This window comes from Chroicocephalus ridibundus, chromosome 5 (genome assembly GCF_963924245.1).
Source record: "Chroicocephalus ridibundus chromosome 5, bChrRid1.1, whole genome shotgun sequence".
Taxonomy (NCBI): domain Eukaryota; kingdom Metazoa; phylum Chordata; class Aves; order Charadriiformes; family Laridae; genus Chroicocephalus; species Chroicocephalus ridibundus.
Window position 1 is genome coordinate 476701 of NC_086288.1, and position 141627 is coordinate 618327.

The window sequence follows — 141627 nt, forward strand, 5'->3', positions numbered from 1 at the left end:
GACAAATCATTAAAAAACAATATGCACATTGTCTGTGGAAACACCTGAGCCACTTTCCTTACACAAACACCTAACTTATCAAATAAGCTGCCAGTACCATAGCAGAAACCGCAGCCTCAGTAACCTGTCGCATCTTTTCAAAGCTTTTGCCGGCTTCATAAAGGAATGTTTCAACTGCCAGGAGGTGCAGTATTGTACGTAAGGTTGACGCTATTATTTTGGCACGCTTGGTCTATGCTACTTCAGATCTCCATTTGTTTTCTTCATCCCCTCCGCAGAAGATTTTTTGCACGCATTTTAGCAAAAAATCTGCCACAAAACATGACAGAAAGCACTAATGATGAACAGCAAGACGGCCCAAACGACTGGGAAAAAACCAGGGTGCAGCTGAGAATTACCAAGGGCCTCGCTGTTGTCTGGGTGGCTCTGACTCAGTGTCGGCTTTGCCCACACCACATTTTGGCGGGAAGAGACGTTCGTAGGAGCCAAAGGACGCAAATGAAGACCTCTTTTTTTCACCGTCATCTGCAGGGGTTCCCGCCTCAAGACCCCGAAGCCCTGAGGGGAGGCACGGCCTGGGAAGGTGTGCGGAGGGGAGGCTGTGCCGCTCGCCCTCTCACCACACAGACGCGCAGGGGTTGCTAGCCCCGGGCGCTGTTTGCTAGCCCCGGGCGCGGTACGCCAGCCCCCTGTGATGCCCGCAGGTGAGCCTTCACTGGCGGCGCTGCCGCTGGGCACCCGGGCGGTGCATCCCCCTCGCCCCTCAGGCCCGCTCTCTCTGTCACGGCGGCCGGGCGCTCCACCCTCCCCTCAACACCACGCCAGGCCCGGGGCCCGCTACTTGCCCTGGCTCCTCCCCTCGTCGCTCGGTTGCGGTGGCGTTTCCGTCCGTCGGGACCGACATGGCGGCGGCGGCGGCCGCCGTCTTCTCCTCCTCGGTGCTGCGCCCGGGCTTGGCGCCGCTGAGGCCATGGCGAGCCCTCTCTCACGGCGCCCTCCGGCCCGCCTACAGCACCAGCAGCTCCCCTCGCAGCGCCGCCAGGTACGCCGCACCGCTCGGGGGCATCTTCATCCCTCATCTTCCCTCCTCATCCTCCCGCCGGGGAGTGCTGTGGGGAACGGCGGGCCGGGCGCCGCCGCCGTTTAACGGTCGCACTGGGCGCGCGGCGGGCTGAGGGGAGCCTGAGGGAGGACGGGGCCCGCTGGGCGCCATCCGCCGTCGCCTGGGGCGGGGCTGACCCCCCGCGTCCCGGCCGGGTCGCCGTTCTCCCCCCTGCGAAAAGGGGGCTCCGCGGCGTCCGAGCCAGCATGCAGAGGTACCGGGAGGGAGGAAGGGCTGCGGCACGGGCGGCGCTCGTCCCGTGGGGATTTACGGGGTGCAGGGGAACGCGGGAGCCTCGGTGGCCTTCCTGCCCCCTCCCCAAGGCGGGTCTGGCGATTAAATATTTCTTTGCTGCCCGTGCCTTAACGGCCCTCTCACTTAATTTACACAGAATTACTCTGAATGTTAATTTTTTTACATCTGTGATTATTTTCCCTGATGGGTTGCAGCGAGTGTTTTAATCTTTGCTGGAGAATATTACTGTCTGCATGAAGGGACCTGTGATGGTGACAGCCCATCCCATTGCCTCTCCCTGCCCTCAGCTAGGCAGGTGGTGTGACACCGTGACGCTCCTTTTTTTCCTGGAAAAAGAAGTAAATTAAAACAATACAAATTTTTAAAATAAAAATATTACTAATATAAATAAGTAAATAAGGCCCACGTGGTCTCGCTGTGTCGCAGGTAGCACTGCTGGTGTTAGCGGAAAGCCTGGGTCCATGGGCGAGCAGGGTGTGCTCCGATGCAGCGAGGACCAGTCTCCTGACGTTGTCACCCACTTTATTTGGTTTAATGTGCTGGGTGGTTTGGTTTAATATGTGGTGGGAGGGTTTTGCCTGAGCTCTTTTTTCATTTATACTGGAGTTGTCTTAAATACTGACCTGAAAGTTGCTCAGTTCCGCAGGTCACAAATAGCCTATGCTGAAAACATTATCTTTGCTCTGTGTTTTTAAGCGTCAACAGATTAGTAAGCTGTACTGTGACAACTGAAATAAGTGTCTGACTTCCTAGGTATCTGATATGTCCTGTATAAACAGAGGTTTTGATTCTGCCGGGTTTGGCACAAGTAGATGTATTTCTGGAACAGTGCATGCCTACTTCTGTTCTTTGCTGCTACTAACTGTTTTTGCCAGTTCTTTGAAAAGTAGATGCTCATATAGTAATGATTTTACGGAGTTTTTAATGTGGTATGTATGGGACTGAGAAGGTCCCATTGTGATTTTAGTGTACAGGTTGATCTAAAATAGCAGCTGGCATCTTTGTTTCTGTAATGTCCTGCAAGTCACTGGATGCAGTAACAAGAAAATTAAAGTGTGTTAATTGTTCTGTCCTAAACTCACAAGGGTTCAGAATAAGAGCATCCATGAGTGTAATCACAGCCGGTCAAGTTTATCATGTGTATAAAATTTAAAATAATAATTCACTTTTTAATTTCAGTGTCTTGAATAGCTTGCTGCAGTGTAACCTTCTTGTACAGCTGATGCTTTACTTTTTCATGTAGTTCTTGCATAATATTTCCATCAAAGGACTTAAACTATCTAGATTCTAAACCTCAGAAGCATCAATATAGTATAATACTTGCTATTTTTATATTTGACGGTTGTGAAAAATTTTCTTTACTTCAGAAAGTTGTATACGCAGTCTTTTTAATAAGTAAGTAAAAGGCTTTCAAGAGCATTACAGTGCAACTAAGGAGAGTGGCAAGGTGCTGGTAGTTTCTCTTTAGCTATATATTTAAAGCCTGTTTTTTTATTTTCTCCTGTGAGAGTTAATTTTATAACTGGGTCGTTTTGCTGAGTCAGAGTTCTGAAGGTCCAAGTAACAAATGGAATAGTATTTACTTAGTTGTAGTAAAATATTCTTCTTGATACTTATTTCACATATGAAATTACTATTTGATGTATAGAAGGCAAATGACTGTTGAATTCAGGAAGTCACAGATATTTTCAAGGTGACCTTGTTTTAATTAAACTGGTTGCTCAGAAGGTTGCTAGAATTGGCACGTGAGCTGAATTTAAGCATATTTTGTGCAGCAGGTTGTATGTGTTATGCTAGTGCTTCATCTTTCCCTGATAAACTCTCAGCACCATATGCATTGCATCTGGAGAAACACTCAAAGCTTTAATGGTTGTTGAGTAAATTCAGAGAATTTTAAAATGTGGTTTGAAGAGATGGTGACTGTGTAGCAGAACGTAGGTTCTTGATGAAATGTACTTCATAAAAATAAATCAATAAAAATAAATCAGCTGTGTTACATAAAAAGTGATGTTAGTGCAACTGTTTTCTTACTTTTGGGAAGGTGATTTCTGGAGTCATGAAGGACAGAGAATAATCTTGGAAGGAGGAGAAACTTCTCCGCTTGGAATGGTAAATGACAATGCACTGCCACCTGATGTGTTTCCTTTTTGGTATTTGCATCTAAACCCAGGAATGATGTCTGCTTTTTAGGCCCTGGCATTTAAACAAGTTTCTTTTAGTACCTTGGTGGGTAGCAGCAAGAAGACTGTGGTGGTGTTTTGGGCGCAGTTAAAATGCGTAGACAGTTGGTTTCTTTTCCAGAAGTGCGGGCAGCAGCTGTCCATTTCCAAATGTGATCTTACTTAAGCAAAGAGTTCTTTTCAAAAAATGGATGATGTTATGGGTGGGATGATGCTTCTGGCATTTTGCTTGTGCTTCTAGCGTTATTATTATTTTTCCATCTTGAAGAGGAAGGAAGTTGTTTCAGAACTCATCACTACGCATTTCTTCCATATGCTGTTAGGATAATATTTTGAAAACCTTAATGTTTTACCATCCATGTGTCTATAAAGTTTAAACAAATATCTCTGGATAAATATGCTATCTGCTGGCTTTTAGATATTTTCCCTGTGTGTTGAATTGTTAAACAATTCTCATGTTTGAGTATGGTGATAAACAGACAAATGTGCATCTTGTTAATATAACAAAACATTAATCATATGTTGTTTTGCTCCAGTTGTGTAGTTTCTTATAGTAGAGACAGACTGCAAAAATAGTTTTAGACCATCTCAGAAAGCGTGGTGGGTTGTTTTTGTTTTGGTTTGGTTTTTTTTTTTCCTGAATGTTATTCTAGGTGCAGACGTGTTCATCCCACAGAATAATGTACAGAAAAAAACCCAACTGATCAGACTTGCAGCACTCTGAAAACCAGTCCGATTCTAACGTAAGCCCAGAATGCTTTATTGTTTTTGCAAATGACTTTGAACTACTTTCATCATGGCAAACTAACTCAACATACATTAAACATTGATGTTAGACGTGTTTGTGTAGAGATGTGCGTTAAACTTCAAGCATATGTACTTGCAGAGGGTGTGTTGTAGCGTTTCAGTTCTGGAGGTTGAGGGTAGTCAGGCAAAGAAAAAGATTACGGTGGAAAGATGTCAAGCTTTTATTCTTTTAATACCTAAACAAACATCTTTTTAATCTACTGGGTTGGGATTTTTGCTTGTTGTTGTTTTTTTTTTTCTTACACAATACATAACGCATGTTTATATATATATATATGTATTGAATTTGTACCCTTGCCTTAAAATTCTAGATGAAAGTGTAAACCCACTAGAACTAATAATGATCAAGACAAATAATAAATACTGTTGTCTTCCTAGAAAATAGAGGTAAAATGCCATCACATGTTTTGCTTGTTTTATGTGTCAAGCAAAGTTCAAGCAACAAAACTTGAAGTAGCCAAACACTAGGTGGAGGAATGAAGTAATTCATTAGGGTGATTAAATGTAATTTATTAAAATCAGTATCTTGTCTTGCTGTAATGATTACCAGCTGAGATAAATCATCATCAAGAGGGACATAATTAGTTTTAGGACATTTCTAGATAGTCTTCACCTGTACAAACTATTGAGTGTTGAGATTTCAATTTGCGTAAGTGAAATATGTATGGTTAAGAGCAAACACTAATTACTTATGTTCTTAGTTAGTTAGTTAATAAAGCAGACTGGTGGAATGGTAATGCATGAATAGTTGCTAATTGTGGAATGTACAACCATGTAAAAGAACACAATAATCTTTATGTTCTCAGTACTGTAATGTTTGTTTTACTCTTGGTTTTGGCCTTGGGATTGTAAAAATTTAGGTGCTGACTGATTTAGGGCGAAACCATTTGCTATGTATGAAGGTGACATAAGCTTTAAAATCTGTTTGAAAACTTCTGCTAGGAAATGTATAAGGAAATGATGAACACATCAACCTAAGTGGTGCTTCTTGCAGTAGCAATATTTACAGCTTGGTTACAGTGATGGCATTTTTCAATGCAGTGTTAACCTAGAGGATACGTGGAGTGCTTTTAATAGCTTGGGACTCGTGACAACTGGGATGCTTAGTTTCTGAACCATTATAAAAATTGTTAGCTGAATTCCAAAAAAGATTTGCATTAGTGACATTGTACTGATTTTGGTAAACTATGGGTGGTTGATCGTGGTCATCAGCTATGAGAAGATGATGGGGGGGGAAGCTTTCTTGCCTTAAACAAATGGTGAAATTTAGAGGGGGCCGGGGGGGAATCAAGAGAGTCACAAGATGTGCTGGTTTTTCCTTCCTTACGAGCGAGAACGTTGCATCTGTAACTTGACAGGCTCTTCATCTGTAACTCTAAGATGCAAAGCTAACCTTTCACACTCCATTTTCCAATTATTTGGTCATTTCAGTTGCTTTGTCGTTTGTCGTCAATCTCCAAAGCAAAGGCTGAAAGTTTTATCTAAAGATTTCTTTTCTCTGTATTTTGGCTTTATTGAGGTTCTCCTGTCCTGTGTGGTGGTGGTGTTGCTGCTGCTGTTCCCCTCCTACCTTCCTTCTTCCACACCCTTGTGCATTTAGATTGTTTGGTCATGAAGATTTGGTAATAATGATTGAAACTGCACAAAATTCTGAAATAAATAAAATGCATCTTATTCTTTTTGGCTGCTTAAAATTGTGGTTTTGAATCTTACAGAATACCATGTTTTAAACCAGGCCAGTGATAAAATTTCTTGCTCTATAGCTTCCTATCTCTTCCTGCTTTCTCTCCTCTAAGCACCACCAGCACCAAGCAATGAAGTCACTATAAAGGCTGCTTATCTGATACAAAAGGAATTAACATCTTAGCATATGAAAGTTACACATGCTGGAGGTTTCTTATTTGTTGCAGGTTGGTGGGGTGTGTGTGCGGAGTTCCACATCCTTGGTTGGGGTGATGATCACACCAATGACAGAGGGAAAGAGGAGGGCTGAGGAGTTCTGGTACAAGTTCATGGCGCAAAACTTTTTCAGTTTTCCTGAAGGGGTAGGGCAATGGTTGTGGGCCCTTCTCCTAAGGAGGGTGTTTGTCTGCTGTAGTGCTGGTTAAGGGCAGAGTGAGGTTACTGGAAGGATGGGGAATTGAAAATACAAAAGTGGGGAGGGCATGACAGAAGCTCCCGAGGCAGTCACCACTGGCTTATGTGAGTTAAATCCTAAAAAAACTGAGAAAGAGTATCACCTAGGCTTGTACAAAAGAATAGTGTGAATAATCCCACGTCAAATAGGTTTTTCAAGGAAATTTGGGAAGGCAGGTGGGTAAAAATGTGCTGGAGCATGTCCAGAGGAGAGCTACCAGGCTGGTGGGGGGTCTGGAGACCAGGTCATATGAGGAGAGGCTGAGGGAGCTGGGCATGTTTAGCTTGGAGAAGAGGAGGCTGAGGGGAGACCTCATTGCCCTCTACAACTCCCTGAAAGGAGGTTGGAGAGAGGTGGGTGTTGGCCTCTTCTCCCAGGTGAATAATGACAGGACCAGAGGAAATGGTCTGAAGTTGTGGCAGGGGAGGTTTAGATTAGATATTAGGAAGAATTACTTTACTGAAAGAGTGGTCAGGCACTGCGACAGCCTGCCCAGGGAGGTGGCTGAGTCGCCATCCCTAGAGGTGTTTAAGAAACGTCTAGATGTGGCACTTCAGGGCATGCTCTAGTGGCAGAGATTGTATGTTGTTTGGTTGGACTCAATGATCTCAAAGGTCCTTTCCAACCATAAAGATTCTATGATTCTGTGAAAAATTCCTTAAAACAGAAAAACTTAAAGGCGTAAGAATATTCTCATGTTCTGTTCCCAAATGCAAGAGTTCATAGATACGTTCAACCTGGCTGGCTGCATGTGTTGGGAAGGTGGGGCAAGGCAGGTGAGCTCCTCTTCTGTGTACACTGATGACACATTCCTGCTCTTCCAACAAGTGGGGAAACACTTCTTTACCTGGGTGGATTTGTAGTGCGTTAGTGTTTTCAGTAATCAAAGCATTTGCAAGTATTTAACACGGTAGACCACATACTTCAAAGTGTCTTGTTTATGAAATTTTAGACCTAAATATCATGTATCTTTTTTGTCTTTATAGTGATGAAGCAACCATTATCTCAGGGACAAAGCTTGCTAAACAAGTTTTGAAAGAAGTTCAAAGGGATGTAGAATCGTGGATATCCTTTGGAAACAGGAGACCTCATCTCACTGTCATATTAGTAGGAGACAATCCAGCTAGTCATATCTATGTCAGAAACAAGATAAAAGCAGCTGCAGCTGTAGGTATGTGTTTTGTAATATGAATAATCCTATGGTAAGCACAAGATACTGTTATTTAAAATTTAAAAAGCAGGGGGAACCCCCTTTGTATCTTTATTCAATTTGGACTGTTTTCTTCCTCATCATCTCTGATTAACCTAAAGAAAAGAAGTTGGATTGACGTGTGAATGAAGTAGTTTTAATGGCACATGAATGGTAGCCATAGGTTCAGTTCTGTATCTTAAAATGTTGTTAGGAAACAGTTTGCATCCTTACCGTTAGAAACTGGAAGCTAAAGGAGAGCACTGGGGAAGTTTTTTGACAGTTAAAGGTCTGAACTGGCTTTGAGAAGCTTGGAGAATAAAGATAATCAGAGAGAAATTATGTCATTTTTTAGTTGTTTCTGCAAGACACTCTAATTGTTTTTGAATATGAAATGCTTGCTTAAGAACTTGCCTCCTTAGTGCATGTTAGATTCCTCCTTTTATATGTGGATTTTTCAGCTTGTCTCCAACTGTGGTAGTAAACCTTACTACCCCAGAATTGATGGGAATAGTGTTTAAGTAACCAGTTTCAAATGAAGATATTGAGAAGACAATTTTTCTTCATACTGTCAATCTTCTTGTATATTTCCTGTATCTCATGTCTGTCTCTCATTCCTGTATCTCATCATCCGTCCTGTTGAATGCTTTAGGTCCACAGTAGAGCCAGGCAAGTCAATCCAAAACCAAGGCTTCACAGCTCTGAATATAAAGGGCAAGCTTTCAGACACAATGAAAGCAGAGTAAAGCAAAGTGGCTGATTACACAGGATAAAGCCCAGTCGCTGCAACATCTCTTCTCCAAGTGAAAGAGTATCATAGCCTAAACAAGGAACTTGAATGTTGTTCCTGTCAGAGAAATTGCAATCCTGTGAAGTAACCTCAAAAATTTTCTTTTCTAATATTGAGTTTTGTCCCACAGAAGTAGAAGGTATCAGATAAAATGCCAGTAATGCTGGTGTAGCTTTAGCTGTTCGGTTTTAGTTGTAATTCTCAAGAGCACGTTTGTAGAGAAGTTAAATGCTTTATTTTCCAAATATTTCTAAACTGTTGATTAATTTTGGAGCTACTATGTACAACTGTAGATTTATAACCTTTTTTCTGTATTTTTCATTAGAAGATTGTACTTGACATCTAGATATACAGCATTAAAGAGCAGACAGCAAAAGCAAAAATTTTAGCAAGTCCTTCATGGTTATCTAAGACAGTTGTTAAGCATCAGATGGATTTTTACACAAAATTACTAAGCTGTCCATAGGTAAGTCTCCTGATACTAATATGTGTCTTCTGGTTTTGGTTTTTATCAGGCATTTCTAGTGAGATCATACTGAGGCCTAAAGACATTTCTCAGGAGGAACTCTTAGATATGACGGTAAAACTCAACAAGGATTCAAGAGTTAGTGGTTTATTAGTTCAGCTACCTCTCCCAGGTAGGTGACATCTTTTGTCCCGCTCCTCATATACAGTCTAAGAGAAAAGAATTCTACAGTTTTGGGTTGCAAGTGTATCTTAGCTCTTGAAAGAGAGCGTGCATAATGAAGGATTAGTTGAGAAGTTAATTTTTTTTGTTATATACTAACCTGCAGTTCATTTTAAACAAAAAAGCAAATTAAATGGAGAGAGTCATTTCATATTATCAACCTTGCCTTTTTTGAAGTTCAGACAAAATTCTATTCCAAGGAGTTTCCTTCCACGCACGTACTTTATCCATTTTATTTCTCTTTTTTTTGTTGTTGTTTGCTCTCTAATGTATTGCACTGTTTTGCCTTGAACTCCAAGACCTTTAACGTAGTTTCATCCCCTGTATCATGCCAAGTTATGCTACCTAGCTGATGATGCTACGGCCTTTCTCACAGTAATTCCGGGTTTTGTTTTAAACATTCATTTGTGTTTTCTGTGCTGTCCCTAATGTCCTGGATAAGCTTTGTGCTCAAGTCCTAAAAGCCTCTACTATGTTCTTTTTTTTTTGTATTTCCCTTCTCCTAATTTGTAATAAAATCTCACTAAAATATCACTTGGCAGTAGCTGACAAAATGGTGTTTTGGCGGTGTTAAAACTTGCGGTTTCCATGTAAATCTGTATAAGTCAACTTAATTAAACCACTGTGTGCTTCCTAATGGAGAGGTACCTAAATTACTGGAGTCATTGTAAGAAATTGACTAGCGTGTTGGTTTTCCCCTGTCTCTGTGTTTACAAGTGTTGTCTTTTATCATACCGTTATACTGTATGCTGTGAAGGGGAGGAGCTCTCCTTTTGGCATGTATAGGCATGATTTCTAGCACTAGCTGGGACTCCAGGGGTTACTGTTTACAAGTATCTCTGACGATGGTGAAGTTGAAGCTTTGTTTCTAGGTAAACTCTTAATTTCCACTTTTATTCCTAGTCTTGGTCTTCACTTGCAGATGGTTCTCACTGCCTTTATTTCATATCCACGAAACAGCAAAAATTAGGGCAGATGCTGAACATTATAGAGAAAGAGGAGCTTTGCTTGTATTTCTAATAAACATAAGCATTCGTGAAAAGGAAGTTTTGTGCTTTGTGTTATTTGAAAGCTAACTGAAATTGGCCACTTGTTGAAATAAGTTGGCCACAAGGTGGAAGTATATCACAACTAAGGAGATTGATCTTGGATCCAAGTAAGGAACTCTGAGAGCTGATGGAATGTGGTCGGTTTACTTTGAACAAACATCTTTCCCGCTAAGAACAGATTAGGGGAAATGGGTAATGTAACAAATTTTAATTTCAGTAGTGAGAACTCATGCAAAAAATGGAGCACTGACAGCTTAGGGATCAAAATCTTTCTGTGCGAAGCATGTAAGCAAAGGAAACAGACTCATCCACTGGCCTCCCAGTGCACTGTTGTGTTCCCCTGAACTGGGAGGTGTCATGTGTCGCTTGTCTTACTTGTGTGGGTACTCAGTAAAATTGTTAGGTACCTCTTGCAGAAATGCATTTATTTTTTTTTATGGGGGGGATATCTGTCATTACAGTATGCATACAGTATCGATCTGTCTGCCTTCATCGATACATAGTTCAGCAACAGCCTTAAGTCTTGAAACTTGGTGAATTTAAACCTGTTCAACATTTGAAAAGATAAACCCCCTGAAGATAACCGTAGTTGTGGGAATTCAAATGTCTGATGCTAGTACACTTAAATGTTTAAGCCCTAAAGTAATTGGTTGAAGATCCTTTTCAAGAACTATGGTTACAGTAACCACATGAAGACTAATTAACCTTCCTCTACCCTATAAAACTTGCTAGTTTGAGGCCTGGCTGTTGCCTGCCTTAGTGAAAATCTTAAAGTAATTTAATCAACAGAAGAACTTTTTCAATATTGCATTGTCTGTGTAATGAGGTTTAATGCGCACGTTATCATGAACTGAAAACGTTCAGGAGGTTCTTTGCATAACTGATTACTGAATTATTTTTTTTCTCCTAAAAGAACTTCAGAAACGGAAGGGCAGAAAGCTACATTAGCTCATTTTCCAAAAGTCTTCTGCATTGGGTTGTAATGGAAGGAGACAAAGCCTAGGTGTTGTGAAAACTTTATCAGTGAAGGCTGCTTATTCCAGAATTGAGGTGGTTGTGTGGGGTTTTGGTCTTTTTTTTTGCAGTAAACCACACGCAGGTGTGGCTTTTGATCAACATGGGGATAAAAATAGAAGCAGAAAATAGCTTTGTTCTCTTTCACTTTTGGGAGCTGGAGCAACTTAACTTTGAGGATTGTCATCTTTGCCTGAGGAAAACTTCCTTTCTGCGCACCTTTTGAGTGCGTTGCCTCTGATGTGGTAATGGTTTTGTGGAGAGTTTCCTGTATCTTTTAAATTGCCTAGAAGATGCTATGAAATGTTAGATGTCTATTTGAGATAGAATGTGAAAAACTCAAAGTTTACTTCGTGGTAAGCAGCAAAGAACTATGAAACAAATGAGTACAAACACGATGTCCCTCTTGTGAAAGACTGTGCCAGCCAAAGTGCGGCCTGCTTTGGTGGGACTGAGTGTGAAAGTGGTAGCTGCGTCTCAGTATAGCTTCTCAAAATTATTTCCGGGGAGCTCATTGCTGCTGCTGAACAGCTTCCTCCTTGTTCCCCGTTCCTTGATCGTATGGTATGTTTTTGAATCCCTTTTGTGCTGTGTTTTTATTTGCATCAGTCTTCCCTTTTGAAAACCAGTCTTTACTTTTTGTATGTCAACATTAGAGGCACGTGTTGTTTATTGTGTAAATAAGAGTTTCTCTGTGCGTGCCAGAGTAACTGGGCAAGTGATGCCCGGTGTCGCCTGGCAAATTCGGTTAAGAAGTGAAAGGGTGAGTGCGGAGAGGATCTTGGCATGGAGAGTAGCGTGAAATGACAGCAAGTAAGTCTGTATGAATATCAGTTGAGAGGAAGCGAAGTATGTTCTATGAGACTGGCAGTAACTTAAGCAATTATTTTGTTCCTCTGGAAATGAGTGAGGCTATCTGCAGTCAACTGGAAACAAACCAGGAAAATAAGTTTCTAGAGGCAAATAGAATCTACCGATTAAGTAACATATAACAAACTATACAGTTTTAATTGGTTTTGTGTGTTTTTTTGGGGGATGGCCCACCCAAGATAGTGCTTTAGAAGTGTATCTGATGAAGGAGGGAAGGTGTCCGCATCCTCTCTTCAGGCCAGTGTCAGCCTATGTGTCGCCAGCTATGCAGCTGCATTTCTTCCCAGTACTACGTACCCTTTTCTGAAATTCTGCAAACCAGTTTTGGGCTATATGCTTGGGTTTGTAGCTCCGCAGAGGTAGGGCTGGCTAACGCGTTTTTTTTTTTCCTGATCGGTACCGATGCATGTATATATGCAGTATAAGCTTTAAGCAGCTGCAGACCTATCTCATATCAATAGTGCGTATAAAAAATGTTCGTTACAAATAGATATGAATAATAGATTAGGTGCAGATATTGTCATTTAAGGCATACTTACAGTTTCGAGCTCATCAATATCGAACAATTTTATGTGTTCTCACAGTTTTTCAGTGAAGTAGGATATGTTTTAGTCCTGCGGATTGGCAAATTACTAAAAACAGTTGTATTGTTGTGAAATAGAAAATGAGAGCTAGACCTGCAAAGGTATTTCAGCTTAGGGTTTCCGTACATGTATTTAAAACTTAGGTCGTGTATCCTTTGTGATCTTAGAGACAGGTAGCATGCGCAATAACTTTTCTCCTGTGATTTTTTTTTTTTTTGAGGCATTTGATAATTAACACTTCCAGAATACAGAAGTGACTCTGAAGTGTCTTGCTTAAGTGTTTATTTTTATAGTTACTAAGTCATCATTCTCAGCTGTGTATCAGCCTCTCGTATTTTGATTTTTATCTGTTGTACTAGCAGTGTCTCAAACTGAATCATTTAATTTTCAGTAGATGACTTTAAAAGGTGAAGTTACAACTGCTGCCTTTAGGGGGAGAGTGTAGTTTATTCATAATTAATAATAATAATTAGCCTAGCTAGACCAAACTTGCGTGGTTTTCTGTGTAATGATTTCAGATAGTATTGATGACACCTGACAAGTGAAAGAACTGTAATTTGAAAGCAATGTGTTTCCTAGATCACATAGATGAACGAACAGTTTGTAACGCTGTCGCACCTGAAAAGGATGTGGATGGATTTCATATTATGAATATTGGACGTCTGTGTCTTGATCAGCCTTCTATAATACCTGCCACTGCTGCCGCTGTGTGGGAAATTATAAAACGGACAGGTAAGAAACTCAATTATATTGAAACTCTTTTTATCTCAGAAGATGAATGAAGGATAAAGTCAGGTGTGAGTTAAAAGGTGTAGGTTATCTACATGGATTGGGCCGATTGAAGAGCAAAATTTAGAGGATTAATCTAAATAATAAGGAGATGCAAAATAGATGAGATCTTTTGCCAGTAGCAAAACTATTAATTAAGTGGAGATAGTAGTCTGCATGGAATACTTGGTGCAACACTGCAGTAACTTATTTTTTGCATTTTATAATGTTGCAAGGAACTTTTTATGATATTGCTGACCTCCTAATTATTTGTTGAATAGAAGATTTGAATGCATAAACTCCTGTGGGGGAAGGGGAAGAAGCAAGAACAAAACCATGAACGTTTAATTTAGTGCTAGGAGGGGAAAAGAATGCGTATGTATTCAATATCTTGAATTCAGTTTTATAATCAATTCAATTTTATACATGTAATAAGAGCTTCCATTTCCCTTGGTTGTCAGACAAGAGAAATTAAGTCTCTCCAAAGGGTGATTCGGATAACCTGAATGAGTTGCCAGCTTTGTTTCTCTGCGGTGAAAGCTGAAAGTTGTGTTGTGGATTCATCCCTCAGGATCAGCCGTGTGGATATTTCAAGTCATGTTTATGTCATCGGTCCACAACAGCAAATAATTATATCTTGGGGATTAAGAAGAAGGGTTTAGGTATATCAAAATGGTGGAATACAATTTTTTGAAAGTGTTTTTTTTCTTTTTGTTTTGTGTTGTTTTTTTTCCCAATAAGGAATACAAACATTTGGAAAAAATGTTGTTGTAGTGGGAAGATCTAAGAACGTTGGAATGCCTATTTCAATGCTTTTGCATACTGATGGAGAGCATGAAAGGCCTGGAGGTAAGTCCATGAGTGTTGTTCTAATGTATCCGTTTGTGAAATCATTAAAATAAAGCTGACCAGAGGATTCGGATAAAAAGAGAAAGCTTGTCTCTTGTTCAACCAGAGCAAGGAAATAAATTTGCTAGTGTATTTCCCGACATATTCGCTGGAGAGCAGTTTCTGGACTTTTCCTGGTGTTATGTCATGATTTTGTCCTTCGTTTGAGACAGCTACTGCTTAAACCTGGTTAGCACTGAAGGATATTACCTGGTATAGTTGAGGGTATTACCTGGTGGTGTGGCCTTAAAAAAACTACAGAGGTTCATGTGATGTTTATACAAAGTAATACAGCTTTATGCCTTATCCTCGTGCTTATGTAATACTAATCTCAAGTTTTTCATACACATACGTGTGCACACATATATATACACATACACACATATATATATTAAAAAATATGTGACATGTGTCCTGTGTTGTGCTATGTTAGTTAGGTGGTTATGATGAAAATATGTAAATGACCAAGAACTTTTCCATATGACCTCTATGATATTACGCGTTGGCCTGGGGGATTTTTCTGCAGCGCAGTTTATATCCCCATGGAAATTGGGGGTTGTAATGGAAATATTTTTAAGTAATTCTCATTACAGAAGCATGCATGTGCTCCTATAATTGTGCTGCAGAAAGAAAAACAAATATAATTTGAATAGAATACTGTCCTTTTGCAGCTTCATTTTGATGTTAGAAACTGCCAAGGTGGTGTGCGCAAATGAGGTAAACATGAATGTTTAATCCCAGGCATATTTAATAGGAGTGGAGTGAAATCTGTTATTAATATAATAAAACAGTAAAAGCTTCTTACTAATCATGGAGTTGGCTTCTCCATTCAGCCTCTGTGGGAAAGTTGCTATTTGAAACTTCTCTCAGTGTTTGAATTTTAATTACCATCAGTGCATAGTTCTGGTCTCATCCCCATTCCCATGAAAATTAGTGGCATTTCTGACATTTGCTGCAAATATTGGGTTATATATATTACTGGCAGTGTAGTTCGGTTTTTGAAATAGGCTTTAAACAACAGTTATGTTGCAAACTACTTGCATGTTTCTCAGTTGGAAATGAGGAGACTTAGTGACCTGTGATTCTTTCAGCATCTTGTTATAAAACTCAGTGGTTGCATGGAAGTTTTTTAGTTGTACCTAAATACTGTTTTGTAGCTTTCAGCTTTTGAGTTAGTTGGATCCATGTCCCCATTTTTTGTTGACTTGATTCTTGGGTTTGTAGCTCTTATTTGACTGGTAGTATGACTTGTTTTGGGGGGCTAGTCTGTGAGTTTGCTGGCCTATGAAAGAACTTTGTTGTGCTTCAGGGTCATCTGCCAACATTCCAATTCCTGGCATAATACACGTCACTTCACTGGCAGCCCTATTTACTGGCGTTGTCATTGATGCCATGTATGTCAAGTGTTCTGTGCAGGGACACAAAAACATTCAGATATTCTCTTACTGACAGTGATGCTGGAATCTAGAAGTAGAAAGAGTTAAGTCATTGAATAAATTGATTTATTTTTAAGGTAGTTTTTATTTTATTTCCAGCCTGCCAAGTGGTAGTATACAGTATAAAGCAGCCGGCAATGAGAAAACAAAGGAACATTTGTTCTTCTTTCACAACAAATTAGCATTAAGTATGTGTTTGTCATGTACATGGTGATAAATACTTCAGTAGTTGGGGTAGGCTAGTATAGTTTTCGTTCCAGATTCACAGATCAGGCTGTCCTTGAACGTCTGGTTGGTTTTCTGCAGTTAGCTTTCTTTTCTGCTTAGAGAAACAAGAGGCTAGCCCGGATGGCGTGTGGGATGGGAGGCAGGCTAGATGGTGGTTTCAGCTTTACCCCAGTGGTTATCAAAATTTGCAGATATATCGTGACAGAGAAGGAGCTGCAGGCAGTTGAGATAAATCTGAGACAGACAGTGAAAGAGAATGCATAAAGCAAAAGTATAGTGAGATAGAGGAGGTGGAGCTAAAGATAAAATTGGAAATGTGACTGTAATAAAAATTATAGTTTGGACGGAATAATCTTTTCCACCTTTTTCTTAGCAGCTATAGTGGGGCAAAATTTGTGCATTATGATCAGAGACGCGTCAGGATACAAGATGAGGTAGCTTTAGCAAGTCTGTTAACTTTCTAGATGAAGTGAGTTTTGCAGTTGAAAATTACACGTCGGAGTTGCTAATTTTATTTCTTACCAAACAAAAGCAGGCTTTCTTCTTAAGTGCGTGTTTAGAACAATTTAAACCTGTTAATAGAAATGAAGTAGAAGCTTTTTTATTCTTTCTTTTTTATTATTCAGGGGGATGGGGACCAGACAAGACCAACAGTTAAGTAGTGGAAAAAAACCCCGTATCCTGACTGGTAACCTGAGAAAGTTCTATTGGCAATTGGGCTGATTTGATTAAATAATTGTCATGGTTTAGCCTCAGAAGGAACCAGGACAACAATTTTTAATGAGAAGTGATGCAAGGAAGGGGACTGGGGGATGTGTTACTATATTTTTTCTTTGTTTTTATTGTAGGTTTTAGTTGTTATTTTTTTACAGACTGTGAAGGAAACTGAAAAGCAGGGATCTGTCTTCATCTGTGATGTTTTGCATGTAGAAACTGTCATGTCCTGCAGGTGGCAATATCTGATCACATCGGAAAGCTATCTGACTCTACAAAACAAATTGTGTTTTGTGTAGGCAGGTCAAGCAACTGTCTCTATTTTATAAGCTAGTGAATTGGCTCAGTGGTATCATGCGAAATCTTAATTGCGAGGTATATTCCTCCTCTTTCGGAACAAATAGCAGTGTAAAAATAGTTGTTTATTTTCCGTTTTGGCATGATCACAAATAAATGGAAAACCTACCCTTTCCAAGGTGTCTCTAAGCTTCTGGACTGCTATTCTGAAGGTAGGGGGTTTGGGTTGGTTTGGTTTTTTTCCCCTTCTTTTTTCTCCTCTTCTTTTTGGTAGCGAGAGCAATCACTTGTTTTCAAGAGCTGACTACAGACACATTCCTTGCTAAAATCTTGATGGGAAAGTAGCACAGATTTTATTTCTTAGAAGGTGTGAATATTTGTAACTTGGGATTTTATCCATTGTTTTTTCTCAGCCTCTCTGCTGAGTACGGGATAAGAAGTTGAAAGAGTCTTGTTATGTATATGTCTTTGGAAGTAATAATTGTGGGTTTGGGCAAGGCAAATTTTGCACTTAAATTCACGGGAAGTTATAGAAAGTTGGTGAGAGATTTCTAACTGCTGGCAATTCCCCTTATTTCATGGAATTGCTTATGCACATGTGTGCTTTTCTGTTCTCATTATCTGAAACTGTCTTGATCTGCTTCTCTTTGAGGAGGTGATATGCACTATAGAGACTGAAGGAGAAGAGGGATCAAAGATGAGGGGAAGCAGCAGAGAAGTCAGAGCACAGACAAGTTGAAGATGAGATGCTTAAGGGAAGAGCGTTAATGAGATTGGAGGCACAGATTAGATCAGTCAGACACATTCCAGAGCAAGTAGATGTGGTGGTAACATCTGAGACCGTAAAAACTTTAGTTTAATGGTTCATAATGTGGCTTAGGAGTCTGTGATGAGTGGAACATGGAGATGAGGGGATGTAACACCTGAACACTTGTGCGGTACAAATAGTTGACAGGGAGAGAGCTGCCAGGATTCTCCTTTGATAGCTGTTATCTTTGCTGTTTTCTTGGGCAGTCTGTGAGGGATCACCATGCTTGCTGTTGGATGCAGTATGAGACTTCAGTCCTTATCCCCGTGATGATTCATTTTGTGTTTAGTGGCCTATCCTCAGTGTCTCCATGAAACAGGACAAGGCTTTTTATGTTTTATTAGGAGGGTTTGTTCGTAGCTTCTTGCCAAGCAATATGGATACATGCAGGAGCAGGCCCCATGTCTTTTGAGTTTGCCCGAAAGGATGTGTGCTTCTGTTTGTGATAACTTCAAACTCTTCTCACTCTGGTGTGAAGTAAGGGTTCATCCGTTTTTCTTTTATCAGGAGATGCAAGAGATGGTAGGACACCTGCAAAAATTTGAGCACCTTTTTGTCCAGTCTTTTCCATTGCTGCTGTTGTGCTTGAACTTCCATAAAATGATGACTTGGAATGCTCTGAGTGTGTGGAAAAATATAAGCATTGGATGTATCGATCCCCTAAGGGGTTATGGTGATAAACCTTTTCAGATCCATCTAATTGGAATTTTGTAAATACTGATGCTGAGCTCGATTGTGTTCGAGAATGCCTCTCCTTGATGAGAGCTGGTATTGTTCCAGTCAAGAGAGGGATTTTGCTGTCTGACCCTTGCATGCTGTTACTGGTCGGCAGGGTTTCTAAGCAAAGAGCCTTGGCCCAGGAGCATCCTTGTTATCATAGGTACTAGACTCATTCCCTACGCAATCAGGCCCTACAAAGAGAAGAGCCTCAGTTGTCAGCTCCTGTTACTGGCCAGATTATCAACCGTGTTAATTCTTGAGAGGGGGAATGTCAGTAAGAAATGGTGCCACTTCGCTGAACTTGAATTACCAATTATTCCTTGAGCAATCAAAATCTGTCAAAAACACAGGCCAAAGACTAAACTTTGTCTCAAAGGAGACGCTGTTATGAAGTTAGGTTTCAGGTACAAGGAAGACTGTGGTCTTCCTTCCTGCATGTACAACAGAATGTCAAGGGAAGCATCTAGAGAGCTTCAGGACAGGTGAATGACAAACATGGTTGAGGACAGAGATCCGAACATGGTGATCTTGTATGTGAAGCTTGAGTTTGCGAGAAACAACTGAGTCTTGTGGCACATTTTACAAATTGTGCTTAATAAGCTAGACACCGGATTCCATGCTGGGTTGCTCTGCGTAATTTCGCTAAGGGTAATGAAGCTGATTAAGGAATAAGTTAGTCCACAGTGTATAAATGAATTCATCCTGTGAGAATTTTTAAGAATAAGCTTTTTTTTTCATATATGTGAACAGCAAGTGTTGTGAGCCTTCTGCTATGCTGAAATTAGCGATGCATCCCAAGACAAATCTGATCATGATCTGTACTGCTGTTAATGTACCAAAGTAAGTCATTTGCACCTCAGGGTAAATGCTATACAAGCATTTTATATGTGACAATTAATTGATAATCTCATTTCAGGTGATGCTACAGTGACCATTACTCACAGATACACACCAAAAGAGCAGCTCAAGATCCATACGCAACTCGCTGACATTGTAATAGTAGCTGCAGGTAATATTAGTTGTTGTTCATACTCCAATCACAGCATTTAAAACCTAAAAAGTAAACTTCGTTGTCTGTGTTGGTGGCACTACTAGCTATTTTACATTTCACCAAATAATTGGTGCTCGCGCTTGCTGGAGGTGTTGCAGTAGGATTTCTTGTTGTAAGAAGGGCAAGTGATTTGACTCTTTGTTCTTGCCCTTGACATTTGCAGAGTCATAAACTGTTTCTCGTCACATGTGACACCTTTCCCTTAGGGAGACTTTAGAGTGAACTCAAGATTGGGAACCAGTCAGTGCATAGTTTATACAGGTATAATTATGTAAATTAAAACGTTCTCTCTGCAGTGCAAAAATTGTGAGTCATTTAAATTTTGACAGAAGGGTTTCTGTAAATCAGCTGGAGGCTGCATTTGTCAAACAATAGTATCTTTCCCTTGCTCTTAGAATTAAGAGCAACCTTGCCAAATAACTGGTAGTTTTGGTAACTTATGTTATTAACGGCCAAATTTTTATTTTATTTTTTTCTTTTACAATTATCATATAAAGATGAAGAGAATGGTAATTGCCTAGAGGAAAGGGTCTGAAAGATCAGTGTCTGTACTCTTAAAGCAATGTTGAGTGAAATCCGTGCAGTTTGACTAGTCTAGAACAAATAAACAAGCAGAACTCTGCTTCTGAGTAACCTCTGGTTTTTGATTACGGGGATTATGAATTAATTTTAAAAAAACCCAAAACAATTCAACTTACTAGAAACTTGGTAAAATTCTGTGTCCCCTCGCAGCTCAGGATGCTTTCCTTCTCTCATACCATTTTGGAGGAGTACAAGAGAATTGTGTCTCTCCTCTTTTCTGCTCCCTTCCTCCCTCTTCCTCACCCTCAAGACTGAAGTCTTGCTTGCTTATTTTCTAGATGAAGACAGATCACTTCCTGTTGAAGCGAGATGTCCTTTGCTTCAGGGCTTAACTGCACTATCTCTTTCTCATGCCAGGTCAGCAACAAGAAACAGCTCAGTTGTCCCACGTGTGATTACTCAACTGTGGGCCTGACCAGAATTCACGCACTGTGAATGAAAATCATATAATAATGTGTGTGCTAATTGGAAATAAACTAGTAACTTTTCATCCAAATTCACTGCTTCCAATTTAATCATTGCTTCTGATTTTTATGCTGAACAAGGTTTGTCATCAGTTATGCTTGTAGTTAAATGGTTCAGTAGCAATTCAGCCGTGTTTGTTCTTCACATTATTTTCCTCCTGTCATTTGTAACAGGAGCATGATACAACACTCATTACACAACATGAGATATACTTGGAATGATGAAAAAACCTAGGGCTAGATTGTGCAAACAGTATGTGGCCCTGCCCCAGCGGATGCTCTGGGGAAGATTACACTTCAGAAAGGTGGAATCCCTCCAAGGTTCCCCTTGTTACTTGAGAACTGTGCACATTGTACCTTTGGGATCACACGTTCCCCAGAAACGTGCGACCTGTTCAGTGAGTGTTGCAAAAATGGTAACTTCTACCTTGCCAGATAGAAACGGCTGCTGTCATAAGCCACTGTGCAAGATGTGCAAATGGAAAACAGCTTCTTGTGTGTGTCTGCATGTGGGAGCAAGATCCCTATTCTCATTCTCCTCTTCCCATGTAATACTTTTAGAAGAGCATCTGCATTCTGGGTCCTGGTCTGGTGGCGTGTTGCGGTGTGTCTGTTCATTCTGATGCGGTACTCTGTTTCTGAGGAGTTTTCTGTTCACTTGCATTTATGACTTTTGTAGTGCTTCAAGTCGGGTGCTTCTGTTTTTACTCTTGAGTTCGAGAATACCTGTTTTCACATGGTTTCTCTCTTTTGCCCCCAGCCTCAGGACCCCAGTTTTCCAGCTTACTTTGATTGTAACTGTCCGTGCAGTTTAGTCCTTCCCTCTCTTTCCCTCCCAACTCCTTGCATCATAAGTTCCAACAATGCTGCTTTTGTCCAGCCTACCCCTCCCTAAAATCGGTGTCTCTGCTTCCAGGTGGAGCTTCCTAAACTCTTTCAGTACCACACAGCTTTTGCGTTTCTAGGCAAAGCATAATGTTTCGTGTTACGGAAGCAGAACAGTACATATGCAGCACTTTGCATCCCACTGTAGCCTTTCCAGTCTTAGCCCACTGTCCCTGCTTATACAGATATCCCATGGAGTCTGTTCGTTCTGCCATGGGCCCAGACCCGTAGTAGAACAATAAGTGCAGCTTTACCTGTGGTGCTCGTATGGCCACCACAGTATTCCCAGGGCGGTGATGGAGGCCGTAGGCAGTCTTTGACTAGTTGACCTGCTGCTTCTGCTGTTTTGGCTTTCCAGTCTGCCTTGAGAGAGACAAGTCATCTGCCTGCAAGGTTTGGAGAGGGGGTAAAGAGGAGAAGGAGTGGGGATGCCAAATGCCAGGTGAAATTCTGCTAGGACTACTTGTGCTGCCCCTCGGGGCATGATCTGTGGTCCTCTTGTATAGGAATTGCTGATTTGTCAGACCCCTTAATTCAGATAGTGGCTGGTTAGCTTTCTCAGGAGTTGGTTACTTTACAGTCCTTGTACCTAAGCTGGGATTAGGTAGGGCTTTGTTTCTCTTTTGTTTAAGAAGTGATTCATCGTTTTCTACAAAAATTACCGATGAAAGATTTTCCCACATTCTTCAGTCAGTGCATTTTAGGAATAGCTGCTCTAACGCTTATCTCTTCTACTTGGTATGTAAAGCAGGCTTAAGTAAATAGATCTGCTCATTTGGTTTGGGGGTTAGTTTATTTGTTGCTATTAAGTATTTGGCCTATTATCAAACCATTTTACAAAGGGTGTAACTGTGCAGCTTCCGTTAATATGCTTCCATGCCTATCACACACAGATCATTTACCCCCATAAGGCTGAGGCATTATCCAATTACGAGCCGGCTTGCAATTGATTGCATAAGAGTGTGATGAAGTAGACGCAGCCAGATGTTATCAGATGGCATTGGAAGGAATTTGAGGTCTTGGCTTGCTCAACATCAGAAGCAGAGTTTCAAGCTTGTGTCCTATGGGGGAGTGAGAAATGGAGAGCAAAGAAGGTTCTTGTACTGCCTCTATCTAAAGGATTAATTGGCTGTGATCCAGCACTTTAAATGAAGCCGAAGCCATTGTATACCAGAGCTCGCCTCCAATAAAACTACAGTCTCAAACCATGTGGATTTGCTTTTTTTTTTTCCTTCTTTTCTTTTTTTTTTTTTTTTCCTTCTCTGCACCTGAGAAAAAGCTGCTTTGGTGGGGAGAGGGGAGCTTAGACTCCCCCTTTAGAGATACTCTGTTACTGGGATGAGCGTTCCTCACAGTACTGAGGGAGAAGCAGCAAGGTGAATTGTAACTCTAAAGTTGGAATGTCCCATCACTCAAAGTTGGAGGTTGCATTGTAGGAAACAAATTTAGGAAGTCATTTAAAATTAATACAGAGAAGAGATTGCTGCTGTTGCAATTAATGTATGATAGGCTAATGCGGATGATGTATAAGGACTTGATATTCTTGGCTCTCTGATAGCATGCAGTGACTTTGGTCTCAGATGCTGCTTTGCCTTAACATTCCAGGAGGTGCTTCGTTTGTTGTGATTGTCCAGGCGTAAACTTTCAGATGTCTGGTCATAGATGATGCTGCTGTTTGTAAAGTGGTGCTAGTATGTTTGTTCTAAGATGGCCTTTCCTGTAATTAAAACTGCTCTCTGCAAAGCGGGATCCTACTGAACTGCTGTTCTTGAAAGGGAGGTCTTTTCAGTGCATCAAGTGGAGCTGTTGGCATGCCATAGAAGTCTTGCCTCTAGCTTCAGCAGACTGGGGAGGCTGGGAAAGATTGATCTTCTCAAAGTACACGTGGTGCTACCTGCAGTTAGAAATCCCATGCAGCAGTGATCTTTACAAAGTGGAAGACATTCACTGTCCGGTATTACTCCTTAGAAAGTGGTGTTTTGCCCCCATCTCCTTTGGTAGGACCCAGGTCAGATTTTACATGTAATTCAGTTGTCATTTTTGTACTTCAGTTCTTTCGATACCTAAATAACTGTTTTGGTGTCTCTTGCTGTGTATATAGATAGCTCAGCTGTGCTGACTGGAAACATACAGCCATTGACTCAGCTCCTAATCTGGAACCTGAAGTGACCTTTTAGGTTTTCTCAGTCCTGACTGTTGAACATCTTTGTGATGAATATCAAGATGCTTTACATTTAAATGTGCTGAAGAAATACGGTGCATATGAAAGAGATGAGACAGCTTGTTGCAGCACTCGGTCTTAGCTGCAGTTTCTTAATAGCAAAAAAATCATACTCTAGGACACTGAGGCCAGGCCCTCTTTGGTCAAGCGGGGAGATGGCCCAATTTGCTATAAATAGCAGGACATGGTGTTTTGTAGAAGTCCCCTGTGAGAGGTCAGTGTCAGACACTGTGTGTCGTGCAGTAGCATGGTTGTGTCTGTTTGTGTTCAGTTCATCTAATCTCAAAATTCTTTTTCTGAAAAATTACTGCCTAACCAGTTGTTTGCTGTCTCTTGCCTTTGTGAGGGGTAATTATTTGTATGTAAATGTGGTGTCTTGCCTTCCTCTCTGTTCGATGTCAAATGATTTTAGATGCTTTGTTCCTTGTTTCCAGTGGCACTTGAAATCTAAGCTAATCTCTTTAAAGTTCTTTCCAGCTTCGTGTCATCTGCACCTTATGCCCCTAATAGATAATAAGCAATCTCTGCCATTGCGCTAGTGACATTATAAACAAACACCTGGTCTTTGTGGTACTTCTTCTGCACACGCTTTCATTTTCATAAAGTACCATTGCAGCCTCTTACATGGATACGATTACCCACCAGATTTTCTGTCTAGTATGTTTTTCTTGCTTGCTTATGAGAAGATCAGGTGGAGAAAGCTTTGCTTAAAAGCCAGTTGTTTCTCTCCTACAAATTGAGCTGCTGCTGTTTATTATAGCTAAATCTGAGCTGGCCATTCTATTTTTCCTTGTTGTCCAACTGTTGCTTATAAATGACAGGAATCAAAAATAAGAAGGCAGGGTAGATCAGATTCTATTACCGTGCTAGCGTATCTCTCTCTCTATATATATATTTTTATTTTTTTTATAGCAGTGGTATTTCACTATGATTTCATGTAGTTCTTCTTCATTATTTAAGTAACTGCTTGAAATGTCATGCAGCTAACAAGTGAAGTATATGAGAAATCAGAGGAGTCGGGAGTAACACAAATGCAATACAGATATTAAAAAAGTAAAGATTAAATAAAATGCTGTCGAGGTTAACATACACGGCTTGCTTCAGCAGTTGACAACACATCTCTATCAGCAGACCTCTGACAATACTAACAGTTTCTGGTGGCTCGCAGAGCATCTTTATCGCCTAGCTTTTCTTTGGAAATGCTATGAAATGGACTTATTACCACAGACCAGCAAGTACTTCCATCGTTGAGGTCATGTTGACTATGTTTGTGACTGCAGGTTTAGCTGAGAATATTAAGTCAAAATGAACAAATTCACCTGTTCTTCTTATGATTACAAACTGTGTGAAACTGGGGAATAATTGTTTTCTGTGAGATGTATCAACAAAAAATCAAGTGAAAGACTTACCTTCTTTTCTGTGCATACATACACATGCATGTACACCCCTTGATATAATTTGAAACTGATGACCTAAGACTACCTGGCCATATTAATCAAATCTATCTTGATTCCAGGTATCCCGAAGTTGATTACAACTGATATGGTGAAAGAAGGTGCAGCTGTGATTGATGTAGGCATCAACCATATCCACGATCCTCTTACGGGAAAGACCAAATTAGTTGGGGATGTGGACTTTGAAGGTCAGCAAAACACTCTTTATACGAACCTGTTGGATAAATATGTTAAGTTTGAGGGATTCATTCATGATAAATACTTGGAATAGCCAGTGTCTCAAATGAGATAAGACTTGCAGGAATTTTTTCTAATTTACTTAAATAAGAAGAAAAACTATATGTTTGTATATCTGCTCTCAAGAAATGGTATGTTATTTAAGAGAGGAAGCGTTACTTTCAATTACGCATACCAGCAACCTTTAAGAGATGCAGATGAGCTGTTACAGCAATGAGGTGGCAGAAGACGCTTGTCTCCCGGTTTCTTTAATCCTTTGTGAGTCTGTGAAGCGTTTCAAGAGTAAGCAATAAAAACAGTTTCTGCTCTTTCACAAGTATAGGGTCTCCCACTGTTTATAGCAAAGATTATTATACCACAGCTTCTCAAGCCTCCTTTTCTGCTCTCACTCTACACTCGTATGTGAAAATCTTACTTCTGCTTTACAAGTATACTTTATGCTAAGGTTTAATGTGGGTTCGTTTTAAGCTCGGTCCAGGCAAGCCTAACAGATAAAAATTTGTATTACATATTGATCTTTTTATGTTTAATGTGTTGCAGAGCAAGTTCACAATTTAACTTGATTAAATATCTCTGCTCTGGAGGAGCTCCAGACTGGAATAGCAGGATTGTTGCAGTTGAAAATTAAAGCTTATTGGCAGAGTTGACTGTGGGAAGCTTAGACAGCATTTCCCCACATTATTAATGGTTCTCAACAGTTCCTTATTTTGATAAGTATGAAAATCACCCACAGGTTTTTTTCACGGTTATTAACATCTTGGCTGGCATAATGTCTCAAAGCTTAATTATATTCAAAATGTTTCTAGCCAGCTGTATATATTTGTCATTACATCACTCCCTTAGTTCCTGCTTCTTTTACTTATCGTACATGATACCTGTCTGTTAAAGTCAGTGAAATTACTTGCACGAGTGTAGCTAAGCGATTGTCTCGGCAGGCATTTGGAAATGTATAACTGTACGTGTACAATAGAGCTCCAGTAGAAAAATACTTGGAGTGCAACTCAGATTTTTTTTGGTTTGTTATCCTGCTTATACTATCACAAGTAAAAGGTTATCTTTTCTGTTTTCAGAACCGAACTAAAGTACAGAGAGTTTTCAGGATTTTTTGTTTGCTTTAGCAGCTGTGGGAGGAAAAAAAGCTTTAAGTTTGGGAAACATGAAATAGTATCCTTTTTGTTTGTTTTTCTTTAAATGCGAGACCTTCTGAATGTATTATAGGTGTAGATTCAATGGCAAGGCCATGATTCAGAGTTTCAGCAATGCACTGTATATGTCTCGTCATGTCTGCTGTGGGTTGTTCTCAGGATTTTACCTGGGGGGAGGGAAGATCCAAAAAAGAGGGAGGAACTTCAACTTGGATTATGCCACTACAGTTGCAAATAGCATTTCACTGTACATTGCCAAAGGGAAATTGTTGTTGGTTCGTTGGTATCGGTGAAAGTTTCACTAAATCTCTAACAACAAAAAAGAACCATCCCAGTGTATACAGTTCTAAATACTAAAAAGTCAATCACCCTTGCGGAGTATTTGGTTTGGCAGTTAGGAAATGGAACAAGCTAGTGTATTCAGGTAGCAAATAATTTTATCCTTTGACTCCCTTTGATCACTCGACTGAATTTATATTTAAGCTTCAATGAAAATGATTTTTGCAGGTCGAGGCTAGGTATGTAAATGGCTAGCATGACATGCAGCACCTCTTTAACATCGTGTAGCCCACCAGTACCTACTGTCTCATCAGCTGCTTTTTTAAGTAGGAAAATGTGGCCATAGGGAGAGCAGAGATTTAACTGGGCAATCAGAGGTTAAATTTGATTTGTAAGAAATAGATGGAAAGGGCTTATTTCACCAGGTCATCTGACTGAAAATCTCCCGTAGTGGAAATTAAGTTTATTAGATGGGTGGAAACTGTTTTGATTCAGTTGTCATATCCTAGCAATACTTGGATGCTATACTCTAATCTCTAGGGGGTAGGTTAAACACTAACGTTTATTTTTATCTCTTTAACAACAAAAGGATGACATTTCAAAATTTTGTAATGTTGTTCATTATTGAATTCAATGTAAGAAATGCCTAAAGGAAAATATTCCTACCACATTCCTACCACAGGCCAAGAGAATTTGATAGCTGCTCAAAAAAAGAGTTTTGAAATCCATTCTGAAATCTGCATTTGTTTGAGTCATGCCCGCTTCTGCTGTAGGCAACAGGGTTGCATGCAGTCACCCACAGCCAGAGACCTTGCCCTTGACAGCGCTTCCCACAGTGGGCTGAGGACTGACCTCTGCCATATGTGTGTGTACACACTCTCAAGCCAAGGAACACACTTTGGCTGTCCTTTAAACTCAGCAGATGAGGAGGAGCAACAAGATTATTTAGTTGACTTAAAAAAAATTTAATGGTATCAGACTTGTGCGTATCACTACTACAGCTGCTATAATGGCTGGCTTGGTAGCGATGGCATCAGGGTACCTCTGTGCTTGTCAGACTTAAACATTTATTTTGGGCAAAAATCACAGGCTGTGTTATGGAATGTCTTTAAACAGTATTTGTGATTTCCCCCATCCCATATGTCCTCTTTATTTTGAGACTCCAAACAGTGTCCACATCAAAGGAAGAGATTTTTTTTTTTTTTTTTTTTTTTTTGTCCAGAATAGCTTACTGAGCAGTTCAAGGTATCTGAAAGAACATGAGTGGAAAACGCAGTGCACGTGGGGGTCAGCTGTGAAGCGCTGAGGTACCCAGTCTGATATTGCTAGGACATCTTAAAGTGCGTGTGCACCTCTCCATATATAAGCAGCACAGCACATTCCATGTACCCTTATATATGTTAAGAATTTGTCGAAATATATGGTCCAGGGAGAGAAACTTTTGTAGCTTCTGGGAACCACAAGAGGGAGAGTGAGGTGACAGGGAGGAGGAGAAGCAGTGGCATCCTGAGATTATTGCCGGTGCCATTTTTGCTTTTGCGCAGCGAGTTTCAGGCACAGAAAGGGAGACATATTTCTATGAACAGGGTAGTGCATGTGTGGGTGTACTTGGCCCTGTTTTATAGGGCTTTTGTTGCCACAGCAGTAATGCTAAGGGGGGAGGAGGGCTATGAGGACCAGGAATATGAAGTAAAGCAACAACTTAAAAAGAGCATTTAGCTGGAACAGCTTTTTTGGGTGGAGCACCGTTTCCAGGAGTGACTGGTAGAGCAGGGTAGTTACACGTCAATGTAGTAGCTAACCTTTGAAACTGGAACTGGAAATGCCCGTGAAACCAAAGCGTAGAGAACTCAAATGATTCTTCCCATATCTCTGACAAGCAGATGGTAATGCTGGTTAGAGTCTTTATTGGATAGGTGATATAGTTGCTATATCAGTGGAGGGCTTCATAAATGAGAATTGCTCTCCCCACTCGTCTGTCTTGCACAGCCTAGGGGATGTAAAAGAGATTCTGGAAAATGGGTGCCACCAGGAGTAAAGAGGGGTTCCCATTGCTGAATAGCAGAAAAGACTGCCTCAACAAGTGATGGATATGGTAAAGGGTGATGGGCATATAGTATGAATTTGCTTAGAGTAAGGATATTTGTACATAGTAAACACAGGGGAAACAGGGAAATGGTACATTGAGTATTATTAAGGTGGAGAATGGACCAGATTGACATACTGCTTCTGGATAGACCAAGTGTACCAAAAAGAATCAGTTGAGTGAAAACCAGGGAAGCATATCCTGTCCTCATCAGCTACAGGACCAATGCCTACCAAATAATTGGGCAAGCTGACAAGTTTCTTGAAATTTCTTCATGTAGTTTAAGAGATTTACCAGGATGGTCTTCGAATCCTATTTCTTAATGGAAATAGCGTATCAACTACAGTTGGTGGAAAACCCAGGCTTTGCGACATCAGTCGCTTCTGACGGTTGTTTGCTGATGCTTTGCATTTGTCGCGTTACCTTCCAGGCTGCAGGCTTCTCTTCAGATTATTGAATCTTTTTCAAATTATCTCTCTGTGCAGCTTTTTCAAATGCTGGTTGTGAAACTAGAAGGTGGATGTTCCCGCTGCTTTTCTATGGCATTTTTTAGTTAATTTCTCGGTTGATTTTGAAGACCTGGCAATAAAAATCCAGTCTATGCAAGCTTGTCACCATATTGCTGCTCTGCAAAAATCGGCGAAAGCGTTGCCTGTTGTGATGCTCTGCTGGTGCAAGAAATAAATAAAAAGGTTAGCATTAGGCTATGACCGCCAGGACGCTGGATTGACTGAGTGCTGATGGCTGGCAGTAAGTTGCTGGATGGCCAAGTCTAGGTACTCTTCCCAAGGCTACAGCGATATCCTATGCGCTGCTGATGAGCTGAATGCAAAGAAGTTTGTGTGCATAATTACACACTGGATTTTTCTGCCCCAGATGCCTCTGTTGCTTGGCTTTTAGAGGTACTGGGGGAGGAAAGATCTATGTATGCAGTACGAGAATTACAGTACTGGGCCGTAATTCCTTGGTTTTCCTTTATATTGCTGTTAAAATAGCTGCGGTAAGGGAAACAGAGGTAACACCAAAAAGAAGGAGCTGTGCGAAAAGGGGTAGATGCTTGCTGGTCGGAATCCCACAGTGCTTAGTGGGAGGAATCCTAGGATTTGTAGAGTAGAACGTGGGATATCTGCTGTGATTGCTGAGCACGTGATTCACACTTATGCAGTGCTGCAGGGATGCAGTGATCCAGAGTAGCTTTACAGGGACTAATAAAGCTGTGTGGAAACAGTGCTTAGGCAGGAGTTACTCTGCATCACTTAATGCAGATTCACAAGACCCAGAACTGCCTTCAGGTTGAGACTTGCCCGTGGTTTGTGTGATTAACCCTATTAGGTGTCTGATGTCCTTAGCTTTAAAGGAACCTAGGAATGAAGGGCTGTTTCCAAAGCAGTGGGTCCTGTTTTTCAAGGAAACAATCTACATTTCATTTCTTCTGAAGAATCAAAGGAAGATTTTAAGGTTCGACAGAAACTGCAAAATAGCAGCTCCTCCCCCATAGGCACCTAATTTGTATACCAACGTGTACCAGATTGGCAGAGAGATGAGCATGCATCTCGAGAAAGCAGGGTTAAAGCTAGGGACAAAGTTATACTGTTGCTGAGAAGCAGAAACAAGACCTTCTGGAGGAACCGACCACGCAGCACCTTACTTGCTGACGTGAGATCGGTCACACTGAAGTGCCGTCTTGGAACTGTGCTTTGGCCTAGTACACTTCACGAGGAAAGGAAAATCTATTTACATTTTTGAGGGCCAGGTTACTTTTCCCCCTTTGGTCGCTGGTATTCATCTTGGAAAATGGCATTCACCATATCTGTATTTACGCTCGCAGATGGAAACTTATCAGATGGTAGTTTCCCCAACATAGACACCTGTTCTGCATTTAAAAGTCTGGACCGGCTTTTGTGAATAAGCTATCTGGGTGGTTTTATGCTAACTGATACAAAATACATCTTCTGCCGCGCTGACCCACGGGGATTTCCATAATGATAGAGTATGGGAGAGAAATTCCCCAACAACTTGTGAAAACAGTGTGCTGCTGCGTGTTTAGTGCTGAGTACAGTTACTAAGACTAGAGGCAATGAATGTTGTACGTGATATTCATTAGAAGGCTTTCTTTAGGTAAGGCATGGTCCGGTTGTGGGTTGTACCTCTTTGTAAGTAAGATAGGAGTAGTTTGAATAATACCACAAAAAGAGGTATGTAACATTGCCTTGGAAACAAGCTTATTTCAATTTAAAATGCCTAAAATATTTTCTATGGTAATTACTGTGTTTACTTCAGATGTGGGTATATTTCAATAATTATAACATTAATTTTGGAAATTTGTAGTAACTGTATTAACCGTAAACACCAATCTCAAACGGTAGGTAGTTCAGAATAGTATAACTATTAAAAAGACAAATTATTTGTGTTTGAGAATATGAAGAATAACTGTCATATGAGATCTTAATTCATTTGTTACAATTTACATGTAAAAAAATGCATTGCAATATGTCTACCTTTACAAATATTTTAGCAGTATGTCTGGTGGTACCAGTCAACTGAGTGATTAAAACCTTCCCAGTTGTTATTGCCATCTGTCCTCAATGAGGTTTAATCTTCTGTTCTTCAGCGAGATACTCGCCGTTAACTTCTGCGAATGCTCTTGTTAGGTCCATGCCTTGGGGAGTTCAGACAGGGGATTTTTTATTTCATTTACTCCCCCTTAAAATCTAGCAAATGAGCTTTCAGAAAAAAACCAATATCCTTTCAAGTTCGCCTTTAATATATCTTTTTGAGAGACCTTGTTATTCTCATCAGTAAAGCACCGCATATATTCAAGATGAATACACTTAAAGCAGCGGTATGTTATCTTGTTTGTTCCAAAATCAAGGCGCTTTTTCTCATAGCCAGGTATAGGTTCTGTTCTGCGGTGACTTCAGTGGAAATGTATGTGCTTGTGTCAGAGTTATGCTTGCTCAGTTTTCTCCTGTGTATGTATGTCTGCCTTTTTAAAAACAACGCTTTTAAAAGTGGGGAGTGAGTTTTCAAGGAATTATTTCTAAGCAAGCAAAAAAACCCCAAACTAACAAACAAAAAAACCTCTCATGGTGGCACTTGAGAAAAAAAAAAAACCCTCTGTAGTAATCAGGTTAGTAATGTGCCATTTGGACTAACCATTATTAGCAAATAACTGCTCATTACAGTTTGTCATGCAACAAGTTCCCAGCCAGTTGCATGTAATTCCTTTGCAAGTAACCTGCAATTCCAGTTGATTGCATTTTGCAACAGTAGATAAGAACATCAAGTCAGGATTTATTGCTACGTTATATTAATTGCTTGTACAAAGAGGTTAACTTGACAGGTGTTCACTTAAGTGCTTAGAAAAAAAAATCTGCACGTATTTACCCCTTAACACAAGCATTCAAGGTGTATACTGACTTTGGATAGTCTGACATGGTTTGTGGTTGGAGCTAATTCAGCTGTAAGAGTTTCCTTTCTGTTTGAGTCTTTGGGAAGATCTGCGCCTCCAAATCCTAGTTCAGTATAGGCACCAGAGTAACACTGGGTTGGGGGAGCGGGGGAGTCTTCTCTGCTTCTCTGGAGGAGCTGAGTGTTTATTGCTGAGGTTGCAATGGGAATTTTGCCACGAGGATCTGTTTTACCTTGAAGACAACTCTTGTTTTTGTTCTTTGTCTGTATTGTGAAGCAGAAAAACAAATCAACCAGGAAACTGTACTTTCTCCCTCTGTGGTTTTCTTAAGTTCCCTTTTCTGATTGTAGAGTATCTGTGTTAGAAGCAGCAAGCTAGAGCCGGGGAAGGAGGCCGAATGGGTGACTTAACTGCTGCTGGTGCTCTGCTGTGGATTTTGACGGTTCCAGCAGGCTTCTGCTCTGTGTGCCTCACCTCAGGAACACACACCATTTGGGGAGTCATCTCTTTACTTGCAGAATGAGATCCCCAGCTTCCATAGCTCTCCTGGGTATTGAAGGTGCCGTATCGCAGTTGGCAGCTGGTGATGCAAGTCTGTGCTGCCCTCCTGGGGTCGTCCTGCCCTCATGTCACCCAGGCGTTCCTGAGCCAGCTGGTCAGCCAGGTCAAACAGTCGAAAACTGCCCCTTAACAAAAAAAAAATTGCCAGGATCAACCTCGCATCTGTCTGACCACAGGCTGTTTGAATGCATGTCGCTCCCATGAGGAAAGGGCAGCCTGCTGCGGGTAGATCAGCTCAAACAGGTTGTGAAACCATGCCCCAGAACTAGCCCCTGGGTAATAATATTCAGATGAAGAAAACTACCTTGCAGCCCCGGTCCTGACTGTATCCTGTCACTGCCATGGCTGTAGGAAAACTTCTGCCTTAACTTTTCCCATATTCTCCGGTGCTTGCCAAGTCGCAGTCCTTTATGCTCATTGCCAGTTAGGCGTGTGTGGGCAACTGAAGAAAAAAAGCCAATGTTTTTGAAAACATTCTTAGTCAATACCTTTTTCTCTTTTCTCTTAGAAGTGAAGAAGAAGGCTGGCTTTATCACTCCAGTGCCAGGAGGGGTAGGACCTATGACTGTTGCAATGCTTCTGAAGAACACACTCATAGTTGCTAAAAAGCTCATTTACTAGAGCAAGCAGGCTACCTTGGAAGAAGAATCCAAGTTGTTCTATTTATTGATACACAAAACATTTATTTTTTACTACAAAGATATTTATTTCTACATTGTATTTATTTTTTCATGTCAAGTATGCTAAACCTGATGGTTTACAAAATGTTAAAATACTTTGTGTTACCTCCTACTGACTTATTGTGAGCAAAAATGAATTGGAGAATGCAGCCTATGCAGATACGTTGGTGGTGGTCAATTATGTGTGTGAAAATGAAGAATGAAGCATGAATAAAAAAAATACCTGTGTATCTGGGGACGGGGTGCAGTTATCGAGACCTTTTAAGCACATCTTTCAAACAGTATGAAAAATAAGTTTCAACACGCTAAGTATCTTTTAAAAATATGGTTTGCGTTCTGAGGTCGTGAAGCACGCTGTGTGTAGTTTGAAGTCTTGAATTTATTTTTTTAAAACAGAGATAGCAACAGAAATGTTGATTCTGGAAGGAGTGAAAGCCTGAAATTTTTGTTTCACCTGCCAGGCAGTAATGCTGTCATGAAGGCAAATGTTCGTACCTGTTTTAAAATAGTCACATAAACTTGAACACTGGTGAAATTTTGACTTGAAACATATGCAAGAGGTATGCATGAATGAGTAGCTAGAATTAAAGCCAGAATTCTTTTCTTCCCATGTCTGGATTTCTTTGACAAAATGTTTTGGTGCATAATACCCTCATCCCACAAATAACCTTGAATAGATGACTGGGCTGGATTGGACTTTATTAGGCAGAATGTAGGTAAATCTACAAGGTGTGTTGGAATTTTATTTTCCGTAAGTGCATGAAGAGTTGTTTTTCAGTACGTGATGTAAGGCTCAGCCCCGTGAATCCTTGGCTATGATGTTTTGCTGCTTAGAGAGGACTATATGGGATAATAAGATTGGTATATTTCTATTCCCAAAACTTTTAGTTACAAAGATGGATCCAGAATAGTCTCATGCAATGTAAAAGTTGGAGGAAGTTACTGCTGAGATGCCAGTTGAACTGAGTGTCTGCACTATTGACATGAAGAGCCTACCCTGATTCCCACTGAAGCCAGTGGGAGCCAGTTTGGACTTTTTTCTTCATGTTTTTATCTCAGTTGCGCTAACTTTGATTTTTTTTTTTCCATTGAGAGCCGTAGGTGTTTGCTAGTAGACTCTAATAACTTGAAATGGGAAGAAAAAGAATTGTGGCTAAATATTACTGCTCTTAAACAAACAAATGCACTTACGGTAATAAAAGAAACAAGACAGAGCACCACTTCTCTGCTGATTGTTCTTGTGGTTAACTTTCTGAGAGCTTTGTTTAATGCAGCGTTTGCAAAAGAGGTTGACAGAATCATTACTAAATATGTGGTGCCAACAGTGCAGACACTTGCTTATCTGTTTATGTTTAAGCCGTACTATGAACGTTAAGAGGATGAAGGTGCCTATGCAGATAATGCTTAGACTGGTCAACCCGTCAGTGATTCAGGTGGAATAAAGCTTGTTCACTGTTATGTTAGTCTTGGTGAAAAATTTTAATACAGTTTGGGGGGTGGTTGTACATTTTCTTTTTTTATCTGTGTGTGAAGGGTGGAGCAAATGGAGGTCTTCTGCATGTTCAGTCATTACTTTGTTTCATCTGTTTACATTGCTGTTCTAGATTCATGTTTGTTTTCTTTGATTTAACTAAAAACATATCTGCATTTTTTTGTCAGAATCACAAATTATGCCTTTTGCTTACACCACTTCAGCGAGTCTGCCTCTTTCATGTCCTGCAAGCAGTTTATTGTGCATCTTAAGCTTTTTCTCTTTTTCACCTGTGGTGGATAGGTTAGCATTACACAAAAGCCAGTGAGACTGAGGTTTCACTCAACGACTTGCTATTTTCAGAGCTGCCAGACACATTTGTGAGAGTGTTCTCTACTGGGAGAACATCCCAGAAGGAGCATCCAGAGGGAAGGGCCTGTTACCAACCCAAAAAGCACGCTCGTGTGCCAGTCCTGGTCAGGTCCGGTCCAAGCATGCACTCCCTGTGGCGGACAGAGGCACGGCCTTATCCACTGAAGCCTTCTCCCAGGCCTACCGCACCCAGCTGCATTGCCTAATGACGAAGCCACCGCTCAGATTCAAGCTGGATTAAGCTCCCATTGTGTAGATGTGTGTTGAAAGCAAGGCTCTTGAGACTTACCCCGCTTGGGACTGATGGCAGAGGTTATCCAGGTAGGTACAAACACTCCTGTCGATCTGGGGAGTGCGCAAGCTGCACTCGATCAGTGTGCAGGCATGCAGCAATTCTGGATAGCGAAGGAAGGGAAAAGCCTCCTGGAATGCAGTCCGTAATTAAAATGTGCATAACTAGCTTGTGTTTTTCCCTTAACATGTGAAGTGGTTAGATCTAATCCTACAGGTCACTGAGGACAGGGCAGCGTAGAGGGAGAACTTCAGCTGACCGGAGTTATTAGAGCATTTATCAGAAGATTTTTGGGTTTAGATTGTAACAATTGTGAAATTTTTTTTTTTTTTTTTTTTTTTTTTTGCTTAGAGCTCACAGTTGAGAAAAAGCGTAAGTTGTTGCTGGGGTTAAGCGTGTAGCTCTCCTTTGGTGAGAGTCACGTTGTTGATGTGTGTGTGCGTTATTGAACTGGGCCTTTCTGATGATCTGCTCTCATATGTCTGGCTATGTAAGTACCCTTCAGAGAGACCAGTCCTACTTGTTCCAAGCTGCCTGTGACCAAGGGAGTTGGACAGTGTTTGGGCCTGTGGAGGGTGGTTTAGTATAAGAAATACGGAGGACAGGTATGTCTTAGAGACCTACAAACACTTTATGTCACAAGTATGATTGTTCTCATTAATGCATACCCACTTCCTTGAAAAGGTATAGATGGGCTTTTATGTCAATATAGTGGCGGGACTAATGAAGGGATCACCTAATATAGGAGGCAACAGCTTACCTGCTCTTTCAGTCTGTGTTTTCTCAGTGCTGTGCTTTGCCAGCCCTCGCCTTCTGCCCTGCACAGTCGGGTGTAGCTCCAGCCAGCGATGCCAGGCCTTGCACAGGGCTGGTGGCCTGCCTTGCTGCAGAGAGTTGTGCACATGGGAAGGCAGAGTGAAAAGTGATTAGCATGCCCCTCGGGCTCGCCAGAGCCTGTGATCAAAGGCCTCTTGCTGGCAGCCACAGATGGAGAACATCATCCATTATCTTCATGTCTGATCACTTCCTAATCTTGGCACTAGCTGTTCTCGAAGTTCCTCTTCTGGATGGCAGGGAACTGAGGTACAGGGAAGGAATATGAGCAAAGCAGAAGCTGATCCCCAGACCCCGAACCCCAGAGTAGCATCCTGAATGCGGACTGTCCTCCTGGAGTTAACACAAGACCTACATTGCTAGGGGAAAGAAAGATCACGTTTTTCACAATACGTCATCTTTCATTTTGCTCACCTCTGTTTTGCTGTATTTTGTTGATCTGCTCTGGCATATACCAGGTCTCTCTTTAAAACTGTATCTTTGCATGCACAATTATGCCCACAGGTAATAGGAAACCAGGGTTTCAAAAGAAAACCTGATCCCATTGCTAGATAATAGCAGTTTCCTAAATAAATGTGTGGTTGCCCCGGGGGCTGAGGTTGCTGCCAGATGCACCTTTTTTTGATTGGTGAGAACAGCAGATGACGCTTCCTGGCATATAAGTGCAAGAGAAAACACAGGAGCACAGATAAGCAGAGCAAGCGAGCCATCTGGAAAGAAGAGTGGAGAAGGTGTTAAAGCAGCTGCTTGCCATGGCATTTGGAATGCTAATCTATATTTTGCTGAAAGGTAGGTTTGGAGGGGGCTTTTCAAGGTACAAGGCTTTGTTGAACGGTAGTTAGGTCTTTCTGAAAAAAGTGGTAGGGGTGGGAAGCATGCGAAGACGTTGCGAAGCAGAATTATTTTAGCAGTTTTAAACCTGGATGGAATTTTAACTGATAGGGTATAATTTAAACTCTGGAAAGAAGCTACTTAGACTGGTAAATAGGTGTAACATTGTAGTGTATTGCATGTATCTGTCATAAATTGCAAAAGATAATAGAATGGAGAACAGAATGGATATGTGTTTTGGAAATTTGCGAACAATAGTTTGTTTCCTCGCGATCATAATTATGCTGTGGCACAAGTAAGTTGGAGGCAAGAATGTTTTAAAGGAATTATTATATTGCTGTATCGTATCAGAATTCTATTAAGTGGGTACATGTTTTCTGGATGAAATGAACCTTGAATAGATATACTGAGTTTTTCTGTTACAGTAAACATCTATTTGCATTACACAGCAATGGGGGCAATGAGTGAAGAGTCAGCTATTACTGTTTCTTCCCTCAGCACAGACTTATGGAATAATTGGACAAAAAACAACGCTGAAGGTATTTCTTTTTTTTGTTCTGTTTGTCTCTATTAATCTGTTATTTAAAACAAAAACAAACGAAACAAAAAAACCCAATAAAATCTATTATGATAATAGCTGCTAAAACGTTCCTGTCACTTGGACACTATTGAATTTTTTGCGTTTTATTTGTGAGATGAGCTGCTTTTTTCATGGAGACTTAAAAACCTCTCTGAAGCAGTAGCTGCCACTCAGTTGGGGTAGGCTCAGTGTTTACCAGCTACAGGATCATTTATCCATTCAGTTATAATTCGAAGAAGATACTTTCAGGCTAATTGGGATAGATTATCTGCATTTCTGATGGCCATTTCTGTTACTTTTAACTGGTGCTTGGTTTCTAGCAGTCTTCAGTGTGAATCTTTATGCACACAAGTGAGAACGCAGCAAGCGTAACTTCAAGTGATGCCTCTCATTACTGTTAACTCAGTAGTTTCTTTCTTTGTTGCAGTTTTGCTTTCGGCTATCGCAGCTTCCACAGCCCTCTTCAGAGTGCTAGCGCTCTCTTTTCTTTCTTTTTCTTTTCTGACTGAAATGTGAACTCAAGCTATTTACCTGCCAACATCTGAGGCCAGAACGCTGTGTTTATCCTGCAAGCTGCATTCTTGATGTTACTTCAGGTGCTAATGATGTCATTACTTTTGGAGAACTGTGCGATCTGGAACTCTGAGGTTTTGGCAGGTCAGTAAAGGAGGAAAGGATTTTAACTGTGATACTTATTAATGTCTTTGTACTTTAAAAAGAACATAAACATGCATACAAATCATCTTCTCTTAATTTTAAGTCATCACAGGGTGTCTTACAAGCTTTTTATTTCTCTCATAACAAGTCAAACTCTTTTTTTTGACCGAACTTCTCATTGTGGTACAGAGTTTTTTTTATATATATATATATATGTATATACACACACACACATTCATACATACATATACTATATATGTGGGTTTCATACATATATATGTAAAATACATATATATATGCACACACACATATGTACGTGAAGTCAAGAAAATGTTGATTTTTGGACTGTATTAGTCTGATTTATCAGTGCAGCGCTGTGGTCTGATGTAGTGGATTTGTCTGTGACACGATTCTTCCAGAGTTCTATACAGAAAACAGGAGTATGATGAGGTAGAAATATGTAGTGACTTGATGAGTACCCTGTTTGCATTATTGATAGAAAGCAGGAGTTATGGGTCATGTTTTAACAAATAAGAGGCTTATTTACAGGGACACAGCCATGCTTGTAGTTGTCCCATGTACCTTTACGCTAGCTGTGGCTCTGCACGTCAACTAGATACCAGCGCTTTTAGTTCAGAGTGTGTTTCCCCTCAAAGATAGAAGCAAATTCACAAACATACAAACACAAATTATATGGGTAATTAAAAGTAATGGACCTTTTATGAAGCCACTGAAAACTTAGAAAACAGCATTTCCAGAAGTAAGATTGAGTTAGGCTTGGTGGTCAGCCGAGAGGGAAAAGGTAATGGAGAGGACTGGGCATTCTGACCCCATTTGGGCTAAAGGGGAGCCTTGGTAGCAAAATGGGCAGGTTGGAGCAGGGAAGGGCTTGGTTTTACTGGGGAAAAAATGAGATCCTTTCATTGCCATGAGCTGCTGCTTCCGTGCAGCCTGTAAGGGAGGCCCTGAACCTGGGGCTGACCCCTTCCCTCCCTCCCTCCCTGCCTCCCCTTTCTGACTTCCCCGTTCCTCCCCGACGCACCATACTTGAAGGCTGAGCTGTCGTGGTCTCAGTGGCTGACTCTTTTTGTTGCCTGTCTGTCGGTTTTGGCATGCCCAGGCTTCCAAGTACCTGTAGTTTTGATTTCATGTCAGATCTTGCCAAGTGTATCTGTTTGAGTGACTCAGTTGTAGGCAACTGTCAAGTGCTTACACAGCATACTTTTCTTTCCTCACGTGACATGAAAGGGCACATGGATGTGTTTATTCAACAGCTTATTTAGTATCTAGGTGGATAATATGATATGAATTAGCATAATGCTCTGGGATGGGTTAGAAAATCATTCTTTTTGTTTTCAAGACTCATCATTCTTTCAGAGATAATTTGTACTTTCGCAGTGTCGAAATAATTAGCGCTTAGAATTTTTGTGTCTACATTTAAGATCTGATCTTGCAGCTCAAAACGGACAAAGCTCTTGCTCCTGACACCGAGGGAGGAATGTATTGTTCATTTGTCGCCTGCGCAGAGAGATATTTGGAGCGCTTTCTAGGCAGGCTTCTGCTCTAGGCTGACCTTTGCTTCTAATGACAGTACTAACTTGCAGGCAGTCGGGGGAAGAGGTTTCTCGTACCTGCGCCAAGGGAGGTTTCTTCCGGACGGTGGTAGATGGGAGGCTGCCACCTCTCGGCAGCGGTGGGGTAAAGGAGGAGGGATGTTCTGGCTGCCTGAAACCATCTGGTGGAAGTTCGAGCAGAGGTGGCTGGGGATTTTGTGCCTCTGCCATGTAGATTTGTACCTTCCTCGTTTTTGGTTTGGTTTGGTTTGGTTTTGTTTTTTAATCCTGTATAGCTGAGATGCAAGTGAAATATTAAACCTGTGCAGCAGACGTCTTCTCAGGGCCTGGAAGAAGAGTAGGACTTTGGGCCACAGGAAACACACATTAAAGGGTCCTGTTGAGTGGTTGTTTAGCGGTTTCGTAGTGCGCTGTTCAGCCCCCTTTTTTGAATCCCCATTTCAACACACAGTTGGTGCCTAAGTGTTTGAGGAGAGGTAGGGGGGAAAATGACTGTGCCGTTGCCTGTTTTCTGAAACTTTTTCCCACAGAGCTGTGGCCTAAGTGAAAATGGGCTTTTGCAGGTCTCCTGCATCCTGGCTCTCCTTGGCGCACTGAGCCCTGCAGCCATGTTTACCATGTGCTTTGTTTTCTGTTGCGCTTTCCCCAGCAGTGAGCATCGTACAGTCCTCCTGTACGGAAAATAGCACCATCTATCCCTTGTCATAAAACCTGTCTTTTCTTCCTGAAATCTGTCCTTTATTAAGTTGTTATTCTCTTCCTTAGATCTGTTGCTCCAAGGTCTGCTCCTGTGCTGATCGTGTTCTCAGCCAACAAGCCTGTCCGCGGAGCTTGTTGGCAGAATTCTTGGAGCCATCCAGAAAAGAGCCAGAGCTTGATACTAGAGCTTGCTTGTAACCAGCACCAGCTTCTTCCCTTGCAGAGTGTGTGGTTCAGGGCTATGGGTAGATTTGGTTTTAGTCTCTACAGCCCAAAGAAGTTAATTTTAAAGCAAGACACGGTTTGTCCACCTCTGAACCTTTTCCTGAGAAAGTGTAATAAAACAACATGTTCTTTTTCAAGCAGACTTGAATTGTTACTTGTTCTATCTTAATCTTTTGATAAGCTGGAAGTCTGATTACTCTGTCAGGTTTGAGAGAGCACTATTTTCAAAGTAATGTTGTTTGATCTGAGTAACAGTGATAGCATCGTGCCTCTTAGGTGTCCAAACCACATGATTCAAAACTGAAGTTGTGAATTGCTCTAACATGCAGGCGTAGAGTAGAACAGCTTTTTACCACCGCTTGTCATCTTTGTGATGAAGCTGCATAAAGGACAAAGAAAAAAATCACTTAGTTGAGCGCATAGGGGGGGTTTCTTGCTGTTAAATGACTCAAACTGGAATTTGATCGGGAGTTTAGGGGGTTGGTGGTGTTACTCCTGTAAAATGCGTCGTGGGATCTCGAGTTGCTCGCAGGACAGCTGGAGGCTTATGACAAGGGTTCCATCAGTGTCATATCTCCAGACCGCGATTCAGCACTGAGTCAGAAAGGAAGGTTTCTGCTTGCTGTACCGTTGTTTAGTCACTCTGAGCAGACGTCACCTTCCTGCATGGTCTTATTTTTCTTGTGGTCATAACTGAAAGCTGGTGTTGACATGTGCTCGATTAGGAAATCACCTTCAGCCATCACTAAAACAGTCCCTGAGATAGTATGACATTGCTTGGACACCCCACCCCATCAGCGATTCCTGTAACTGAGTAGAGAGACCAGTTCAAACAGATACTTGCTTTGATGGTGAAGCTTTTGAGCTTTCTCTTCACTTGCCGCACCCCTGCTCCCGCGTTACAGATGCATGCCGGCCTCTGCACTCCTTCTACTCAGCAGGGTGCCTTGCTCCTGGGATCAGTCGCTCTTCTATCGGTATGTAGCATTGATATAAGAATCCCCAAGGACAGTTTTGTTATCGTCTTTGTTCCCGTTTGACCTGCCATGGTTGGGAATAAGGTAGTAATTTTATGTGCTTTCAAAGCAGAAGCATGCTTACTGGCCTGGATGCATATAATTTTGTGCAAATTCAGAAACTTAGTAGTCGTGGACCATCCTTTTGCGCAGGAAGACATCCAGGCAGTCTTGGGTGCTTACAAGCGTAATCGGACACTCTGCGAACATTAGACCATGGAGAATGGATGGAGGGAGCAATCCCGCCATTCCTGTGTCACTTGTAGCTGCAGAGCTGGCAGGCAGGAGTGTTAGAAATGCAGTAGTTTGTCTTGTGATGGGGAAAAGAAAAAAGAAATTAGCTTCTTATTTTAATTCGTAATGGGAAGCATCCTGAGAATAATTCAGTGCTCTCATTGTGTCTTAAACTCCTGATATTTCTGGGATGGTTTATCTGATTGGATTGCAGGTTGGATAGTGCTGATGTTACCCTGGATGAATCTCCCATACTCACTTTCATACACACTTCTCAAGAGCGAGTAATTTATTTACAGTTTGTGCTTTCTCTAAAGCTATGCTGGAACATCTTAGAAGCTTGCTCTGCTTAGCAGTGTTTGAATCTGCTCATGAGACATATCACAGTAAATCTGTTTATTAAGTGTCTTCTGCAGGCAATATCTGTTCAACTTGAGTTGTGAAAATATACTCAAATTATGTTTGTTTCCTAAATGTAACATGACTTTTTCCCCTTTCTCAGTAGACTACACAGAGCAGCCAAAGCTCTTGAAGCTCATGCAGACCTGCCTTGAAGAACACCACAGCTATTGTATCAACGGGCTCTGTGCTTTCCACAGCGAACTGAGGAAACCCATATGCAAGTAAAGAATACTGCTCATAAGTATCCTTGTTAGAAAATAACAACAGTAGCATTGTTTCTTTGTCTGCTACATGTTGTTAATGTAATGTGGGTAATTTGCAGCGGAGCACAGCTTTCCAGTGACGGTCAGGTATTTGCAGGCTGAGAGTTTGGCACAGGCTTGAGTGCTGTGGCGGCTCAGGACTGTTAATGAGGCAGTAGTGCTGTGCTAGGGTTATACTAAGGAGGGGAGAGGGAAAATTCACAGCTTGGTAGGTCACTGCCATGATGGCATATCAAATCACAACTGCTGCTAGAGTGAGTAGTAGAGGAATAAGTGAATTTTCACTCTGGGCACAATGAAGAGGGAAGGATCTTCCAAGATGTCAGCTGCAGCTCCTTTATTCCACAAGTACTTACACACCAATTGGGACTATGGTGCCCTTAAAATTTTTTAGGGTTCATGTTGGGCAGCTTTGGCCTTTGGAGGCATTATAGCAGCTAAGGATCAGCAGAGCACAGTGCTCTTCATCCACACCCTCCGCGATGAGGGTATGTTTAGGCTGCATTTGCCGCTGTGGCTGCAGTACTTGAGCTAGCTTTAAACGAGATAAACTGGGGCAACTGGTAGTCTTGGTGGAGCGAAGAGGTACTGACCTAACACTGGATTCAGTCCATCCTCATTTAGGTTTGTTTTAAATTGGTTAAAAATAATGAAAAGTAATGTGTTTCTGAAACTGAAATACAAAGCGTAAGAAGCTGTGAATAATTTTTGCACGGTGTATATTTATTTTGTAGGTGCCTTGCAGGTTACAATGGAGAGAGGTGTGAACATTTAACCCTAAATTCATATGCACATAATTCTTATGAACGCTACATTGCTGTGGGAATTGGTGTGGGAATACTGACAAGTGGGATACTTGCTATCATCTACTGCTACGTAAGAAAGAGGTATGGGAGATACGTAACCTTCTGATTACATTCGTCTGAATTAAAGCAGGCAGGAAGAAATTATGCAGAGTTGTGAGGGTACCGGGAGCGTTGCTCTTGCTTCGTACTGATCTGCGGTGTGATCTTAAAGGAGCTGACGCTCTATAGCTCTGCTTTGTGATCTGCCAGTCACGTGAAACAGTGCGATTGTCTGGAACAAGGGTTTCATTGGAGCTGCCTAAAGCAGTTAGGCGATGAGATTTAGGTTCTCTTGAGACTGCTGTGGTTTTAGATTTGTCTGATTAAAATGACTTGTTGTCCATTTTAGATGCAGGAAATGGAAATCACCCTACAAAATCTGCATGGGCGAGACGGCGTTGTGAAGATGTGGCATTGGGACACTTACCAGTTCGCCTGTAAATGAGAGGAAGTTCTGCTGGGAAGGCCACCCCGCTACATCTGTCAGGTACCCCAGCCTCGCTGATGAGGTGAAATAAAGGGAATGACAGAGCGAGTACATGAAAGGAACTCCTGCAGGACTGATGGGCTCCATTCACTTTTGAAGAAAGACTTCCTCTTTTTAGTAAAGGTTGCTAGATGAGCAGGTCCAAACAGCTAAGGATACTTGCAGCCCTCTCAATGCTCTCCTGTGGTTGGTATTTGCGGAGGGGAGGACTGGTTGGTTTTAGCTGTTTTCAGTCATTTCAAGCCCTAATACAGTGTTCTGCTCTGGTCTTTTCTGTCTTTTTTTTTTTTCTTTTTTCTCCTCTGGAGGAAAAGCACAACCTATTTCACAATGCGGTTTTATTCTGAACATCACGTGCTGACAAGAAACCATTTGGGTTCTAATTTCAGTGTCTGCTGCCTATGTGTGTGGATAAACAGCCCTCTTCCAACACAGCAGTTATCTTCAGTGTGCTAAGCAAAGCATAGGCTTCTGTTGCAATAAAGGACAAAATCATAAAATGCTTTGGACTGAGGAAAATGGATGGCTCTCAAAGCTTACTTAAACTTAGGAATAGAGAGTAAGCAATTCCTGGAAAATTAGACCATGACACCTCTGGGCGTGGCAAGTTCTTACTATTTCCATAAGCAAAGGAATCAGACATCTTTCTCAAAATGGATTATTGAGTGGGCTCATGACAAAGAACTCTACTCTTCCCTGACATCGGGTAACGGCTCATGAGATTGACGGAACTTCAGGCAGAACGTTACCTTGCTGCGCTGTGATTTCAGCACAAGACTTCAGTTGCTACCGAAGCTGGAATTGTTATGAAACTTCAGTATAGCTTTGCCCAGGAAACGGGACTGTCTTTATTCTGTTCTCACATTATGTGCGTGATGCGACCACTCAAATAAGAAAGAAATGACCATAGGGATTTTGTTGCACCCTGGACAAACACATTACATATAAGATGCTTGTTTTTCTTCATCTTGTCTATGAAGAATCATAAAGGTAAAAAGATTTTTGTTCAAGGAAAAGGGAAGAAAAATGGTTCTGAAGACGGTGGCACTAACTGTGACTTCTCACTGACAGGTGGAGCGTTTGCCAGTGCTGATGAGACTGGAGATGGCTCTAAGAGATTTTCATTTCATGCTGTTGCACGTCGTAGATGCATCTGCTATGCACAGTCATCTACGAGAAACAGGCAGTTAGGTACTTGGCAATTTGATGGGGTGATATAGGCTCCTAAATTTAGGTGCCCTGGTGGAAAGCTCAGTTTCTTTATGTGAATCAGTTTTCACAACAGAATACATGTCATTTGTTGAAAAAATCCTGTGTATTTGTGAGACTACAATAATAATACTGAAATGTATATGAAAGAGTGGGTTTTGAAAAGGTAAATGTACATTTGGGACTCGAGTGGTCTGAAGTTCAGTGGGCTTCTGGCACAGGGGCATGCTGGTCAGTAGCTGAGTCATCTTGGCTCTCCATTTGATACCAATAAATAAAACGTCACACGCTGTTTGGTTGGAGTCCCCATGGAGCACACTGGAGCAAGCGACACATGCATACACCGAGAAAGGATTGTTGGTGAGGAGCTGGACGGAGACAGAAACCAGTCCTTTCCTCTATGCATTGACATGAGCGTTTTGTAAGAGGCATCGAGCTGATTTTCCAACTCTCGGCCTTTTTGTTTTCTTCATTTCAAGTTAAATCTTCAGAGCTCTGTATTTTTAGCTCCTTTCCATTCTTCTGACCTTTCCATAGTACCCACTGAGAGACAACTGCTGCTCTTCACAATTTCCAAGTTAGCTTTCGGTAGTTGCCCTAATGTTTTCTGTGTCCCACGTATGTAGTGAGAGTGCAGTTAGATGTTAATTACAGTCTGCGCACCCACACACAGACATATAAAAAACACCCCTCGCACACGCTGGACAGACTGAATGGAAATACCTATTAGAAACATGCATGTCATCAGGAAAACAAGGGTGAGAGATCTTTCTCCTCGATCTTGAAGAAAACTTTAGAGCTACGTAGGCCAAAGGATGAAAAGCTTCAAAGCTTTTGTCATGTGAGTGAATTTCTTTCTCCGCAGTGAGTTGACGCTTCCTGCATGTGCATTGCGAGCGCTGCATTCACTTGTAGAGGACCAACCCTTCTGTCTCGTGGAGGCTGCACCTTCGAGCAGACATGCACAGTAACCTAATTTGCTCAGGCTATACGTGCAGTTGTTGAAGGGGTTCTAAGGGCAGGAGTTTAAACAACTGGACTTTCACTTGTCCAAAGATAGCTGTCGGGGAGAGATGGATTTTGTTTGGTTTTAATCATTTGCATCTCCTTTTACTAACCTTTTTGGTACCCTTTACGTACCAGTGGCCTGGCTTGCAGGATATGCAAGTGCTGCTTCAAAAATATTACTCTTTGCAGTGAGACATCTGTACCTATAGAAACAGACAGTGACTTCCTCTTTTCTTAATGTTTGGTTAACCATAACTTGAAAGGAAGGTTTATTTCAAAACCACAATTTTACAGAAGACTAAATAGCGAAAATATTTTCGTCTAGTTTGCTGTGTGGTCCAAGGCAGCTTTGAGAGGGCCGCCAGTCAAAGTTTGCTGAGATTTTTCTCCTGGTGAGAGAAAAGCTCAAGACCGAAACACCAGCAGAATCTGTGCCATGCAAAATGAGACTTTGTAGGGGCAGAGTGAGAATAAAATGGAAGACAAAGATGGGAAGAAGGAAGGCAAAGGAGGGCTTTGCTTTATTTTAGTTTTTTTTTTCCAAGTGGTATTGAGGCTTCCAGAAATGGGTTACTTGCCACCTGGGTGCTGAGGTACAACCTCGGAGCAGGCTACCAGCTTCTTAGATGTCCAAGGCTGGTGGCATCAACACAGATGACAGCTTTCTCTGTCAGTCTCAGTGTTTACAGGCTGTAGCCCGTGTGGGAGAAGAGTGTTGTCATTGCAGTTTTAAGGGATTTCATCAGGCCCCAGCTGTGTTTGAGGCATCACTGCATGAATGAATCACTCTGCTGTTTGATGCAGTGACCCGGCTGAGGAAGTCTGCGTTGTCTCAGATTGCTTCGTGGAGTCAGCCGTGCTGAGCCCTGCCTTGATAAGTGGCAGATGCTACTGGGCTAGTATGGTATGTTGCTGCTTACAGTGCTGAATTTCCTGCAGAACTGGCTTGTCAGAGGATCAGGATCATCTTTCCTGGCTCATTTATCAGGCTCAGACTCCTTCTGTAATGGCATAATTAAGAGTCGTAAGCTTCTGCTTCCTATTAGCTGCACGTGCCAAAAACTGTCATTTCCAGAGGAGATCCTGTGCTTGTGCGGCTTTTAGGCAGTCCTGCATCAGCTTTGTTGGGGCACAAGCTCAGCATGGCCAGGGGAGAGACGTTAAAGTCTGGGACCTGCCTTTGCAAAGGACAGAGCACTTGCCCTGTGTGTGATCCCGGATGGTGGAACCACATTGGCTTTTCCTGCAGCACATCTCTCAAGCCTAGTTGCCCTTAAGCCACCCAGCCCTCTACCCGCTTCCCTGGCATCTGCAGTCACCATGCAGGTGTCCTTTGACACCCATTTTCGATTGAAGTGCGTGGGTGGCCTGCAGTTTACCTGATCCCAGCAAGGTCTGTTTAAAATGGCGAGATGCAAACCTGTGGAAAAGATGACTGTCCTTTCAAAATACTACTTTTAATCTTGGAAGGAAGTGTAAGGAAGTGTATCGATGGCTGATGTTCGGAGTACACAGCGTCCCTGTCCTGCCTGCCTGCCGGCCTGATCGGGGTGTACTGGTGATGAACAGCAGTGCCCTGGATGGCACACAGCTGATTCAGCAATCTGAGCTACAAGGGCACAGGAGCAGCCAAGCCACTGGCCCATCTATTCCGATAGCCAGCCAGCGACTGCAGACAGTGCCAGAGGCTTCTGGAGAAGGTCTTAGAGATCTGGTGGCAGGCAGGTAGGTAGGAGGCAGTTTGCCATCAGAGAAGGCTTTCTCTTATTCTCAGTAACCAAGAGTATGTTTTGCATAATGGCACAGCAGGGTTTGTGGCTCTTCCCACTTACTATGGCAGCCTAGCTTCTTCTACTGTGTATTAAAAGTAAAAAAACTGATTTGTGCTCATGTGGCTAGCACAAGGCTAACTAGCATGTGGTCTGAGTGTAAGTGCTGGGATGTGTTTTAAGAACTAGTTGTGAAACTAGTTACTTGCTAGTGACTGGATTTTATGCAAAAAAAAAAAACCCAAACAAAAAAATCCAACCCCAAAAAAATCATATGGCTCTCAGCAAAATTTTATAGCTTGGTCATTCTTTACACCCATTATATGTTTTATGTAATTTCTGGTCCATGAAATACACTGTAGTTGGAAAAGCATCCCACAGAGGGAAGGCTAATGTGGCAAAGTAATGGATTTAATAATTAAGTTCAGGATAGCTCCCATGACCCCTGAAGCTTGCAGTCCTTGATGGGTTTGCCTTTAGAGCATCCCTATGAAGCAAGACAGTGCTTTGGGGAGGATGTGCTGTGCAGAACTAAGACAGGGAGGGATAAAAGTCACATGAAGGAGAGGCATCAAACTTTCCAAATCTGCTGGTAGTGCTGTAGGGAACAGGTGATTCTTCTGCTCCTTTGAGTTCTTTTAAGAAATGGTTCTGTAGTAGATCAGTAATACATTAGCAGTTTTGAGCGAGTTGGGAAAAAGTGATCGGTCTTGGTAAAATGAAAGTTTGATGACAAACAGCGAGAGTTTCTTTTTGAATATTCATTTCAGCTCTCTATCTTGTATGACAGGAATGCAGGTTTTCTGTATTTTAACTTTTGGAGCTATTCAGAAAAGTATCATGACAAAATAGAAATGCTTGAAATAAGACAATTTGCATGATGCAGATAAATAATCTGAAGACTGTATTCAGTCAACTCCAGCCCATCATAGGTAGGGTCTTCAATAGCCCTGCTCGTTTCAGTACCTCCTGGCGTGGAACCGAACAGCTTCCTGGCAGTGGGGTAGCCGAATCCAGCCTCTAGAACAAAAGCACGAAAAACGAGGAGTTGGGAAAAATGTACTGGTTATTGCTTGTATTTCAAGGTGTCACTTTGGTGGCCCGAAGGTACCAGTGAGCAACTTGACCTGCTGCCTGAGAGACTGAAAGTGCTGTCTGCGCAGCTCAGGGCTCTGTGGTCTCTCTACGTTGCAGAGCTGTGGTGGCGTCTGCAGTGATGCGTGGCTGCTCGTACAAGTCCTGTCGTTAGCCTTGCTCCGAAGAGGGAAACACCTCTAGAGGTCCCTGTTGTACTATAAATCCAGGAAATCATTTGGGACTCCTTCTTTACAACCAGTTAACAAACAAACAAAAAGAAGTGCAGGTATTCATTAAAATCTCAGTGTAAGTAGTCATTAATTATCACGACAGCAATAAAATCTTGTACTATGACTAGACCTTGGGCTGCTCCTACTCTCGCTGAATCGAATGGGAGCAAGAGCAGGCTCTGTAAGAAGCAGCCCTTAGCAAGCTGAAGGAGGCGTGACAGCACAGCCCACACCATTGCTTTGTGCAGAGGAGGAAAACGTTTACTGTACTGTTGCTGAGAGCACTGTTAGTGCCAGGTCCCTTTTGCTTGTTACTGCGCAGATGGGAAGAGCAGGCTCTCCCGGGGCTGCTGGGGCACAGAGTGGTTTTGGTTGAGAGCAGAGTTTGACTCCGTCTGTGAGCCCATTGCCTCTGTGGGCCAGCAGATCCCTAAATGAGAGGTTAGATAACTGCAGGGAGATGAGGTGAATGCCTGTCTTCTAGAAGGCGGGATGAAATCATACGGGAGGAAATAGGAGCACAGAAAAGGGCGAGTTGCTTTATCTAAGTTGGCATAGACCCTGGGCCTTTGGCCTACCCATCCAGGATCTAGGCGAGCTTTCTCCTGTTTGCAGACCAACATTTTGCCTTTATATTTAAGGGAAACAGCAGAGGCCTGACGCCTAAGGCCTGGAAAGAGAGCCAAGGTGTTGTTTGCTAGGCTTGGTGGACATCTTGTTAGTGGAAGGATAGGAGTTGTTAGCACCTAAGTCTAAATTTAATTTTTGTCCATCTTGCTGGGCCTTCAAATTGATAAATGTTCGTATAGAAAAGGAAGTCAAAATGTAGCTCTGGACTCAGTTTTCCAACTCATCAAAAGGTCAGAGGTACTGAAATTAGAGGTTTTGATTCCATGTCTAACGTTGAGTCACTTATACACTAATTTTTAATGAAAACTTCAGGTTGAATTTATCTGGTGAATGGCAGTGAACAAGTTTCCGTGTAAAGATTTCCTAGTGACGTTTCTTTTTAACGCTCTTATGTCCTCTAATAAGCAAAAATACTGTTTGCTGTATTTTGAATATTCAGATGTCAAGCTGTGGTTCCTGGTCATGACTGACCAAAGTGCAGCATGGCAGCATTGCCATTGACTGATTAGAGACAGGCTGATGGGGACGCAGCATGGGAGGGCTTCCTCGGCAGGGTCCGTCTGTGAGCCTGGAGCTGAGTGCCGGTACCTGCTCCTCCGACCTACATTGCTCCTGAAAGCCCAGTCTTTGGAGTAGCCGTTGCTGTTTGCAAATTGATCTGCCATCCCCTTCAGCTTCCCAAGGCAAGGAGCCATGTTGTGATCCAGGGACAGGAGTGTTAGAGCTTTGTCACTGTCACTCCGTGAAATACGTTATGTTCTTTGATTTTTTTGGCGTTGCTGTTTGGGGTCTTTTTACTGGGGAGGAATGCAAGAACCCTTCCTCTGTCTTCCATGTGCCAGACTGGTGTGCAAAAATGCCTCTCCGTAGCTCCATCTGACAAGCAGCACAGCCAGGGCTGAGACATGAGAGGACAGGGCCATGCTTTGCAAGAGCGTCTGACTAACCCGGGCAAAGCTAATTTGTTTGACATCATTTCTGTACGTAAGACTAAGTCTGTTTGTGTCCCATTGTTATGGCAAATCCCATGATGAACTGCATTTTATTGACTACTTCTGGCCATATGACAGAGCCCAGCAGCAGATTTGAATATGAGCACTGTTGCAGGAAGCTGTCTTAATAGATACTAATTCAGAATGTAAAGGTTGCGGGGCAACAGATCGGCCTCGCAGGTAGCTGTGACAGCTTTACGTAACAGGGAGGACCTGGACACTTGGGTGCATCCCTGCTTTGCGAGCTGGGCAGCCCGGCACCCATGGGGTGGGTGAAGCAGGCTGAGATGAGTCAGTGGCAGGCAGGGACAGCGAGGGGGGACCTTGAGTTACAGGCCATGCCATTATGCAGTAACATGCAGTGTTTAGCTAATAGATTTGTGCCTTTTTTTTCCTTTTTTCAAGGCTACAGCATCACTCATTGATGTGTGTTTATTGGAGGGATGCTGTTCAGGAAGAGAAACACAAGGAGGCCCCCAAGTGGCCTTATCTGCGTTTGTGATTTTTGGAAACTCTTAGCATCTAAAGTGTTGGTTTGTTGGGTACAAGTCTTTGAAGCTCTGCCACAACACTTTGTAGACTTTAGCAGCTTAATCTGCCTTCTGTCTCTAGCAGTGCAAGCACTGAAGCTTGACAAGCTGGGATTTATCATCATTGTAGATGTAGGCAGGGGAGGGAGAGGAGCTGCTGGCAAGGGTGGAAGATGCTGCAGCTGGACTTCTGAACGGGAACGTTGTGCCTGTCCTGTCCAGATGAACAGGACATAGGTATGTGTCGGTCCCGATCTTGGCTGCTTTCAGTGAATGCAGCCTTACTGATGCTGGCGGTGTTGGTGTTGATCTGTGAGTGCTGAGGATTTCCCTTACAATGGATAATGCGGGTCTAGCCGGCCTGTCTTTATACTCTTATTTTATCTTAATTGAACGCACTGTTTCCATTTGATTAGGCTATGGGGCCTCGTCTTTCTGTTTGACTTGAGATCAGACCAGGGTCCGCACAGAGGATCAAATGCTTTGATACCTGGTGGCTGTAACAGAGTGGTGGCTGTGAAAACCTTCAAGCAGGAGTTAGTGCTAATTTCTCTTGATGCCTTATTCTCAGGGGGATGGTGAATTGCAGAACCATAAATTTCAAGATAAGCGTGAACAAGAAGACAAAGGCAAGTTGAGCCTGGCGGAAGGCGCTGTGCTTAATGAACCTGTAAAATCAGTCACTTCCAACCTCATCCTGTCAAACAAGTCAAAAGAAACTGAGTATTTCAAAGCAAAACAAAGTTCAAGATCCAGAACTACATTTGGGGACAGCTGAGTAGTTCCAGTAATGGCAGAGTAAGATCTGTGGAATGTCACGGGAGATGCTTATCTCACAGCAGCAGCCCCTGGTTCAGCTGTGTTCTGGTCTCCTGCTTATGCTTTTACAGCTGAACATCTTGTAGCCCCTGCGTGAGCATGTGCAGCTCGGCTTACGTAGCCTAAACGAACAGCTCTCAACGTTCCCTACTGGATGTGTGAACCCCGGTTAAGTGAACGCAGGTCCCAGCAGTAGAGCTGGCTTTGGTGGCTGTGTTGCAAACCCCTTTTCAGTAGTTCATGGGCTGGTGGTGCAAAAGATGTGATAGAGCAAAGGCACATCTGATTTTGCTCTGGTCACCAAGCAGGCCGAAAGTTAGCCCTCTTACAGCAGTGCCCGTGGCTCTCATAATTGGGAATCACTTGCATGAGCTCCCATATGTATCCAGCAGCTAGATGTTAAAGCACGATGTCTTCTCATTTTCCAGCTATAGGTGATTTTGTAGCTCTTAACTGCCCATGGATGAGTTCTGTGGTGTCTGCTGCTGCTCTTGAAGCAGTGCCCTTTCAGGTGTCCGGGTTTACTGGAGTGAACCGGCACACTGAGATGCAGGCAGGATTCCCTAGTTGCTGAAAGACAGGAAATTCTCTTGCCCTTTCCCCTTGCCTTGTTAATACTTCTCTTGACTTTTTGGATGGCATGTTCACGGCTTCTCATGTGCAAATACGTTTGAAAGTTCTTCTCCCTCAGGCGTCTCCTGAATTCCTTCCTCCATCACTAACTACTTTTTCCATCAAGATTACAGCAGCAAAAAAATGTTCTCTATGGACTAGGTGCTCCCCTGTGCATGAAAAATGTGTGCAGGAGCCAAGAAACAGCAGGAGTTTCTCCCTGATTGTTTCCAAGAAGAATGGGGAGTGACGCAGGCAAAGGACATGACCTTACACCGACACACACGTGCTCTGAGGCCTGCATAGAGGTGGCCGTGACCTCAGCGAAACCATGAGTTCAGGGGTAGTCGGACCGAGTGTGTGGCCCCTCACATTCCTCTCTGACCTTCGCCTTCTGGTCCAGCGTGGTTCCTTTCAGGTTTGTCTTTCCTGGCCTGCCCAAAGCAGGTGTCCCCTCTTCCCACCAAGAGCAAGTGCCTCGATGCGGAAGGGAAACATGTAGGTTTGCTCTGTGTGGAGATCGTTCCCTTGAACTGGGTATAGGGGAGACCTGCAAAGGTGCATTTTAACCCCGGTCCTGAGCTCTGCCAAGGGCTGAGCTGACGCCCCTGAGAAGAAACTGCAAGAAGTCTCGTGGAGCTGGGAGGAAAGGTGGAGCAGGTCCTTGCTTTACTCTCCTGGTGCTCAGGGCACATTTGCACTGGTTTGACCTCCTCAGTTCATTTATGCAGAGGGAAGATAGGCCTGTGTGGGGTACCACTATAAACTTGTCCAGTGCCCTCTTGTAATTCAGGTGCCATATTCAAACTGCAGCCTGGAAGGTCTTTAAGGGGTATTTATGGTAGTGTGATTGCTTTTAAATCATTAAGTATTTGTGAAATGTAGCAATTGAATGCCTCCACTGAAGGCTTTTCAAGAGAATTAATCATAAAGTTGGAAACTGTGATTTTCCCAATTAGCTCTGGCCTAACTCCAAGCCCTGCTGCAGGCTATAGTAAAGCATCTGTTGACTGCAGTGGATGCAGAATTGGGCTCCTTGCACCATCTGAGTCCATGGGTATTAAGGCATTTGTCTTTTAAATGCCATGGGATTCTTAAAAGTTCCCGTTGGTGATGTTTTCTTTAGTGAGAAGTCCCCTGATATAAGAAGAGCAAGGGAAGAGAAGCTAATATGCTAGTCAGCAAGAGCAACTCATAAATGTAAACGTGCTTTGAATATTACTAGAAGGTGGAGGCATCCTCCCTGGGCAGAGGAGAAAACTTGGGAGCACTTGACTATGTATGAGCACAGCTTGGATAGAGCCGGTTGAAATCCTGGGCATTTTTCCGTGAACTTCATTAGGCTTTGGAGCAGACCGCAAGTGGCTCGTGGTTCCTGTGACACAGGAGAATCTGGGGGTGTCAGTCGCGTCTGGGCCCCCGCCTCTCCTGTGCATGCAGATGAAGGTGTAGCAGGATTAACATTGTCGATTTTGAGCAGTGACTTGTGAAGTAACACCTGAGAGCAGCAGGAATTAGGCTTTGTGTGTTTTCATAGGATTTTTATATCAGCTGGATTTTTATATCCGTTCTTCATGCCTACCACAGGACTTCTGGAGACTGTATACATTATCCGTAATTTAAGTGAATTAAAGTGAGAGTGCTTCTCTCCTTCAATGCAAATACTTGTATCTATTTGTTTTGAAAGAAAACATGACATAGATATGAGCCAAATTCCCTTTGTCTTCAAAACATTTGAATACACTTGTTTAGGAATGTTCATTGCTTTGTTATTTGCTCCTTCTTCCTTCAGCACTTTAGCTGTGTGCTGCCACGCGCAGGATTTGTTATGCCAAACGATATTTTCTGTGACCAGTGTCTAGTTGACGTGGAAATATATAGCCAAATATTGACAAAGGTGCCCTGTGTGTATGATAGAAAATCTCTGACTTTAATGTGCATACCATACCTTGTGCTGATAGAGAGCTGAGGCTCTGACTTAGAGGTGTTTGGTAATGTTGAACAGCAAGTTTGTCTTTTATTTCTCATAAAAATAATTGTTGTTAACCTAGAACTCGGGTTCATGAAGATCACTACATGTGCAGAAAGCTCTGCAGAAAACATCCCGCTATTCTTGAAAGAACTCAGTTAGGAAAAAAACACCCCAAACGCAAAACCCAGCAGTGCGGGGGTGAGTTGGATCCCATGTGCCCACTGCCGTGCCCGTCCGAGCCCCATATAGGTGTTTGGAGAGAGGGGCTCTGCCGTGGCAAATCTGGATGCAGAAAGATACAGATCAGGGCTTGCTTTAGTCCAGTCCTTTCCCCATGTTAAATTCCCCCAAGGTTTATGGTCCTATGCAGAATGCAAAAATCGTAATTAATAGAAACAATACCAAATCACAATTCCATATGATTTAATGCAAGTCACTGCCAAAGAAATCCAAGCAAGGGTTTCCACGTATCACGAGGAATTAGATGGTACAAAAGAAGCTTGCGTCTGCTTCAGGGGGCCTGGTATTTCAGAAGCTTGAGCTCAAACACGGGTCCATCTCATGCTGTAGACCTAAATCTCTCTCTCTTGTAAAGCAGCAGGGTACCTGGGTACAAGATATGAGCTAAAAGTTTAGTCCTTACCCTTAGACATATGCTAAAGGTGAGGAAGCAGCAAAGGGGAAAAGCATGGACTGATTGCCTAAGACCACCATGCACAGCATGTGACGTGTCCCAACTTGCCGAGTAAATGGGCCCAAGGGACCAAGTGCCCATGACATTTGAATGTAATGACCTGACAGTTTTGCCACTCATAAATCTCTCTCTTTTAAATTTCATTCGGTCAGCTTTAAATTTTCATTCTCCCACAGCATGGATTGGGGCTGTAGCATCAGGAAAGGGAGTCTGGGAGAGAGCCAGTGCTACTCCAGCTCACCATCCCCGGAGGACGCGATCCGTGAGAAGAGCAGGAGTCAGGATCACGGGAGACTCAGTTACAAGGCTCTGTCTCCGCATGTGCATTTGGTAAGTTGCAGATGCTGTGCGTGCCTCCGTGCTACCATCAGAGAAGTATCAAAATAGCTACAGGGATGCCATGGGGATGAAAGTATTACAGACTGTGAAGGTAGTTGGTAGGTGCTGGGGCATGGTAAACCAATACTTAGTCCTTAAGTAACACTTGGCATCTGTAGACTGAAAACCGGTCTCGCCCTCAGCATTCACCGTGGGGGAAGCAAGCAGCAGCCAGCTGAAATTATACAGAGCCTTCGCTGGCCCGTCACACTGCAGAGCAAGTGGAGGCTTCTCTGCCTCTTGCTTTCGCTGCTTGGCCTCCTTCAGCCCTGCCATCCATAAACAACTGGGGGTAGTTTCGGGTGTTGCTAATTTTAATAAAGTGGTTTTAGGAATGTTTTGCCTCTCTGGAGCTTTCATAACATATACTAATGGAGGCTTTTGGCAAGAACAGTAAAGCAAATTGCTCCCACCCTCTCTTAGCATGCGGTAAGCAGTGTCTGTCCCAGCAGCCACGTGACTGAAAGTCTGAATGCAGCACAGCACCTGGTAAGCTGGGAATGCCCTTGTGAAACACCCAGGCTCTGTGTCCAGCAGAGAAGCGCCAGCCTCTGCCCTCCCACGCTCGCTTTGACCGTGATCTCTGCCAAGTCGTGCAGTTCTCGGGAGATGCTCATTTTTGATGGGGAATGTTCTGTCATTGGGGTTGCACATCCTTGCCACCGTGGTTGCCTCTAAGCCTTTATTTCCTTTGCTTTTGAGGGCTTGCATCAGACTTTCAGGCACTGTTGAACAGAGACGAGACATTTGTGTTTATCTGCTTACCTGGGAAGGGAAAGGTAAGCAATTTTTATGCTTTAAATGCCTCTCATATCTCCCCAAGGGCATTTAGTTATCTCGTTCCTTAGCTGTAGGTACACTTGTAGTGGGTGTAAGTCACAGTTTCCTCCTGCTTTATCTGCAAAGCAATCTGAGGCCCAGCTGAGTTCATAGTGCAATACACAGTGATTTACCTTAGAACAAGTAGCGTCAGGACTTCACACCGCTGCCTTTTCCTCATTGTTTTAAATTAAAGAAAAAGTTTATGGTCATTTCGTTTACAGCGAATACCTTTTTCAGGTGCGGATGTCTGTGTTCAGGTGGTGCTAGTGATGGGTTAGAGGTGTGAAAAACAGGCCCAACATTTCCCACTTGTGGTGGCAGCGGGAATGACACCAGAGGAGTCTGGGCCCCCACATGGGTACCGCCGAGGCAGCTCTTGCAGCCGGAGCAAAGGCTGCTCTCAGTGGCTCAGAGTATGTCAGGAGCGGTCCCTCCTACCCTCCGGTTCCTTTCACCCGAGTGACTGGCAAAGGAGGAGAGGAGAAGAAAACGGGGTCCTGTCTGAGAAGGTTTTGGTGACGCCAACCCCGCTGAGGTTATTCTGGGAATCAGACTGAAATGAGACATGTTCTGGTTTTTTCTTGCTTGTGACACAGCTTATGACTCATGTCCTTTTTACCAAAGTCTGGGGGAAGCGTGTGTGCAGGGGGGAGGAGAGGCAGAACGGGAAGGGCATGAAACGTAGGAAAGCTTATCTCGATGTCCCTGGAGTTTTGCGCAGGATGAACAAGACATGCAAGTCCAGTGCCTTTTTCTGGTATATACCGAGGACTGTTGGGAAGAAAAATCACCGCAAGACCACCAGATGCCAGTGTGTATTTTGGGCCAGGCAATCTTGGCCTTGTGCGCTACCATTCTGCCCAGTTGCTGTTCAGGATTGTAGTCAGACAAAGCAGCAAATGAGGGTGATGGCTGGAGGGCATTGGAACTGGGAGGTGGGAGAGGATGGAGATGTGCTGGTGACAGAGAAGACGTGGCTGGGAGATGGGCTGTGCAGCATCCAACTGGGAGCAAGGGGAAGAGAAAGGCTGGGTTTTAGAGTGGGCCCAGCTAGCAGCCAGCGAGGATATGCCGCTAGAGGAATAGGACTGCTTTGTGCAAGGAGAGCCTGCAAGGCAAGGGGAATGCAATGCAGCCACAATTCAGGGACAGAGACGTAGCTAAGGGTCTGTCGTGGCCAGGCCAGGGTAGTAAGCTGTGCCCTCTTTACCTTCAGAACTATCTTCAGCAAGGACAGTAACTTGGACTGGCTCGGACAGACAGCTTTTACTGCAGTGCACGGCTTGTCTGAGTATCTCTGTGTGGGAGATAGCATCTTGGATGGGAGCCTGTATATGTTTTCTGGTCAAGGGTACATCAGAGATAGGGATGTGGGTGCTGGGGGACACCAGCTTGACTCAGAGAAGCACTAAAGTCTATGGGGACAGTGTTAGGATTTGTGTAATGTCCAGACCTCAGGGGTTTGGTAAGAAATAGCTGTTAACTTCAAAGGGCACCAGGTAGCTGCAGCAAGATTTCTTTTAGGTGCAACGTGTTTGGAGACAGCAACAATATGCATACTTCGAGGACTCCCTCACCTGCCCAAATAGTATTTAAGGTTAGGTCAACTATTATTTCTTGAATGCTTTACTAGCATCTGACTTTATGCTAGCACAGTTGTAGCCTGGAGTTATCATTCTTTAAGGCACTTGTTTTGGATCTAAGGACATACTGTCACGCTGCTTTGTATCACTGCTCCCAGTAGTGGGTTATTCCCATATGGATTAGGAGTGACACAGCCTGGTACTTCTATTTCTCCTGTGCCAAGGGTTCTTATTGTTGTTCTTCTGTTACCTTCCAAGCTGGAGCTTCCCTCTGCGTGAAGGCAACTCCGCTATCCCCCGGAGCTAGCTACCTGGTCAGTTAAATATGTGCCCACCGGGGTAGCTGTACATTGCTTTTAATACAGGATTTAGCTGAGAAGGAAATTTCGGCCTCTCTCTAACTCCGCTGAGAGTCCTGAGGTGGACTGCTAAAACATGAGAGGTTAGTCTTATGACTTCTTTTTGAAAGATATTTTTAGACTTACTGCAGAAAATTTGCAGGATTATGGACAGGTATCTAATTATTGACCATGAAAACACCCTATTTCACAACGCCAAAGGAATTCCCAAGAGAATTTTAGATTTTTCTGTGAGCGTGTGTCTGTGTGTACATGTGTATGTCACTGTCTTTGTTCAGCTGGAGTGGAAGTTTATATGAAAGGGAAAAAAAAACCCTGCCTCTAGGTAAGATGCAGCAACAAATCTTCTGCGCTAACAACAAATCAGTTGAAAGAGGCCTGGGAGTCCTGGTGGACAACAGGATGACCATGAGCCAGCAATGTGCCCTGGTTGCCAAAAAGGCCAATGGCATCCTGTGCTGCATCAAGAAGAGTGTGGCCAGCAGGTCGAAGGAGGTCATCCTCCCCCTCTACTCTGCCTTGGTGAGGCTGCACTTGGAGTACTGTGTCCAGTTCTGGGCTCCCCGGTTCAAGAATCATAGAATCTTCGTGGTTGGAAAGGACCTTTGAGATCATCGAGTCCAACCAAACAACCTACAATCTCAGAAGGACAGGGAACTGCTGGAGAGGGTGCAGCAAAGAGCTACCAAGATGCTGAGGGGACTGGAACACCTCTCTTATGAAGCAAGGCTGAGGGATTTGGGTCTCTTCAGTCTGGAAAAAAGACGGCTGAGGGGGGATCTTATCAACACTTATAAATACTGAAAGGGTGGGTGTCAGGAGGATGGGGCCAGGCTCTTTTCAGTGGTGCCTGGGGACAGGACAAGAGGTAACAGGCACAAACTTGAGCATAGGAAGTTCCACCTAAACACGAGGAGGGACTTCTTTCCTGTGAGGGTGGCAGAGCCCTGGCACAGGCTGCCCAGAGAGGTGGTGGAGTCTCCAACTCTGGAGACATTCCAAACCCGCCTGGACGCGTTCCTGCTCTGGGTGACCCTGCTCTGGCAGGGGGTTGGACTAGATGATCTCCAGAGGTCCCTTCCAACCCTATGATTCCATGATTCTATGAACAAGAATTCAGAGCAGTGTAATTCCCTTGCTTTCTCTACTTGAATGAGAACACAGCATAAGCCTATGGAAAATGACGACAACAATAATGTATTATTTCTTTAATTTATATTTCCCAAGCAAATGCTCCGAAGATGTATCAACTCCACAAACAATTTGTAGGAGTCGTGAAGTGGAAGCATCGGTACGTACGATTAGAGGCAATTGTTGTGGTCACTTACAGTTGTGCAATGTTTCCAGTGAAGTTTTGGTAGAGAGACACTTACGGCGGGTGGGCATGTATCAAACTAACTGGTCTATTGTGAGCTTGCAAATACAGCTGAGGGATTTCCAACAGGATATTTACAAATTGTTAATGTCCTGTTTATGAAAACCGTGTAAACAATCGAAGGCCATTGCCCAAAGGCTCCGATGTTATTTAGATCTACGTAAAAGACAATTCCAATATTTGCAATGCAGTCGGCAACTCTGATGATATGTGACATGGTAATCAAAGTTGTCCCAATGTAATCAAATGCATGCAGCAGTGCGCAGCGCGTTGCATAAGAATGCTTTAGGAGAGAGGGGAAAGAGACTTTAGTATAGAAACCTCTTTTTTAGTTTAGTTAACCTATGTGCCCTTTAAAGTGGTTGATTTGGAAAGATGGGTAATTAGCTTTGCTTACAGCAGATCCTTCCTGGAAATCTCTCTCCTGCTTCACAAAAGGGAATGTTACAAGAACAAAACAGGGGGAAAGGTTGAGAAGCAGGGATGGAGGCAAAAGAGCGAGGCCATGTTCTGCACGGGCTCTCGCATCTGGCACATTTCACCCCAACCAGGCCATCTTCTGTGCTAACTCAATGGTCTGGTTTGGCTGATATGGGCCTGCTTGTGTGCTTGGTTTGGGCAGGGTAGGTTAATCTGGGCGTGGAGCTGGAACATGAGTGTGTTATGTATGAAGGGGTGACCTCTGCTGTAGGCATGCTGCAAGTCAGTGGCCAAAGGTGTCTCATCCTGAGCATCTAATGTGCAGGTTCTATTCGGACTCTTACAAAAAAGTCGTTTTCAGGGATGCCTGTTTTCTTTGAAAGTCCTGTGGAGGGACTGTTGTTATTGAGGAGTTTGACTAGATTGAAAGACCTACCTTGTGTTTGCCAGCTTTGGCTAATTGACCCTTATCCATAGTGCTTTCTTTTCCTTTCTTTCATGTATAAAGGACAAAGACCCCAACTGCAGGAGCATTCATCCAAGAACTGCCAGCCCTAGCTTAGTGCTGTTCTTAGTTTAATAACTGACACCAATCTAATTAAGCCCGGCCGTAGCCTTTGTCCTGTCCCACTTGATTTACACGCATGCGCTCTGAGTGTCATAAAGGAAATCTCATGCATCTCTTAAATAACATCAAGCTGCAGGAAAAAGGACGAAGGGGTGGATGTGTAGATACTATGCAGAGGTGTTATCCATGGAAGTGTCACGGTCAGCCGACTGGATGCTGACACCTCTCCCCCAGGACATCCAGGTGCAGATCGCACTCCTCGTTCCATCTCCCATGCACACAGCAGGCGACCAGCACCCTCCATACCCATGGGTGGAGAGGTAGCGACGAGTTCACGGGGGAGTGCGTCTAGGCCTTTGCCTCCCCTTGGCCCTCAAGCAAACCCGCAACTCTGTGCTGAGAGAGCAGAGGAACATGCAGGGTCTGAACACGTTTTATTTTGCTTTTTAGTCAGGGAGGAATGTAGGCTGCACTCCTGAGACGGGTTGGGGAGCAAGCAGCTCTGACCAGAAAACTGGGGTCTTGTCTCCTTCCCCGGTGGCTGATAGCAGCCAGACCTGCATATGTGGGAGGAAAAATCAGCGTTGCAGGCAGATGGTTACCACCTGTACTGGAGCTATCGCTGTCCTTCTCAGCCCCAGAGCGGCCTACAGTCTTTCCCTGGGGCTCCCCATTTGTACCCAGTCTGTGGCTAAGCTGGCTAATCCATGTCTTCAGCCTGTGACCTAGCGACAGTGTCTAGGGAGGCTTGGATACCTGAGGTGACGTTCAGACCATGGATGGGAGGAGAAGGTGACTGGAAGATGATTTCACATAGTCTGGGTCATCCCCAAACCAAACCCCAGAGGTTTCTGCGTACCATGTGACTCACGGTTGGCTCTCAGGGGTTGGTGGTACTAAATTCACCAGAGATCAAAGAACATGGAGTTTTATAGCAGGCTGGGCCCACACAGGGAAAAAACAGAATGGGAACGTCTTGTTGAGTGGTGCAACCCCAAAGTATTCCCCATCGGCTGCTTTCCCTTCTAGCCGCATCTCAGCAGAGAGCAAGATACGAACAGGCCGGCTCCAAGCTGATGCGAGCCAGGGGGAGCGCGGTGGCTTTTTTTAGCTGGAGTTGTAGGAGAGCTTCATGGTGGACCACAGTGTCCTAGTTTGAAATATGAGTGTGGTGATGAATTGGGCAGCCGTGTTTATAGGTTCCCTGGGGCAGGCTGTCTCATCACCTTTGCATGACAACAGCCAGCACAATAAAGGCCTGATCCTGAGAGCCTTTTTTTTTTTTTTTTTGGTCGCTTCAGTAATAGTAATGATTACCAGTAATTATCAGAACAGTAATGGGAGTGTCCCATAATGCCAGTGGATGGGGGATTTCCACTAAGTGCATCTGCTCCCATGCCTAGCGCTAGTTACAGGCCAAACAAATACACTGTGGACCTGTGCCTCTTTCCTAGATTTGGTTTCTGGAACATATGCTGGCTAAGCTGGTTTCAGGTGAATTGCTGTTTACTCCATCATCCCTAATGACACATTCCTCGTGGAGGGTGCTCCAGCTCCCCGTGCGCATGGCTGGCGTGCAGGTGACAGTCACCGCTGAGTTGCAGTCAAAATGTGGAGTCTGCGGATGGGTGAAGTCCCAGTGGCAGTGCAGGGCCTGGAGCACAGGGCGAGTCACAGCCCGGTGCTGCTGCTTCCGATTCAGCAGGCCAAGCACAGGAACTCTGAGGCTGGGAAATAGCCATCAAGTCACCCTTTTCTCTGCCCTTGCCTTGCTTTTATCTCCTCACCCCCTGTGGCAGTGAAAAGGGTGAAATACACTTGCCAAAGAGATTGAAGCCACTGTGGCTGAGGCCTGCGTAACGGCTCAGCTGATTGCCAAGGTTCCCAAATGGAGCAGGGGGGAGGCAGGGGGCTCTGCTGATCACCTGCGTTGGTCATGTATTGTTTTGGCTTTAGCGCAGGCCTTAGAGTCTAGCCCTGCTCCAGCCCAAGGCAGGTCTTTCCTTCCCTGTGACACTGGCACTCGTATGCAGAGTGTATTCCTCTTGTCTTCCCCAGGCTAGCACCAGCTGTCCAGATGGAGGACAGGGTAAGGGGGATGGAAGGTAGCGGTGGAGAGCCCATAGCTGGGGCTGAGTGCTGTGGTGAAAGCCTGACGGGAGCCGGTGAGTGCCTGTTGAGTCACATCAATCCCCACGGTGGTGGTTCTTGGTGTTGTTTCACTGGCCGACATGGATGTTGCTCTCACGGCGGAGCTATCGAGCGGATGTGCCACATGGTCAGCCACCAGGAACAAGCTTTCACATAACGATTTCAGTTATATTCGCCACTGGTCAGGGGTCTAAATGCTGCACCCGTGTGTACGGACGGTGAACCATCAGAGAGAGCAGTCTTCCTATTTACATGTATTGTATCTCACAGTGATGAACATTCGTCTTCCGGGAGAATGAAAAATACTGTGGAACAGGACTTTATGTACTTGAAAGAGGTGCTGATGGACACAACAACACACAAAACCGATGGGAAAGGGGCTGGTGTTCTTTGCCCAGCTTGCCTGCAACCTGCTGTGTGCTCTGGGGAGAACCACTTTCCTTCCACCTTGGTCCTTCTCATATGCTTAACAAGTCACTTGGAGCAAGGAGAAACAGTTACTAGATAGATGGGCAGTGATATGGGTGGGACTTGGTTTGATAACACCCTGTACAAGGGTACAAATAAAATGCTTGCACAGATTGGTTTAGCAGTGAGTAGAAGCAGAAGCCGTGAAAAGACTCCACAAGTGAAAAAACCTACAAACCCCTTGGAGGCTAAGAAATCACTGAGCATGGAGCACTGAGCTGTAATTAGGGAAGGGAAAACACCAGCTGAGCATTATGAAGTTCTTCCTGCCAGTGAGATGTGTTGAGCCATTCAGGAGTTGCCCAGGGGAGAGTAATGGAAATGTCGTACAAGCCAGAAGAATGAAGGTTTAAAAATTGCCCTGTAGGGAGCAATCCAGCATGGACTGGCAGATCTGCTGCCTTTTCATCTCCATCTTCTGAAACACGTTGAGATGGATGGGAATTAGCTGTTTGGGTTTTTTTTCTTTCTTTTTATCAATTGCTAGTTAATGCTGACCCGGGAAGTTGGCTAAGAAATCAGCGAATTTGGGGGGTTGTTTTTGGTTTTGTTTTATTTTTTGTTTTTTTTTTTTTTTTTAAACAGCAGAACATCTGTGTTGTGCAGTAGCTTTGACCTCACCCTGCATTAACAGGAAGAGGCATCAGCCACTTTCGGCCTTGGGGGCAGCATTTTCAACTCTCATAGTTTATAGGAAAGCTTGGTTGTTTAAGAACATTTGACCTAATTCATCCCTCACATACATGGCAGATTTGAAACTGACCTTTAGATGGACTAAGTTTGGCTCAGGGTTTTTCCTTACTCCCATTTCCTCCAGACTGCCTCATCTATGTATCCCACTTTAATCTATTCCCTTCTTAGGGCATTTGTGCTCACATGTGAGCCCCCTGCTTTTTACCACTTACGATTTTCACACTTAGTATTAATTTTCTGTAGTTCAAATGAAAATGCCGCATTCAAGTGAGCTGCACTCCAGTTAACCGTCTGATCTTTTGAGAGTGTTTTTTGAGGATCTCTTATGTTGTGCAGGGAAAGCTTGCTGGATATAAAAATTTGTCTTAACACACATAATGATGGTTGTACTCATACTGTTTTCAAAAATGCTGGCCTATTTTCACAAGAATTTATGAAAATGCTAGGTTTTCTTACTCTGTGTGTGTAAGAGTGCAAGGCTAGGAATGATTTTCTTCCAGTTTCAAGAATGCTTACTAATAAAATATATTGGTTTTGCAAATAGGTCTGACTCTCGACAGACAAAAACAATGCAGATCATCCCCACAACGGCAATGCATAAAACTGGATGCAAGTCCAACAGAGAGCAGCTAGAGTAAGTAGTATAGTCACTTGCTGTGTATGGTTTTAGATATGTAAAAACATATACATAAAGCAGTAGTTCCTTGCTATGAACATGTGTATTCTACAGCAAATCACCATGAGGAAAAGTATTTTCAAGCACAGAAAAATGTACGTTTCACCTATATTTTTTTCGCTCTAAGTTGAAAAGGGTATGTTGTTCATCGAAAATCCTCTGTGTCATCAATGACACATAAACTCATAGACAAAGCTCAATCCATACCCTTGAAATAATCACTGCTATGAATCTGCTGCTCTGTCCAAAAAAAAAAAAAAAAAGAGATGAATACCTGTGACGTTGAAAGAAGATTAAGCATAACACGGACTTCATCGAATCATAAGATGGCTTGGGTGGGAAGGGACCTTAAAGACTGTCTAGTTCTTACCTGCCTGCCCTGGGCAGGGACACCTCCCACCAGCTCAGGTTGCTCCAAGCCCCATCCAGCCTGGCCTTGAACCCCTTCAGGGATGGGGCAGCCACAGCTTCTCTGGGCAACCTGGGCCAGGGGCTCACCACCCTCACAGCAAAGAATTTCTTCCTAATATCCAATCTGTATCTACCCTTCTTCAGTTTAAAGCCATTAGCCCTCGTCCTATCACTACATGCCTTTGTAAAAAGTCCCTCTCCAGCTTTCTTGTAGGCCGCCTTTAGGTACTGGAAGGCTCCTCTGTCACTTGGAGAAGGACATTATCACCAATGCATTCCAGAAACCTCCTGAATTGCTTATGTCCTGCTGTGTTGTCCCTCCAACAGATATTGGGGTGGTTGAAGTCCCCCATGAGGACCAGGGCTTGTAAACGTGAGACTGCTCCTGTCTATAGAGGGCCTCATCTGCTCGGTCTTCCTGGTCGGATGGCCTGTGCAGACACCCACCGTAATGTCACCTGTCCCTGCCCTCCCTTTAATACTAACCTATAAGCGCTCAGTCAGCTCCTCGTCCATCCCCAGGTGGAGCTCCATGCACTCCAGCTGGTCACTGACATGGAGGGCAACACCCCCTCGTCCTGTTGTGCCTGTCCTTCCTAAAGAGCCTGTGTCCTTCCAGTCGGACGCTCCAGTCGCAGGAGCCATCCCACTTGAGCTCAGCTTGAGTTGAGCCTATGGACTTTGTAAATAGCGGTTTTCTTTAAAGATGGTGATTAAGCCATTGCAAGGTAATAAAAGCAAGTAAGTCTTTTGCACAAGGTCTTAAGGTATTTCCTCCTATACTTGTTACACTTTGTAAAGAAGATGATCCTGAAATGTCAAAGCATTCTGGGGGCTACTCGCTGGTCTGATGCCAAGTGCCATGAATCCATCATTGGCTTGACTTGGGTGTGACAGTTCACCCCAGCTGAAATTGAGGCCACCAGCCGAAATGTGCCCGGGATGCCGTGTTGCCCAATCAGTGCCACCTCTCGGCATTGTACAGGCATGTCGCTCCGTACGCAGGTCTGTGGGATGCGATGAATCTGCCTTAGAGTCAACCTACGGGTGCGGGGAGGCACTGCTCGGGGTGAACAGCCTCTTGGAAAATTGGCTCTTAAGGTGTGTATCGGCATTATTGAAAGAGGCGGCCTCCGCGTGGAAGAGAGGATGGTGAAAGCCTCCAGCAGGGATGCGGGATCACATACCGTGAGACAAAGGACATTGCAGAAAGATGAAATGAAGACGCCTGTATGATACTTGTTTTCCATACATTCAAATCTGAAAGAGGAAATTCCAATGAATTGCTCCAATTGTGTCAGTTACTTGGTATCTGGATACCGGTACAAGACTATAATTAAATGCTCTCTTTCAGAGGATAAATCATGCAGGAATTTAAGGGTGAAATTAATTATAAAGTGGAAGTTCTGCAGTGATGGTGCTTTTTAAGGCATCTGTGTGCCCACACACAGAAATGCTTTACTAATCGTTGCAGTTTCTTCCTTTACCCATTATGATCCCTGAAAGACCAGACAATAAAATCCTTAATAAGGGGGATCAGCCCCAACTAAAGAAGCAACGAAAAGAGTCGTGTGGCATCAAAAAAAGCTACCATCTGCTAATCTTAAAGTGGTGTACTGATTGTATGGGGGGAAGCCATGACCCTAATGCTTGAGGGGGGAAAAAGGCGACTTAGAGAAAGATTCCGGCTTTAACATGTCCCACTTACCTGTGGAGGATGAACTAAATATATAAATGGTATAAATAATAATATAAATGCTACTTTTGCACTGATCTTTATTACGTGTATCTTGCTAACTCTCATACCATTTGGATAATTAATAGATGTTGCTGATACACAATTTTAGTAACATATCTCCTTTTTTTCACTTCAGGTTCTCCACACATCTGTAGACCTAAGAAAATGCTCTCAAAACAAGGAGGAGTATGATTTGTAAGTACCAGATCTATTCCATCTCCCTGAATGAATGTGTTTGTTCCCTATAATTGCAGTCTGAACGCGGAGGGTGTAGTGTATCGTATTCTGCAGTATCTTCTACAATTAACTCTCTTGTATCAATAACCACTTAGAAAATGGAGAAACTATGGATACTTGAGTCATCAGCTGCTGAACTGCACCTCACTATCAGTACTCGGATTCCTTACTGTGAGATAGGCTTATCGGTTCTGCAGTAATTGGGTATCACCTTGCCTTTTTTGACAATGGAAGGTGGTAAGGCAGAGGAAGAAGGTTTTTTGCTTTAAAAGGAAAATAAATAACCACCATTGCTGAGCAGCTTGTTTAGATAAAAGCACACTTCATGTTTCAGGAAGACGTGTACAGTAGGGATCTTGGTGTGGTGTATCCCACAGCTATCCGATGATGGGATGTGAGTGCCGGACGAGGCCTCATCTAACTGGGAACAGAGCGCGTGGGCTCCGACAAGATGCTTGAAAGGAAATGTTTTAAAAGTAGCCATATTTAGTCAACTGGTGTCTAAGTAACTGAAAGATACATTGCTGCCAGGAACTGCCCGTGCCACCGGGCTGCGAGGAGGCCAAGGGCTGGAGGGGCAATGCGGGGTGAGCACCCACGGACCTAGAGACCGTGGTGGCCGGGTCTGGGTGCTGGTGAGGTATTGGCATTCCTGTGGCCTGTGCTGTAACTTAATGGACCATTTCTGCCCCCAGCTCCCTGGCAGCAGCACGTGTGCGCCGAGGGTCATTCCAGAAATGCCAGGAGGTGGGAGGTTAGGGAACGCAGCCGGTTTCTGGCTGCCTGCCCTGAGGTGTTTTCCAAACCTTGGTTTATGCATGGGCAGCGTTCATGGCAGGGCAATGGTCCTCCCTGTGCAGGCAGAGCCCCCCCGGGCAGCGGTCGGCTCCGGGTCCACGCTTGCACCGGCAGAGAATCACACCGTTACGCCTCGCACGGAGGAACGGGGGGCACGCAGAAGGCAGCGTGGTGGTCAGCCGCGGGCACCCATCGCCCCGGCAGGTCCCGGCCATCGCTGCCTTGGCCACGTTGCTAGGAGGGGACAGGTGACTTACAACCACGCGTAACGCTTGCTAAAACGGGAAACCACGCGTACCCGGACAGCGGCCGCGCGTCCGGCCGGCCCGGGGTGCACCCTGCCGCTGCCCCCGGGGCAGGGGGCCGGGGCGGGCGCCCGGGGCGGCCCGTTCCAGCCCGGGGGCGGCACCTGCCCCGGGCCCGGCCGGGTTTCATCACCGGCCGGCGGCGCCCCGCCTCTCCCGCCTGCCCATAAAGGTGCGGGGCGGCGCGGCCGGCACCCAGACCGCTCCCGCCGCCGCCGCCTCCCGCTCCTCCGCCGCTCCCCGGGGACGCCAGGGCGATGGACGCCGGCTGTCTGCGGGCCCGCAGCCTGCTGCTCTTCCTCGGTGAGTGCCGCCGCCGGGCCGGGCCGAGCCGCTGGGCACCGCTCCGGCGGCTGCTGTGTCCCCCCGGGCAGGGGCTGGCGGGGCCGGGAGGCGACCGGGCGCCGAGTCGCGGGGCTGGGGAGTTCTTTAGGCGCTGGAAAAACTCCGGCAAAACGTAAAGGTCAGCTTGCCTTTAGGTGCAGCCGATGTGTTTGTTTTCCCGAGATGAAGTCTCAGGCAGGGATGGGTGTACCGGGGTGGCTGTGTGAGCCGAGGAGCAGAGCAGGGGGTCTTACTCTCTGCTGGGCTGCCGTGGGACATCTCATTGCTTGTGCGATGCCCAGGTGTGTCGTCTGACCGAGCGAAGGTGAATGTCGTTCCCCTTCTCCCCCTGCAGCACGATCTGCTCAAAGCAATGCAATCTGTTCTCCGTCACCTTGTCCTGTTTGCATTCTGCTGCCTTCACCCAGGCCACACTATGGGTGAGCTCATCAGGTGAATCCCCATGGCAGCAGAGACTTCCTTATGGTAACAAAACAGGTTGTGGCCTCCCTCTTCTTGACACTTCTCCACCTCCTCACTGGGAGCGTGTTACTCTATTGCATGACACAAGCTACCTGAAAGGCCAGAGTGAACACGTGTATCTAAGAGAGTCCTGGAGCCTGGGTGCGCTGGTGAAGCAACAGCTGATCCTTGCCACACACCTCTGCTGGGCGCTGGCAGGGGCAGGCAGTGGCTGCTGAGAGCTGACCCTGTGAGGTGACTTGAACTGTGTGGGCAGCAATCGTTGGAGGCAGGACGGAGACATGGCGCACTCGCAGGCTGTTTTAACGGCAAAACAAACTCTCACACTTGCGATGCTGGGCTCAGAGTCGCAGTCGATGGGGAAGCTCAGTTCCCAAGGCTTCTCTTTAGGGGCAGATGTTCCCATATCTGCTAAGCCCACTGCAGCATCTGTCTTTCATCTTGGCCAGGTATTTCCATAATAGCTTATGGATCAGCTGCAGCACAGCATCTTACTTGCCAGGACAGCGGGCTAAACATCTTGTAGTCTGTGACTCAGCCGTACTTTGCACAAAACTGGCACTGGAAGGAACTGGTATGTCTTCATGGATTTGTGTATGGATTTATTTATTTCCGGGGCAGGCACAAAATCTAATAGTAAGGGGTAGGTTAGTCATAGCTTGATGGCATCATAACAAGTGGTAGGAGCACTTTACTGCCTTTCCCTCCCAGGTCACTAGTGTAAGCAGAACTCGGTGCCACTGGCAGAAGCTGGGATGACTGTCTGTAGCTGGCATTACACCAGACGTTAAGAGGTTCCCTGCTGAAGCCTAACCGAAGTGACAGTCATTGTCAGCTTCATACCCTGGCTATCGTGGGCTTGGCGACTGCGCAGCAGAAAGGCAGTGGTGGGAGAGCTGCCACCCCTGGGGAGCCACGGTGCTATCCCAGCCACACGACGGCATAGCCAAGCCCAAGCCCTGCCTTTCCTGTGAGTTTACTGCAGGAGACTTGGCACAGGCCTCCTTGCAGTCACTGTGAGCCCGCTCAGTGGGGAAGGCAGGCCTTGGATCTCCAGGCTCACTGGACAGTTTCAGGAGCTGCTGACCTTATGTTTTCCTGCATCGCTTTTTCTGGCTTTCAGCAAATGGGCTAAACGTGCAGGTCATTGACTCTGGAGATGTGGAACGTGTCAATGGCTGATGTGTCTGGCTGGAAGCAGTAATGGATTTCTGCTGCTTCTGTGGTGCAGGGACCTCTGCCCCCACACATAGTGGTGGAAAGCAGAGTGGCCCAGGCACAGGGGGAGCATGTGAATGAGATCCCTGGTGTGTAGGTCTCCACAGGGCTGGAAGCAGTACTGAGATGACTGGGTGCACATAATACGTAATTATTTACATGATCTCTGCTTAAGGGTAGGTCCTGGCACAGTGCTGAAGATGATCATGTGGGCCTGTAGCCCGCATGGAGTGATAGCCTTCCCATACAGGCTGGTGTTTCCAGGGCTGCCTTAGAGCTGCTCTGGGCATCCGACTGAATTGGCAGTTCTGAAGTCACAGGTATAAAACGTGAGATGGGGAAACCTGGATGTTACTTACCAGAAAAATGCGTAGACGCTTCTGTCCAGTTGCCCTGGGTAATTTATTTGAGCCTACCTCTCTCAGTACCATCACATCTGGTGCCTCTCTTTAGACAAAAGGCCAAACATATGTAGACAGCAGGGGGGTGAGGGATGAAAAGAACTGATAGCATCTCCTTTCACATGGGTGAGAAGAACAACTGTACATCTTGTGTGTCTCATCTCAGGAAGAGGGGAGTTGGGCACCTGCCTTGATGGCCATGGTCAGGCAACTAGGCACCAGGTACATCTACCCAAAACAGCAAGAAGAAACCAGCTGAGGTCTCCTGAGTGCAAGGGAGGTCTGCTCTGTCTGAGGTGGTTAAAATGTCTCGAATGACCACTTCTCCTTCCCCAGGAAAAAATCCCCGGTCTACGGGGGTAACCTGAACTCTAGAGGTGCTGTGGTTGATGTAAGCAAGGGGTATAGTTGAATCTTGAATAAGACTGAGCTGTTTGCAAGGCTTTCCTGGCTAACTCTACATTTCCATGATCCTCATCTAAAATACAACCATTCACCTAGCCTTTATTGCCAGAGGTGCTTGTGTTGTCTGAGATGGCCTGCAAACTTCTGTGGCTAGCTAGGGAGGTTAGCAGCAGAGAGACACGGAAGGTGGTGCACTGGGGTTAAACAGTAGTAGCAGTGATGCTCACAAAGCCAGTAGGGCAGACTGGCTAACTTCCATGTTTCCTGCTTAGTCTACACAAAGAAGGCCTCAGAGAGTCAGACATGCTCTGGGTGTCCAAAATCAGGTGACAAGGGTCCACCTTGATCTGTCTCTAGAGCTAAAATGGGCTGAGATCCTCCAGGTGTGTGTCATCTGGACACCTCTGCGCTTGGCATTGCTTTGGAAGTGCAACCCACGCAAAAAGCGTAGGTGCTGCCTCTGTGGCAGAGAGACCACAGAGGTGCCGAATGTGAAGTAGTATCATGGGGTCTTCTTCAGATGAACTAGTATAAGACTAGTGATCTTGGTGACCGGCAAAGCCAACTCAAATGATGATTGACCTCTCCAAAACCTGACAACTCCCCTTTAAAATGGGTGTAAGTCTTGCAAAGAGACTAGTTCTCAGTTATGTGTATCCTGTATGTGCATCCTTAACAGTCATCCTGTAACTGGAAACTATAGCTGGCTTTCAGTGGATGGACTGATAATTAGCCCTTGCATGTCATCTCTGCGGAAGGCTGCAGGAAGCGAAGGCAGCCAGTCTCTGTCCCTCATTTTCCTTTCATCCTTCATGGAAGGATGAGTAAACAGCAGTGTTATGCCTGTTCCAGAAACAGCCGCTGCTGTCAGTGGTAACCTTACAGGAATACCTGCAACACCAGAAGGTATTGCGTGTGCACGCTGGTGGTGTAGCACTAAGTGTAGCACTCGCATTCCTGGGAGGCACACAGGAATATCCACCATCTCATTGCTGTTATCTTGTACCCTGTAGAGTATTTGCTTAGTGAACAGCAGAGGAATAAAAATATAACTACCTCTCCCAGGTCCTATGCTTGGTATATATCGTCTGATAATTATTCTGGGAAAGGCTCTCCTTTGCCTTTGCGGTCTGTGGATCCCTCACGTTCCCGTAGGATCCCCCTCCCATTGATGTCAGAGGAGAAATATGTGCATGGGGGAAAGGGCAAAATATAGCAGTGCAGAGCAGAAAGAACTTTGCCCGAACGCAGAAAATACTGCTGGGTGTCAGCAAATATCCACGCCTGCGCTCCAGCCTTTCCGGCCTGTGTGGCTGCGGTCAGGCGGAGGAGGCTATCGGTTGTTGCGCACGTCTGGAATGGGCCAAGCCTTTGTTTGGTGCTGTAGGAGGAGGTGTATTTTAATTTGTCCCTCACAGGTGTCTGAGTTTTGGGCTTTCCTCTAGCTGGAAAGTGGTGCTGCCTCCTGGAGCCAAGAGAAGAGCTGACCTCTTGCACGTACCCAGGTTTGAGTTTCTCAAATGCAAAACCCGGGTTCTCAAACTGGGAACTTTAGATTAAAAAGCAGCCGCTCAGATGATGCTCAGATCAAGGAAGTATGCAAGCTGAAACAGAAATGTCTGAGCTAAAAGAGATGGTCAGCTGGCTTAATCCCTCTACTTAACTAAGTACGATAGAAGTGGGTATCTCAGATACTTCTAGCATATTTTGCCTAGGCTTAGATTCATTACTGTCAGGTGGCCCCAGACCGAGTCTTGCCATAGCACGTCACACAGAGACAGTAGCAGCAGTACGTGGGGAAGAGGAGGGAGCCTCAGGTCACCAACTCTCACTAGTCTCAGGATTTCAGCATCCCTCCTTGCAATGACATGGTGCACACTTAGTGGGACAGAGCTGTCCTCCCTGCCGAGGGAGCAGCGTAGTCCTCGGAGCACTTCTGAAATGTCCCGCTAGTTCATGGGAATAAGGACTGACTCGGTAAATCTTCTGTTCCCAGCATCATTTGGGACACCAGGTCCAAAGCCTGCTGTTCTAGCGGTAACTGAGCTGCCACCGTCCATCAGCTGCTGGCCTCATCCTTCACACGCTTTAACTTTCTGTCGTGGCGACTCGTGCTCTCCTTACAGAAGTGTTAAACTGCTCCCGATGATGAAATCTTAGTGAGCACAGTGCTATGTAAAAAACAAAATAAAAAAATCCCACCCTGAAAGTAAACTTGCTGGTCCTGCCCCATTGGAGTGAAAGGCAGGTCCTGCTGAGTCACACTAGCATCGCAGGTGTCTCCCGCTTAGGCTCCTGTACCAGTCAAGATGCCGGCATCACTGGTTTTTGTTACCGTGGCTCTCGCTTTGGCAGACTTAGTCTTTGTCTTTTCTTCTAAAGCTCGGTGTAAACCTGGCTTACTAGCTTTGCAAGGAATGCGGTGGAGAGGGAGGTAAGAATTTTCAAAGAAACAGAAAGCACACAAAAACCTCCCGTCCCTCTAAGATGGATATTCCTGCTGTTCTTGTATCTAGCTGGAATAAAGCTTAAAGGAAGCCTGCTAATCACCCAGAAGTAGATGGGCTGCAGGAAATCCATAAATGACTACTAGATTTAACTCGGAGAGGTAATGAAACTTTCTAATAACCAGAGTTGAATTAGAGTGATCAAGAAATTATGAGGGCACACTCCCTCCATTAGACATGCATGACCTGACAAGTTAATAGAGGCAAACAGCCCAAAGACACAAATTACAGACTTCTGTGGAATGGGGCTGATGACTAAGCAGTTCATGAGCAGGTTAGTTTGTGACCACAGCAGGAGTGTGAGCCAAGTGGATTTCATGGCCGGCTGGGGCAAACATTGACTGTTCCTCTTGGGTAGCTGGGAAGCTAGTTGGCCTTCAAATCCTGTTTGGAATTGTTTGTTGAACTACTAGAATACCTGGAAGCTGTGTCTGCGCAGCACTATCCAGCCCACATGGTGCAGTCTCCTGTTCTGTCTGGTACCCACGTCGCACCTGCCGAGCTGCAGTTTTCTTCAGTGTGGATGGTGAAGGAAGGACAGAAACGTACACGTTTCCTTCTGGGGTTCTGCTGAGATAAGTAACACTGGCCCAGGATCCGTGAAGCGGTCAGTAACCTCTCCAACCCAGTGACCAGGTGAAGAGGGCTTGGCGTATCGTGTTAGCTGTCTTTGCCAGAGGGCTTTTAACTGAAAAGCTCCAGAGTGGGTGTTAGCGCAGGAATTGTCCAGCCTTTCCGGCTGGCCACAGCAAGCAGAGGGCTGAGGAAGCTCTGTGCTGCTCAGGAGCAGCTGTTGTGCTAAGCCTACCTGGAGCAGTATGTGGTCTCTGAAGCCAGCGGTGGGGCGCCGAGCCTGGCTCAGCCCTGACCTGGCGTCCTGAGTCACCAGCTGCACTGACTTGCTGAGTCCCAGGAAGTCCTCTCCCCGTGGACGGTTGTGAGTCAAGGACATCTTGATTTTGATCACCAAAAGAACTCCTCCTGCGATGAATGCTGGATTGTCATGCTTAATTGTGGAACCCTGACTGTGTCCCTTGCACAGGTGCCGTGCCAGACTAGTCAGAAGCCTAAGATAATCGAGTTGGACTGATTTCTGCCTCCCCTCTGTAATCTCTCCAAGCCTGTTCCTGCCCAGTTTCACTCAGAGTGTGGGTGAGAGGTGGTCACAGACACTGAGTTTCTGTTCGATCTCTCTTCTACGTCAATTTGTAGAAGTGAAATACAACATTTTGTATTTCAGAGATGTTTCTTTGGGCTACCTTATAGAATCTAGGCAACAGATCTCTCAGACCTGTATTTTTTTCAGTTTACAACACTAGGTTTTTCCTACTAAGGTAAAAAGCTTCTGTTCTTCTGCTGTTAACTTAATGACTGCACCAGCTGCAATATTTAACTATACTTGAAAAGCATCTAGTTTTGACTCTTACTTTTATTCTCTTGTAGGTTACCTATTGCAGGCAGTCCTGGGCACAACAGTGATCCCATTATGTGGGCCTGGTGAAATGGAGAACTGCACAACAGCGCTAAGTAAGTGTACTTGCTGAACAAAATCCGTTTTTTAGCCTGCCTTTCTTTTAATGTTGCTTCTTCAGCAGAAGAGTTCTGTCTTAGGTGAGAACTCTGCTGTAAAAGCCGAAATAGCTTATGTGGAACTCCTGAAAGAGAAGTCAGGATAACTCTGGCCTGGGAAGATCCTCTCCCACTTCTCTCCTGCTTTAATGCCTACTGCGTCTCTTGGTAGCGAGAGCATTAGTCATACTTATAAAGCTTGTATGTTGTTAGGGAAATAGAAAGGGAAAATAAGGCCGAAGAGATGCTAACAAAATCTCCTTACAGTCCAGACAGAGAACAGTCCACGTGTGGCTCAAGTCGGGATAACTAGATGCAAGCCTGAAATGAAGGACTACTGCTTCCATGGGCAGTGCGTGTACATAGTGGACTTGGATGAGCACTATTGCAGGTACGGACAGGGCGCAATGCGTCCTGCAGGCTTCCCTGAGGTGGGCTTGGCGATGAACCATACATGGCCTTTGATCTCGCTGGTATTGACGCTTAGGCAGAACACCAATCCAGCAAAGCCTTTAAATGCTCACAGAACATAAAAAGGAGCAGTATATCGATAACGCACCTCAGCTGCATTTGTGCTGGCTCCAGGGAAACCTGGGTGAGAGTCTTAGACACCTGAAATTAGTCACCAACCCAACATAAACTTGGGACATTCATCCTGATGTGCTTCCCTGTTCATTTGTATTTACAGTAGTGGGAGATCCAGACCTCAGGCAAAGCAGCGAGGTCTCTCCTTTGATTCCGCCTACAAAATAAAGACCCTCTAGGCGTTTTTAAAGGTATTCCTCATTTACTTGAAAAATTTGCAACCATTTCGAGGACCACATGGGCTTGAGTTACATCAGTTCAAATTGCTTGTCCCCGAGGAAACAGCAGGCCATCAGTATAGCATGCTTTGGTAATGTCTCTAATGCTGCATCTCTTATCCTCAGGTGCGACGTAGGCTTCTCTGGTGTCCGATGTGTGCATTCAGAACTTGTCAGACAACCCCTCAGTAAGGAGTATGTGGCACTGACAGTTATCATAGTTCTGCTTTTCCTCATCGCCGTCTCTCTTGCAAGCTACTACATCTGCAGAAGGTAAGAAAGATTTTCTTTGTGGCTCAGGAAGCAGGTCAGCTGTACGTGTAGTAAGATGCCCACCGAGTACCTCCAGATAGACTTGGATACCTCTCCTCGCTTGACTGCATGGAGGTAGTTTGGTATGCACACCTGCTAGCCTGCACTTAGTGAAGTGCTCAAAAAAAGGAAATATGCTGACTATGTAGCGTACCCCAAATGGCAGGTGAGGCAGCAGTACCCTCAGGTGCCTTTTACCTCTGACGGGGGACTGTGCAGGTTAGTTCGCATCTGTCTCAGAGGGTGCATCGAGGGAAAGGAGAGAGCAGACAGGGAATAGGAAAATTCTAGTTCCTTCACCTGGTAATGCCATTTCCCCAGTCATGAGGAGCTGCAGAGCAACTGGATTAATACTAGCTCATTTGTTTATCTGCCGTGTTGTTGTGGTGACCGCTATCACGAGTGTTGCCTTATCAGCTTTACCATGGAGGACAGTAGTAGTCTTCTCTGCTCACAGACCCACAAGCAGCCAGAATTGTTCTTCAGGCTATAATAACTAATCATAGGCAGCTGTCAGAGCCGAGAAGGTGGAACAGTCCCCAGAGAGAGTGCTCGGCCTCGCAGATCTGACAGCTAAATGGTAACCGCTGTAATTCCTCTTCCCTACCTGAAGACTGGATGGCGCGTCACCTCGAACAGAAGATGGCCTAGTTGGTTAGGGTACTCAGCCCCATGGCAGGGAAGGAGCCAGCAGGATTTCTCAAAGACAAACCTAGTGCCAGCAGCACGACTTTAATGCGCGTGTGAAATCTTCAGTGAAGAGCTGAGAAAGGGGACTCTGCAGGCAAGTTATCTCAGAGCTGGAAATGAGCACAGACAGAGCCTAGCTGATAGAGGTTTAAATCAAACGTGAGGAGGTCATGCAGCTTTCTTTTACTTCCTTCGCCCCCTCCCCAAAAAGCCATTTGGAACAACTGGCTTTCCCGAGCTCACGCTTCTCTTCTACTTCCAGGTACCGAAGCAAGAAGAGACAAACGAACGCCAGCGAATACAAGGAAGTTGGTACCCTGTAGAAGAAGCGGTGGCTTCCTAGAGTGTTCTGTTCATCCGGGAGGACTCAGTGGCTTCCCATCTATTTAAATGTTATTTTTATTAACAATATTTACAATATTTATATCCTTTTAAAAATTTCAATTGTTTGGTGATCCAATCAGTATAGGTCAAGCATTTTATTTTCAGTGTTTTATTTTTTTATTAAATAATATTTCCTAATGAGAACCCCACCTAAGTGGTTCTGTGGGATAGAGATATATTTTTATAAAAGCTCATCTTCTTACTCTGAAGAGTAATTTTATATTTATTCTTGTGAATATGCTCAAAACAATTCTATTCCTTGAAATAAAAGTTCTCGACAAAGTCAAAATGTCTGCGTGGTTTGATTGAACTGAAACTTGGCATGGCTTGGCTGAGGAGGCTGTTTGAAGTCCCAGCAGTTATTTTCGGAGAGAAGCCGTAGTATTGCTAATAATAGGTATCAATGCACCTTGATTCCAGTGAACGTAGCAATTAGCTGGGGGAATTGGAGGAAGACTTAAAGGAAGAAAGAACGCAACTCCTCACGCAGCCTGTCCGAGCAGCGTGGCTCTCAGCTCATCCACACCCACACAACGTCCCTGAGGGTCTATTTTGGATTACAGCAGGGAGGCGGCAGCACAGGCTGATCAGTCTCCGCAACTGACCGTGGCAGCTCAGGGTATGAGTGCGGCTACAGGAAGAAAACTCCCTCAGAACCAGCACCAGCGCTCGAGTCCTGCCCAAACCATTTCTGCCATATGTCTGTGGTACAGCTGAGAGTTGGGGAAAGGAAAGGGTTTGAGTTTGGGCTTATTGTAGGTATCTTGTTGGCTTCAAATAATAACAGAATAGCCTACTGGGCTTGGCTGCACCCTGAGCTTGACTCCCCATGAACAGGAAGGATTCTTGCAGCATCTGAATCATCCCCGTTAATCCCATCACTTCTCACGCTCTCAGAAGAGGTGAGAAAAGGCACAACCTTTATGTCATTATTCCCCATCTTTGTCAGAGGTCCCTGAGAGCTGCATCGGCCCGCGTTGCTTGGTGTTTGTGGGCGTGAGACCTGTGGTCTTGACCTGTGCAACAAGATCTTTGTAAGGAAGAGTGGTGGGATCTGAGATGTCTCAAAGTGGGAATGCTATTTCAGCAGCTCTCCATCATCCGGAGGCCCTTGTGGAGGAATAAACTGGCTCTTTCCCTCTCTCTCTAAACTGCCCTCATGTATTAGATGCTCTTGAGAACAAGCAAATGAAAGGGGGGATCTTATTCTCAAAAGTGACTTTCCTTGCTTTTCTGCTATGTGTCACCCAGTGACAATTCTCAGCTGAGCTTGTAGGTAACAGGGCTTAACTCTGCCTTGCATCATCCCGTAGAGTAAGGCCGGGCTGTGGTCTGCCGTGAGAGGGAACCCGCAAGCTCTTCCACGCACACGTGCAGCAATCCGGGAGGAGGGGAGTGCTTGTGACGAGTCGTTTGGCCAGCAGTGGTCTTGGGGAACATAACCGTTGGTCTCCTCTCCAGAGAGCAGGGGGGCTGTCAGTGGGAACCGAGGAGGGTCGCTGCAGTCGGGGGTGGGAGGCGAGGTGGGAAAGGCTTGCCCGATGCTCTGCCCTGGCCGTGTGAGCTATGCCCCATTCTTTGGAAAAGATGAGTCACATGAAATGATAGCTCTGCTTCATTCCCAGTTGGTACCTGCCTCCTGGCTTGGACTTAACTTTCCCTGCTGTCTTTCCTCTGACGAGCACCAGCCACGGCCAAGGTGTGGTCAGGCAGACCTGGGGCGTGATGGCATAGCTCTGGCCAGAATCTCCCGGTTTTCGTTCCACTTCCCTCCCCAGTGAGGAGTGCTTGAGGTGGTGAGGAGGAGGAATGTCTACTGAGATAAACAAAGGTGTGATCTGAGCAGACCAAGGTTACACGTGACGGGGTTGCTCCAGCAGCGCACAGCGGGAGAGCCCAGGTGCTCCAGGCTGGTGGATGCGAGCTCTGCTTGCAAGGCTACGGCCTGCCATTGAGTTATTTTTCATGCTGCTCGCTCTGCTGCGTCGCTACAGACCTCCTCGCGCACGCAGCTCTCCTGCTCTTTGGCAGACATACCTCCAGCTCCTGAACGCTGCAGCCGCCGTGTCATTTCTGCCGCCCACAGGCCTGCAGGTAAGCCAAGTGCCATCAAGACTCAGGCCTGCTCAGCCAAAGCGAGCCGTGCTGTGCTCCTGGCTCCTTCTCAGGAGGAAGGCTTGACCAAGTGACATTGACCAAAGGCAAGAAAATCTTCCCAGATTGAGTACGGTGACGTAGGGGTAGAAGGGACCCCCTTTACGTGTCCTTATGGCTGCAGGCACGCTGGCTCTCGCTGTTTGTCTTGGGGTCTGTCACAGAACAGCCTGTGTTCCTCTGACCATGGGATCTCTTGCCCATCTTTTTCAAACACTGGGTTATCCTGTAGGGTTTACATTTGGTGTGCTGGGTCTGTGCGGGTTGCCTGTGGCTACCTTCTGCCATCTTCTGAGATAACTTAAGCATTCATTTTTGGCAGTGACACGGAGCAGTCCTTATCCGGCCCTCAGTGCGGGTCAGTCTGTGCTTAATATGGGTCTGGACAGTACGAATTTTTCCCTGATCTGCCTGGTCCTCCTTGTCTCTCTTCAGCATCGAGTTAGAAGTGGATCGTTGGCCATTCCCAGTTAAGTGGGTTAACTCTGTGTCACAGGGCCCTGATTAGCTGCTCTTCAGCTTTTCACTTCCTCTCCTTCTGTAATCCGGTTGTCACACAGGAACCTGTTCTGCCAGGTAACTGGTGACAGCTAATGGCAACCCCAGCCACAGCCGCGTTGTAGCGCAGCCTTTCCCAGTGGGAAGATGGGGCAAAAATCCATTCTCGGAGCATCCTTCCATTCTTGCTGTGACCCAGTTGGGATACATAGTGACACATCTTTGTTTCCCCTTCGGGCTTCCCTGCCTGGCCGTGGACTGCTCTGGCCGGTCCCTGTTCATCTTCCGGAAACTTTTCCTGGACTCCCCGGGTAGACTCAGCCCAGAGACACGTGCAGCCCCGCCGCGCTCCTGCTCTGACTCCACGCACTGCCCTTTCCGCTCCTCTGCTCCGCTTGGCAGGAGCGTCACAAAAGGGGAACCCGTCCTCTCACCCCACCTTTTGTAAATGATGATCCCACGTGTTTGAGGTCCCGTTACTGGAGCTCCGGTGGCCCCTCTGCACCTGGGCAGCCACAGCAGCTAAAGACGCATCTCTCTGCCGCAGCGCTCGGGTCCACAGGCCCATTGCTGCGCTTGCAGAAGTCTTGAATTGCAGCAACAGCAGCAGCCTGGGGTTTATCACGCCTTGAGCTATTTGGGTCAGGCAAATCTAAGAGAAATAGTCCACTTTCAGACCCGAGCGGGATTTGTTTGATTTTTTGTATCTGCCTTAACTTTTAGCTGACTGTCCAGATTTGGCTTGGGCTTTCTCCACCTATCCTGTTGCTCATCTTACTCCCAGCCCTTCCAGACCCTGTGTTTTTCTCACTCCTGCACACGATTGAGCAACTGAAAAGCTTGGGGCCACATACCAGCCTGCCACCTCAACAGCTTGTGCCGGCTGGACGTAGATTGCCAGTCCAGCAACCACGCAGCCGGGTCCTGGTGACACACCCCAAATAATTTGTCTCGGAGAGTGAACCTCCCTCATTCTTCCCATGGTTTCTGCCGGCACCACCTCCATCCCGCTGGTGCGGCTCTTCCTCGCCCGCACCGCCCACTGCCACAGTCACCTTTGGCTGCGGCTCTCTTTCCGCCGGTGAGAGCGCCCGCGGCGTGCCTCCAAGGCTGCCCTGCCTCGGCCTTCCTCACCAAACGCCTTCGCCTCCTGCACGAGTGTTGCCAGCTCCTGTCAGGGCAGTTCTCCCATGCCCGTCTCAAGCTGCATCACGGCAGAGTAGGCACGTCAAACAGGCGGGGACAGGGACTAGAGACTGGTGCTGGAGAGACCCACCTGGCCCCGCAGCCATCTACCCGTCCTCAGGGCCACCGACGTATCGCCGTGCCGTTTTTCTGCCTGGGACACCTTTGCTGGCAGCTCTCTGGAGGCCTGAGCAACCACAGCTCCCGTCAGCCGCAGCGGTGCTCCGTTTGACATCTCCCTATCACTTTAAAGCTTACCCCATCGCAGACCTGCCCTGTCAGTAACCCTGCGGAGGGGTTCTTGCCCACAAGTCCATATATTCTATCCAAAACCCATTCCGGCCCCTGGGGATTCAGGCGAAGGACAGCTGATGCTTGCTTTCAAGCCGGGGGCTCTCTGACCCAGAGAGCAATGGCTACAGCTCCTCGCTTGGCGCTCTGTGGAAGGATGGTGCTTTTTTGAAGTACGGCTTACTGTAAGCTTTCTGAAATGCCAGGCTTCTGTGCACATATCACCAGTGTTAACAATTCCTCTGGTCACAATGCATCCGGACTTTTTTAAGAAGGCATTAGAAAAATCTTTCCAAAAGCGGGAGCCAGCCACAAAACTGCAAAGAGATCAGGGTGGGAGTAGTCACAGTTACCCAAGCCGTCCGTCACCCTATCACTTCTTGAGGGAGAAACTATTTCAGCACCTGTCGCGTGTGCCTGCTGTTATCGAACCTGGAATTACCGTTACCACAACGTCCGTGGCTACCGCAGGGGTTAAAACCAAACCTCCTTTTGGGCCTCTTCATCCGTGGCCCACACGGCGATGCATTTAGCTTGGGAGGCTGACCTTTCTCTCTCCAGATACTGTCTTGCCCGTTGCGTGCTTCACGGTAATGTCACTAGAGGTGCTTTGGCAATCTCGAGCCTCCGTGAGTCATGTGTCCCCCTCAGCGGGTTTCCTTGGAGTGCGTCAGCCGGTCATGTCACAAGAGAGCTGGAGGAAGCCTCCGTGACGGTCTGGGGTTACATCAGAGAGGCGGAGGACGTTTGGACAACTGGTCCTCGTCCCCGCTGAGGCAAGCCTTGGATTGCACAGTGCATCTGGCACCTCATCTCGGGGCTGCGCGTGAGAAGGGCTGGTGCGGAGCGCAGGGAGGAGAGAGAGGAGGTTAAATGGGCTGGAAAGACAGATCACGCACTCGTTGCAAACCTGGGCTGGGTCAGCAGCAGTTATCCTTTGTGCTTATGATGAAGAAAGAATGGTTGGATGGACGGACGGACGGAGCGAGCAAAGAACGGATGGAAGGAGGGAAGAAAGGATGGATGGAAGGAAGGACAGATGGAAGGTGTTCCATCAGTAAATGTAGAAGTTTGGTCTTGCACAAATAGTCATCATTATTTTAATAAAGCCGGTGCCAAACCTAAATTACTCCAGCACTCCCATTATATAATTCCGTCCTGTATGATTAAAAGCTTTCCCAGCAAACTGGGAGATTAAAACAACTGATCAAAAATTATTGAGCAATCTCTCTGCCCTTCCCTGATGGATGCCACTCTGATCCTTCTGACCCACTCACCAGAGGGCATCGGCCTCGCGATAGGAAAACCCAGCAGGAAATTAGGCGATGAGATGCAACAGTGAACAGGCACCAGCCCCAGCTGGGAACCACCGTTCGTCCGCGGACGTTTGTCAGTGGTCCCCAGTGGTCCTGTGGTGGTGGCTCTTTCTATGCCTTTTGTCGGGCTGGTTGTTGATGCCCTTCATTATAACGGGAAGCCGAGGCGGTTGTACAAGCCACATGAATGAGGAAGAGAAGCCAGTTCAGCTGCCTCTCCCAGAACTGCTGTCCTTTAGGCGGTAGAGGCAGGGAAATAGACGGCAATTTCAGGAGAGAAGAGTAACTGATGGGAGGTGGGTATCCATCTGGATACACACACCCACAGGGGAATAACGCCTTCAGGTCACTGCTGAGAGGGGGACAGTGGAAACCGACTGAAGAGTCGTAATAAGGGGACAGAAAATCCGTGAAGAATAGGGTTTAGAAGAGGGCAAGAGAAGACGCTGAGGCTTTTGACTGTAAAAAGGACACGGTATTGAAATTAGGAGGAAATGGGAGAACTCAGTACCTTGCAAAATCAGCGGACCTGTGGCCTCCCAGACATTTGGTGCTCATTCAGGAGGTCCACCTGCTCAGCCCACCTGTGCCAAGAACATCACTGAGACAGCAGAGCAAGGCGCAGCAAGTTCCAGCCCTTGTAGAAAGCTCACCAGGAAGGACAGGAGCATTTAAATGAGGAAGGTCAAATACCAGAAATCAGACTAGATTTACAGCAGCTGGAAAACCCAGGCAGGGTGAGTCCAAGCCGTCGTTTTCATTTTAGAAACCAAGCAGCCTGGTTTCTAAAAAGCTCCAAGAGCCACAGCTCCTCTCCTCACTAGGAACATGTTTGTCTTTTGAACTGGGAAGAAAATACGCCAGAAAAGGGTCTTCCCCGTGCCACCCTCAGCAGCTGCAAAGGCTCAGCCGGGGAAAGGTTGCTCTCAGGGCTACCAGTGCCCGGCCACCGCTGCTGGCGTCCCCGGCCAGCCTCCCACAGCTCTGAGCAGTGCCCTGTCCCGGGCCATGCTGTGATTACCGCTCCTTGGTCCTGACTCACGTAATTCCTCCTCAGCCGTTCGCCTCGCGACGGCATCCCCGTGCAGATAGCCCGACGCAGCCAGGCGAGTCAGCCGCTCCGCTCCTGGGGACGCAGGGCTCTCCTTCTGCAGGCAAGTTTCACTGGGGATTTCTCCACCCGAAGGATTTTTCTGGCGGAAAATACAGGTTCTGAAACAGGCAAATAATCTCATTTAGGATTGTTTCTTCTCCCAACATATTCACCTATTTATTTAATCTTCCTTTCCGCTGGGATAACTGAACTGGGATATTTCATTTCAGCCAGTTCATCACTGGTCAAAACCTGTTGTTTTTTACCGTCTCATTCAAGCTGTTTTGTTCCGATGAGCTCAAATCAAGCAGAGGGGAAAGAAATCCATTCATCAGTCCATACCCTGCACGGTTGGGTGCCACATCACGTTTCTAGCCCTGGTTTCATTCCCACCTAGTGGTCACCTCCGAGACTACATCCCCCGCTTCCAGTGTCCTTTGCGTGGGACATCCTGGCTCTCATCCCACTCTGGCACGTCTAGGGCTCGGGTATCGGAGTCGGTGCAGCAGGGAGGGAGGGTGGTAGCGCAGCCTCCCCCCCTCGTCCTGCCATGGGGAGTTGGCTTGGAAATTTCCTGTGGAAAAGCAGTGTTTTGCGCTCATCCCCACAATGGCAGAGAGCATTCTGAGCTTACAAAAATTTGTATGTTTGCATGCATCAAAAAAGGTGGAAATTAGGGCTTTCAGTGTTTTCTGAAAGCAAAATTTGGAGCATTGCCCACTCCAACATGGAAAAAATAATTACGACATTTTGGGTGTAACGCCCTGTTTTGGAATAGAAGTGGAAGCTGGAAAGCCTGATCTGAAATGCATGGCGTCTCTAGAAGGCTCTCACCATTCCTTGCGCGTGCCCTCCTCGGGGTGGGTGACCATTACTGCAGGCTCAGTTTCCTGATATTTACCAGCAAAGTCCTCCTTTCTTTCCAAACCGACGGCTAGCGTCAGCTGCCGAAGAGCGATGCAGCCACCGAGAGAATTTTATCAGCCTTGTCCCTTGCAGCTGCGGGTACCCTGACCCTCGGCCTGCCTTTGGCGGCGGCTGGAAGCGATGCCAAGTGATATGACAGATTTTATTCAACCCCACAGCCGCCCTTCCTGCAAATCCATCAACTTCAAAACGAGCTGCTCAAGCTCATGGTCTGGGAATGCGAGAGTCACCGTGTCCTCCCGGGGATCTGGCAATGACCTCAGCCCTGGCGCACTTAGCCCACCGACGGACACCCGGGACGGCAGGGTCTCCGATTGCCGCGGCGCTAATTGGGCAGTCGTGGGTGGCAAGGAAATGGCAGGCGAGCAGTTTGTGGCACGCTTTCGCAGAGGCATTGCTCACATTGCGCGCGAGGCCGCTTGTTGCTGTAGGTCAGCAGGGCCCCGAGCAGCTCCGGCTCTCCTCCTTTCAGTTTCTTCCAAAACATTTAATGTGTTTGCTTACTGTGTCGCTTAATGCGTAGCGCGTAACACCTGCGAAATGAAGAATTTGGCATTCGCAGGGGGTCAGGATCCTTGAAATGTGACTCTTGAATTGACACTGCGCGGAACATTTCTGAGTTTTCGTACAAAGCCTTGTGCATTTTTTTTCAGCTCAGCTCCTCTTTTAAATGCTTTTTATTTTATTTGCCACCACTCTGCTAATGTGGGGGGAAAATGGCTTTCTGGCTGCAGTGCTTAGTGACCTGTTTCAGGCACGTCAATCTTTAAATGCTAAAATAATTTAAGTGTAGTCAAACACCATTGAATTTTCTCTCTCTTTTTACACAGAAACACGTTAGTTCCAGGCAACTTGAGGAAGCTTGGGAACAACTTTCCGAAGTGCAGAATGAATGAGATCCTTCATTATCAGTGAAGGAGGTAAATCTTGAATAAAGATTTCAGAAGACAGTGGGACAGAGGGGCACAAATCCTGTTACCAAAAGCTTGTGCGTTAAAGGGGTCCGTGGGGCAGATAAATCCATCCTGCTCTCCTGTACCTCTCGCCGTGGCAAGGGAGCAGCGCTGAGCCCTGAGTGGTGGGGACCAACGCGCTCACCCTGCATTCGCCACCTCCGGGTTCCTCCCTCCCCATTCGACGCAGACCTCTGCTCCTGCTGAAGCCGCCCGGGCGAAGCCCACAAGGGGAAGAGGAGCCCTGCAGATGCTGGTGATGTTAAAAAGCCTTTTAGGAGCAGAACGAGACCTCTTGTCAGCAAAGCACGGCCCACGCAAGCGGGATACCTGAAGCCAACTCAAAGCGGAGACTCGGTTTTGCCTCAGAGGGCGCCTCCACGCAGTCAGACCTGGGCGGACCCAAACGCGCCAGGCGGACAGCGTTGTGGCCTGTCAGTGTGAGCTGGTTTCTGTCCAAGGACTTTAAGAATAGGGGTTTTCCTACATGAGGGCAAAGCTACCTACAGAAGGAAATGAGACTGCGCCTAGGAAACCTCCTTGACAGCATGAGTGTGCAATCTTTATGCAAACGAGACCTTACTCACGCAGTGTGTCTCGGCAGCCCGCTCCTGGGAAAGCGCCGGCCCCACGCTCCTGCTGGAGGGGACACAGGCAACAGGCGAGGAAGGGGGGACAGGAGGTGCGCTGCCGGCACGGGTTTCCCTGACAGATGCACCTGCCTGACTGGAGGCGGCCTCGCAAAGCACTCGCTCACCGATCCCCCTTCCCGAAATGAATGCCCAAACGGCCAGGACTGACTTATTCCAGTGGCACCTTTTTGGTTTGCCAAACTTCATGCTTATTTGCTAGCACCGTGGCACAATTAAAGGCAGCCGACGTCACGAGGGCACAGCGCTTGTAGCCAAAAGCAGGCACTACCAGCAAACAATGGGATTTCCAAGGAAGCATAACAAACATGCCCATGAAATGCAGTGTTCTCCTGAGCTCCTTTGCTTGCTCATGGCCTGTGAAAAAAACAAAATCCAGAGTGATCTACGTAATCATTGTTGCGCATAGGAAGGCTTGCCTGGGCTTTGTTATAGGGAAAAAATCTGGCTTTGGCAAAGGCGAGAGGAAAGGAGTTTCTAATTGCTGTAGGCTTCTCTTTGTGATTCATTGTTTCTTCACATGCGAAATGACTTCAAATAGGTAAAGAAAATTCACCTCCTGATGCACCGATGGGAAGGCACTGGGCAAAAGCCCAGCTGTGGTAAGGCGGTACCAGATGCCCTCCTCTTCCCAATGGTGGGGTGAGTCAGAAGGAAAACCATTCCCATCAGGGGAATACTGTGAGTCTCGCTTATGCCAAAGACCCTTTGCTCTGCTCCAGCTGGAGGGAGCTCAGCAGACCCGCGCCCGACATGGGCTGACAGTAATGGGTCCCTCCAACAGCTGGGCAAAGGGCCCTTCGCGGGTGATCAGCCCCAGACAAAAGTTGCCTTGGCTCAGAGAAGGATCAAGAACGTCTTCGTGCACCATTTCTGCTCAGTTTGCCCCCACCGGGCCAGAATCCGACCTTTGCCTCATCCTGTTAGTCTAAGATCTGAGAGAGTCGGGGGCTCTGGATCCACCTGCTGTCAGGCAGGAGGTGGATGGGCTGCGCAACCCCTAGTGACCGTGGTGGACATGAGAGCAGGGCCCTGTGTTTATTTCTAAAATCTGTGTTTGATTCCGACGTCAGGTGATAGGACTTGAGCTGCAACAAACCAACAAACGCGGTGGAGAGGAGAAACGGGCCTGCAGCGACAAAACGGCAGCCCCTCTCTCACGCCATGGGCTGTACGTGTCGTCATAAAGATGCCGAGACAAAAAGCGTTCCGTTTGGGTGGGAGAGGACCCCTTCTTGGCTGAGGGGATGTTCCTGGGTTCCTGCAGGGGATGGATCCAGGCAGCTCACAGCATTTTGCTGCTGGGATGAAACCCTTTCAGGCAGGAGGACGTCCGGGCTCTGTTCATCTGTGTGTGTTTACCCGCCTCACCAGCTCCTCAGCTTGGGAACCAGTCCGAAAAAAACGTTGTGCAAGGAAGATTATAAAGTAAAAAGCTAAGACTTCAGCGGCACTTCCAGGAGAAAACTCTCAAACAATCCTCACATGTCCTTTATTTCTCTATTACTCTGGACACGATGGGAAGTAACACGCGAGACAGAAGAAAAACATCACGCTATTTCTGTCACGTGTTCCCAGTCCTCATGCGCGGCTGCCATCCCTCAAAACGTGCAGCACCGTGTAATTTACTCACATGCTGTGTGCTTTCACAGGAGCTGTGATACACATCTCCGAGGTGACTTCATACCCAAGCCACCAAGGTGAGGAAAGGGATCTATTATTCACCCCGCTTAACAAACTCAGTTAGTCAAACTACCCACTGCCACTTTCATTGGCGCCAACGCGCTTTAGATCAGCCGGATTCTCATGGCCAGGATCCTCTTACCTTAAAGGTAACCCCAAATTGTTGCTGCTCCATCTGTACGAGGCCATCTCAAGGAAGCTGGCCTTGCCTTGTGACTATAAAAGATTGTTCCTCCACCGTTAAAACTAGCTGTTGTGTTTGCCCTGCTTGTAGTACCCTGTGCTCCTTAAAAAGAAGGCTGCGGTCAGCATGTGATAATTAAAAGCCACCTCTGCCTACAGAAAGTCACTTTGTTACAGTAAGCAAAAAACTCATTGCCCAGAAGTCGCGTGAAATGAAGAAACCAGAAAATTCATGCTAACTTCCCAGGTATCGGAGGTAACCATGCTTTAGCTTTTAAAAACACCACTTAGTGTTTAGATTTCTGCTCCAGCGCTTTGCAGCTCAATCTCTAAGAGACTAGGGGAAAAAAGCCTATATTTTCCCAAGTATAGACATCATTTTTCCAACCGCCACACCGCACGCATAATTACACACATTCTCAAAGCTGAGTGCATTCTGCGGCTGAGCTGCAAGACCACCAGAACTCAGTGAACAGCAGCCACGTAGCTGTTGCTACCTTGAGCTCAGCTCCCCATTTAAACATTTTTTTTTTCTCTTCTTCTTAGAATGAGCACTTTTGGAGCACTTAGAGAATGAGCCAGTAGCTCCATACACCTTTGGAAAGCGATGAGCCGGCTGTTCTCCTCCGTAGGGACCGTGCTGGGCTGCAGTCCGGGAAACGTTGCAGAGAAGAGAGGCGATCTGGTGATTTTGCCCATCTGACGATGGTATGCCGAATATATAAAATAATGGGCAGTGCAGGTGAAACGCTCTTGTGTAAGGTAAAGGGCCGCAGTACTGTTGCTGGGTAAATCGGTGTAATGGCACTGACTGCAACAGCCGAGCTCTGGCCTCCGTTTCTTTAGGGATTGCTATCTAAAGCACCCACCCCTTTCTGTCCCGCGGGGCTGGGCAAGCGTCGTCAGGAGGGTGGGTGTTCGCTGGGTCGCCGTGGGGAGCCTGCCTCGGGACGGGGGCGTGGGTAGAGCTGCGAGCTGGCCCCCGAACGCAGAGTCCTGGGGGAAGTTTCTGCGAATTGCCCGAGGAAATGGAAGAAAGGGCAGCATTTTTCAGGGCTCTCCAGCGTGGCGGGGTGAGGCATTAGAGGAGGAGGTGGTTGGCGAGGGGACGGCTCCCCGTTCTAGCGTAAATCCAGTGTTGCTTCACCCATCACGGCTTCAGGCCCTTACAATTACTGCTGGGGTCAGGATCTGCCCCCGAGCGCTTGCAAATTGAACTATTGCACAAAAAGGAGTGGGTGAGCGCTGGAGGATGTGTTTGGTCCAACGAGAGCTGCTCGGTGTGTGCGGCGTGGAAAATAGAGCAGTCGAAGCCCAGGGCGGCGTGCGAAGAGCAGGCAGCTTCCCAAAAAACCTCCCAGCACGTGGCAGGCTGGTTGTCCCGCACAGGCTTGCAACGTGTTCCCCACCACTGATGCAAAACTGAGCCCAGCCTGTCCTGCTCAGCTGTATCTAGTGCCAGCGAGCAGGCAGCAACAAGAGCCCCAAGGATATTCTGCAAATGATCAGGCCTTGTTCCCCATTGCCTGCCATCTGTGAAAGCCTGGGCACAGCAAGCGTAAAACCCCCCCGCTGTGATTAAGTGCGTAAATTACCCCCTTTCTGGACAGGTTTCGCTCACGCAGTCCCTGCTTCAGCCTAACTCTCGGGGAAGGGAGTGGAGCACAGGGAGAACGTCATCGTCTTAGGAAAAACTTATCCGCTGAAGGCTTTCACGGCAGGGATGCACAGCCATCCGAACGCCCGCGTATCTCAGAGGCTAGCAAAATCTGTACCGATTTCCCGAAGGGCATTATCCGGGCCTTGCCCCTTCCCTCCTCCCCAACACCCCGGCTTCACATTTGCATCCTCTTTATGACAGCAATCTGGGTTTACATCAGCAGGAACCGGAGTCACACACGCCTCACTTCAAAGCTCCCTCCCTGCCTGTGAGGGAGCTGCTGATAGCAGAAGATACTGGCGTCTGCAGATCGCAAGTCAAGTGAAAGTCTGGTGAGCTGCCCAGACAGACACCACTCGGGTTTGAGTCATTACCCTTTTCCACCTGTTCTCAACTGGATGGATGAGAAAGGATAACTCATGTTCAAACACCCAGGTCAGCTGTGCCCGCCCTTGCAAAATAAACATTTGATGTCAGTGAAGAAAATTAATGGGCAGGTATTTGAGCTACTTCCTTTCCCTTCACGCATTTCTCGGGGGTTTTTATCAAAAGTAAAGAGAGTGAATAACGAGATCGCAGTTGGCAGTCGGACTCTTCTGGAAGAGAGGATGCCCAAGCGTGCTCCGCCAAGGCCGGGCAGCTGTCAGCATGGATGTCGCTTTGCCTCCCTGCCTACGCCCCGGACTGGGGACAGGACGGGCTGCGCGCTGGCCACCCTGTCCTGGGTGAGGGCAGGGCAGCTTTCCACCCTGGTCCCCGGGGTCAGAGTGGAAGGAAATATAACTTAAATACGTTGCCAGGCTGGGGGCTCCCAGCACAAACCAGAGCTGACAAGGTGCAATTTCACACTCTGGGCACATCCTTCCCTTTTAGTCACCTTAAGGTGACAGGCCACGGTCAGTGATGGGGACAGCAGGTCCCAGGAGCTGCCAAGAAACGGGAGAGAGCACATTAGTGTCAAGTCAGCCAAATTTGCTGGGGTTCACCACAGAGCGGGAGATGCTGAACCGCCGCCTCGGAACATCAGGTCCTTGCCAGGGGGGCCTTGTGGCCCCGGGGCTGCAGGTAGCCCAATGATGCACTGCTGCACAGCAGGAAAAACAGCCACAGTCTTCATCCCTGGGATGTTTTCTGGAGAAGACCCTGGGAGACGAGAGGCAGATCGATGGAGAGAAACCTCCCCTCCAACGTGGCCACAGTGCCAGACTCCACAGGCACGGCCGGAGACCAGAGGGGAAAAAAGTTGGCCCCAGCACCACCTGCGCCCTGTACCAAGTCCATGCTGCGCTGAAGGTTTTCAGGGCTAGCAAAAAGACGGTCAAGGCACGGGAAGGACCAGCCTGGCTCCCGAGGCGTTCATTGCCCCCAGCAAGAACCACGCAGTGTACCACCGGCCCATCTCCTCCCACTGCGCTGCCGGCCCGTGGAAATCAAGGTCTGGCTCAGCACAGACATCGAGGAGAGACTGGTCATGTCCGTGCGTGCAGCTCCACGCACAGACCCCCTTCTAATCTCTAAGGGGCACCCTGTTGGGCATGCCAGCCTTTGGCGAAGCTCCGTGACCCCTGGGAGTGGCGTGATGGACCAGCCAGAGCAGGCCAGGGCACTTTAGGCAGCCACTCCAGGCTGGGTGTCCTGCTGGAAAACCCCGGGTGCTGCCGGGAGCGGTGGCTCAGTAGGTGGCACTCTGCATCCATGGGGAACCAGCACCTTCCCAAAAGCGAGCCCTGCCCTTGCCTGCCTGACAACCTGCCCCACCGGCCCAGCCACTGTGGGGCAGCCCACGGGGGTGAGCCTTGCAGCCCCCTCCTCAAGGCTTCTCCTCCTTTCACCACTCCTGCTGACATCTTCCAGGAGCTTGGCCCAAGTGTCCTTCTAGCCCTGGAAGAAGGGAATGGCCAAGCTTAGTGCCTCCTCCTCGACAGCGCACGGCAGAACTGGGGCTTGCAGCAGGATCCCACCCTCAATATCCTGAAATACATGGCCTCTGGAGGGTGTCCTCTTGGAGAAGGAGCCAAGCAGGGCTCTGCCAGGGCGCTGCCATTTTGAAGAGCTCCCCTGATTTCCCATCTGAACCTCTCCGTGGCCATCGCCACCTTGCTGCGTTTTCTGCAGGCCGAGCAGCGGAGATGGTTGATGCCAGGCTGCTTCGAGGAAGCACGAGCGGCAGGAGGAAGTCGGCGAGATGCCTGACAAATTCGAAGCACGCTGAGCCAAATTCCTCGCTGCTGCCAGTCAGTGAGACGGAGCCATCGGCTGGAGATGGGAGGCGAGAGGGAACGTAGTGAGTCAGGCGCTGGATATGCCGTGTTTGGTCTCCAAACAGCGCAGCTAACACGGGCGATTGCACTCGGGTCATCCAGCCTTTCCCCGATAAACTGCTCCTTTCAGCTGCTGAGCAGTTTGCCAAGCGTAGCGCGTAGCGGTGAAAATTTAACTACTCAGTATATTCCTCTGACGGGACTTAAAAAAAATAATTGAAAACATTTCCAGTGAATCTCTGATAAAAGAAATGGGAGAAATACTTCATTTTAACAGCTGTAAAAAAGGAAATTCAGGAGAGAAGCTGCAGTGCCTCGCTGAGGGAGCAGGCCTTGAGCGTGGCAGGCAGGGGGGAAGGAAAACTCCCCGTTTACAAACCTCCCTATGGCTGTTCTTACACAACCAACCCCACGTTTCAACAGGAGAGACCCCAAACGCCACCATCTCTGCCTTTGGAGAAACTGCTCACACACGCTCGGTCTCTGCTAACACCAGGCCCTCATAGGGGTCTTGTGGGAAGGGCACTCCGGTCCGAGGGAGAAAGGGGGGGCCCTGTGGAGCCCCTGGCTGCCCCCAAATGATGACCAAGCCGCAGCCTGGGAGCTGCTTGGGGGCTGCCTGACGCGGCTGGGGCTGGACCCAGAAGCGTCTGCCCAAGGCTGCAGCGGCCGAGCAGGATTTGCCTTTTTTCTGCTGTAGACACTATGGGAAAAAGCATGGGGAACGAGGGGAAACGCAGCGATAAAAATAACCCAAGAGTAAAGCCATCAGCTAATGACAATCAGTTTTAATTGCACTATGCACAAAGGCACTGATGGAGGTTTGCTGGGCCTGTCTGTCACAGGTTTAACGTCCGAGCGACCGATTCGGCAACTTCTTTTTCAGAGCTCTTGGGCATCGCTTCTTGGGACTGGCATCACCCGGCAAAGATGGCACCTGGAGCCGCGCATCCTCCTTCGGCCTGTGTGGAAGAGGGGAGAAGGTTAATGACTGAGCAGCCTGGATCCCAGCCAGGGCCAGCGAAGGCTCCGTCAGCTTCCAGAGCTGTGAGCGGCTTTCCAGCCCCTCTCTCAAGAGAAGATCACCCAGACGCTCCTTTTCCGATGCCTGGCAGTGTTGCCAATGGTTCGTGTGTGGAGGCGCGAGGCCCGGGCTGCCCTCCTGCCCCGCCATGGCACACAAGGCCTTTGTGGGGACCGCAGCAGGAGGGTACCCGGCTTCCCACCCGACACTAGCACCTTCCAGCCCGCTGCCCGGGTTTTTCTCCACAAAAAGTACTTCAGGATTTCTTACGCAACAGCTGAGGAGAGGCGGCCGCGGCCAGGACACGGTGATCCTGGAGGCATTTCCCGCTCCCCCCCCCCCCCCCCCGTTACTCAGCCGTTACTCATGCGCCGCTCGGGCAAGGGCCGAGGTGCCGCGGCGAAGGGCGATCACCACCTTTATCGCCGGAGAACGTTCGTGCCGTCCGTCCGGCGGAGCAAAGAGCGGAGCGCCCAGACAGGTGTGCCCGCGCAATAAACCGCCGGCTGTTCCTGCGTGTGTGCGGCCCGCCGTCCCCATGGCAACCCGGGCCGCCTCACCCCGCGCCGGGATCCCTGCGCCGCGCCAGGTGCGCCTGCGCCGCCCCCCCCACCCTCCTCCCTCCCGCCGCCGCCCCGCCCCGCTGACGCCACGCGCCGGCCGGGCGCGCGAGCGGCCGCCGCCTATAAAGAGGGCGGCGGCGGCGGGCGGCTCCTCATGGAGCGCCGAGTCCCGCCGCCGCTCGCCCGCCTGCCCTTGCGCGCCACCGACCGTCCGCTCCCCCGCCTTCCCCGGGACCGCCGATGCGCGCCGTGGCGTTGCTCGCCGCGCTGGCCCTGCTGGCAGGTGCGTGCGGGGCGGGCGGGAGGGGAGCGGGGCGGCTGAGGGGGCGCGCGCGCAGGGCAGGGCGGGGGGTGTCTCGCGCGGCGGCGGTTGGTGTGCCCCCTGCCCACGGCGCCATTTCCCCTCACAGCCAGCCGGCCCGCCGCCGGCGACTCGCCCAACGCCACCCAGCCCCAGCGGCACGGGGGCCACGGACAGCGGGAGAGCGAGGCCGTGTCGGGTCCCGACTACGAGGAGGATGAGGAGTACGAGGAGGCGCTGCCCGTCCACCAGTACATCGTGGACGACTTGATCCGAGGTGAGCCGGCACCAGGTGTGGTGAGGTGGGCTCGGCAGTGGTGGGCCTGAGGGCTCTCTCCTTCCTTCTGCCTGCCTCCCTTGTAAGGCAGCTGCACTTCGCCCATAGAGTGTGGCGCAAAAGCATGCTTCTGCTCGAAAGCGTTGCATTAAAAACAGGTTGTCAGGGATGAAAACTTCATGTGAGTGTGGCTGGGCTCTATGGAATCTGCAGGTTAGTATGAGGAGGCACTGTCTGTCCACCAAGTACATGGTGGATGACATGATCTGAGCTGAGCCAGGGCCAGGTGTGGTGAGTTGGGCCCATCAGCTTCACAGTGGTGGACTGAAGGGCTTTCTGCTTCTTTCTGACTGATCTTGCTTGTAGAGTACTGTGCAGAAGTGTGCTTCTGATTGCAAGTGTTGTATTAAAAATAGGCTGCCAGGGATGAAAACTTAGTGCCAGTGCGGCTGGGCTGTGTGGAAGCTGCAGGTTAGTATGTTGAGGTGCTGCCTGTCTGGCAGTACATTGTGGACAACGTGATCTGAGGTGAGCTGGTGCCAGGTGTGGCCAATTGGGATCATCAGCTCTGCAGTGGTGGGCCTGAGGGCTCTCTGCTTGTTTTTGAATGATGTCTCTTATAAGGCTGCTGCACAAAGCTTGTAGAGTACAGAGCAAAAGTGTGCTTCTGATGGCAAGTGTTGCCTTAAAAACAGGCTGTCAGGGATGAAAACTTAGCGTGAGTAGGGCTGGGCTGTGTGGAAGCTGCAGGTTAGCTGATTGCCTACTGTACTGCTCTCCTCTGGTAAACCTGACAGGAGGGCTGTGAGGGGGCAGCTACCACCTACTTACCATGGATGGCTCAGCGGGGTTTGTGGGTGCTGCTTGGCCCTAAAGGTGGGTTTTACATCAGGTTGTTGTTCTTGCTCCAAGGATTTCCTGGGTGTTTTCTCATGATGGCTTATTTGGGTTGGAGTTCACTAAAATTTCTTGGGAAAGCAAATAGGTACACCTGTGAAGTGGCTGCAGGGAAGCTTGTTAAGCATCTTTCAGGCAGTACTTCACTGTCAATAGCTATTGTGTGAATTTATTGTGATTAGTCCACTCGTAAGCTGTGAGGAGATCTGAATAGCCCACCTAACTATGGGGGTGGGAGGATTTTGTTGGTTCTGGTCTAAGTGCAATTGTAATATAAGCCAGGTAGTTGAAGGGATTTGTGCCTCAGTAGAGGTTAGTAGGCTGGTGCTGTTAACCTCTAGGGTGGATCTCACTACTACATTTCTTGTGGAAGCACCCTGAGACTTAAAGGAAACTAAGAGGACCTTTTAGGTGAAGGGGGACCATGCTCAGTCTGGGGAATTTGTAGACCCTTGCTGGAGTTTTTAATGAGTTGAATACAGCCAGGAGAAGCAGGAACGTCAGAGTTATTGAGCAGCTCGGCCTGTAAAACTACTGGCTTGGTGACTTAAGTGTTGTACAACTGCACAGAAACCAGATTTGTTACTGAAGGTGGTTGGTTTGTAGACCAGCTCTTCTACTTGGCGTGAGGTTTATCTGTGGAGCCTTCAAGCTGTTATGATTCAACTGCGGATGGCTTTCCTGGCTTTGCAGCTTGCAGACAGGGACACAGAGATCAAACTGACAAGCTGAGCCTTGAAGAGGGAAGAATGGAAACGGCCTCAATTATCAAAGTGTGAACCTAAATATCAAGTCGAACTGGACAGAACAGGGGCCTCAGCTGTCAGTAGTAAGCTTACCTTTCTAGGGACAGGAAGCCTTGCTGCAGGAACAGTGTTCCTCGTTTACATACTAATATAGCTTATACCATTTGAATCAGACTTCTGGTTGCTGAAGGCATTTTTGCTTTTAAGTAACTTCAAGCCAGGCTTGTTGCTCTAGAAGTTAAAATGATCAGCTGTCTAGACAACAGTGAACTACACCTTGTTTCTTTGTGCAGGCTCACTTCTTGTCACTAGAAATACAGGGTTAGGAAGTAATTGGATCAAGTTCCGTGCTATTGTGGTGGCCTATATGCATAGTGCTCTAGGTAAAATTTTAATAGTCCAAAATTATTTTCATTAGGTCTGCAGAGCACAATGGAGAAATTCAAGAGTGTTGTAAATAGCTCTACTGTTCTTAAGACCTGTTCAGACTCTCCTGGTTAACTGTTACTCCTGAAATGCAAAGTGTTGAACTGAGGAGACCTTCTTTATGGCTAGCAGTAAGGGGATGGTTTCTTTGGAGAACCAGTGTTTTACCAACTTGCTCTAAAACAATGCTATTGAGCTTTAACTGCTGCATGGAGCAGCTGCAGCGATTATGACCCTTAGTCAGTGGCTGGCTTGAGCTTGTTCTTCCCAGCAAAAGGAAGATGATTGCCCTTGCTGAAATCCAAAGGCTACTAAGTCACCAGCACTTTAAACCACGCTCTTCTAGAGGTTTGTCTTAATTGAGATAATGAGGGGCAACAGTAAGCGGCAGAACAAATAACCTGACTCTTGCGGACTATCCTGCTTTCACTCTCTGGGCGCACTCGGCATCTCTCTCAAAGTAGGAGAACTGGAAATGAGCTATCTTCTGCTGAAGACAGCACTGCCGGTTATTTGGGAGAAACAAGTATGCTAACTGGGATAGCAAGCTGTCTTGCCTCTGCAAGTGCCCAGGACTATCTAGAGACTTGTAACGCCTTTCATCATTGATGCAAATAGAGAGTTCAGAGCAATGGAGGCTGTTAGCCTTGTATCTGAGTCGGTGTAAAACTGGTGAATGGCTGGGCTCAGTGTGAACTCCATGTTCTTCACAGAAGAAGTAAAGAACTTTCTTTAAACTTAATTTCTTTGCTTGAACCTGTACAGTTTCACTCAAGTATGTTATCCTGTGCAATGCTGCAGTTCTTCAACTCTACTCTTCATCTCTGGTGGCACTCTCAGCTCATCTGCTTATACTGCTTTTGGTCTGCATTGCACAGGACTTCATGGTGGCAGAGTTGTGCCTAATGAGCTTCTAAGCTTGCTGCCCTTGTGCTGGGTGTGAAATACCCAGCGGTATGCTCACCTGCATCCTATGCTTCCTGGTCACAGATTCTCCTGCAGTCACCACCTCCCTACCCCTCACCAAATTCTGTAATTCAGTTTTCACAGAATCTAGCTTTTTTGCATGGCTAGACTGAGTCATCTTGTCCTTTTTCCAGTTGAACCTGTGGTTAAACCCAAGCCAACAAAGAGGGGGGGTGAGAAGAATGCTGGCAAATCAAGAAGGAAGAAAAACAAAGGGAAAAACAAAAAGAAAGGGACTCCCTGTGAAATGGAATACAAGAACTTTTGCATCCATGGTGAATGCATATACCTAGAACATCTCCAGATGGTGACCTGCAAGTAAGTCACTTGTACCTTGTGAGTTAGCTGTGATTGGCATGAGCCGGTGGCGTATGAGGGCTCAGAGGAAAAAATCAGTGTCGGCTTGGCATAGATCCATCTCCTGCCGTATTTTGACTGAGAATCTTTCTGCCATGTAAATTAAGTGATGATGGAATCTGAGATGCGTAACAAGCCACTGAACTCATCAGTTGGTCATAAACTCAAACCAAAAGAATGAAAAGGTGTGTCTTCCTGGAACATCACGCCCAAACTAATCTCGACTTGTTGAAATGCTGACAAACCTTGTGCTAGAGCCATGACTGCGTTTCATGAACATGCTCTAAAGGGAGCATTTTGGGATTCATGGGAAACTCTGAAGATGTCTAAGTCAGGTTTGAATGTGTGTGGGTGTCCTTGGCTCCAGACAACACTGGAGCTGATAAGAACTTGTGTTCATGTTTACTTGCAGGTGTCATCAGGACTTTTTTGGTGAGCGCTGTGGTGAACAGTTCATGAAGACTCAAAAGAAGAATGATGTGGCAGACTACTCGAAGACTGTGTTGGTAGTGGTAGCTGTCCTGCTCTCAAGTGTCAGCTTCATTACTGTACTTATCATAGTGATAGTGCAGTAAGTATTATACTCTTTGGTGTCTGTCTGGCTTAAGTGTGCGTGCGGCCTGTGTCAGGTAGCCCTGAAACATGCATGGCTTATCAGAATTACCTGTGTGGAAGACAATCAGAAGGGCTGAGCTCTTATCCCAGCTTGAATATGCCTTGAGGGCAGAAGCAAGCTCTGAAAAGTTCCTAAGTGACTAAGTGTTCACTTAACCTCTGTTGCTATTGTTTGTGAGCAGCCTGGGACCCTCATATTTTAAAACAAGAGCCTTTCTGCTCTTGCTACAACCAGGATAGTTACAGTGCTGCAGAACATCAGCAGGAACTGGAGGAAAAGCATTAATGCTGACACAGCAGTGCCTTCCCTAATCCTTGTGGAGAGGCCTGCAAGAAGTCATGTAACTGCCTCATGCATGGCTATTATCCAACAGCTGGGTGCACAGCTGGAAGGGAGGAAATGGTGCTCCAACTGTCTGTTTATTAGTGAAGGTTGTGGGCTTAAATAATGACACTGCGGGAGAAGCAAATGGGGGAACAAGAGCTGTCAGTCCCAAATACTGTACTGCTTGCTGTTAGGATAGAGGGAATGATCATTCCAGCCTAAGCAGCTGCTGACAGTTCAGTGTAGTGGGTAATTAGAATCTGGGGTCCTGTTGAGAATAAAGGAGCTTTTCTGGGTACATGTTTCAGGCCATATATCAGACTCTTCTTTGTACCTGCTAACAAGCAGTATGCAGCAGCTTATGCCTCTGTGTCTTGCCAGTGTGTTTGCGAGGAGTTTGTGCTGAGATTAGATAGTCATCACAAGGAGCTTGACTCCAGTGGTTCCTGAGTATTGGAGCTGTCCTCCACTTTTTCTGACACTGCAATCTCCACCACAGTAGGGCTTGGGATATTGTAGGTGAAACTCAAAAGTTCAGTCTAATTTTAGATCTTGAAGTACATCAACTGAGTTGGGTACATGCTGTACCCTTTCCTGCAATTCAGGAAATAAGGTGTGCATCTGTCACTTCACCGTTGCTTCATTTTTAGATCTGAACATGAGGAATGCTGGGATGAACACTTGCTCTCTGGACACTGCCTCATTCCTCTTTGCTAGGAGAGATAACCAGTTCTGTGGTGCTGTAAGAACCAATGATGGCTGTTAGTTTCTGGAGTGAGCTGTGGACTAGGATTTCATTTGTTTCGTGCTCTGAACCCTTACAGGCTTAAAGCATGAAGTTCATTAATCTGTACCTTTATCCAGAGAAGCTAGGTGATCTGTTTGGAACTGTTACTAGTAAAGACTGGAGAAACTGAGAGAAAATCAATAAGCGGCTTGCTTGTGATGTGTTCCACGGACATGTTAAGGGGACAAGGACTTCAAATACTCAAAGCCCACAGGGCCGTGCTGTGGGGAGGAGGAAGGCAATCTGGTCTCTGCAGCTGTTGGATAAAGCCACCAGGAAGTCTGGTCCCTAGAAAGGCTGCTGGTGCTTTGCTCGGTTCCGGTGATAAGCCCTCTTCATCTTGGTGTCTATTTGGGCTTAAGCCAGGAAGCCCTGGTACTGTGAGGCAAAACTGCCAGTGCCAAACTTGGCTGCTTCTTGATGTTATTCTCAGATACTGCTTGATGCTGAACGTTTTTAAAACTGTTTTGCTTGAAAATTCCTGGTGCTGAGGAGTTGCTTGAGGATTCAAATGCTGCCTAGCATGTGGGGGCTGGTAACAGGACATATGTTGGGGTTCAAGATGACAGCTAATGTGCTGTAATTCCACAGGGTCAGGAAAAAGTGTCCTCAGTATGATGAGAAAGAAGAAAGGAAAAAACTCCGACAAGAAAACAGAAATGGCCATGTTGGTGTGTAAATGAGGAGAAAGCAGGTATGAAAGCTGACTTGAAACACCTTTCAGTCCTTCCAGACTGGAGTTACCATATAAGAACTACTTGCATGTTTTGCAAAGCTAGTGTTTGCTTTTAACGCTCAAAGTGCCTGGAAATTAATAGCTTGCATGTGAATGCCTGGCTTTGTTTTCTGGTGTCCTGAAGCCACCTGAATTGTGCCGAGTTTCTCAATAGTGTTGTCAGCCTTCTGGCTGCTCTCTAAAAGAAAAAGTGAGGATAGGAAGCTGTACTGTGATAAGTGGACTTAAGAAGGCGGGGGGGGGTGGAAACGGATGGACACAACACAACCCAAACCCTAATATCTGTGCAGAGGCAGGTTTAGTGCAAGAACACAATGTTAGACTTCCATCATGGAAGATGGTGCAGCAGGCAAGTGGATCATCTCCCCTTGTAAGAGAAGTACTGAGCGTTTTCATATTTTGTCTGCAAGGCATCAGGAGGTTTGTGGTGCTTAGACTGTAGACCAAGAGAAAGATGCCAGTTGCGTGAGCACCGTGGCCTCTCAGCCAAGTTTCATACTGTCATAGCAACCGAGTGCTAAAGCTCCTTGGCTAGGTGGATCACTCCTGGGAGAAATCTAGTGGATTTTAATGAGCAAGCAAGTTGGTATCTTCTGAGCAAAAATGTACCTAACAGCAGACTCAAGGACCCGTGTTGAACAGGAATTATATGACAAGCTGACAGGAGCTGAAAGGTCTGTCAGCTACAGACCTTTTCCAAGCTTTGTCCAGTGACAACTGGAACGTTTTGCTCAAAGCTCACTTGAAGCTCAAGAGTATCTAGTGGAGTGTCCTCAGGTGCGTGCGCATACTTAACCTAACTGCCTCAGATATAGGTTTGATGCAGTTCTAGCACAGGGTGCTTGTGTCTTGGGTGGTGATTAACATGCCTGGTCTGCCCCTTACAGAACAGTTCTGATGTGGCCACTGCCAAGCTGCAGGGTACCTCTGGCTACCTGACACATCCACCTGGACACTGTGGGCTGGAGCTGTTGCCACTAAGCTCTGATTCATCAAGACAGAGGCTGCTGCAAGGAGATGTCAACATGCTACTTGCTACTGAATCGCTTGCTGGGGAGGACAGTTACCGTGACATCTTGGCACAATGATGTGGAAGGAGCTGCTGCTGTGGAGTGGAGGAGCCGCTATCAAGACCTGCTAGAGACTACTGCTACTGAGCCCTCTCTGTCAGTGCTGGAGCTCCAGTCTCTGCTGTTGTGTGGATGGACTTTGTTCTGTTAGCAAGTCTCCTTTGGCAGCTCTAACCCGAAAGGAGAGTTGGATGGAGGGAGAAATTCAGGAGGGAGAGAATTTCAGGAATGGATGGAGGGGAGGAAAAAACCCTTCCCTCTCCCAAAGTTAAAAAGGGGAAAGCTCTGGATGGCTTCTCTCCCTAGACCCCAGTGGATGAAAAACCTAATTCTGCTGTCACTGTGCTCCCTGTTGATATCGGCTTCAAAGAACCTCATCTCTATTTCTTACTTGCAGGGCGTTGGTGACAGATCTTTGTCAGCCACACCTGTGTTCTGTTACTGTATGTGTGGAAAGTAATACCTCTGAATTCAGTAGGACTCGTGTGAGTGGAGCTATCCATTTGCGTGTGTGCTAGCCTGAGTTAAAATTAGTCTCCTCAGGATGCTGAGACAGTACATGCAAGTTCTGAAGCTCTGTATCTGAAGGAAAAGGTCCATGCTCAAACAAGCTGATAAGCCTGGACCCATCTGTTAGTAACACAGAGCTACGTCTGTTACCCAGATTCTCAGTGCTGCTTTAAGCAGCACTTAAAGTATAAAATGCTTCACATCAGATCTAGTCAAGTTGAACTTGACCAAGAACCTGTTCCTTTGAAGAATTAAATTCATGCACTGACACTCTGCAAGCGGTGGTCTCTTGTGCTCTACCTTCTGGTGCGGAGAAATCAACTTACCTCAGACTTTTCTGACCCAAGTGTCCTTGGTTTCTTGAACTGTCCATGCAGCCTTGAGCACAGAGTATTATTTGAGTTCAGTTTCTTCTTGGAAGAGTGAATGTGTTCTGTATAAACAGAGCAGAATTCTTCTGGTAGCAGAGAAACACCATTAATTGTCAAGTCATATCTGTAAATGTGTAAATATTTATTACTGTATTTAATATTTAATGTTTCCATAACAAACTTATTTATTTTATAATTAAACTTTTTACATAACCTAATCATGGTAAGATTTTTTTTTTCTTGCTCTTGGGAGTACATGTAAACACTTTAAATTAGAGCTTGGTTTCTCCTCAAAGCAGGAATGCAACACTGAAGAGCACAAAGTATGGCTGTGAAGAGCTACAGCCATGTGTGAAGTACGAGCTTGGTGCTCTCATAAGACTGCAAGTTGTTTGTAAACAAAAGGGGCAAATGCAAGTACCTGTTTCAGTAGGAAGTCCATTTAATTCAACTACAAAGGAGTCTTTTAGTTTACTGGATTAGGGAGGGGTTATGTGAGCCACCTTGTTGGAAGCAAAATCTCAAACTGAAGTTAGAGCAAACAAGTAGCTCTCTGCACTGGACTAAAGAGCTGGGAATATTGGAGAGGGAAGAGCCTTTCATCTCTGTTTGGTCAGAGGGGATTTGGACAGCGGCTTGAAATTTGGTGTTGAATAAATGAGGAAAAGCAGAATAGCTTCAGGCCAGTGACTCCCTCACCAGAAAGGCAGTCTTGGCTTCTGCAGTCTACCTTTAATTTCTTTTCTTCCCCAGGTAGTTATTAGTCCAGTAGTTGGATGATGTTCCCTTTAAACGCTTGTAGCAGTGAGCTGGGGTCTAAGTTCAGAGTTGCTTGAAAAAATGAGTGTGAAGGGGGTGAGTTTTGTTTTAAAGCCACAAGATCTATACCCAGTGTAGGAGTAGAGCATAGCTCTGTCCCGAGAAGCTGAGATGCTTTTGCCTTGGCCTCCTGACTTAGCCGAGTAGCTCTCAGACTGACTCTTGAGAGCAGCCTGTATGGTATGTAGCTGAGGTACAGGTAAATGTGTTGCAACATCGATTGGGAAGATTGCAGGACTTCATTCCAGGGAACTTGCTTCATTACCAAAGTAAACAGCACTTCTCCAAGCGGCTTTTCCACAGACATTTGCTATTAGAGCTCTGGCAAGAAAAGCTGTTTCTGTAAGTCTTGCCAAGCTTTTTGCTTTGGAGTAAACAAGCTCAATCTCAGTGGTAACTGAGCCATAGCCCAGTGAGACTGGGGACGGATTACAACTCCCATTTGGAAGCCGTGAGACTCTTCTTGCAGAAACTCTTCTATCTCTAGTTGTCTTTCTGGAATAAATACTGGGTTTTCTACTTGATAGGCTAAACCAATGCTAGCATAGAAAACTGAGCTGTTTTCCCTCTTCCCAGCTCGGAAGTCTAACAGGAGCAAGGCTGCTAGTGTAACTTGTAAATTCTATCCATTGTGTGTTTTTCATACTCTGGCTACTGAATGGACTAGAGGGTGTTTTCAAAAAATAGACAGTTAGGGGGTGGAGAGGCCCAGCTGAGCTATTTCTGGGAGGCTGGACTCTTGAAAATCTGAGTGTCAGCTGGTGGTGTCCTGGCTTGGACTTGAACTTGTGTCAATAACGAGGAAGGAAAATTATTGCTGAGTCTCCTTACCTGAAAGTTTGGAAACAGTGGAGGGCAGGCTTCATAGAAGACTTGTTCCTCCCTAAGGGTTTAGGTTATGGCTAGATTTTCTGACAGGTAGGGCAGCCAGCACCTCCCTCGTAGAGACGGCTTTTGCTCTGTCTCAGTCACATCCAGCATAGCTATAGAAAAGCTCCTGCTAGCAGAGCTTTCCTGTGCCTGGGAGATGACTGCTGTCTTGTGCTGGGCAGAGGACTGCCTGTGTTCCCTGCCGTGGCTTGCTGAACACAATAAAATGTTTTCTGTGTTTGCTGAGGCAATTCCATTTTGAGAAATTTAGTGCAGGAAACTGAGGGTAGATCTCCGTGTCTAGGAATGACATACATAGTTGTAAATTCAGAACTGATGTACGGCTTGGCATTTAAAAATAAAATCCCTTAATTATGTTTTTAATCAATTATAACTTCTAGCAAGCAGTAATGCTGCTTTTTTTTTTTTTTTATACTTGAGCTATGGCCCTGACTAAAAACACCTTGCTACCAGCTTCCTAGTGTAACTGTGATGCACAAGCGCCATGAAGGCCTACAGTGTTCAGTGGGTTGGTTGCTTAAAAGACAACTGACGGGTGGAACTATGTGTCTGGAAGTCTCTTGCTGTCCACGGGTGCTACACCTGTGTGACAAGCAAATCTGATCTGCTGCAGGGCAAGGTCAAAGATAATTTTTATTGTTGATCCTACACAGCCAGGTCTGCTCTTGAGGATTTATGCATCACCTGGCTTTTAACCTGCTCCCCTCACCATGTTCCACTAAGCATGCCTGGGTTTCTGGGCCCACATCTTAATAAGTTATGCCTCTAGATTTTCCTTGACCATCCAGTGGCAGTGTTACTTTGACAGGAGGGCTGTGGGGTCCTTGTCACTTGTGGCTGCCTCAGTTGAGACCTGGATGAGAAGCCTGATGTTCTTGCACAATTTTCTGCACACACAGCTGATTTTGCAAGGTATTTTCGATACCCAGATCGGCATCCAGGAATTTGGTAATGTGAGGGTCATGTCTGCTTGCACAAGTCCTTCCTCTTTCCTAAATGTTTTGTTCTCTGTGATTGTTGCATCTTGTAGAAAAAAACGATAGTTCCTCACGGTGTTTATTGTGTATTTATGGAGCTTTTGAGTGTTTTGTTGTTGTCTGTAACCTGAGTAGCTTCCTGTCTACTTCTGGACTTCACTGCCCTCCTCCCACTATGCCCCTTCTCCCTCGGAGCAGTAGCAGATGTTACTTTGAATCTCGGCCTGCTGGGTATTGTAGGAAGGTCAGTTTTACTCCGGGGCAATGAAAAGTTACAAGTTTAAGTTGTTTTCTTTTCCTTGGTAAATCCCGATGTACACAGACAATTATGAAGGTGTACTGACAGTAGCCGCAGGTCGATGTTGTGCAGTGGTTTGCCTAAATCCACCTTTGAGTTGTTCCATGCCATTTCCAGTAACTGGTGTAAAATTTTTAATTCTTAAAATAACTTTGGGCGGTTTTTATATCAATATAATTACCTAGGCCGTTAGCGCTATGAATACTTCTGTAAACTACCTGAGCAAACATATCTGAAAGCAAGGTTGTTAACTGGGACAAATGCTCGCCTCTTCAAAAAGAGTTTTTCTTGATGTGCTAACGGTATGTCTCGCTTCGGTGCGCAATCCTGCTATCACTCGTCTCTTGAGGCTTTATCTTTGGTAGGAAGCGATGGCTTTGCATTCTTGGTGGCAACTGAATGCAATGAGTGAGTGTGCTCGAGGAGCAAGGGCCAGTTGTCCGTGTCAGTGCTGGGGTCTCTTCACGTGAAATAGATCAGTGGACCGAAGGGTCAGGCAGCCTTTAATGAGCAACCCTTGATTCCCTCTCATTTTGTGAACAAAGCTGTACATACCTATCGTTCCTCTGCTGGTTACGCCTTCCTTGAGCGAGTAATCCTCATATACGGCAGGTCTGGCTTTGCCTATGACTCGTGGGTTTGCTCGGTTGAGACAGCTACGCCTGTGAATGGCAAGAGGGAAACAGCTATTGTTTGCTTATTGTGGATCTAGGCCCAAAGCCAAGGAAGCAGGAGTTGTGCCTTTTTCAACCAAAGGCGACCTGTGAGGTGGGACATCTAAAGTCCAAAGGAAATAAATGCTTTCAAAATACATTTTCCTAGTAAGGAGAGTAGCAGTTTTTCTTGAGAAAAACCACATTTTCATTTTTAGGCTTTTTGTGTCAGAAAGACATATCTTTTTGTATATAATGCAGAAAAAAAACACTTTTCAGCTCAACGTTTTTTGACTGAAATCATGCATCCTGTTCTGTTTGCATTTTGGGACAAAAAGCAAAGCTGAATAGTCTGAGGGTCTGATCTAATCCAGCATTTCCAATATGTCTTAACCTAGATGTCATACCCTCCTTCCAACGCCGTGCCCGCTAAGTCAGGCAACACCATCATTACTTCTGAGTGCCTTTGGATTCTTGCCTACTGATGCTCTGGTCCAGACCTTGGAAAATAGCTGCCTCCTTTGAGTGTGATTTCCTTACACAGCTGGCAATGAATGTGCATTTGGGTATCAGACAGCAGTAACTTACAGACTGAACTAGTTCATGGGTGGTGCCTGGAACCTGCTAGTTTTCTGGGAGATAAGGAAGTACATGTTTTAGCATCAGTTATGTTCCTTTTGCTTAAGAAAGGAAATCTCTTCAGCACTGTGGGTAACTAGTTAAAAAACAGTGGAAACAGAAGTGACTGTTAGGTGTCTAAATCGATTAATATATTTTAAAATGTCTCTATTAGAGCGTCCACAGCTCCTGTCAGTGTAGGGTTTGAGCACCTCAGAAGCAATCCAGATGTGCTGTCAGATCTGCATTCCACACCTTATTTCACTGCCGGGATGGCAAGGTGAGTTGTTGGTGGTCGAACAAGAGCTGGACGTGGTAGCTGTCCCAAGTTCTAGCCCCAAGACTTGCCTTCTTGCATCACAGAATCACAGAATGGTTCAGGTTGGAAGGGACCTTAAAGATCATCTAGTTCCAGCCCCTCTCCCATGGCATCCTTTGCCCTCACGTTTCTAAGCAGTGTGATTTATGTTCAGAAATGACTAAAGGTGCGCACAGAAAATGCAGGTCGAAAAGAGTTGCAAATGAAACTTTCAACTGTAATTTCCATAGGCGCAGAGTTAGTGTGGCTCCCATTGCTATCTGTCTGTGTTGCTTTCATACTGTATCTGCCTCCTGCGGATCTGGCTCCTTCCAGTTAAAAGATGCTTTCCTGTCTTATGCCCGGAGATGATTACTGTCAGGGATGAAAGGCAGACACCTCTTGGGTGGAGCAGAACGGAACAAAACCAAACCAGGGCTTAGGGCAACAAATGTCCTGTCAGGTCTTAGTCCTTCTCATTTATGATGAAAGCTTTTCAGGAACATGAACAGTAGCTATGGGTCTTAATCCTGTTTAGATGTTCTACGCAAGCGCTAGCATATTGCCTGAAAAAGACAGCAGCAGTTGGGATTTCACTGGAAGGGGGAGTGAGGTGGAAGGATGGAGTAGCAGAATAGAGCAAAATGGGCCAGAATAAGTACAGGATTTTACGTTATGACTCCCCAGCAAATACCCCTGCCATGGAAAAGTAGTAACTTCCCTTTCATTTTTAAAGGCTTACCCAGGGTAATTCCCATGAGCTCTGCTGTCACCTACGAAGGAGCTCTTGAAGTGCTAAATTAATCCAATATCTCCCTCATACCGCTACAAATATTAAGGAAAGGCATAGTAAAGAACACCAAGGCATATTAAGGCATGGCCCCTGTGCTATGTAAGTGCGTACCATAGTGCCAGTGTTTCGGTGCCTTTTGTAGGCTCAGCAGCGGGGGAAAGCTCGATGGGATACTGACGTGGCGATGCACGCTGTGGCATGGATAAAAACCGAAACCGTTTCAAGGCCTTTGAGAAGCTTGTATTAGCAGCAGCAATGAGAAGAAAAGGATCCCCTTACCGTGGCTGCACAGTTGTTTTTCTCGGTCACATTTGCGGTCTTTAAATTTACGAGATGCCACATAGAAAAGATATGTTGCCATTAGCTACATAGCCATGGCTTCAAAAGATAAAGTTAAGATTTGAAAGAAGACATGAGGTCCACAGACAAATGCTCATCAGTTTTAAACCTCTAATTAGGTGCACGGAAACTGCTGTTGTACACACAAGTTTGGTGATGGCACTTGCAAATAGAGAGCCAGGGGATTTTTGTATCTGGAGTAGTCTCTGCGGATGCGAGGGTAATTCTGCTTGCAGTGGAAGATACGCAATGACTGCTTTTATGACTGGTACTTGGTTTTCTATTTTTTAAAAAAAGAAAAAAAAAGATCATTAGCACTTCTCCTCTGTTCTGTGTCCATCCCAGCAGTGCAGGCTGGAATTGAACTGGTTTTTCTGTGGGCTGGCACGATTTACATAAGAAATCACTTACTGCAATGCTAATGAACAAGCAGTGCAAGACTCAACAACGTGTGTCTGTTAGCAAAAATATCGCAAGAAAAGTTGAGAAGGGGTGGTGAATGGTGATGGTGGGGAGCTTGTTAGCCATCAGCACTTTCTAATCTCGGTCCCAGTAGCATCAGCCTGAGTTTTATTGTTGATTTAGCCGGAGCTCAAGGAAAAGAGCAGTTTTCAGAATATCCCATCCTTGTGCTGGGGTCTGAAAAATTCTGCTTTAAGACATGATTAAAGCATTCCACGATTCTCTTTGTGGAGATTATCTTGGCTTGTGCTAGTAGCTGCTTTCGTTCAGAAGACATACAGAGGCCTTACCAGTGCATCTGGAATATGGTTTAAACACATGGCTTGAATTTGCGTCTTTGTTAAAACCCTGTTTCTGGTTTAACCTAGTTCTGGAGGGTACTTAAGCCATGCTCACCGTTGAGCTGTTTCATCTCCAGGATGCGTTTCAGTCCACGCTCTGCTGCAGAGCGTGTCACATAAAGCTGTTGCACACTGAATCCCGAGTGGGAGTAGGATGACTGTTGCCGCTGAAATAACTCCGTGCTTCACCGTCTCACACCGATGTTGCACAAGAGTCTTTAAACGAATCCCACTCATACATCCCAAGTGATTGCGCTAGGGTTCAACACTGTGATTCAACATCCACGGTCTCGCTGGTGCTGGGGAGATGCTCCGCAGAAGGGTAAACTCGCAGCAAAACAAGGCAGCTCGTGTTTTCTTGGGGAGGAGCCAATTAATAACAAGCATTATCTTCATCAAGTGTTCCCAGCTTTAATGAGGGCCGAAGGCCTTTTGTCCCCTTGCTCAGGTTTCGTCACAGCCATCCCGGGTCCGGGCTCAGCTGCGAGCCAGTCTGGAGGGAGCTCTCTGGGAAGCAGCCAGCTGGTCTGCCAGGAGATTGGATCCAGTTGCATCAGCATGGGAGCAGGAATGCTCCCGGGGCTGGCGGGACCAGTCCCGACTGGTTTTCCCAAAGCTCCTCCCACAGGAGCTCCTACAAGGACATCCACTTACCTCACCAAAACCTGGGTGATCCAGGGATCCGGAAAGTAGAACAGCTGTTACCTGGCAAAAGCAGGGAAGGGATTAACCCTTCCCTGGGCTCTGAGCCCGGTGACAGAGTGAAACGATAAGTGAAACAGCAGCAAAAGTGCTCCCAAGCCGTTCTATCTTTAAGCGTCACAGCTACAGAACTATCACAGACAAACATCTACCAAAACAAGGATGAGCCAGGCCCTTGTTTAGCGGAAGATTAAATCGATTGGTCTGTGCTGATTAACAGCTGATGATATAGATAACTTTGTGGAAAGCACTCTAGCCTTTTGGAAAGGATGTCTCGGACCGACTGCTTTGTGCAGGGTTATCGATGCTCGTGACTTCGCTGTGAACCTTTCCATCAGCGATGGTGCTTCATGGAGGAGAGAGTTGTAGTTTTTGGTCTTTTGTATTAGCAGCATTTCAGTAGGAAGCTTTGTAGGAGCTTGAAGTGTTTCGTACATGTATTTGTAGGCGTGCACATCAAATCTAAGTATCTACAATTGTCTGGTACTGTGGAGGACTAGACGAGGCATTCCCTTCAGGGACCCAATCCCTGGAGATGTGTAATGGTGTATTACACCAAGGGCTGGCTCCTGGCACGGAGGCACGGCCTGAGACCCTGAAGTTTCACATACCTGTTTTGAGCAAGGACATTTATGGCCCCTAGGACCAGAAGGGATGAAGATCAGTGTATGACCGTAATGTTACCCTACAGACTTTTGAAAATAGCAAGACTTACTTTATTTCCTCTCCTGATTTTTAGAGTCAGCAACATGATTTGGGCCAACTGTAACACGGCTTAAGCTGGAAGCCCGAGACCGTGAGTGAGAAGCCGTCTTCGACCTCAGCGGGTAAGTTTCCATCTCCCATCCAGGCAGCACGGGAGCGTGATATGGGCAGACATTCCAGCCCAGCTGATCTCGGGTGCTCTGAAGGAAGTAGGGCAGGCAGCAGACAAACCCTCAGGCCTGTTTATGAAATATTCCTATGCAGTAGCTCCCGAAGTGAAGTGTAGGGAGGCTCACAGTTACCAGGGGAGGAGGAAGCAAGGGTTGATGGGAGGCAGTTTGCTACTAATGCCACGACCTATGCGAAATGAAGCCTGACAATTGCTTCTTCACCCCCCTACCTTGCTAATGACTATTGGAAAAGCTGTCTCCAATGCAAAGCATCTGGGATGACTGTAGCGCAGAGAACATTGATTAAACAGATGGTATCGCCCACGAGCGTGGCTGAGCTGGTGACCTTGTACATGTCTCGGGGAGAAACAGGATATGCCGCACAAGAGAGTGCTTTGCATTGGGTTGCTGTGCCCACACGCCCTCTGCCACGACCTGGTGTGGCGTGCCTGCCTGGCCTCCCAGAGGACACTCACTCGCAGCCCACAGATTGAGTGCTGTGGCTCACATGGCTAATTGCAGCTCAGAGGCCTGGCTGGTGTGACTGGGGCCACCGAGCACAATGACGGGGCATTGGGCAGGAGAGAGCCACTGGAGGTGTTTCTTTTCTCTGCGCTGCCCTGCTGGGAAGGGTTCATCCTGCCTGGGTGGTAGCCTCCTGGTACCTCTCGTTCCTCCTTGCTGTAGTCTCTCCACTCTAGGCAGCGTGGTACCACTGTGCGTGTGAACAGCTGTTCACCCCAATACACGTGCCCTTCTGAGCTGTGAGTTGCAGTTCGTTTCCACAGGAACGCCAACCTTCTGCTTTCCCTTCCTTAGGCATTTGAGATTGGTGGTGCTTCACACCTTTAAGCATCCTTTTCTCACCACCCTTTGTCAGATCTGTGAAATGCACTGTGCCTTCCCAGAGAACTGGCACAGCTAAGTGGGGAATTCATCCCCACCATGGACAAAGACCTGTCACTTGCCTCTCCTCTGAGACTCCTCTCTGTGTGCATATTTCTAACGTTTGCGATTCACTTGTGACCATTTTGGGCCCCGTTAGTGCATTAGCACTGCTCTGATGTCCTGGCCCAACTGCAGTGTGGTGGCGATGCCTCTCCTGGACCTCTTTGCTGTCTCCTTCAGGCTTGTGCTCACTAAGCTCTTCCCTGCGTTTTGTCTGAAGCGGTGTGCTCTTGGCTCTTGCTGTGAGGGCAAGGTTGGCTGGAGGTGCCTGCAAGATGCAGGCAGGTTTTGCAGTGTCTGGGGTGTTATCTCGCTCTATGGAGCCTACCTTGAAGAGATTAAGCAACCGAGACCTCATCACACTGGCAACAATAGCGCTATGTGACCTCCTTTCAAACCTGTAGAAACCAGCAACAGGGCATTGACCATTGCCTCATGCTTCCGTCAGCCCGCACAGCTCCTCAGATGCTAATGTAATTTATAACTTCCAGTGGATAAACCAGGACTGATCTGTCCTCTGTAAAGAATCTTAGACTGATCAGCTCTTGTTCCTTGAGCCTTAAAGGTTCTTCCAACAAAATCAGAAAGTACTGGGAGCAGAAGAGGTGGTCTGGACATTTCAGCCCACTCTGCGCAGCCTCCCAGAAAGGTTTCTTTCCTCCTCTAGGTATGTGGGAGGGAGACAAATTCTCCGTTACTGAGGTGCCCTAAATACAAATCTCTTTCTTTGCCACCTCCCAGCTGAGGAGGTGTAAGCTACAGCTTACAAAGGGGGCACTGAGCCAGGCTTGGCAAGCCAGCCTCCCTTTTCATATTGGCTTCCTGATGCAATTTCACACCTGCCTCCCGGCGCTGGTGCGACCAAAGCGTGGCTGCAGGTGCTCGCTGCTGAGTCTAAGCTGTACCAGTTACACCCATGCCAGATCCAGCTGTCAGAGTTGAGCCCCCTGAGGAGAGGGCCCCGTTGAAGGTCTCAGTCAAGTCAGGCCTTTCTCAGAGGTGTCTGCTGCAGCGCTGTAGGATTTTTGGTGAGTCACCGGAAAACAGGAGGTAAAGAGAATTTGCCGTGAGAAATGCCATGCAGTCATTTATTCCCAGCCTACCGTTGCGGGTTTGTTTCTTTCTGTGCTAGCAGGAGAATGTGTAGAGTCTCTCTAACTGGTTCTCACCCATCCACTATTTCAGGATCTAGGTGTATCTACTTAGTAGCAAAAATTTATATAGGTTAATTCCCACACTCCCAATGAATGAATCATTAAGGGAACAAAGAAAGGTGCCTCCTTTAAAGTATCACTGCCACCTGCATTATGAACATACGCCCAGGTTTACCTGTGCATATTTAACCCCTTATCGGAGCAAATAAATGACAGTCAGCTCTGGCACTGGCTGCACCTCTGACATGGTCGGCAGGAGGAAACACGTTCCTGCACTTGAAAGTGGTGTGCAAAACTCAAAAGAGTGCTGAAAGAGAAAACAAAACCCAATATAGGGTTCGTTTAACTAGACCTGGCCAGAGGTATATCCCACCTCCCACACCCTTCGGTTTCCAGGCACATTGAGGAGGAGCGGTACCCTGCAGAAATGTTTAGCATCTGCCAAAACTGAGCTGGAAAAGCGTACCTCCCACCAGGAAAGCCCGAAAGCCTCCTTGCTAGTAATTGATGAGCAGTTTGAGTGGAGCAGCTGACGGTCAAAGCCAAAGGATGCAGTAGCTTCCCGGGAGAGCAAATTGTTTCTTCCTGAATGCAAGTAAGAACAGCATCCCCTTCAGCTGAGAAGTGCAGATTGGCCTGAATTGCAAGGGGGAGGAAAGGGACGGCTGTATCTCCTGTGTGTTTTTCCCACTTGGTTGGGTTGTCAGTATACAGTCTGTGAAGAGGTGTGCCCCAAGGATGTGAAAGGAGATAAGCCACTGCACTGTATTAGCACATGAAAGAAAAAACAGTGGGAGCTTCCAAAGGATGGCAAAGGTTCAAAACCTGCTCACAGAAGCACATAGTTGTGGATGATTACTGCAGCACACTCCTCCAGCCGGAGGTGTGGCAATGTAGCGTGAGATGAGAACGTAGCAGAAAGTGAGTAATGCCAGTGCCATTCTTAGCAAGGAATCCTATTTTTAGTACGGATTGGCTTGGAATATAAATGGCTTTAAAATCAAAGAGCCAGTGAAAGGAGAACTCCGGTGAAAAGTGCTGACTGCCAGATAAGAGTACAGCCTCCCTCTGAAGATGACCCCGAGACACGCAATGGCAAAAATCGAACGGTGTAGGCTCCTTGGCCCACTGCTCTGTCCTTGCGCTGTCCCACTGCCCTTTCTTTTAGGCACTGTTAGAGGCAGGATCCTGGACTTCCCTGTTGGTCCCTGCACTCTGCAAGCACCCGGTAAAGGGCTGTGCAGCCGGGGACTCCTCTTCATCCAGCCAGGGAGACAGAGGCACGACAAGACATCAGGCAGCAGACCTGTGCAAAAGGTGGACCGGTGTCCTTGTGTTGAATCTAGCTTGCCTCCAAAGGAAGAAGGACGGAAATCCCATCTTTTGGTTCCATCAGGAATTAAACATGGAGAAGAAGCACTGCGGTAAAATTTTCTAGCGCATCCAGCGCTGGACACTCTGAAGGGTTCAGTCGCCTGATACCTGCGGAGTTGTTTGCACTGAAGGGAAGGTACTGCCTAACTCCTTTTGCACCCCACGCTACTTAGAAAAGGGCAGGTTGAAAATAAGAGCTGTTATTGGCAATGACACTTCCCTGCTACGCACAGACACTTTCTATCCTTGCAGGGGCTTGCTTGCTGCCAACTCAGTGGCTCTGCATTGCAGTAAACTGCATGGTCCCCTCTGCCCCACAGGAAAAACAAAACCTTTCTTTCTTATCTTTGTGGCCTAGGTGTGAGGCCAGCCCCTCAGCAGTCTGCCTTTTTTAAAGAGCAGAGCACCCAGATGAGAGCCAAATAAATAGAAGAGATACTGTCTCTCACCGTGACTCAGAAATGGGTAGTCTGGCCGGCGGTCTGTACATGTGTTGCAGACATGGCTGTGATTTCTGGAGATCTAATGCCCTGACTCATCTGTAGGACATCTAGAAATCCCGGGCAAATGTCCAGAGGCCTCACATTCTACCTGGACACCGTTTCCCAGCAGAAAAGAAGGAACAAACTAGGGAAACCCTGGTCATTTGTGGGACCTACTGTGTCCTGCACGCAGATCTGGCTGTCACTTTGAGTCAGTTAACGGACATAGAGGTGACTTCGCCCTGCTGGTTCTTCGTAGTCTTTTAGTGTAAATAGCAAAACAAAAACTTTCTCCCCGCTGTCATGAGACAGTCTCATGTCTGAAATCCAGGGCACCTTTCGGAATGCATTTTTTTTAAGAGCAGCTGTTTGGATGTTGAAGGTAGAGGGATCTAAGAGGTGGCTGAGAACCACATTGGAAGGCCTGTGGTAGAGAGGGAATGGCTTGGGGGCTTCTTGTTTGGTTTTTCCTTTGCTGTACAATGTTAGAGGTACCATTTGGGATTTCTCTGCTTTTCTAATTGGTGGGACATGGAGCAAAATTAGGAAGTTTAGTCTGATGTGGCACCTACCAGCTTCTGGCTGGGCAGTGAGGAACCGTAGCCTGGCTGAGACCATATGAACAGGAACCTGTTCTTAGTGCATAAACGGTATGTGGTTATTGCCATTGTTTTTTCGTTGCCCTCTGCCTTTAGAACTTCCCGTAGTGAGGCCTCTCTTTAGAAGTTTGCAAAATGGCAGCCGTCACTGTCACCAAAGGGATGTTTTGCTCTGGTCTTTCCTGGTCTTACCTGCCTGTCGAGAGCCCTGTACAGAGTGCAGCCAGCGTGATGTGCAGCACAGGGGTTAGCGGCCAGGACCCCGGGTGACTCCCTGCTGCTAACACGTGCAGCTGCAGGAGATGCTAAAGTTCACGTGAGAAGGTTCAGGTATGCGAAACAACGGGTGTGATCCAAAGGCTTGTGTGTTTTAGAGGTAAAGAAACACCATTTAATACTTCAGGTGCTCTCCTATGATTAACGTATAATCTCACATGGGGAGACTCTGCAGGGGAAGTTCTGCCCTGGAAATTCTGTCATTCTGCAAACGGGGTTATTGGTAAAGTGCCTCGCTGCTGATCGCTGACGACAATTACAGGTAGGAGGTATGTCAGGGAGCATACTGCTTTTCTTTCTTCTGATCAGAATGGCTGTCTAGCAGATCGGTGACATCAGTCCAGGAAGAAAGAAATGTTGCAGAAAGGTCTAATTTCATCCTTTTCAATCCAAAAATATTTTATTTATTCTGTAAATGATCATTCAATGTTTACCAATTTTTTTTTTCTTTTTTTCATTTCTTGTAAAATGAAGAAATCGCTCAAAGAAGCAGAATGTTTTGTTCTGAGTAGAAGAAGACATTCTGTTTGACCTGGAGTTTTGTCTTTGGGTGTGTTTTCATTTGGGTGAGAACGCAGGGGAATATCGACCGTGAGGTGCGAGTTCTCCAGGCTCCCCCATGGGGACAGAACACTAAGTAGGCGCAGGTACCTACCGGCTCCTTCACTCGGTGCTGCACATGATTTGAAGGTATCTTTGTTTACGGTAAGGTGACCTAGGTGTATGGCTTTGTCCTTGCTGCTTATCCACCCAAACACACCTCAAAGTAAAATGCAAGTGACTATAAATAGTTTGGGATCCTTTAAGACAAAATACAGGTGCAGTGTAACCACATCGTTTGGTCCGGGTTTCATGGATGACAGAAGAAGTCCTACTGAAATCTATGGTTAAATTTTCAAAAGCCCGGAGCACACCCTGAAGTCGCTAACTGTGGTGTTTTCCCATTGATCTCAACAGGGCAGAGCTGGGCCCGTGCTGAAGACTTCTGAAAACGCTGCTCTGCAGTTGTGGATCTGGTCCCGTCGCCTCTTGTGAACTCAGCAATGTTTCACCACTGTAAGAGACAGCGAGGTCTGGCAGCTCTGCTCGTCTCCAGCGTAAGTGCTTAACAGATACCGCTTAGTAACTAAACACAGAGCATAATTGCTGCGAAGGCCAAAGCTCTTAATAACAAGTATTGACAAAGATTTATGCATTTCTTTTTCTCTGTGGGGGAGACGGGAAAGTGCGGGTAGAAAACTGCGCTCATGTTGGAGCAGTCTGGGCTTACCTGGGCAGTTTGCAGTGTACTGATGAGTCCTGATGATTGTTTGTTTTGTGTTTCCCCCGTGATTGTGTCTGTGTGCAAATCCCTGGGGTTTTCTTAAGGTGTACTCCAGGAATGAGGTGAGTGAGAGGAGCAAGCCCTGCTGGGAGGACAGAAGCAGGATACAAATGGGCTCTTGGTTTCAGCAGGAGACAGTGAGGAACTGCTGTGAGTCTGGGTGTGGAGGAAATATGTCAAGACTCTGAGCCAGGACTGGATGGCACTGAAAAGCAGGGAAAGCAGGAATAGAGTTGGTAGGGTCTTGGTGAAGCCACCTGACAAGTACATCTGAGGTGGAGCAATAACAAGCACTGTAAGGCCAGCCCACAGAAAAGGAATATGATAGTGGAGAGGTGGAGACTAAAGAGATGGGCAGAGTCTGGAATGAAACCTCTGCATGTCAGCGCAAGGCCGCTCTAGTGCTGAGGGCAGATGATTTTGCTCCCAAAAGTTGTGCTTTTGTGCTGGCTTAAACTTGGAGAAAGGGGCGGAGAACGGTGCTTTGTGCATCAGCAAGTTCCACTTGGAGATGTCAAAGCATTTAGTTTCTGCTGGGCTAATCTGGATGTGTCAGTGTTGCTGCAGTGCTGCCTGACCTTCCTCTGCTCTAAGGGGCAAGTTATTCAGCCAGGCCGTGTTTCTTACAGTGCTGCAGCCAGACAGCTCCACGTGGTCTGAACGTCCCACAGAAAGGAGATCAAAACGCACCGTGAGAGCCCAGCTGCAGGTTGAAATAAGGCTTTGGTCCTGGTCAAGCGAAACCATTTGATTTGGCTCAAACGAGCCCCAGACAGATATTCTGGGAAATATTGACATTTTGTGAGGTCGAAGGAGTTGTTTGGCTTCTCTTTTTCCCTTCCCTCTGTTGTCTATTTACAGGAGAAGGTATTACTCAGGAGAAAGGAATGAGGAAAGTGCAAGACATTATCTCCTGATACAAATGACAGGGCCCATCCTATAGAAAGACTCATGCTCTTCCATCAAGGTGGTTGTGTGGGTCTTGGGAGAGTAAGACAAGTTAATTAATAATCGTGGCTTGGGCTTGCCAAAGAATGAGCTCTGAAATCCCTAGTCCCTTTCTCCATGACTGGGAAGAACCCAGAATTTTTCAGAAATGATTGAAAAGCCTCGTGAAGCGAGGGGCCATGCAGGTCCCGGGTGATGGAGCGGACAGGCCATGTGTTCTTGTTCTAGTTGCAGGCATGTGTACAGGAGGTGGGCTTGGCCTCACTGGCACTTGTTCAAGAGTACCCGTCGCTTCTGAAGGGTAACTCTCAAGTTGCACACAAGTCACCGTACATTTTTTGTTGCAGGGTTACTTCCCCAAGCCCAGCAGACTCTGCATTGGTGGGACTTTGCATTTGTCTGGGTTTGGTGGTTTTTTTTCTCCTTCTGATTCTGAAATCTGCCTGCAAGGGAATTAAGCAGTGGTACATACACATGCACGCATGCACTGTCCCGCACATGTATGCAGACTTGACTCATCTGTGTCGCAGGCTGAACCCAGTTAAGGAAAGGCCCCGTGTGCACCGTAATGACCCGGACACTTTCTTGCCCTGTAATGCTTCCGTTCGTCTGCAGGGATGCTCGGGCTTGCTTCCAGAGAGAGCCAGCAGGGAGGTGCTGCCCCCGAGGATGCCAGTCTTCTTGTGTGCTTGGGACTGGCTGGCCTCACCCCTCCAGAGCCACCCCCCCAGAAACCAAGCAGAGCTGTTGCTAGCTTGGGCGAGCAAAGTCTCTTGGTTCCTTTATCCCGGCTTTACTGAGATATTTCAGGCATGCATGATATAATGACAGTGTGCTGCAGCCCAAAGGTGTGGCGGAAAATCTGGTTCAGCACGCTGGCTGAGCTGCTCCGTGCATCCTCAGCTGGGACTTGCTGTGAGGCACAGCTCAGCACTGTTAGCACAGGAAAGACAAGAGCTGCTTCTCTCACTTCACCCTGAAGAAACCGCATTTTTCCATTTTGATTTTTTCCATCAGCTCTTGCATCCCTATATAAGTGCTTGCATGTGCGTTTGTATTTCTAGCTGTTAGGTGCTATCTCATATTTTTATTACGATTATCTCTGGAAGCCCCACTTGGGATCAGGGGCGCCTGTTGTATGAACCCACTTGTTTCCTTCAGAGGCAGCTTCTGGAGGCAGGTTATTCTCTCTGGGCTGCACAGCCTCTCTAGCCTGGATTCACAGTCTTGCCTGGGCCCTCTGGCACACTGGAGCCCCGTAGTCTTAGTGTGTGACACTGTGGAAGCTCAGAGGGTCTGTCTGCAGGGAATTTATCGTAGGATCAGATGTTGTACCTGGGGTGTAACGTGAGCTGGAGACTCAGAAATCAGAGAGACAATCAAAACGATGCTAGCAAGGTATGATCTGCAGCTGTGCCCTCAAAGGACTCTGCAGGCCACCTGCCTTAACGTTGGAGGTCAGGGTAAACACGGCGTTCAGCTCTGTCGGGGAAAAAAAAAGTGCAGTAATTTTTGTCAACACCTATATCAGTCCAGCCCTGTTCAGGCTTCCAGAGACTTAACACCCCAGCCTGAGTTGGAGCAGAGTGATGCGGCTGTCCTGGTCTGCTTCGGCCTGTGGGGAGATGGGCTTGGGGAGGACGCTTTGATAAGCCAGTCTTTCTCCCTCAAAACATACTTCCACTTTCCTCATCCCAAATCAAGTCCAACAGCTGCTATTTATTTGCTGAACATAAATTTCCAACAAACCATAGCATGAGAAGGATGCGGGAGTGCAACTCGGACTTCTCCATCTCGCCTACACCGACCTGAGATACTTCAGTGCAAGTCACGTCAGTGTTAAGCCAGATGTTCCCACAGCAGCGCACTGCTTTATGAGCCTTGCTTGCCTCCTTGTTAGCCTCGCTGAACCAAGCCACCTGACCACGCCAGTCATAAGGAACCAGTCCATGTGTCCCCTGCTGGGAAATCCAGCGGCACGTTTTGCTCTGTTGGTTAAAAGTTCAGAAGGGAAGAAAATCTGTTTGGTTTTCCTGAACTAATCAGCTTGTGTTTTTCTTCGAAAAACGGAAACTTTGCAATAGCAACTGCAAGAAGTTTAGGATTTTAAATGTATAACCGCTAAGAATATTTGAACAAAGGGAAGGGGAGAGAAGCTGAACTTCACAGACCTCTTAGCTTGGTGTCAGTGTGCAGTCTGACCTAGTGACGCTGCTGTTTCCATGGGTGATGACTGCAGGCGCGGTGTGGTTTGGTGTTTGCTTTGGGCTCTCCCCGTTTGTTTGGATGCAGGGAGCGAGGCCGTGATGCCGTGGCAGGGAGCGGTGCCGTGGCCTGGCTGCCCTCCTGCTCCGTGCCCTCCGCTGGCTGGCCGGCGGGGGCTCTCCCCAGAGGACAGGACGGAGGCACACAGCATCGCCGCAGACAGTGTGGGGAGATCAGAGAGACTCAGATAAAGATCACAGATGTAGCTGGCTTCATTAGCTTCGTTAGGCTTCTTCCAAAGGCTGCTGGGTCTCTTCGGCTGTGTGTCTTTGGGCTGCATTGTTGTCCAGGAGTGAAAAATGCAAGCATCCTCTCTCCTGGGACTGGGGGGAGTGCTTCTTATTTGTGCTCATGATTTTCCATGCACAAAACCCTTCTGGAGGAGAGGAAATGAGACTGCCAGGCCCGGCAGCTGGCATAGGGATTGCTACTCGGGGCAGCAGGTTTCCTTTCAGCTTCCTTGTTTGCTGCCTCAGTTTCCCTGTCTGTAAAACAAGATTAATAATCTTTGTCCTGTGAGCTCTTTCCTGGAAGAGGAAAAGGATGAGAGCGGAGAGAAGCGTAGGTGCTAGAGCAACACACCTGTTGTTCCTGATGCCAGCGTGCCAAGGAGGCTGTTACTCACAGGGGCTGTTCTGAGAAATAGGAGCGGGTTGCCTGTGCCTACAAGTGTTGGTTTCCAATCCATAGCTGAATTTCTTACCCTTCGAGCTGCCCTTTTTGCTCACTTGCACCAGAAAGACTGTCTCCCCTTCTGTAAACGCACTTCAGTGCTTGCACAGGGGAAAATGGTCCACATCAGCGTTCCTCGCTTTGTGCTCTTTCTTTTGATAAACTTTATTGTTTCTTTACCTTCATTCTCTCGAGCACTCGGGGCTCTTCCCATCCAGGCCCTGTGAGCTGCTCATGTAAACAGTCCCTCTATTCTGGCATGCCTTTACCTAAGCCATCAGAATGAAAACTGGCACGGGTTACACGCAGAGGGAAATACACCACCTAAGCCAACAAAGGAGGCTTGGAGGAGGACAAATGGCCTGCCTTGCTCTCATGCTGAACGCACACGGGCCGATCTGCACTGGGGATCGAATTCCGTTTGCATTCTCTTTGGCAGGTGGAAGGCACACACACCTAAGGCGAGCCTGGGGAAGCCCTATTTTAATCCAAGGGCTTTGGCCCGGGCCTGATGGCAGCGTGTGGCAGGGCCTTAGAGCAGGAAAGGCCAAGGCCAACTGCGCTGGGCACAGCCCCAAGATTTGCCTGTACTCGTACCTGCGCAGAAGTTTCTGCTAACGTGAGCAGCGTGGAGGTGATTAGCCATACCAGCCTCGGTGGCTGGAGTCAAGTAGAACAAAAACTCAGGGTCATCATCTGGAATATGTACAGAAAGGGACATTTTCCTTAGCTCAGGAGCTTGGAGCTAGCGATGTGCTTTTATATGAACCTCTTGATAAAGCTGTAGAAACTGGGTCCAGAATTCTGAAACTGTGGCAAAAATCGTAGAAATTTGCTTGTGTAATGATTACAGTAAAGGACAGACCGGTGGCCATCTGCTCCTACGTATTCCCTTCTTGAAGTCACGATTCTGTTTGTGACAACCATTTCCATAGCAATGCAGAAATGAGGGTTAATAGATTCATCTTAAAAGGGAAGAGTATGAACACACAGGTTTTTTAAAAACAAATACTGTGACACAAGCCCTCTGAGCAACCACCAGTAGAAAAGGAATGCAAAAGGGTGGTTTCCCATTCAGGAGGTGGAATCATAGCTTAGGAGCGTACTTTTTCGGATATATATATTCAGGCTTTCGTGGGTCTGCCAAGCCAGATCATTAAAGTTACTCCCTACCAACATAGTTCTATTGCAGCGCTCATGATCTAGATGTTTCCTGCACATGAGTTGCGCAAATTCTTCAGGAAAAAAATCTCATTTTGGGTGAGGATTTTTTAGTTGGAGTTTCACTGAGGGAACACTTCCTGGGTGAGACTGCCGTGGGACACCTTCTCACTTAGCTGCTCGTACAGTGCTGAGGTGCGAAACAAGGGAAGACCTGCTTGCTGCTTGTGACAAGAGTTTCACTGTGTTATTTACAGGTGGCCAGACACAGGGACTCTTCTGCTGTTTAATTCTAAAACTTGTGTTGCTGTTTCCTCTTTGTCCATAATCTCCTTTATTAGGCTTAACGATGCAGGTATTAATAGATCCAGTATCACTAAGAGGAATAATTATTAAAATCAATCATGGAATTATTATAGCCCCAACAACGTGAATTATACTTGTGCATGGAACACCAGTGTAATATTTGCATACAAATGAATTTACGTTGTTTATATTGTGTTGCTATTTACTGTGAGCAATGATAATTGCTGGGCTGGGCAGAAGCTGTATGGGTCATTTTCAGCTTGGGCTCTGGAGGAGGTGAGCCTGCACGAGCATATTATCTGTCTCATCATTTGACAGTCTCCTCTTAATCACTTTTGAAGGCATTGACTAATTTCATCTACATTTGACACAAGAGTAGAGGTTTTTGTGGTGGGGAGGTGAAGGGACAAAGGACAGAGGTACCCGGTGAACTTATTAATTCCACTGCTCAAAGAGCAGCTTGTTTGGAATTAACCTCAGGAAATGCTCTTTCACTGGGCCCAAACCTTCCTGCAATTACATGGTGATTGTGACAATATTTTACTTCAATCATGGGAATCATTCTCTTTCAGCTTGCTGGACAGGGAAGTTTGCATTTACCTTCCGAAACAGGTTTTCACTTAGATATTTGTTAAGTTTTGAAAAGGCAAATCAGATCAAAATTCCTGGGCTGATTCAGAGAGAAGGCACTTTCTTACAAGTGTTACGCTCAGAGGGGCTAGGGGGGAGATCAGGAAGAACTATCGGTCTCTTCTTTAGAATAGTGCAGCCGTACATAAACACAATTTTGTGTTTAGAAACTGCTGATCCTAAGTGCTCTAGGTAGTTAGACGGAACTTGTGTAGGCCCCATCCCTCAAGATTAAATCAGATATTCCTCTTTTTCAGTTTGGAAGATGCAGATATTCACAAAGCCGTGCCACAGACCTGTTTCCTGAAGTGGCTGTCGTGACTGAGAAGGAGGGGACGGAGCGGTTGAGTTGCTTGGTGGTGACATCTGCAATCTGCCTTCCCAGCTGAGCAGACGGCGTCTAACCATGCCTTTAGTGAGGTCCAGCCTGCGAGAGTAGGACAGACCAGGGCGGACCAGCTGAAGTGAGGTGCCTTTGAATGTGAGTAGAATAGCCAGAATATGGCAGTTCATGTCGAATAAGAGACTGTTTTTATCAGGTGAGGCTTGCCAATAGTTTGCCGGCTCTCCAAGGGGGTTCAGATCACATTGCAGACCAGTTTCTCACCTCAAGACCATGAAGTCATTCATGACTGTTGCCATGACAGTAGGCAATCAGGCGTCTAGGCTTTTTCCCTTTCTGCGACACTACAGATTCCCAAATAAATATGCAACACAGTTACAGTCATGAAGTGGAAATTAAAGAGAAGTAATGTGAAGTACTTGCTTTTGAATCGCATCACATGTTTGGAGTAATTTCATGAAGTTTTTATGTGAAGCCCAGTTACTCGTTGTCATGGCACAAACATCAGGTCTGTATCTGCAGGGAATAAAGCAGAGGTTTGACTTCAGATGGCAGGAGCAGTCCACTCTGCAAAGAGCACTGCTCGCACAGGGACAAAGGGTGGCCGCATCCTCCCGTAAGAACAGACTCATTTATACTCAGGTGCTGCTTGTGCACAGCCACTCCTCTGACTTGTATCAAGGCCAGAGTGAAGTAAAACTTTACTTGCGATCCCGGCGTGGGATCGAGGTGGTCGTTGCTTGCGAGGATTTAGCCTTTAATTTCTTCGGTAAGTCAGTGTCAGCTCTTCTCCTCCTATTAGATGTGGAAACTGCCGTTCTGCTGTAGGATCCTTTCTTTATCTCTCTGTGTCTGTGGATAAGTCAGATAAATAAAATATAGCTTTGTCCGCAATAACTTTAATAAAAAAGATAACACCTGTAACAAAAAAATACTTTTTTCAGGAAAACGTTTAAGCATACACCTGACATAGGGCCTAATGAGTTTGTTAGAACACTCATTATAGTTCCACCGAATAGTTCAAAGTTGCTTTTGTTCTTTCAGATTCAAAACATAAACTCACTTGATACTTTTTCTGGATGGCTGAATGTCTGTCTGAATTTCCAGTATAACCAGAAGTGTTCCTAGGTGGAAACAGTAGGAGACCAGAAAAGATGAAAACAAGGCCAAATTACATAAGGGGAGGAAAACAAAAGAGGGGAAGACAATAACTGAAAGAAAAAGTTGATTTTCTTTATGTAAAAATATTTTGATTAAGGGCTTTTCCCTAGCACTTAGAAGATGTGAAGCAGAAAGAGGGAAGATGCATTTTAAAGGTAAAAATTGTGTAAAATAGCTATTATTTTTTATGTTGCTGCTGCTGCTGCTGGTATTTTTGTGGGTTTCTCAAAGATGAGAGTTGAATGGGGAAATATATCAAAATTAAACTCTCCCAGAACTGAGCATTTGCCTTGTACATCTCACTGAATATCATCAGCCTCATTCCAAGCAGTGTGAAGTCTGTTATTTGTCATTTGCCCTGAAGGCAAATCTTTACGCCAAATTTGAAATAAAAGGCTACGATTTATATTTCCTACTTTTCATCAGAAACAGGGAATGTGCAAATTAAACAGAACTTCCTGTTTCCAACCTTTCAGCAAGTGCCTGTTTTGGTTTGTGTTCCTCTCCCTTTGCAGAAGGGAAAAAAAAAGAGATGCACTTGAAAAAGGATGGATCCTTGCCTTCGTATTATGTCTGCAAGAATAAGTATCAAACGTGCCTGGACATGACACAATCTTAGTAAGGGCTTTGATTCACAAGTGGGAACACTTTGTATTGGGACAGCTGTTGTTATTCCTGCCCGAGCTCTCTGCTCCAGCCCTCAGAGGATACCGCCTCCGCTGCAGGGGTGTCTCTGTTGGTCACGAAGCAGCTGAACTGCCACAGTTTATAACCAAACAAGTTAAAGTAAAGCCACGCTGGTTTCACCTACCTTACAATGTGACCAGATGCACGAGAACTTCATTAGTGTCAGATCTTCAGCTCATGAATATCCCCCTCAGACATCAGGCAGACACAGCTATTCCAGTTGTACCAGGTAAATACCTGCCTTGTGCTGGGTGGCCCACCTGTGAGAAGCAGCATTAGGAACCGCGCAGAAAGCAGTTGGTGTAACTCATAACAGAAGATGAGCTTGTAAAAGAGTCAGCGTTCTCGGCTCTCTGCTCCTTCGCCGCTGTTCAGGGGACACAGTTGTGCTAGGCCTTTATTTTAGAGATGGGTTGCCAGTTAAGCTTCTCTTGGGAAAAGGCAAAGTGCTTGGACACAAAACCGAGCTGCCTGGTTTTTTGAGCGCACACAGACAGAAGTATAAAACATAAAGGAGGGGACAAGTCTTGCAACAGAAAAGTGGCACCAAGCGTGACCAGGCCTTGCGTTCATCGCAGCTACTAGAAGTGGTGGGGATTGGTCTACAGAGAGTCCCCTGCAGCAGCTGGGGATCAGCAGCGGCTCTTGGTGCTTGTCTTTCAAGAGGAGCTATAGGTGATGTGCTGCCTCTTGGTTATATTTACTGTTGTAGTCGTCTTTTGATGCAGTCCTGAGCTGCAGAATGTCTGAGGTGAAGAGGCCAAGCTCTCTGGTGTACCCACCTAGCACTAGCCTTTGTGGCACGTGAAGGGTTGCCATGCGGTGGGTCACGCCGCAGCCTGTCCCATGGTGCTCCCGTCCTCCGCCTAGCACTGGAGCAGGCACGGCGGAGGCCATGGGCCTGGGATGCCCACTGCTGCTCCATGCCCTTTCCCAACTCCGGTGCAATGCCTGAGCCGCCCACCCAGCTCCGGCAGAGCACTTCCCCGTCAGGCTGTGCATTTCGGAGCAGCCATCAGCAGTAGCATGGCTAATAGGCCGGTGTTTAAATGGCTGTAATTAGGCTTCAAAGTAACCATTATGATGAAAGGGGGAAATCTCACATTCCTCTCCACACTGTCATTTCAGGGTGTCTGGCAGCACCCCAGAAAGACAAAACTGCATCCCTTGATACCACCAGAGCTGCCTGTTTGCAAGGAATATCTCACCTTTGGTTTACAAAGGCCATTTTTTACGGGAGAAAAAAAAATCCATGCAGCTTTGCATGAAGTCTTCTGTTCTCTCCATTCCTGTGGGTTGTTATCTACCCAGTACGTAAGCATTTGCAAATATTTGAGTGGAAACGACAAGAGATAAGGACAGCTGATAATCTGCTAGTGCTGCAGCAGGCATGCCCCTACCAAGCTGCATGGTAACTGCAGGGAGATTGTCAGTTTATCGTGTCCGAGAATGACTGTGGCCTTTACTGAGAGCCTGCTTCTTCTGTTTACTCATTTATCCATGCAAATTTCATTTGAATATCTGAAATGCTGACATTTATTTATTGCTCTGGTCCTCTTTGTCACCCACTCCGTGTTTCAGACAAACTGAGGTGCGTAGCAGGAGGAATTGTAAGGGTGATGCTACTACTGTTAAATGCTGGTACTGGTTTATCACTGGCTTGTTCTGGAAAAGGACCTCATTCTTTCTGAGCGTCACCTCTTTGGGAGGAGAGCAGGTTGGGGAATCTCCGCTCAAGTACAGTCCTCCCTGCTGCGCTGTTTGTTCCAACTCCTTTTTGAAGGATATTAGCAGTTTCCATCCTCCTCCTAATTCCACTGCCATAAAACATCCTTCTTACTCACGAAGTAGAATACCTAGATCCACCTTCTTGCCTCCTGGCTAATTACTGTCATTATCTGGCTAGACAAACTTGTCATGAGATTAGAATCTCCTCACAAAACAGGGTCATCTCAGGAAGTTCTCGCTATCCGGTTTTGTGTAAATCAGTCACCTCTGCAGGTAAAAGGCAGCTCTGATTCTTGAGAATTCACACGCTCCCAGGAGGGGAGCAGGGAGCATTTCCACATCGGAGCTGCTTCAAAAGGCGCTGGGCGTTCCCCCTGACATCAGTGGGGCAACGACTACACCCACTCTCTTGCACCTGCTCAAGGAGTTGTCTGTTAAAGATACTGAAAAGTACTAACCGCTTGCATCAATTTCATTGCCTGGATGTATCATTAATGTAATACAGTCGTTATATTCTACTTACCGTATCCCTCACCTCTGCGTTTTTGCAGTTTACCTCGGCGTAACTCCGCAGCAAGCTTAGACATGCAGGGAGAAAAGGCAGAAGCCACAAACCAGGCTGGTCATTTTTTGGTGTTTTTTAAGGCTTCGGTTAATTCCAGTTTAAGATCCCAAACTAAAAAAAAAAAATAATTCAAAACCCCATTTAAAACAGCAGCTCAGCTTTGTGCTTGTGTGCTGTAGGCACCGGGTGGCTCACCCTTAACTCTATGGGGCTTTCACGCGGTCTCTCTCGGGGCTGGTTGTTGCAGCGTGCTGAGAATGTAGGTCTCCTCGTGCTTAGGCAACTGAAGAGTCAAGCACCTCTTACCTAATTCCCGTCCTGAGTAGGCGAGCAGAAGCAATCCTTCCTCCCATAAACCTTTGGTGACACTTCACTTTGCACACTAGCCCACATACAGCCTGCCGTGCCAAAGAGTGCATGTCACTAATGCACGAAATAACTGTATTGCGTTTTAACAGGCCTGTGGCATCAAGGAAATTTATATTACCCCATGAATGCTCCAGAACGGAAATGTGTGCAGTTACAGGCTACTGTAACCATAGCTACAGCTAAACAAAACACTCCCTCGGCTATTGTAGCCACCTCAATTACGGATGGTTCTGGCTGTCCTACACTTCTGCGATGCTTCAGTGACCTGCTGTAAAAAGATGATTGTCTTCCCAGCTACGTGCTCAACCTTGTCTCTGTGCAAGAGTGGATCAGCCAGAATACAAATTCTGGAGGCAGCAAGTTTCCTAATTAGTTTACCTGGGAAGAGCCAGCCATGGGGAAATGGGCTCTCCTGGAGAAGCCTGCTGAGACCAAACAGAGACGACAGTGACTGGAAACAGCAGAGCTGAAAGAGGGCATGGGAATAGTGGCTGCGGGGTGAAATCGCAGAGGAAAGATGTGCTGCGAGAGCTGGAAACCCTGCAGCCACCCGTGAGACAAGGGGGCATCGGTGCCCAGGGGCAGGAGGATAATGGGACGATCCAGATGTATTGGATGCCAATTTTGCATTTTGTTAATTGACTTTCGCCTCCCTGTGCCCTAATTTCCAGATCAGTAGAGCAAGGATAACAGGCCTCTCCTTTGCAGAGTGCTTTGAGATCTCCTGATGGAAAAATGCTAGATTAAAACACGGGTGGTTTTCATACGCCCCTGTGCCAGATCCTGGAAGCAGCTTCTCATTCTCTAGTGAGAGACCCAGCTGCAGTGGAGGAAGGGTGCTGCGAGCCAGCAGCTGCTGTAAGGTCTCTCATTTTGCATGTGAGCGTATCTCTAGGCCTTGCTGCAATCCACTATTCAAATTGTACCTTGCAGACCAAACCAATTATAATCTCCTTGAGCTTTTCTGAGCCCTTCATCCCTACGATACCTGCGTATTTCACAAGTCTCTTGTTGAAAAACCCAGAGACGTTGTCCCCGGTTGTACAGACTAAACCGAGGCTGGTAAATTAAAACTTAAACGAAGAACGTTCTTTCCTTTCAGTGACCAATTTTCCTGCATTTCTGCAGGAGTAGGGCAAGGCTGTGCAGATGAGCATTCAGCAAAGGGGTGCGAACACACATACTTACTGAGCAACCCTGCAAAATTCCGGTTCGTTACGTTGCTCAGCAGGGGACGGAGAGTTGCCAAGTCCTCGGGGCAGCAATTGGCTGCCCTAATCCTTTCTCTTCCTACAGTTCCCTGCTCCACTTACACATTATTGTCCAAATTCATCAGATGTCGAAGCTGAGATGCTACAGACAATAGTCTTCTCTTCTGATTCATCCCTAGAGCAGGCCCTGTCCTGTGTAGGAAAGGATGCAAAAATAAGATACCACCTGTGTGTGTAATGAGGCTGTTTCATAATGCATGCACACAAGACAGCCAAATGAGGGTTGTACAGACACGCTGTTCCCAAAGGTACCCAAATAAATGAAGCTTCCTACTTCCTTTATAGCGGCCCTATTTGGACAGATTTGTGACCTAACCAGCTCTGGGGTGAATCCTACGGCTTGGCAGTCCGTACAGCTTGGGAGTGAGTATGGTGGATGAGGGTGGTTGTCTCTGACCACTGAGCCATTCCTCAAGTAGTCACACTTCAGCACCTTTGTACAGCGGTGCTGTGACTTGTCCCAGAGAAGAGGAGGGTCAGAACTGAAACAGTCAAAACGTCTGTCAGCTCAGCTTGGCTGGTCCTGGAAAAGGTCCTTGAACTACTTCCCATTCATGCTGAGAACGTGTTTATCAGCAGGCTGTTATCCCAGCGGGAGCCACTTCTACATCTCTTATTCTCCCGTTGAAGTGCTTCTACTTTGGTTTCATCAGCTCTTTGGAAGACGTGAGAGATGCTCAGGGTCACTCCCTAGGGTAATAGCCGCGCCATGTTCCCTCAAACCAGGGCCACACACATCTGAATTCTTACCCTCAGCTCACTTCTTTATATTAGTGAAGGGGAACAGTTAGATGAGAAGATCCTCCTCTGAGAGCGCCACATTTGTAAAAGGAGCAGGTTATTCCTGTCTTCTAGTGAGCAAGGACTGTGCTGGCTGTGACGGCAGTCTAGCTCCTGACAGCTCTGTTGGACTGTGGAGTCAGATAGGTAAAACAGACCACTAAACACCTAGGGGAGAAGGGCAGCTCCAGCAGAAGAGTCTGAGGGAGGGAGAAAAAAACCCATTTTACAGCCTGAGATAAAGCACTGCTTCAAGTCCTGTTCTGCTGGTTTCAGATCTCAAGTGATTCATTTCTCCCAGAGCCGTCTCTCAGCGTGATGGAGCTGCTGACCTCCCAGGTCGTGGTCCCCCTTCCTCCGTATCACCTCCAGCTCTTCTCTTTGGGGCAACGATACCATCAGGGGAGCGAGGGCTTCGGTGCTGGCTTCTGAGATATTTTGCAACTCTCAGCACCTGTAGGGTGGTGAGGCAGCAAGAGCAGGTATTTCTCTGTGTCCTGACAGGGAAGGAGAGGCCCTCGAACAGGGCCCTGAGAGGGATAATTGCTACAGCGTGTTTTCACCTCGGGAATGATTTAACAAAGATTTGTAATCTTTGCTTAGGCATGAGGGGAGACAGAACCTTGGATTTAGTCTCCTGTCTTCCTTTAGACTTCTGCTAGCAACATCTCTTTTTCTTTCCATTGCAGCTAAAGAGGGTGAAAGAGGTGGGAGAAGTGCCTGGTGCATTGGTCAGGCTGCTGGGCCAAAAGGAACGCGGAAAAGCAGGCCAGCTGCCTGCAGAGCAGCATCGGCCTTGCTACCGCCTGCAAGCTGCACAAGCCCCCGCTACTAGAGCTTATTCCTCTTGATGGGATAGGAAGAAGGATTTCTTGGCTGCTACGTCCCTTGACCCAGACACAGCTCCGTATGAGTTGGTCTTATAAGACTATGGGACGAGGCTAGCTGAAATGTGCTCTTGCAGCCCTTCCCTACAGGTATGCCTCAAGGGCCACTTTCTCTCTATTGCTTCTGGAAGTGCTTTAACAAGTCGGAGGGATTTTGCTGTTGGAAGCAGTTTGAATATGAGCCATCTGTCATTCAAATATTCTCCAAGGCAGGATTTCACAAGTGGCAGCCAATGACCCCGTGCAATTATTTGTTAACCGTCCATTTGTACCGAAGTGATGCCCAGAAATCTTTTCTGCTGGCGAGCAGGAAGATAAGGCCTGGACCTCGGTGCCAGGAAATCATCTCAAGCCCCAAATCGTTTAGACCCTCGGAGGGAGTTTGCTGCTGCTAATCCAGCTGTAACTGTCGTACAGTGTTGAATTACTGTGACTTCAGTTGTTTCACAGCGCACCTTTCACCATCCCGTTCCACAGAAGTAAGTCGTGGTTGTGTGACAAGTCATGGGAAGCGGCCCTTTCTCACCAGGGAGCAATCACTGTGCAGCGTGAAAGGGCTCTGAAACTCTTGTGTTTGGGCTGGTGGAAGGTGTCAGAGGGCTGTGTTTGTTTTGTTCTTCCATAGACACATCATCCTGGCACCAGGACACAGGGATCTCACATCTCTGTCACATGAGGCAAGTTAAATTTTGAGCTCTGTCTCGGGACTCTCAAGTCAAACAAGATGCTTCAGAGCTGCCTTCTCTATCAGAAGCCTCTAACCTGCTCAGTGGTCCCCACATTCTCTGTATTGTATAACTGGTGGTGCACGCAGCTCCGTAACCATTTGGGAAATATGGCAGAGCATAAACAAAATATATTGACACACATAGCAACCCCAGACAAAGTTACCTGTAGGTTTTGTATTGAAATGCAGAATAAATTAGACATCAAGCTGCTAGTGTCAGACACACAGTACCCAGATTATCCATGAAACTTCCTAGCCACCATTATGTCAGTTACGACTTGGAAATTAAGAGAACAAGAGATCAGTTTGTATTCTGGCATTACTTAATGTATGGGTTTTTGCGGAAAATTCTCTACTGGCCTTCCAGTGAAAACAAAGCAGGTTTTTATCTGCAGACCTGAGCGCTCACATTTTGTGGAGAAATGAATAATTTTAGGGTTTGTTAGTTTGTTTGACTTTTCATCAAATGCGAAGTAGAAGCACTCTCTAATCCCCTCCCATCATTCTGGCTAAACAGGCTCAGTTCAGAGGCGTGAGATCTTCAGAGGAAGGCTGCGCCCCCCGGCTGGATTTCCTTCTCCCCTGGCTCTTGCGGAGGGATCGCTGCCTTTGGCAAGGACCATCTGGGTTTACGCTGGGAAGCAGCGCCCCAGCACAGACAGCCTGGTACTGCATCCCCTGCTTTTCATCCTTCTGGCCTGCGTTGAGGCACCTGCCTCCCAGGAAAAAGCGTATCTTAACCTCTTCTCTGCAGAGCGCAGGACGAGGTTTGTCCGCCACATCGAGCTGTTCAGGTGGAACCGGCGAGTGTGTTAGTAAAGCATTGCAACTGGTCCTTCACAAATCACGTGTACCTGATTTATGGTGGAGAGCTCTTGCCCCCACCCCAATTTCTCTTTCTGCTGTGGAAAAGAACAGCGTTAGTTCCCAACACTGCCTCAGAGAAAACAGTTGTTTTCTGGCATGCTACTTCCTTCTCCTGTCTGGAGGATTTAGAGTTTTGCCCTGGGGCAACCGATCTCCCTGTGCTCTCTCCTCACTCTCTTATCACTTACTAAAGCCAGTCCCATCTGGCCAAACCCATGGGACAGTGATGGGGAGAGAGGGATGGAAAAGAGTTAATATCACTGATGTAAAACCACAGTGTATTTGAGTGTTTGTTTAGTACTTCACAAACTATAAACCACTCTGGGGGGGTGCTGGAAATAGAGATAAATGAATCTGAGTAACTTCACAGACCAGCGTTGTTGGCTTTGGTGGCTGTATGAGAGTCCTCTTCCCCACTGAAAGCCGAGTTGCCACACAGTAGATAGCAGCTCTCCCCTGGGCTGGACATTGGTGTTTTGTATCCTGGACCATTTTTGGTAATGACCACGTCATTGCAGAGGCGGTGGTCAAATGTTTATCAGTTTATGAATCCAGGACCAAAGATGTTACTGTGGCGTGATCAAATGCCTTCCTAGTGATCAGCAGTACTTGAAATCCAAGTTACCATGACGCACTAAGTTGAAAATAAAGAAGGATCCCATGAACAAAAATTTACGACATCCAGGAAGCACTTCTGGGGCTGAGCCCATCTTTTTGGGACACCATATTCCCTCTACTTGCTGACAATGCATGGTTCTGCCAAAGTTTCTGGTACCTTGAAATCTACTTTTTGGAGAAAAACATCTCTCCAAGCCGCAAAGTAACACTGAAAACTTAGGTGTCACAGCAGATGGGATGTATGTTGAAGAAAGGGAACACGGAAGGCAAGAAAAGAATGAGGGGAAAAAAAATAAAATAGAAACAATAACATAACATTCACACCATTATGTTCACTAGACTTTGATGATCCCTCTTCAAATTCTTTCAGGTAATTTTTGAACCAGTTTATACTTTTGACTTTCACTTCAGGCTGTGGCAATGAGTTCCACAGGGACATGATGCACAAAAAGAGTGATGGCCCCAGTGAGCCCATTCAGGCAGCAGCCTTGGAGCAAATCGCTGTGTGGAAAAGCTCTTCTATTTCACAGCTACAGTCTAATAATTACAGCCATTTTTGCCTACGTCTTGTGTTACAGGAAGAAGTAAAAAATCATTCCCTGATTGCATTCTCTGCTTCACACCAGAGCTCCAGCATGTTGCCCTTCCGTCGTCTTCTTTTCAAGTGAGACAGGCCTAATCTGATTCTTATTATTATTTTATGTCCCTCATCAACAGTGTCACCTTAGACTCTCCTAGTTCTGAAGAAAAAGAGAGGTCATAGCAAGGGGATGGCTAAGACTGCAAGTGGATTCTAGATGTTACCGCATTATTAAAGTACGCTGTGGCACAACTCTATTTTCTTAACACCTTCTGATATCCTCTGGGCTTTTTTGGACTCTGCGGCGCGCTGTGTAGGAGGAGGAAGTCTTGTGCTGCATCCGGGCTGGACAATTTTAGGAAGGGCCTTGAGTTTTGCTGCCACAGTCTGATGAGGCTGTAAGAATAGGCAAAGCTTTTGGCAGCTTGAACAGTCACGTCTAGGAGAGGAGAGGATTCTGCTCTAGGAAGATACCTGAGGAGGTTCACAACGGAAAGGAGGAAAAACCTAAACAAAACCTCTTTTCAAAGAGGTTCTCAAAAGCTTGAGTGCACCTCAGGCTCTTCTGGAGGCCTTAAGAAAAGCTGCCATCCCAAATTGTCCTGTCTAGACTCCTGCTGCCAGAGCATGGCGTGGGCCAAAGAGCACTGTGGGATCTGGGACTGCCAGCGCATCTCTGGTTGTCGGATACGCACTGGGGCATGTCCTGGAGGGACCTGACACGTACATGCTGTCTCCTTTCCTGCAGCTTTAGGAACACGGGGAAGATGATCCCTCTCACGCTGCTTGATGCAGTCAGTGCAAACATTTTTTCCAAGCACTTAAAATACAAAAAGCCCGATATTTCTGTTGCTAGAGGATTAGATAAGCTTAAGTAAATTGGCATGACCACCTTTTCTCCCCAGGCCTGCAGTGTCTTTCAAAGGCTCTTTTCAGAGCAGTGGTGTCCCCTGAAAAGGGCAGCCTGAGCAGAGTAGCTGCTGCCGCGCTGCTTTCACTGTAAGAACTGCCATTGTTCCGAATGTGCTGAATTCCTTTTGGCGTAAATCCTGGAGAGCGAAGAGAAAAAAGAGCGGCTCCTGTCCTCTTAAGAGCTTCTTTTCCTTCCCCCACCAAGTTTCTATTAAACTGCCCTTGTGCAAGCGCCTCCTGAAAGTCAGCAATTCAAGTCGGTGGTGTTTCATGGGGATAAGCGAAGGCAATTCCTGATTAGTCTGCATTACGGAGTGCACAAAGGGGACAGACACAGTCTGTAGTCTCAAATCGCAAGTTACATTTGCGTTTCTTTGCTTGTAGATAAGCATATTTGATATGGAATTGCTAGGACAGCAAGCATGGCACTCTTGCCTGCTGTTACACAGCACAGTGTAACTAAACACTCACACTCGGAAATCACAAGTAGAGCCCTCAAAAAACTCTTAAGGTTGGTGTAAACTTGAGGAGACACAGTGTTTTAACCTGTGTATTTTGAACTGCATTTATTTGCTACTCATCTTTCAGAATTCAGGGTCAAGCATTTTAATACCTTTCTGTAACCCTGTGGGCTAGAAGGGTAGTAGTTCTTCCTTTCTTTCTTTAAAATCAAAGGTGGGAATCTCATATAATTGCAGGAGTTGCAGCTGTAAAAGGGAAGGATCGCTCTGGGATGAGGAGCAGTGTCACCGTAGCTGGTGGTACTACCTGTTAGTCTCTGCCAAGTGCTGGACCAGGCCCCTCCTCAGCCTTCTGGGAATCCCAGGTTGTTGATTCCTCTTTCCAGTTTTGTTTCACGAGACTGCTCTTTTGTGGTTGAAGCCTGTGTTTGCCACCCCTGAAACTGGTGACAACCTGAGATGAGGGGGAGCGGCAATAGGCTCCAAGCTGGTAGGCAGACATGCCATTGCCCAGTGCCTCAGCCTGTATTTATGAGCTCTGGCTGGCTTCTCTGTCAGCAGCGGTGGATTTTGTCCTGAGGACCCGGCATCTAAAGAGATGCAACGCTTGACATAGTTTAAACAAGTATCGTTGCTGTCCTTATGATAGGAGCCTCCAGCCAAATACCCAGGGCAACCCTCAGCCTGTCTAGGGCTCCTTCTCTGGAACAAATTAAACTGTGGCTCCATCTCCATCCCAGGACTTCGCTCTCTGGGAAGGACAGCTAAAACATTCCTAGTCGTTCAGACAGCTTTCCTCCTACTCCTTACCCCTCCCCAGCCCCGCAATATGAAGAGCCTGTTTTCAGTTCCACTCTGCATCAGCCAGATTTAGTAAAAGCGCGGGCTGGAATGAATTCTGTTGCTATCACACCCGCTCAGCACACTCTATAAACGGGCAGACTGAGAAACTCAGGACAAAAAGTAGAGCCTGAGAGCTAGTTTCTGCTCAGACAGACAGACCCGCAGTCTTGCAGAGCAAAACCTTTTCCCCTGTCCTCTCAATCAAACCCAAGCTTCCTCACTCAGCGCAAACCTTTTCTTCTGTACAGTCAGAGTGACCTCTCACCCGGGGCTTGCCTGCCCAATTTGTAAGCCCTTTAATAATGATAACCCATTATCCTACTTTACACATCAAAACGCACACAGGCTCCTCCCAAACAAGAGAACTTGGCAGATGAACCGTGGGTAAAAAGCACGATCATTTATACAAATGATACTGTTCAAGGGTATCATTTCTCTTTCTTCTCAGCAGAAGGAAAAGATTTCTTCCCCTCCGAATCTTACAGAAGTAGTGTTTATAATGAATCATTGCAGCATTAGCTTTATCCAGACACAGGGTCACTCTGCTGTGGATGTGCATTGTACTACGGATGCATCTGGGAAAGCCTCGCTGTGTCCTGGTGTCTCTCCAAGACCACTTCGGGGCAGGCTGGATCAGGCTTTCCCTTGCTGCTGCATCGCCTGTGGTTCTCTGCGCTGCGTCCTAGCCCTTTGTAACTGTCCTAGTTTTTGTCCAGCTCTGAAGGTAACTCGTGCTTTAGGTGATTATGGAGCATCTAACACAAGAAGTCTGTAATTTGAGCTGAGGATTAGCTAAGTGTTTGAGGCAAGTTCTTCGTGGAGGAAACAAACTACTCACAATGCGTTCTGGCTTCTGCTAGAGACTACGGCTTCTGGTATCCTTTTGGAGTGGGTGGTAGGAAATGACAGGGAATCCGTACACATCGCAGTCCCTCGTGAGCCACAAATAATGTGTATTAGAGCTCTTTCACGTTTTGGGACTCAAAGAGGAGGGTCCACCCTGCTGCAGGCAGTGCATGCAGCGGGCATGCCGTGCTCTGCCAAGGAGTGGAAAGGATTGTCACTGCAAATATGTGGGCCTTTCCGCACCGTCCTTCTTCATTACATCGTGCCGCTTCAGTTGACACAGCTCGTCACACTTGCCATCACGAACCTGTTAGCATCTTTCAGATCTATGTAAATTCTGGTGTTGATGAATTCAGCAGCTTCCTCTTGAAAACATTTATTGGGTGACTTTCACACTGCCCCCACAGAGCCCTCCCTGCTCCTTGAAGTCAATGGGAGATCTGGGTGTGGTGAAAAGTCAAGATCAGACCTGTAAATCAGATGATAAAGAGAAGTGAATCAGTAGGAAATGCTCTTGGGGAACAGCGTATTCCTCTCCCATCGATTAAAAGCACGGGGAATGGCTCAGGATTAGCTTCCCTCCGACACGTAAGAGACTATTTCAACAGCATAATGGTCTAATAGAGCTTTCTAATAGGTTGAGGACATAAAAGCACCCTTGTGCTAAATAAATTGCTCAGGCCATCTAATAAAATCCGTTTCTGAAGAAGGATATGCAAATTTGTGTGGTTGCTCCAAGGATGTTTTCAGACCTCTCGTATAGTATTAGCATATCCTGTGGCAGAGCCCAGTCCCCAGCAAATTGACATGCTGTGTGCTGTGCCCCAAAAATGTTTGATGTGGCTCTTCAGGCTTCAGGTGCTCAGCCCTAGGGAACATTTTCTGCTGTGTCCAAATCCCTTGGGTACTCTGAAAGCCTCCCTTATTCGCTGGCTCCTCCCGAAATATCCGTGGCAGGTCACTGTGGAAATTATGTACCACTTCTGTCCTTTTGGTTGCTAGAGTTAATTTAATTAATGCTATTCCAGCTCTCTTCCTGACTTTCTTCTCCCTTCATTGTTCCACATGCCAGTGGTACTTAGCCTGTTGCAGGTCATAAGTCATCAAAAGGTTGCCCGTGACATCATTGCAAATACAATAAAAATGCATAAAAACATGCCCATGCATGCGGAGAACCAGCGTGGAGAGATGAAAATAATAAATGAATGTGCAAGTTTCCACTGACAGCGGTCGCAGCGTTCCTGGTATTGTTTGCGCATGTGAGCTGCGCTGGCACAGGCTGATTCCTGGACTCCGTCCCCAGAAGATGAGGTGGGCTTCCATTAAAAGACGGATTGAGAAATGCCGTTGCCAGCGCTGGATGTCACCGCTCACGTTGCCTGTGCTCGTAGCATTCCCGTGCCCCTCCCTCACCCCTGTTACCAGGGCTCTGCTGCCGCCACCACCCCGTCTTGGGACTCTCGGTATTGCTTATGGGGCAGCGTTTGTGGAGCCAAGCGCCTTTTCATGAGCTGTTTCATCATGTTGCTTGAATCACGAACAACAGCGGGGCTAATAAAAGAACCTTTGAATGGTCTGCAGATGGAAGATGTCATACTGGGAAAATCAATCCGCAGATCTGCTCTTTGATGGAATCTAGCTGCAGGCAGATGCTTTCATGTACGGCAGCATCTTCCCAGACAGATTATTTCCTTGCTCACACCGTGTACAGCCGTGCAAGTCCTGGGATAAGCAGCTTTGCACTGCAGCACTTCTATAAACGCAGCGAGAGTTCCTTTCTCATCCAGGCTGCGTCCCTTTGGGGGTGTTTTGGGATGGGTGAGAGAGAAAACAGAGTGGCAGTGACCATCTAGTCGCAGGGTTAACGCGTTGTGATGCAGCAAGGGATTGCAGGAGCCACCTCTCCACCCAGCCCCCAGCACAACACACGCTGAGGCCAATGAAATGATAGAGCAAATAAATGTCTAGCATGTCCTGTTGCTGAGAAGAAAAGGCAGGAAGCTGTTTGGTCATCATTTCCATCTAGTTTCCTCAACATTTTTAAAGTGAAAAAAAAAAAAATAGAGTACAGCCACCTCCATTGCTAGGAGTGAAACGATAAGGATCAGGTGGGAGCTCTGTTCAGACAGCTGTGCAGAAATGGTCTGGAGTTCTCATCAGAAGATGAGACACACTGAAACATGTTGTGATACTTTCTTCTATTACTCATTATCGCATTTGCACCTAGAAACAGCATGAAACTCCCAACAGGCCAAGTGTTACACATGCCAACCTCCGAAGAACCTCCATAAACAGAGAAAAGGGCATCCCTTTATATCTGCAGATCTCATATCACACACTGAAACAATAATAAACCCAACCTGTGAACTCGTTACATTTTTATGAGCCTGCATTTTGGGCAGCCGTTTCATTTTAGTCAGATTTTGTTTGGTATCCATTTCCAACAGCTAGAGCTAAAAATAGTAAATTAGCACCTAATCTAATCTAGCCTGACTCAGCCACTTTCTTCCAGGTTTATTTGTTTTTTATCTCAATGTCAATTATTAAATATATTAACAGCCTTCCACAAGAGAACTTCTGGACAGGGCCACTCCAGGGGAAACACAGGAAAATACGGTGTGGTGTGAGGGTTTGTGAGCTTTGTTAATGAGGACTGAGCCTTGCAGCGGAGGTTGCCTCCTAGAGCCCCTTCCCACCCCGTTTGCCTTTGTGACCCCCTCCCTCCCACCCATAGTTGTCCTAAACACACCTTGTTGCAACCTGAAAAAGTGTTTATTTACATGGAAAAGCAACACTGGGATAGCGCCGATGTGCCCTGTCTTTGGTATGAAAAGCAGGCAGGTTTTGTCCTTTAAAAAAAAAAAAAAAGTTTCTTTTTTTTTTAGCTTTTCTTTCTTATTTTACATCTTATCTTGAGTTTTTCTCCCTGTTTTGCTGCCCACAGCCCTGGAAGCTGGTTTCCACCAGGAGGTGCCACTGCGCGTTGCCCGCAGGCTGAGAGGTTGGCTGTGCTCCCTGTCACGCAGGAGAGGGACTGTCAAAAGAAGAACGGGCAGAGTGAAATTCCACCCAAGGTGTTTTCATTCAGCCATCCCCAAATTCCCACGTAAGTGTGGCTAAAATTTAAATTGGGTATTACTGGGGGATTACTAAATCGGGCAGCTCTGGCTGTGGAGCACGGCACTGTATATACATATAATAGTCTGTCCGTCTTTCCTACACAGCACTTCAGTGACTTCCTCATAACAGTTTGGACTCTTTATTGTTTTGCTGTTTGTTCTTCCAAAGTGCAGAAAGTTTATTTCACTTCAGATCTCAGAGTTAATGGCAGACAAAAGGAAGTGGGTGTGAAATAGCTTATGTGCGCACTGTGAAAACCTGGTGCCCTTTCTATTTATAGCTCTACTTGAACTTTCATTCATTTAGTTGCTATTTTGGTATGGCAAACATTCCATCTCCCAGGGAAAGTGCGTTAGCAGTGCAGGTGAGCAGGAGGTAGAACACATCGGTCATGCAGACAAATATTTAATGGCCTAGAAACCATTGCTGTTCCCAGAAAGCATATATAACCAAAGCGATACTAAAGCGAAGCTTCCCTTGCACAGTCATTCAGCTAATCAGCAGAACAATGTTTTGAGGTAAACTCAAACCTTTTTATTGACTTCGTATCTTTTATTAGATTTTAGATCAAAGGAATTCTTAATATTTCTGTTCTCAGAGAAATAGGTTTATCTGATAAAATGAATACCCTTGGTCACTTGTCCCATGCTCTGCCTTCTGGATAGAGAGCTGGCTTACAAGCTTTAAAAGCTACACGTAGGCTTTTTAGCCCTGGCCATGGGAGTTCCCTTAGCTGTTCAGTGTCTCACGTCTTTCTGTTAGAGTGCAGCCAGGGTCAGCCCCGAGCACAGATCACAGGGCAAATCCACGGTGATCAGGCAGGTCTGAGCTCAGGCGGGAAGGTGACCCGCAGGTTGGGGTCCAGACCAATGAGAATTGTTACTTCTAACATGGCTAAACTGAGGTGGAACAAGTTTAGTTGCCATGGGTAGCAGGAAGCAGAAGAGCATGGGTTTCCAGCGGCCCACAGCCTCCTCCCAGGAGAGAGACTTGAGCGGCTTCATGCCTGGATGGTCTCAGCACATTGGGCCAGGAGCATACATGAGCATGAGCTGGCCAACTCCAGCTGCCCCGGGTGCTCAGCCCAAATGACCAGGCACCCGTCTGCATCTGTTGGAAATAAGACTAGTGTTTGTCTTGAAACAAACCTCTGAGTCATTGTTACCTGGACCTGTGCTCTAGTAGCCTCTGTGACACTTCTAAGAGTAAGGGATTGTCCCAGTACGGCTTGCTGCCAATGGTGGGACTTCAGAAGAAGGGGATGGTTGGAGGCGGGCATTGCAGAGATACACTGTCAGCTGTAACTAGACGTCAGCTGCTTTGCCATCGTCTGTGTTGCAGAAGGTGTGAGAAACTCGTGAACCCCCTTTGCCAGCAGGTATGAACTGATGTTAGTTAGAAGTGCTGATGGAAGGGGTTCGGTCGGTGTGAGACAGGCGAGGCAGGTGTCCCTCTGGCACGAGCTACAGCCATAGCCAAACTGCATATGATGAGTGCGGTTGCAATGTAAAAGGAAAGGTTGGAGTTCCGCAGACGATGGGCTGGTTTGAGTCTGTTCTCAGCCCGATACCCTGTGGACTGCGTCATTAACTGATGGAAATTCATCTCTGTGCACCTGTTTTCTTCGGCCAGAGAAAATGGCATCTTTCTCTAACATCTTTCGGGGGCTAAAATCTTTAAGTCCGGCTCAATTCTTCAAAGAGAAGAGGGGTAATTTCAGGTGAAGGCTGAATCCCGCCTTTGCACTACTGCTGCGTACAGTGATTAATAATGATGTCCCCAGAGTAGGCGGGCAGTTTGCTTGCTGGATCGGCTATGCTTAAGGATCTCTCTAATTGAGTATGTTGAG

The 141627-nt window shown here is 46.3% G+C and overlaps 3 protein-coding genes and 1 long non-coding RNA gene across 24 annotated transcripts; 3 read left to right on the forward strand and 1 right to left on the reverse strand.

Moving 5' to 3' along the window:
• Positions 1–851: 851 nt before the first annotated feature.
• On the forward strand, positions 852–67744 carry LOC134516735 (epigen). Of its 21 annotated transcripts, XM_063337256.1 has the most exons (18): positions 852–1042; positions 7468–7652; positions 8976–9098; positions 13245–13397; positions 14175–14282; positions 19441–19533; positions 25244–25369; positions 42872–42989; positions 43766–43918; positions 44226–46413; positions 56082–56235; positions 56986–57062; positions 58947–59130; positions 60275–60338; positions 63469–63575; positions 65267–65356; positions 66332–66550; positions 67684–67744. In XM_063337256.1, the coding sequence occupies exons 1-10, from the start codon at positions 903–905 to the stop codon at positions 44278–44280; spliced, it is 1254 nt and encodes a 417-aa protein (XP_063193326.1). In that variant the 5' UTR covers positions 852–902; the 3' UTR covers positions 44281–46413; positions 56082–56235; positions 56986–57062; positions 58947–59130; positions 60275–60338; positions 63469–63575; positions 65267–65356; positions 66332–66550; positions 67684–67744. The 21 variants fall into 21 exon arrangements, with proteins under 21 accessions (XP_063193326.1, XP_063193328.1, XP_063193325.1 ...); XM_063337258.1 differs by lacking the exon at positions 58947–59130; XM_063337255.1 differs by lacking the exons at positions 58947–59130; positions 63469–63575.
• Positions 67745–69052: 1308 nt separating this feature from the next.
• On the forward strand, positions 69053–78248 carry EREG (epiregulin). Its single transcript, XM_063337281.1, has 5 exons — positions 69053–69190; positions 75669–75752; positions 76062–76185; positions 76724–76870; positions 77862–78248. The coding sequence occupies exons 1-5, from the start codon at positions 69145–69147 to the stop codon at positions 77920–77922; spliced, it is 462 nt and encodes a 153-aa protein (XP_063193351.1). The 5' UTR covers positions 69053–69144; the 3' UTR covers positions 77923–78248.
• Positions 78249–93605: 15357 nt separating this feature from the next.
• On the reverse strand, positions 93606–94440 carry LOC134516386 (uncharacterized). The gene is made up of 2 exons (XR_010071306.1): positions 94279–94440; positions 93606–93799 (listed from the first exon to the last, which is right to left on the reverse strand). It is a non-coding gene; the product is annotated as an uncharacterized LOC134516386 (long non-coding RNA).
• A 103-nt stretch (positions 94441–94543) lies between these two features.
• AREG (amphiregulin) lies at positions 94544–102975 on the forward strand. Its single transcript, XM_063336864.1, has 6 exons — positions 94544–94707; positions 94835–95002; positions 98172–98355; positions 98807–98965; positions 100713–100815; positions 101745–102975. Exons 1-5 carry the CDS (start codon positions 94665–94667, stop codon positions 100798–100800), a joined length of 642 nt encoding a protein of 213 aa, XP_063192934.1. The 5' UTR covers positions 94544–94664; the 3' UTR covers positions 100801–100815; positions 101745–102975.
• Positions 102976–141627: the final 38652 nt, after the last annotated feature.

What these genes read in the sequence shown, in the direction of transcription:
- EREG (XM_063337281.1), top strand. Translation starts at nt 69,145, where the DNA reads ATGGACGCCGGCTGTCTGCGGGCCCGCAGCCTGCTGCTCTTCCTCG. An exon ending in GAACTGCACAACAGCGCTAA is followed by an intron (nt 75,753 to 76,061) that starts GTAAGTGTACTT and finishes ATCTCCTTACAG; the next exon opens with TCCAGACAGAGAACAGTCCA. An exon ending in TTGGATGAGCACTATTGCAG is followed by an intron (nt 76,186 to 76,723) that starts GTACGGACAGGG and finishes TCTTATCCTCAG; the next exon opens with GTGCGACGTAGGCTTCTCTG.
- LOC134516735 (XM_063337256.1), top strand. Translation starts at nt 903, where the DNA reads ATGGCGGCGGCGGCGGCCGCCGTCTTCTCCTCCTCGGTGCTGCGCCCG. An exon ending in AGTTCAGCTACCTCTCCCAG is followed by an intron (nt 9,099 to 13,244) that starts GTAGGTGACATC and finishes TGTGTTTCCTAG; the next exon opens with ATCACATAGATGAACGAACA. An exon ending in CTGAGGAAACCCATATGCAA is followed by an intron (nt 42,990 to 43,765) that starts GTAAAGAATACT and finishes TTTATTTTGTAG; the next exon opens with GTGCCTTGCAGGTTACAATG.
- AREG (XM_063336864.1), top strand. Translation starts at nt 94,665, where the DNA reads ATGCGCGCCGTGGCGTTGCTCGCCGCGCTGGCCCTGCTGGCAG. An exon ending in CGTGGACGACTTGATCCGAG is followed by an intron (nt 95,003 to 98,171) that starts GTGAGCCGGCAC and finishes TCCTTTTTCCAG; the next exon opens with TTGAACCTGTGGTTAAACCC. An exon ending in CTTATCATAGTGATAGTGCA is followed by an intron (nt 98,966 to 100,712) that starts GTAAGTATTATA and finishes GTAATTCCACAG; the next exon opens with GGTCAGGAAAAAGTGTCCTC.